We start from the raw sequence: 144,179 nt of genomic DNA on the forward strand, positions 1-144,179 counted from the left end.
GGCTGGATCTGGTTTTATCACATTCTGAATTGAACGTTGAAAATGAGCTTTTCAGAGCCAGCAGAGGTCAAAATAAGCAGTAATGCAAACTCAGTCATAGACATAGATTTTCACTTGCAACTTGCTTTAACATGTTTAACAGTGCATGAAATGTTGTCTAAAACAAAAAGAAAATGCTTTTTAGTGGCTGGATCTGGTTTTATCACATTCTGAATTGAACGTTGAAAATGAGCTTTTCAGAGCCAGCAGAGGTCAAAATAAGCAGTAATGCAAACTCAGTCATAGACATAGATTTTCACTTGCAACTTTCTTAAACATATTTAACAGTGCATGAAATGTTGTCTAAAACAAAAAGAAAATGCTTTTTAGTGGCTGGATCTGGTTTTATCACATTCTGAATTGAACGTTGAAAATGAGCTTTTCAGAGCCAGCAGAGGTCAAAATAAGCAGTAATGCAAACTCAGTCATAGACATAGATTTTCACTTGCAACTTTTTTTAACATATTTAACAGTGCATGAAATGTTGTCTAAAACAAAAAGAAAATGCTTTTTAAGTGGCTGGATCTGGTTTTATCACATTCTGAATTGAACGTTGAAAATGAGCTTTTCAGAGCCAGCAGAGGTCAAAATAAGCAGTAATGCAAACTCAGTCATAGACATAGATTTTAACTTGCAACTTTCTTAAACATATTTAACAGTGCATGAAATGTTGTCTAAAACAAAAAGAAAATGCTTTTTAGTGGCTGGATCTGGTTTTATCACATTCTGAATTGAACGTTGAAAATGAGCTTTTCAGAGCCAGCAGAGGTCAAAATAAGCAGTAATGCAAACTCAGTCATAGACATAGATTTTCACTTGCAACTTTCTTTAACATATTTAACAGTGCATGAAATGTTGTCTAAAACAAAAAGAAAATGCTTTTTAAGTGGCTGGATCTGGTTTTATCACATTCTGAATTGAACGTTGAAAATGAGCTTTTCAGAGCCAGCAGAGGTCAAAATAAGCAGTAATGCAAACTCAGTCATAGACATAGATTTTCACTTGCAACTTGCTTTAACATGTTTAACAGTGCATGAAATGTTGTCTAAAACAAAAAGAAAATGCTTTTTAGTGGCTGGATCTGGTTTTATCACATTCTGAATTGAACGTTGAAAATGAGCTTTTCAGAGCCAGCAGAGGTCAAAATAAGCAGTAATGCAAACTCAGTCATAGACATAGATTTTCACTTGCAACTTTCTTAAACATATTTAACAGTGCATGAAATGTTGTCTAAAACAAAAAGAAAATGCTTTTTAGTGGCTGGATCTGGTTTTATCACATTCTGAATTGAACGTTGAAAATGAGCTTTTCAGAGCCAGCAGAGGTCAAAATAAGCAGTAATGCAAACTCAGTCATAGACATAGATTTTCACTTGCAACTTGCTTTAACATGTTTAACAGTGCATAAAATGTTGTCTAAAACAAAAAGAATGATGCATTTTAGTAGCTGGATCTGGTTTTATCACAATCTGATTTGAACGTTGAAAATGAGCTTTTCAGAGCCAGCAGAGGTCAAAATAAGCAGTAATGCAAACTCAGTCATAGACATAGATTTTCACTTGCAACTTGCTTTAACATGTTTAACAGTGCATGAAATGTTGTCTAAAACAAAAAGAAAATGCTTTTTAGTGGCTGGATCTGGTTTTATCACATTCTGAATTGAACGTTGAAAATGAGCTTTTCAGAGCCAGCAGAGGTCAAAATAAGCAGTAATGCAAACTCAGTCATAGACATAGATTTTCACTTGCAACTTTCTTAAACATATTTAACAGTGCATGAAATGTTGTCTAAAACAAAAAGAAAATGCTTTTTAGTGGCTGGATCTGGTTTTATCACATTCTGAATTGAACGTTGAAAATGAGCTTTTCAGAGCCAGCAGAGGTCAAAATAAGCAGTAATGCAAACTCAGTCATAGACATAGATTTTAACTTGCAACTTTCTTAAACATATTTAACAGTGCATGAAATGTTGTCTAAAACAAAAAGAAAATGCTTTTTAGTGGCTGGATCTGGTTTTATCACATTCTGAATTGAACGTTGAAAATGAGCTTTTCAGAGCCAGCAGAGGTCAAAATAAGCAGTAATGCAAACTCAGTCATAGACATAGATTTTCACTTGCAACTTGCTTAAACATGTTTAACAGTGCATGAAATGTTGTCTAAAACAAAAAGAATGATGCATTTTAGTAGCTGGATCTGGTTTTATCACATTCTGAATTGAACGTTGAAAATGAGCTTTTCAGAGCCAGCAGAGGTCAAAATAAGCAGTAATGCAAACTCAGTCATAGACATAGATTTTCACTTGCAACTTTCTTTAACATATTTAACAGTGCATGAAATGTTGTCTAAAACAAAAAGAAAATGCTTTTTAGTGGCTGGATCTGGTTTTATCACATTCTGAATTGAACGTTGAAAATGAGCTTTTCAGAGCCAGCAGAGGTCAAAATAAGCAGTAATGCAAACTCAGTCATAGACATAGATTTTCACTTGCAACTTGCTTTAACATGTTTAACAGTGCATGAAATGTTGTCTAAAACAAAAAGAATGATGCATTTTAGTAGCTGGATCTGGTTTTATCACAATCTGATTTGAACGTTGAAAATGAGCTTTTCAGAGCCAGCAGAGGTCAAAATAAGCAGTAATGCAAACTCAGTCATAGACATAGATTTTCACTTGCAACTTGCTTTAACATGTTTAACAGTGCATGAAATGTTGTCTAAAACAAAAAGAAAATGCTTTTTAGTGGCTGGATCTGGTTTTATCACATTCTGAATTGAACGTTGAAAATGAGCTTTTCAGAGCCAGCAGAGGTCAAAATAAGCAGTAATGCAAACTCAGTCATAGACATAGATTTTCACTTGCAACTTTCTTAAACATATTTAACAGTGCATGAAATGTTGTCTAAAACAAAAAGAAAATGCTTTTTAGTGGCTGGATCTGGTTTTATCACATTCTGAATTGAACGTTGAAAATGAGCTTTTCAGAGCCAGCAGAGGTCAAAATAAGCAGTAATGCAAACTCAGTCATAGACATAGATTTTCACTTGCAACTTGCTTTAACATGTTCAACAGTGCATGAAATGTTGTCTAAAACAAAAAGAAAATGCTTTTTAGTGGCTGGATCTGGTTTTATCACATTCTGAATTGAACGTTGAAAATGAGCTTTTCAGAGCCAGCAGAGGTCAAAATAAGCAGTAATGCAAACTCAGTCATAGACATAGATTTTCACTTGCAACTTGCTTTAACATGTTTAACAGTGCATGAAATGTTGTCTAAAACAAAAAGAATGATGCATTTTAGTAGCTGGATCTGGTTTTATCACAATCTGGTTTGAACGTTGAAAATGAGCTTTTCAGAGCCAGCAGAGGTCAAAATAAGCAGTAATGCAGACTCAGTCATAGACATAGATTTTCACTTGCAACTTGCTTTAACATGTTTAACAGTGCATGAAATGTTGTCTAAAACAAAAAGAATGATGCATTTTTGTGGCTGGATCTGGTTTTATCACATTCTGAATTGAACGTTGAAAATGAGCTTTTCAGAGCCAGCAGAGGTCAAAATAAGCAGTAATGCAAACTCAGTCATAGACATAGATTTTAACTTGCAACTTTCTTAAACATATTTAACAGTGCATGAAATGTTGTCTAAAACAAAAAGAAAATGCTTTTTAGTGGCTGGATCTGGTTTTATCACATTCTGAATTGAACGTTGAAAATGAGCTTTTCAGAGCCAGCAGAGGTCAAAATAAGCAGTAATGCAAACTCAGTCATAGACATAGATTTTCACTTGCAACTTGCTTTAACATGTTTAACAGTGCATGAAATATTGTCTAAAACAAAAAGAATGATGCATTTTAGTAGCTGGATCTGGTTTTATCACAATCTGAATTGAACGTTGAAAATGAGCTTTTCAGAGCCAGCAGAGGTCAAAATAAGCAGTAATGCAAACTCAGTCATAGACATAGATTTTCACTTGCAACTTGCTTAAACATGTTTAACAGTGCATGAAATGTTGTCTAAAACAAAAAGAATGATGCATTTTAGTAGCTGGATCTGGTTTTATCACATTCTGAATTGAACGTTGAAAATGAGCTTTTCAGAGCCAGCAGAGGTCAAAATAAGCAGTAATGCAAACTCAGTCATAGACATAGATTTTCACTTGCAACTTTCTTTAACATATTTAACAGTGCATGAAATGTTGTCTAAAACAAAAAGAAAATGCTTTTTAGTGGCTGGATCTGGTTTTATCACATTCTGAATTGAACGTTGAAAATGAGCTTTTCAGAGCCAGCAGAGGTCAAAATAAGCAGTAATGCAAACTCAGTCATAGACATAGATTTTAACTTGCAACTTTCTTAAACATATTTAACAGTGCATGAAATGTTGTCTAAAACAAAAAGAAAATGCTTTTTAGTGGCTGGATCTGGTTTTATCACATTCTGAATTGAACGTTGAAAATGAGCTTTTCAGAGCCAGCAGAGGTCAAAATAAGCAGTAATGCAAACTCAGTCATAGACATAGATTTTCACTTGCAACTTGCTTTAACATGTTTAACAGTGCATGAAATATTGTCTAAAACAAAAAGAATGATGCATTTTAGTAGCTGGATCTGGTTTTATCACATTCTGAATTGAACGTTGAAAATGAGCTTTTCAGAGCCAGCAGAGGTCAAAATAAGCAGTAATGCAAACTCAGTCATAGACATAGATTTTCACTTGCAACTTTCTTTAACATATTTAACAGTGCATGAAATGTTGTCTAAAACAAAAAGAAAATGCTTTTTAGTGGCTGGATCTGGTTTTATCACATTCTGAATTGAACGTTGAAAATGAGCTTTTCAGAGCCAGCAGAGGTCAAAATAAGCAGTAATGCAAACTCAGTCATAGACATAGATTTTCACTTGCAACTTGCTTTAACGTGTTTAACAGTGCATGAAATGTTGTCTAAAACAAAAAGAAAATGCTTTTTAGTGGCTGGATCTGGTTTTATCACATTCTGAATTGAACGTTGAAAATGAGCTTTTCAGAGCCAGCAGAGGTCAAAATAAGCAGTAATGCAAACTCAGTCATAGACATAGATTTTAACTTGCAACTTTCTTAAACATATTTAACAGTGCATGAAATGTTGTCTAAAACAAAAAGAAAAGGCTTTTTAGTGGCTGGATCTGGTTTTATCACATTCTGAATTGAACGTTGAAAATGAGCTTTTCAGAGCCAGCAGAGGTCAAAATAAGCAGTAATGCAAACTCAGTCATAGACATAGATTTTCACTTGCAACTTGCTTTAACATGTTTAACAGTGCATGAAATGTTGTCTAAAACAAAAAGAAAATGCTTTTTAGTGGCTGGATCTGGTTTTATCACATTCTGAATTGAACGTTGAAAATGAGCTTTTCAGAGCCAGCAGAGGTCAAAATAAGCAGTAATGCAAACTCAGTCATAGACATAGATTTTCACTTGCAACTTGCTTTAACATGTTTAACAGTGCATGAAATGTTGTCTAAAACAAAAAGAATGATGCATTTTAGTAGCTGGATCTGGTTTTATCACAATCTGATTTGAACGTTGAAAATGAGCTTTTCAGAGCCAGCAGAGGTCAAAATAAGCAGTAATGCAGACTCAGTCATAGACATAGATTTTCACTTGCAACTTGCTTTAACATGTTTAACAGTGCATGAAATGTTGTCTAAAACAAAAAGAATGATGCATTTTTGTGGCTGGATCTGGTTTTATCACATTCTGAATTGAACGTTGAAAATGAGCTTTTCAGAGCCAGCAGAGGTCAAAATAAGCAGTAATGCAAACTCAGTCATAGACATAGATTTTAACTTGCAACTTTCTTAAACATATTTAACAGTGCATGAAATGTTGTCTAAAACAAAAAGAAAATGCTTTTTAGTGGCTGGATCTGGTTTTATCACATTCTGAATTGAACGTTGAAAATGAGCTTTTCAGAGCCAGCAGAGGTCAAAATAAGCAGTAATGCAAACTCAGTCATAGACATAGATTTTCACTTGCAACTTGCTTTAACATGTTTAACAGTGCATGAAATATTGTCTAAAACAAAAAGAATGATGCATTTTAGTAGCTGGATCTGGTTTTATCACAATCTGAATTGAACGTTGAAAATGAGCTTTTCAGAGCCAGCAGAGGTCAAAATAAGCAGTAATGCAAACTCAGTCATAGACATAGATTTTCACTTGCAACTTGCTTAAACATGTTTAACAGTGCATGAAATGTTGTCTAAAACAAAAAGAATGATGCATTTTAGTAGCTGGATCTGGTTTTATCACATTCTGAATTGAACGTTGAAAATGAGCTTTTCAGAGCCAGCAGAGGTCAAAATAAGCAGTAATGCAAACTCAGTCATAGACATAGATTTTCACTTGCAACTTTCTTTAACATATTTAACAGTGCATGAAATGTTGTCTAAAACAAAAAGAAAATGCTTTTTAGTGGCTGGATCTGGTTTTATCACATTCTGAATTGAACGTTGAAAATGAGCTTTTCAGAGCCAGCAGAGGTCAAAATAAGCAGTAATGCAAACTCAGTCATAGACATAGATTTTCACTTGCAACTTGCTTTAACATGTTTAACAGTGCATGAAATGTTGTCTAAAACAAAAAGAAAATGCTTTTTAGTGGCTGGATCTGGTTTTATCACATTCTGAATTGAACGTTGAAAATGAGCTTTTCAGAGCCAGCAGAGGTCAAAATAAGCAGTAATGCAAACTCAGTCATAGACATAGATTTTCACTTGCAACTTTCTTAAACATATTTAACAGTGCATGAAATGTTGTCTAAAACAAAAAGAAAATGCTTTTTAGTGGCTGGATCTGGTTTTATCACAATCTGATTTGAACGTTGAAAATGAGCTTTTCAGAGCCAGCAGAGGTCAAAATAAGCAGTAATGCAGACTCAGTCATAGACATAGATTTTCACTTGCAACTTGCTTTAACATGTTTAACAGTGCATGAAATGTTGTCTAAAACAAAAAGAATGATGCATTTTTGTGGCTGGATCTGGTTTTATCACATTCTGAATTGAACGTTGAAAATGAGCTTTTCAGAGCCAGCAGAGGTCAAAATAAGCAGTAATGCAAACTCAGTCATAGACATAGATTTTCACTTGCAACTTTCTTAAACATATTTAACAGTGCATGAAATGTTGTCTAAAACAAAAAGAAAATGCTTTTTAGTGGCTGGATCTGGTTTTATCACATTCTGAATTGAACGTTGAAAATGAGCTTTTCAGAGCCAGCAGAGGTCAAAATAAGCAGTAATGCAAACTCAGTCATAGACATAGATTTTAACTTGCAACTTTTTTAAACATATTTAACAGTGCATGAAATGTTGTCTAAAACAAAAAGAAAATGCTTTTTAGTGGCTGGATCTGGTTTTATCACATTCTGAATTGAACGTTGAAAATGAGCTTTTCAGAGCCAGCAGAGGTCAAAATAAGCAGTAATGCAAACTCAGTCATAGACATAGATTTTCACTTGCAACTTGCTTTAACATGTTTAACAGTGCATGAAATGTTGTCTAAAACAAAAAGAATGATGCATTTTAGTAGCTGGATCTGGTTTTATCACATTCTGAATTGAACGTTGAAAATGAGCTTTTCAGAGCCAGCAGAGGTCAAAATAAGCAGTAATGCAAACTCAGTCATAGACATAGATTTTCACTTGCAACTTTCTTAAACATATTTAACAGTGCATGAAATGTTGTCTAAAACAAAAAGAAAATGCTTTTTAGTGGCTGGATCTGGTTTTATCACATTCTGATTTGAACGTTGAAAATGAGCTTTTCAGAGCCAGCAGAGGTCAAAATAAGCAGTAATGCAAACTCAGTCATAGACATAGATTTTCACTTGCAACTTTCTTAAACATATTTAACAGTGCATGAAATGTTGTCTAAAACAAAAAGAAAATGCTTTTTAGTGGCTGCATCTGGTTTTATCACATTCTGAATTGAACGTTGAAAATGAGCTTTTCAGAGCCAGCAGAGGTCAAAATAAGCAGTAATGCAAACTCAGTCATAGACATAGATTTTCACTTGCAACTTGCTTTAACATGTTTAACAGTGCATGAAATGTTGTCTAAAACAAAAAGAAAATGCTTTTTAGTGGCTGGATCTGGTTTTATCACATTCTGAATTGAACGTTGAAAATGAGCTTTTCAGAGCCAGCAGAGGTCAAAATAAGCAGTAATGCAAACTCAGTCATAGACATAGATTTTCACTTGCAACTTGCTTTAACATGTTTAACAGTGCATGAAATGTTGTCTAAAACAAAAAGAATGATGCATTTTAGTAGCTGGATCTGGTTTTATCACAATCTGATTTGAACGTTGAAAATGAGCTTTTCAGAGCCAGCAGAGGTCAAAATAAGCAGTAATGCAGACTCAGTCATAGACATAGATTTTCACTTGCAACTTGCTTTAACATGTTTAACAGTGCATGAAATGTTGTCTAAAACAAAAAGAATGATGCATTTTTGTGGCTGGATCTGGTTTTATCACATTCTGAATTGAACGTTGAAAATGAGCTTTTCAGAGCCAGCAGAGGTCAAAATAAGCAGTAATGCAAACTCAGTCATAGACATAGATTTTAACTTGCAACTTTTTAAAACATATTTAACAGTGCATGAAATGTTGTCTAAAACAAAAAGAAAATGCTTTTTAGTGGCTGGATCTGGTTTTATCACATTCTGAATTGAACGTTGAAAATGAGCTTTTCAGAGCCAGCAGAGGTCAAAATAAGCAGTAATGCAAACTCAGTCATAGACATAGATTTTCACTTGCAACTTTCTTAAACATATTTAACAGTGCATGAAATGTTGTCTAAAACAAAAAGAAAATGCTTTTTAGTGGCTGGATCTGGTTTTATCACATTCTGAATTGAACGTTGAAAATGAGCTTTTCAGAGCCAGCAGAGGTCAAAATAAGCAGTAATGCAAACTCAGTCATAGACATAGATTTTCACTTGCAACTTGCTTTAACATGTTTAACAGTGCATGAAATATTGTCTAAAACAAAAAGAATGATGCATTTTAGTAGCTGGATCTGGTTTTATCACAATCTGAATTGAACGTTGAAAATGAGCTTTTCAGAGCCAGCAGAGGTCAAAATAAGCAGTAATGCAAACTCATTCATAGACATAGATTTTCACTTGCAACTTGCTTAAACATGTTTAACAGTGCATGAAATGTTGTCTAAAACAAAAAGAATGATGCATTTTAGTAGCTGGATCTGGTTTTATCACATTCTGAATTGAACGTTGAAAATGAGCTTTTCAGAGCCAGCAGAGGTCAAAATAAGCAGTAATGCAAACTCAGTCATAGACATAGATTTTCACTTGCAACTTTCTTTAACATATTTAACAGTGCATGAAATGTTGTCTAAAACAAAAAGAAAATGCTTTTTAGTGGCTGGATCTGGTTTTATCACATTCTGAATTGAACGTTGAAAATGAGCTTTTCAGAGCCAGCAGAGGTCAAAATAAGCAGTAATGCAAACTCAGTCATAGACATAGATTTTCACTTGCAACTTGCTTTAACATGTTTAACAGTGCATGAAATGTTGTCTAAAACAAAAAGAAAATGCTTTTTAGTGGCTGGATCTGGTTTTATCACATTCTGAATTGAACGTTGAAAATGAGCTTTTCAGAGCCAGCAGAGGTCAAAATAAGCAGTAATGCAAACTCAGTCATAGACATAGATTTTCACTTGCAACTTTCTTAAACATATTTAACAGTGCATGAAATGTTGTCTAAAACAAAAAGAAAATGCTTTTTAGTGGCTGGATCTGGTTTTATCACAATCTGATTTGAACGTTGAAAATGAGCTTTTCAGAGCCAGCAGAGGTCAAAATAAGCAGTAATGCAAACTCAGTCATAGACATAGATTTTCACTTGCAACTTGCTTTAACATGTTTAACAGTGCATGAAATGTTGTCTAAAACAAAAAGAATGATGCATTTTTGTGGCTGGATCTGGTTTTATCACATTCTGAATTGAACGTTGAAAATGAGCTTTTCAGAGCCAGCAGAGGTCAAAATAAGCAGTAATGCAAACTCAGTCATAGACATAGATTTTCACTTGCAACTTTCTTAAACATATTTAACAGTGCATGAAATGTTGTCTAAAACAAAAAGAAAATGCTTTTTAGTGGCTGGATCTGGTTTTATCACATTCTGAATTGAACGTTGAAAATGAGCTTTTCAGAGCCAGCAGAGGTCAAAATAAGCAGTAATGCAAACTCAGTCATAGACATAGATTTTAACTTGCAACTTTTTTAAACATATTTAACAGTGCATGAAATGTTGTCTAAAACAAAAAGAAAATGCTTTTTAGTGGCTGGATCTGGTTTTATCACATTCTGAATTGAACGTTGAAAATGAGCTTTTCAGAGCCAGCAGAGGTCAAAATAAGCAGTAATGCAAACTCAGTCATAGACATAGATTTTCACTTGCAACTTGCTTTAACATGTTTAACAGTGCATGAAATGTTGTCTAAAACAAAAAGAATGATGCATTTTAGTAGCTGGATCTGGTTTTATCACATTCTGAATTGAACGTTGAAAATGAGCTTTTCAGAGCCAGCAGAGGTCAAAATAAGCAGTAATGCAAACTCAGTCATAGACATAGATTTTCACTTGCAACTTTCTTAAACATATTTAACAGTGCATGAAATGTTGTCTAAAACAAAAAGAAAATGCTTTTTAGTGGCTGGATCTGGTTTTATCACATTCTGATTTGAACGTTGAAAATGAGCTTTTCAGAGCCAGCAGAGGTCAAAATAAGCAGTAATGCAAACTCAGTCATAGACATAGATTTTCACTTGCAACTTTCTTAAACATATTTAACAGTGCATGAAATGTTGTCTAAAACAAAAAGAAAATGCTTTTTAGTGGCTGCATCTGGTTTTATCACATTCTGAATTGAACGTTGAAAATAAGCTTTTCAGAGCCAGCAGAGGTCAAAATAAGCAGTAATGCAAACTCAGTCATAGACATAGATTTTCACTTGCAACTTGCTTTAACATGTTTAACAGTGCATGAAATGTTGTCTAAAACAAAAAGAAAATGCTTTTTAGTGGCTGGATCTGGTTTTATCACATTCTGAATTGAACGTTGAAAATGAGCTTTTCAGAGCCAGCAGAGGTCAAAATAAGCAGTAATGCAAACTCAGTCATAGACATAGATTTTCACTTGCAACTTGCTTTAACATGTTTAACAGTGCATGAAATGTTGTCTAAAACAAAAAGAATGATGCATTTTAGTAGCTGGATCTGGTTTTATCACAATCTGATTTGAACGTTGAAAATGAGCTTTTCAGAGCCAGCAGAGGTCAAAATAAGCAGTAATGCAGACTCAGTCATAGACATAGATTTTCACTTGCAACTTGCTTTAACATGTTTAACAGTGCATGAAATGTTGTCTAAAACAAAAAGAATGATGCATTTTTGTGGCTGGATCTGGTTTTATCACATTCTGAATTGAACGTTGAAAATGAGCTTTTCAGAGCCAGCAGAGGTCAAAATAAGCAGTAATGCAAACTCAGTCATAGACATAGATTTTAACTTGCAACTTTTTAAAACATATTTAACAGTGCATGAAATGTTGTCTAAAACAAAAAGAAAATGCTTTTTAGTGGCTGGATCTGGTTTTATCACATTCTGAATTGAACGTTGAAAATGAGCTTTTCAGAGCCAGCAGAGGTCAAAATAAGCAGTAATGCAAACTCAGTCATAGACATAGATTTTCACTTGCAACTTGCTTTAACATGTTTAACAGTGCATGAAATGTTGTCTAAAACAAAAAGAATGATGCATTTTAGTAGCTGGATCTGGTTTTATCACATTCTGAATTGAACGTTGAAAATGAGCTTTTCAGAGCCAGCAGAGGTCAAAATAAGCAGTAATGCAAACTCAGTCATAGACATAGATTTTCACTTGCAACTTTCTTAAACATATTTAACAGTGCATGAAATGTTGTCTAAAACAAAAAGAAAATGCTTTTTAGTGGCTGGATCTGGTTTTATCACATTCTGAATTGAACGTTGAAAATGAGCTTTTCAGAGCCAGCAGAGGTCAAAATAAGCAGTAATGCAAACTCAGTCATAGACATAGATTTTCACTTGCAACTTGCTTTAACATGTTTAACAGTGCATGAAATGTTGTCTAAAACAAAAAGAAAATGCTTTTTAGTGGCTGGATCTGGTTTTATCACATTCTGAATTGAACGTTGAAAATGAGCTTTTCAGAGCCAGCAGAGGTCAAAATAAGCAGTAATGCAAACTCAGTCATAGACATAGATTTTCACTTGCAACTTGCTTTAACATGTTTAACAGTGCATGAAATGTTGTCTAAAACAAAAAGAATGATGCATTTTAGTAGCTGGATCTGGTTTTATCACAATCTGATTTGAACGTTGAAAATGAGCTTTTCAGAGCCAGCAGAGGTCAAAATAAGCAGTAATGCAGACTCAGTCATAGACATAGATTTTCACTTGCAACTTGCTTTAACATGTTTAACAGTGCATGAAATGTTGTCTAAAACAAAAAGAATGATGCATTTTTGTGGCTGGATCTGGTTTTATCACATTCTGAATTGAACGTTGAAAATGAGCTTTTCAGAGCCAGCAGAGGTCAAAATAAGCAGTAATGCAAACTCAGTCATAGACATAGATTTTAACTTGCAACTTTTTTAAACATATTTAACAGTGCATGAAATGTTGTCTAAAACAAAAAGAAAATGCTTTTTAGTGGCTGGATCTGGTTTTATCACATTCTGAATTGAACGTTGAAAATGAGCTTTTCAGAGCCAGCAGAGGTCAAAATAAGCAGTAATGCAAACTCAGTCATAGACATAGATTTTCACTTGCAACTTGCTTTAACATGTTTAACAGTGCATGAAATGTTGTCTAAAACAAAAAGAATGATGCATTTTAGTAGCTGGATCTGGTTTTATCACATTCTGAATTGAACGTTGAAAATGAGCTTTTCAGAGCCAGCAGAGGTCAAAATAAGCAGTAATGCAAACTCAGTCATAGACATAGATTTTCACTTGCAACTTTCTTAAACATATTTAACAGTGCATGAAATGTTGTCTAAAACAAAAAGAAAATGCTTTTTAGTGGCTGGATCTGGTTTTATCACATTCTGATTTGAACGTTGAAAATGAGCTTTTCAGAGCCAGCAGAGGTCAAAATAAGCAGTAATGCAAACTCAGTCATAGACATAGATTTTCACTTGCAACTTGCTTTAACATGTTTAACAGTGCATGAAATGTTGTCTAAAACAAAAAGAATGATGCATTTTAGTAGCTGGATCTGGTTTTATCACAATCTGATTTGAACGTTGAAAATGAGCTTTTCAGAGCCAGCAGAGGTCTAAATAAGCAGTAATGCAAACTCAGTCATAGACATAGATTTTCACTTGCAACTTGCTTTAACATGTTTAACAGTGCATGAAATGTTGTCTAAAACAAAAAGAAAATGCTTTTTAGTGGCTGGATCTGGTTTTATCACATTCTGAATTGAACGTTGAAAATGAGCTTTTCAGAGCCAGCAGAGGTCAAAATAAGCAGTAATGCAAACTCAGTCATAGACATAGATTTTCACTTGCAACTTTCTTAAACATATTTAACAGTGCATGAAATGTTGTCTAAAACAAAAAGAAAATGCTTTTTAGTGGCTGGATCTGGTTTTATCACATTCTGAATTGAACGTTGAAAATGAGCTTTTCAGAGCCAGCAGAGGTCAAAATAAGCAGTAATGCAAACTCAGTCATAGACATAGATTTTCACTTGCAACTTTCTTAAACATATTTAACAGTGCATGAAATGTTGTCTAAAACAAAAAGAAAATGCTTTTTAGTGGCTGGATCTGGTTTTATCACATTCTGAATTGAACGTTGAAAATGAGCTTTTCAGAGCCAGCAGAGGTCAAAATAAGCAGTAATGCAAACTCAGTCATAGACATAGATTTTCACTTGCAACTTGCTTTAACATGTTTAACAGTGCATGAAATATTGTCTAAAACAAAAAGAATGATGCATTTTAGTAGCTGGATCTGGTTTTATCACAATCTGAATTGAACGTTGAAAATGAGCTTTTCAGAGCCAGCAGAGGTCAAAATAAGCAGTAATGCAAACTCAGTCATAGACATAGATTTTCACTTGCAACTTGCTTAAACATGTTTAACAGTGCATGAAATGTTGTCTAAAACAAAAAGAATGATGCATTTTAGTAGCTGGATCTGGTTTTATCACATTCTGAATTGAACGTTGAAAATGAGCTTTTCAGAGCCAGCAGAGGTCAAAATAAGCAGTAATGCAAACTCAGTCATAGACATAGATTTTCACTTGCAACTTTCTTTAACATATTTAACAGTGCATGAAATGTTGTCTAAAACAAAAAGAAAATGCTTTTTAGTGGCTGGATCTGGTTTTATCACATTCTGAATTGAACGTTGAAAATGAGCTTTTCAGAGCCAGCAGAGGTCAAAATAAGCAGTAATGCAAACTCAGTCATAGACATAGATTTTCACTTGCAACTTTCTTAAACATATTTAACAGTGCATGAAATGTTGTCTAAAACAAAAAGAAAATGCTTTTTAGTGGCTGGATCTGGTTTTATCACATTCTGAATTGAACGTTGAAAATGAGCTTTTCAGAGCCAGCAGAGGTCAAAATAAGCAGTAATGCAAACTCAGTCATAGACATAGATTTTCACTTGCAACTTGCTTTAACATGTTTAACAGTGCATGAAATGTTGTCTAAAACAAAAAGAAAATGCTTTTTAGTGGCTGGATCTGGTTTTATCACATTCTGAATTGAACGTTGAAAATGAGCTTTTCAGAGCCAGCAGAGGTCAAAATAAGCAGTAATGCAAACTCAGTCATAGACATAGATTTTCACTTGCAACTTGCTTTAACATGTTTAACAGTGCATGAAATGTTGTCTAAAACAAAAAGAATGATGCATTTTAGTAGCTGGATCTGGTTTTATCACAATCTGATTTGAACGTTGAAAATGAGCTTTTCAGAGCCAGCAGAGGTCAAAATAAGCAGTAATGCAAACTCAGTCATAGACATAGATTTTCACTTGCAACTTGCTTTAACATGTTTAACAGTGCATGAAATGTTGTCTAAAACAAAAAGAATGATGCATTTTTGTGGCTGGATCTGGTTTTATCACATTCTGAATTGAACGTTGAAAATGAGCTTTTCAGAGCCAGCAGAGGTCAAAATAAGCAGTAATGCAAACTCAGTCATAGACATAGATTTTAACTTGCAACTTTCTTAAACATATTTAACAGTGCATGAAATGTTGTCTAAAACAAAAAGAAAATGCTTTTTAGTGGCTGGATCTGGTTTTATCACATTCTGAATTGAACGTTGAAAATGAGCTTTTCAGAGCCAGCAGAGGTCAAAATAAGCAGTAATGCAAACTCAGTCATAGACATAGATTTTCACTTGCAACTTGCTTTAACATGTTTAACAGTGCATGAAATATTGTCTAAAACAAAAAGAATGATGCATTTTAGTAGCTGGATCTGGTTTTATCACATTCTGAATTGAACGTTGAAAATGAGCTTTTCAGAGCCAGCAGAGGTCAAAATAAGCAGTAATGCAAACTCAGTCATAGACATAGATTTTCACTTGCAACTTGCTTAAACATGTTTAACAGTGCATGAAATGTTGTCTAAAACAAAAAGAATGATGCATTTTAGTAGCTGGATCTGGTTTTATCACATTCTGAATTGAACGTTGAAAATGAGCTTTTCAGAGCCAGCAGAGGTCAAAATAAGCAGTAATGCAAACTCAGTCATAGACATAGATTTTCACTTGCAACTTTCTTTAACATATTTAACAGTGCATGAAATGTTGTCTAAAACAAAAAGAAAATGCTTTTTAGTGGCTGGATCTGGTTTTATCACATTCTGAATTGAACGTTGAAAATGAGCTTTTCAGAGCCAGCAGAGGTCAAAATAAGCAGTAATGCAAACTCAGTCATAGACATAGATTTTCACTTGCAACTTGCTTTAACATGTTTAACAGTGCATGAAATGTTGTCTAAAACAAAAAGAAAATGCTTTTTAGTGGCTGGATCTGGTTTTATCACATTCTGAATTGAACGTTGAAAATGAGCTTTTCAGAGCCAGCAGAGGTCAAAATAAGCAGTAATGCAAACTCAGTCATAGACATAGATTTTCACTTGCAACTTTCTTTAACATATTTAACAGTGCATGAAATGTTGTCTAAAACAAAAAGAAAATGCTTTTTAGTGGCTGGATCTGGTTTTATCACATTCTGAATTGAACGTTGAAAATGAGCTTTTCAGAGCCAGCAGAGGTCAAAATAAGCAGTAATGCAAACTCAGTCATAGACATAGATTTTCACTTGCAACTTGCTTTAACATGTTTAACAGTGCATGAAATGTTGTCTAAAACAAAAAGAAAATGCTTTTTAGTGGCTGGATCTGGTTTTATCACATTCTGAATTGAACGTTGAAAATGAGCTTTTCAGAGCCAGCAGAGGTCAAAATAAGCAGTAATGCAAACTCAGTCATAGACATAGATTTTCACTTGCAACTTTCTTAAACATATTTAACAGTGCATGAAATGTTGTCTAAAACAAAAAGAAAATGCTTTTTAGTGGCTGGATCTGGTTTTATCACATTCTGAATTGAACGTTGAAAATGAGCTTTTCAGAGCCAGCAGAGGTCAAAATAAGCAGTAATGCAAACTCAGTCATAGACATAGATTTTCACTTGCAACTTGCTTTAACATGTTTAACAGTGCATGAAATGTTGTCTAAAACAAAAAGAAAATGCTTTTTAGTGGCTGGATCTGGTTTTATCACATTCTGAATTGAACGTTGAAAATGAGCTTTTCAGAGCCAGCAGAGGTCAAAATAAGCAGTAATGCAAACTCAGTCATAGACATAGATTTTCACTTGCAACTTGCTTTAACATGTTTAACAGTGCATGAAATGTTGTCTAAAACAAAAAGAATGATGCATTTTAGTAGCTGGATCTGGTTTTATCACAATCTGATTTGAACGTTGAAAATGAGCTTTTCAGAGCCAGCAGAGGTCAAAATAAGCAGTAATGCAAACTCAGTCATAGACATAGATTTTCACTTGCAACTTGCTTTAACATGTTTAACAGTGCATGAAATGTTGTCTAAAACAAAAAGAATGATGCATTTTTGTGGCTGGATCTGGTTTTATCACATTCTGAATTGAACGTTGAAAATGAGCTTTTCAGAGCCAGCAGAGGTCAAAATAAGCAGTAATGCAAACTCAGTCATAGACATAGATTTTAACTTGCAACTTTCTTAAACATATTTAACAGTGCATGAAATGTTGTCTAAAACAAAAAGAAAATGCTTTTTAGTGGCTGGATCTGGTTTTATCACATTCTGAATTGAACGTTGAAAATGAGCTTTTCAGAGCCAGCAGAGGTCAAAATAAGCAGTAATGCAAACTCAGTCATAGACATAGATTTTCACTTGCAACTTGCTTTAACATGTTTAACAGTGCATGAAATATTGTCTAAAACAAAAAGAATGATGCATTTTAGTAGCTGGATCTGGTTTTATCACAATCTGAATTGAACGTTGAAAATGAGCTTTTCAGAGCCAGCAGAGGTCAAAATAAGCAGTAATGCAAACTCAGTCATAGACATAGATTTTCACTTGCAACTTGCTTAAACATGTTTAACAGTGCATGAAATGTTGTCTAAAACAAAAAGAATGATGCATTTTAGTAGCTGGATCTGGTTTTATCACATTCTGAATTGAACGTTGAAAATGAGCTTTTCAGAGCCAGCAGAGGTCAAAATAAGCAGTAATGCAAACTCAGTCATAGACATAGATTTTCACTTGCAACTTTCTTTAACATATTTAACAGTGCATGAAATGTTGTCTAAAACAAAAAGAAAATGCTTTTTAGTGGCTGGATCTGGTTTTATCACATTCTGAATTGAACGTTGAAAATGAGCTTTTCAGAGCCAGCAGAGGTCAAAATAAGCAGTAATGCAAACTCAGTCATAAACATAGATTTTCACTTGCAACTTGCTTTAACATGTTTAACAGTGCATGAAATGTTGTCTAAAACAAAAAGAAAATGCTTTTTAGTGGCTGGATCTGGTTTTATCACATTCTGAATTGAACGTTGAAAATGAGCTTTTCAGAGCCAGCAGAGGTCAAAATAAGCAGTAATGCAAACTCAGTCATAGACATAGATTTTCACTTGCAACTTTCTTAAACATATTTAACAGTGCATGAAATGTTGTCTAAAACAAAAAGAAAATGCTTTTTAGTGGCTGGATCTGGTTTTATCACAATCTGATTTGAACGTTGAAAATGAGCTTTTCAGAGCCAGCAGAGGTCAAAATAAGCAGTAATGCAGACTCAGTCATAGACATAGATTTTCACTTGCAACTTGCTTTAACATGTTTAACAGTGCATGAAATGTTGTCTAAAACAAAAAGAATGATGCATTTTTGTGGCTGGATCTGGTTTTATCACATTCTGAATTGAACGTTGAAAATGAGCTTTTCAGAGCCAGCAGAGGTCAAAATAAGCAGTAATGCAAACTCAGTCATAGACATAGATTTTCACTTGCAACTTTCTTAAACATATTTAACAGTGCATGAAATGTTGTCTAAAACAAAAAGAAAATGCTTTTTAGTGGCTGGATCTGGTTTTATCACATTCTGAATTGAACGTTGAAAATGAGCTTTTCAGAGCCAGCAGAGGTCAAAATAAGCAGTAATGCAAACTCAGTCATAGACATAGATTTTCACTTGCAACTTGCTTTAACATGTTTAACAGTGCATGAAATGTTGTCTAAAACAAAAAGAATGATGCATTTTAGTAGCTGGATCTGGTTTTATCACAATCTGATTTGAACGTTGAAAATTAGCTTTTCAGAGCCAGCAGAGGTCAAAATAAGCAGTAATGCAGACTCAGTCATAGACATAGATTTTCACTTGCAACTTGCTTTAACATGTTTAACAGTGCATGAAATGTTGTCTAAAACAAAAAGAATGATGCATTTTTGTGGCTGGATCTGGTTTTATCACATTCTGAATTGAACGTTGAAAATGAGCTTTTCAGAGCCAGCAGAGGTCAAAATAAGCAGTAATGCAAACTCAGTCATAGACATAGATTTTAACTTGCAACTTTTTTAAACATATTTAACAGTGCATGAAATGTTGTCTAAAACAAAAAGAAAATGCTTTTTAGTGGCTGGATCTGGTTTTATCACATTCTGAATTGAACGTTGAAAATGAGCTTTTCAGAGCCAGCAGAGGTCAAAATAAGCAGTAATGCAAACTCAGTCATAGACATAGATTTTCACTTGCAACTTGCTTTAACATGTTTAACAGTGCATGAAATGTTGTCTAAAACAAAAAGAATGATGCATTTTAGTAGCTGGATCTGGTTTTATCACATTCTGAATTGAACGTTGAAAATGAGCTTTTCAGAGCCAGCAGAGGTCAAAATAAGCAGTAATGCAAACTCAGTCATAGACATAGATTTTCACTTGCAACTTTCTTAAACATATTTAACAGTGCATGAAATGTTGTCTAAAACAAAAAGAAAATGCTTTTTAGTGGCTGGATCTGGTTTTATCACATTCTGATTTGAACGTTGAAAATGAGCTTTTCAGAGCCAGCAGAGGTCAAAATAAGCAGTAATGCAAACTCAGTCATAGACATAGATTTTCACTTGCAACTTTCTTAAACATATTTAACAGTGCATGAAATGTTGTCTAAAACAAAAAAATAATGCTTTTTAGTGGCTGCATCTGGTTTTATCACATTCTGAATTGAACGTTGAAAATGAGCTTTTCAGAGCCAGCAGAGGTCAAAATAAGCAGTAATGCAAACTCAGTCATAGACATAGATTTTCACTTGCAACTTGCTTTAACATGTTTAACAGTGCATGAAATGTTGTCTAAAACAAAAAGAAAATGCTTTTTAGTGGCTGGATCTGGTTTTATCACATTCTGAATTGAACGTTGAAAATGAGCTTTTCAGAGCCAGCAGAGGTCAAAATAAGCAGTAATGCAGACTCAGTCATAGACATAGATTTTCACTTGCAACTTGCTTTAACATGTTTAACAGTGCATGAAATGTTGTCTAAAACAAAAAGAATGATGCATTTTTGTGGCTGGATCTGGTTTTATCACATTCTGAATTGAACGTTGAAAATGAGCTTTTCAGAGCCAGCAGAGGTCAAAATAAGCAGTAATGCAAACTCAGTCATAGACATAGATTTTAACTTGCAACTTTTTAAAACATATTTAACAGTGCATGAAATGTTGTCTAAAACAAAAAGAAAATGCTTTTTAGTGGCTGGATCTGGTTTTATCACATTCTGAATTGATTGTTGAAAATGAGCTTTTCAGAGCCAGCAGAGGTCAAAATAAGCAGTAATGCAAACTCAGTCATAGACATAGATTTTCACTTGCAACTTGCTTTAACATGTTTAACAGTGCATGAAATGTTGTCTAAAACAAAAAGAATGATGCATTTTAGTAGCTGGATCTGGTTTTATCACATTCTGAATTGAACGTTGAAAATGAGCTTTTCAGAGCCAGCAGAGGTCAAAATAAGCAGTAATGCAAACTCAGTCATAGACATAGATTTTCACTTGCAACTTTCTTAAACATATTTAACAGTGCATGAAATGTTGTCTAAAACAAAAAGAAAATGCTTTTTAGTGGCTGGATCTGGTTTTATCACATTCTGAATTGAACGTTGAAAATGAGCTTTTCAGAGCCAGCAGAGGTCAAAATAAGCAGTAATGCAAACTCAGTCATAGACGTAGATTTTCACTTACAACTTGCTTTAACATGTTTAACAGTGCATGAAATGTTGTCTAAAACAAAAAGAAAATGCTTTTTAGTGGCTGGATCTGGTTTTATCACATTCTGAATTGAACGTTGAAAATGAGCTTTTCAGAGCCAGCAGAGGTCAAAATAAGCAGTAATGCAAACTCAGTCATAGACATAGATTTTCACTTGCAACTTGCTTTAACATGTTTAACAGTGCATGAAATGTTGTCTAAAACAAAAAGAATGATGCATTTTAGTAGCTGGATCTGGTTTTATCACAATCTGATTTGAACGTTGAAAATGAGCTTTTCAGAGCCAGCAGAGGTCAAAATAAGCAGTAATGCAGACTCAGTCATAGACATAGATTTTCACTTGCAACTTGCTTTAACATGTTTAACAGTGCATGAAATGTTGTCTAAAACAAAAAGAATGATGCATTTTTGTGGCTGGATCTGGTTTTATCACATTCTGAATTGAACGTTGAAAATGAGCTTTTCAGAGCCAGCAGAGGTCAAAATAAGCAGTAATGCAAACTCAGTCATAGACATAGATTTTAACTTGCAACTTTTTTAAACATATTTAACAGTGCATGAAATGTTGTCTAAAACAAAAAGAAAATGCTTTTTAGTGGCTGGATCTGGTTTTATCACATTCTGAATTGAACGTTGAAAATGAGCTTTTCAGAGCCAGCAGAGGTCAAAATAAGCAGTAATGCAAACTCAGTCATAGACATAGATTTTCACTTGCAACTTGCTTTAACATGTTTAACAGTGCATGAAATGTTGTCTAAAACAAAAAGAATGATGCATTTTAGTAGCTGGATCTGGTTTTATCACATTCTGAATTGAACGTTGAAAATGAGCTTTTCAGAGCCAGCAGAGGTCAAAATAAGCAGTAATGCAAACTCAGTCATAGACATAGATTTTCACTTGCAACTTTCTTAAACATATTTATCAGTGCATGAAATGTTGTCTAAAACAAAAAGAAAATGCTTTTTAGTGGCTGGATCTGGTTTTATCACATTCTGATTTGAACGTTGAAAATGAGCTTTTCAGAGCCAGCAGAGGTCAAAATAAGCAGTAATGCAAACTCAGTCATAGACATAGATTTTCACTTGCAACTTGCTTTAACATGTTTAACAGTGCATGAAATGTTGTCTAAAACAAAAAGAATGATGCATTTTAGTAGCTGGATCTGGTTTTATCACAATCTGATTTGAACGTTGAAAATGAGCTTTTCAGAGCCAGCAGAGGTCAAAATAAGCAGTAATGCAAACTCAGTCATAGACATAGATTTTCACGTGCAACTTGCTTTAACATGTTTAACAGTGCATGAAATGTTGTCTAAAACAAAAAGAAAATGCTTTTTAGTGGCTGGATCTGGTTTTATCACATTCTGAATTGAACGTTGAAAATGAGCTTTTCAGAGCCAGCAGAGGTCAAAATAAGCAGTAATGCAAACTCAGTCATAGACATAGATTTTCACTTGCAACTTTCTTAAACATATTTAACAGTGCATGAAATGTTGTCTAAAACAAAAAGAAAATGCTTTTTAGTGGCTGGATCTGGTTTTATCACATTCTGAATTGAACGTTGAAAATGAGCTTTTCAGAGCCAGCAGAGGTCAAAATAAGCAGTAATGCAAACTCAGTCATAGACATAGATTTTCACTTGCAACTTGCTTTAACATGTTTAACAGTGCATGAAATGTTGTCTAAAACAAAAAGAATGATGCATTTTAGTAGCTGGATCTGGTTTTATCACAATCTGATTTGAACGTTGAAAATGAGCTTTTCAGAGCCAGCAGAGGTCAAAATAAGCAGTAATGCAGACTCAGTCATAGACATAGATTTTCACTTGCAACTTGCTTTAACATGTTTAACAGTGCATGAAATGTTGTCTAAAACAAAAAGAATGATGCATTTTTGTGGCTGGATCTGGTTTTATCACATTCTGAATTGAACGTTGAAAATGAGCTTTTCAGAGCCAGCAGAGGTCAAAATAAGCAGTAATGCAAACTCAGTCATAGACATAGATTTTAACTTGCAACTTTTTTAAACATATTTAACAGTGCATGAAATGTTGTCTAAAACAAAAAGAAAATGCTTTTTAGTGGCTGGATCTGGTTTTATCACATTCTGAATTGAACGTTGAAAATGAGCTTTTCAGAGCCAGCAGAGGTCAAAATAAGCAGTAATGCAAACTCAGTCATAGACATAGATTTTCACTTGCAACTTGCTTTAACATGTTTAACAGTGCATGAAATGTTGTCTAAAACAAAAAGAATGATGCATTTTAGTAGCTGGATCTGGTTTTATCACATTCTGAATTGAACGTTGAAAATGAGCTTTTCAGAGCCAGCAGAGGTCAAAATAAGCAGTAATGCAAACTCAGTCATAGACATAGATTTTCACTTGCAACTTTCTTAAACATATTTAACAGTGCATGAAATGTTGTCTAAAACAAAAAGAAAATGCTTTTTAGTGGCTGGATCTGGTTTTATCACATTCTGAATTGAACGTTGAAAATGAGCTTTTCAGAGCCAGCAGAGGTCAAAATAAGCAGTAATGCAAACTCAGTCATAGACATAGATTTTCACTTGCAACTTGCTTTAACATGTTTAACAGTGCATGAAATGTTGTCTAAAACAAAAAGAATGATGCATTTTAGTAGCTGGATCTGGTTTTATCACAATCTGATTTGAACGTTGAAAATGAGCTTTTCAGAGCCAGCAGAGGTCAAAATAAGCAGTAATGCAGACTCAGTCATAGACATAGATTTTCACTTGCAACTTGCTTTAACATGTTTAACAGTGCATGAAATGTTGTCTAAAACAAAAAGAATGATGCATTTTTGTGGCTGGATCTGGTTTTATCACATTCTGAATTGAACGTTGAAAATGAGCTTTTCAGAGCCAGCAGAGGTCAAAATAAGCAGTAATGCAAACTCAGTCATAGACATAGATTTTAACTTGCACCTTTTTTAAACATATTTAACAGTGCATGAAATGTTGTCTAAAACAAAAAGAAAATGCTTTTTAGTGGCTGGATCTGGTTTTATCACATTCTGAATTGAACGTTGAAAATGAGCTTTTCAGAGCCAGCAGAGGTCAAAATAAGCAGTAATGCAAACTCAGTCATAGACATAGATTTTCACTTGCAACTTTCTTAAACATATTTAACAGTGCATGAAATGTTGTCTAAAACAAAAAGAAAATGCTTTTTAGTGGCTGGATCTGGTTTTATCACATTCTGAATTGAACGTTGAAAATGAGCTTTTCAGAGCCAGCAGAGGTCAAAATAAGCAGTAATGCAAACTCAGTCATAGACATAGATTTTCACTTGCAACTTGCTTTAACATGTTTAACAGTGCATGAAATGTTGTCTAAAACAAAAAGAATGATGCATTTTAGTAGCTGGATCTGGTTTTATCACATTCTGAATTGAACGTTGAAAATGAGCTTTTCAGAGCCAGCAGAGGTCAAAATAAGCAGTAATGCAAACTCAGTCATAGACATAGATTTTAACTTGCAACTTTTTAAAACATATTTAACAGTGCATGAAATGTTGTCTAAAACAAAAAGAAAATGCTTTTTAGTGGCTGGATCTGGTTTTATCACATTCTGAATTGATTGTTGAAAATGAGCTTTTCAGAGCCAGCAGAGGTCAAAATAAGCAGTAATGCAAACTCAGTCATAGACATAGATTTTCACTTGCAACTTGCTTTAACATGTTTAACAGTGCATGAAATGTTGTCTAAAACAAAAAGAATGATGCATTTTAGTAGCTGGATCTGGTTTTATCACATTCTGAATTGAACGTTGAAAATGAGCTTTTCAGAGCCAGCAGAGGTCAAAATAAGCAGTAATGCAAACTCAGTCATAGACATAGATTTTCACTTGCAACTTTCTTAAACATATTTAACAGTGCATGAAATGTTGTCTAAAACAAAAAGAAAATGCTTTTTAGTGGCTGGATCTGGTTTTATCACATTCTGAATTGAACGTTGAAAATGAGCTTTTCAGAGCCAGCAGAGGTCAAAATAAGCAGTAATGCAAACTCAGTCATAGACGTAGATTTTCACTTACAACTTGCTTTAACATGTTTAACAGTGCATGAAATGTTGTCTAAAACAAAAAGAAAATGCTTTTTAGTGGCTGGATCTGGTTTTATCACATTCTGAATTGAACGTTGAAAATGAGCTTTTCAGAGCCAGCAGAGGTCAAAATAAGCAGTAATGCAAACTCAGTCATAGACATAGATTTTCACTTGCAACTTGCTTTAACATGTTTAACAGTGCATGAAATGTTGTCTAAAACAAAAAGAATGATGCATTTTAGTAGCTGGATCTGGTTTTATCACAATCTGATTTGAACGTTGAAAATGAGCTTTTCAGAGCCAGCAGAGGTCAAAATAAGCAGTAATGCAGACTCAGTCATAGACATAGATTTTCACTTGCAACTTGCTTTAACATGTTTAACAGTGCATGAAATGTTGTCTAAAACAAAAAGAATGATGCATTTTTGTGGCTGGATCTGGTTTTATCACATTCTGAATTGAACGTTGAAAATGAGCTTTTCAGAGCCAGCAGAGGTCAAAATAAGCAGTAATGCAAACTCAGTCATAGACATAGATTTTAACTTGCAACTTTTTTAAACATATTTAACAGTGCATGAAATGTTGTCTAAAACAAAAAGAAAATGCTTTTTAGTGGCTGGATCTGGTTTTATCACATTCTGAATTGAACGTTGAAAATGAGCTTTTCAGAGCCAGCAGAGGTCAAAATAAGCAGTAATGCAAACTCAGTCATAGACATAGATTTTCACTTGCAACTTGCTTTAACATGTTTAACAGTGCATGAAATGTTGTCTAAAACAAAAAGAATGATGCATTTTAGTAGCTGGATCTGGTTTTATCACATTCTGAATTGAACGTTGAAAATGAGCTTTTCAGAGCCAGCAGAGGTCAAAATAAGCAGTAATGCAAACTCAGTCATAGACATAGATTTTCACTTGCAACTTTCTTAAACATATTTAACAGTGCATGAAATGTTGTCTAAAACAAAAAGAAAATGCTTTTTAGTGGCTGGATCTGGTTTTATCACATTCTGATTTGAACGTTGAAAATGAGCTTTTCAGAGCCAGCAGAGGTCAAAATAAGCAGTAATGCAAACTCAGTCATAGACATAGATTTTCACTTGCAACTTGCTTTAACATGTTTAACAGTGCATGAAATGTTGTCTAAAACAAAAAGAATGATGCATTTTAGTAGCTGGATCTGGTTTTATCACAATCTGAATTGAACGTTGAAAATGAGCTTTTCAGAGCCAGCAGAGGTCAAAATAAGCAGTAATGCAAACTCAGTCATAGACATAGATTTTCACGTGCAACTTGCTTTAACATGTTTAACAGTGCATGAAATGTTGTCTAAAACAAAAAGAAAATGCTTTTTAGTGGCTGGATCTGGTTTTATCACATTCTGAATTGAACGTTGAAAATGAGCTTTTCAGAGCCAGCAGAGGTCAAAATAAGCAGTAATGCAAACTCAGTCATAGACATAGATTTTCACTTGCAACTTTCTTAAACATATTTAACAGTGCATGAAATGTTGTCTAAAACAAAAAGAAAATGCTTTTTAGTGGCTGGATCTGGTTTTATCACATTCTGAATTGAACGTTGAAAATGAGCTTTTCAGAGCCAGCAGAGGTCAAAATAAGCAGTAATGCAAACTCAGTCATAGACATAGATTTTCACTTGCAACTTGCTTTAACATGTTTAACAGTGCATGAAATGTTGTCTAAAACAAAAAGAATGATGCATTTTAGTAGCTGGATCTGGTTTTATCACAATCTGATTTGAACGTTGAAAATGAGCTTTTCAGAGCCAGCAGAGGTCAAAATAAGCAGTAATGCAGACTCAGTCATAGACATAGATTTTCACTTGCAACTTGCTTTAACATGTTTAACAGTGCATGAAATGTTGTCTAAAACAAAAAGAATGATGCATTTTTGTGGCTGGATCTGGTTTTATCACATTCTGAATTGAACGTTGAAAATGAGCTTTTCAGAGCCAGCAGAGGTCAAAATAAGCAGTAATGCAAACTCAGTCATAGACATAGATTTTAACTTGCAACTTTTTTAAACATATTTAACAGTGCATGAAATGTTGTCTAAAACAAAAAGAAAATGCTTTTTAGTGGCTGGATCTGGTTTTATCACATTCTGAATTGAACGTTGAAAATGAGCTTTTCAGAGCCAGCAGAGGTCAAAATAAGCAGTAATGCAAACTCAGTCATAGACATAGATTTTCACTTGCAACTTGCTTTAACATGTTTAACAGTGCATGAAATGTTGTCTAAAACAAAAAGAATGATGCATTTTAGTAGCTGGATCTGGTTTTATCACATTCTGAATTGAACGTTGAAAATGAGCTTTTCAGAGCCAGCAGAGGTCAAAATAAGCAGTAATGCAAACTCAGTCATAGACATAGATTTTCACTTGCAACTTTCTTAAACATATTTAACAGTGCATGAAATGTTGTCTAAAACAAAAAGAAAATGCTTTTTAGTGGCTGGATCTGGTTTTATCACATTCTGAATTGAACGTTGAAAATGAGCTTTTCAGAGCCAGCAGAGGTCAAAATAAGCAGTAATGCAAACTCAGTCATAGACATAGATTTTCACTTGCAACTTGCTTTAACATGTTTAACAGTGCATGAAATGTTGTCTAAAACAAAAAGAATGATGCATTTTAGTAGCTGGATCTGGTTTTATCACAATCTGATTTGAACGTTGAAAATGAGCTTTTCAGAGCCAGCAGAGGTCAAAATAAGCAGTAATGCAGACTCAGTCATAGACATAGATTTTCACTTGCAACTTGCTTTAACATGTTTAACAGTGCATGAAATGTTGTCTAAAACAAAAAGAATGATGCATTTTTGTGGCTGGATCTGGTTTTATCACATTCTGAATTGAACGTTGAAAATGAGCTTTTCAGAGCCAGCAGAGGTCAAAATAAGCAGTAATGCAAACTCAGTCATAGACATAGATTTTAACTTGCAACTTTTTTAAACATATTTAACAGTGCATGAAATGTTGTCTAAAACAAAAAGAAAATGCTTTTTAGTGGCTGGATCTGGTTTTATCACATTCTGAATTGAACGTTGAAAATGAGCTTTTCAGAGCCAGCAGAGGTCAAAATAAGCAGTAATGCAAACTCAGTCATAGACATAGATTTTCACTTGCAACTTTCTTAAACATATTTAACAGTGCATGAAATGTTGTCTAAAACAAAAAGAAAATGCTTTTTAGTGGCTGGATCTGGTTTTATCACATTCTGAATTGAACGTTGAAAATGAGCTTTTCAGAGCCAGCAGAGGTCAAAATAAGCAGTAATGCAAACTCAGTCATAGACATAGATTTTCACTTGCAACTTGCTTTAACATGTTTAACAGTGCATGAAATGTTGTCTAAAACAAAAAGAATGATGCATTTTAGTAGCTGGATCTGGTTTTATCACAATCTGATTTGAACGTTGAAAATGAGCTTTTCAGAGCCAGCAGAGGTCAAAATAAGCAGTAATGCAGACTCAGTCATAGACATAGATTTTCACTTGCAACTTGCTTTAACATGTTTAACAGTGCATGAAATGTTGTCTAAAACAAAAAGAATGATGCATTTTTGTGGCTGGATCTGGTTTTATCACATTCTGAATTGAACGTTGAAAATGAGCTTTTCAGAGCCAGCAGAGGTCAAAATAAGCAGTAATGCAAACTCAGTCATAGACATAGATTTTAACTTGCAACTTTTTTAAACATATTTAACAGTGCATGAAATGTTGTCTAAAACAAAAAGAAAATGCTTTTTAGTGGCTGGATCTGGTTTTATCACATTCTGAATTGAACGTTGAAAATGAGCTTTTCAGAGCCAGCAGAGGTCAAAATAAGCAGTAATGCAAACTCAGTCATAGACATAGATTTTCACTTGCAACTTGCTTTAACATGTTTAACAGTGCATGAAATGTTGTCTAAAACAAAAAGAATGATGCATTTTAGTAGCTGGATCTGGTTTTATCACATTCTGAATTGAACGTTGAAAATGAGCTTTTCAGAGCCAGCAGAGGTCAAAATAAGCAGTAATGCAAACTCAGTCATAGACATAGATTTTCACTTGCAACTTTCTTAAACATATTTAACAGTGCATGAAATGTTGTCTAAAACAAAAAGAAAATGCTTTTTAGTGGCTGGATCTGGTTTTATCACATTCTGATTTGAACGTTGAAAATGAGCTTTTCAGAGCCAGCAGAGGTCAAAATAAGCAGTAATGCAAACTCAGTCATAGACATAGATTTTCACTTGCAACTTGCTTTAACATGTTTAACAGTGCATGAAATGTTGTCTAAAACAAAAAGAATGATGCATTTTAGTAGCTGGATCTGGTTTTATCACAATCTGATTTGAACGTTGAAAATGAGCTTTTCAGAGCCAGCAGAGGTCAAAATAAGCAGTAATGCAAACTCAGTCATAGACATAGATTTTCACTTGCAACTTGCTTTAACATGTTTAACAGTGCATGAAATGTTGTCTAAAACAAAAAGAAAATGCTTTTTAGTGGCTGGATCTGGTTTTATCACATTCTGAATTGAACGTTGAAAATGAGCTTTTCAGAGCCAGCAGAGGTCAAAATAAGCAGTAATGCAAACTCAGTCATAGACATAGATTTTCACTTGCAACTTTCTTAAACATATTTAACAGTGCATGAAATGTTGTCTAAAACAAAAAGAAAATGCTTTTTAGTGGCTGGATCTGGTTTTATCACATTCTGAATTGAACGTTGAAAATGAGCTTTTCAGAGCCAGCAGAGGTCAAAATAAGCAGTAATGCAAACTCAGTCATAGACATAGATTTTCACTTGCAACTTGCTTTAACATGTTTAACAGTGCATGAAATGTTGTCTAAAACAAAAAGAATGATGCATTTTAGTAGCTGGATCTGGTTTTATCACAATCTGATTTGAACGTTGAAAATGAGCTTTTCAGAGCCAGCAGAGGTCAAAATAAGCAGTAATGCAGACTCAGTCATAGACATAGATTTTCACTTGCAACTTGCTTTAACATGTTTAACAGTGCATGAAATGTTGTCTAAAACAAAAAGAATGATGCATTTTTGTGGCTGGATCTGGTTTTATCACATTCTGAATTGAACGTTGAAAATGAGCTTTTCAGAGCCAGCAGAGGTCAAAATAAGCAGTAATGCAAACTCAGTCATAGACATAGATTTTAACTTGCAACTTTTTTTAAACATATTTAACAGTGCATGAAATGTTGTCTAAAACAAAAAGAAAATGCTTTTTAGTGGCTGGATCTGGTTTTATCACATTCTGAATTGAACGTTGAAAATGAGCTTTTCAGAGCCAGCAGAGGTCAAAATAAGCAGTAATGCAAACTCAGTCATAGACATAGATTTTCACTTGCAACTTGCTTTAACATGTTTAACAGTGCATGAAATGTTGTCTAAAACAAAAAGAATGATGCATTTTAGTAGCTGGATCTGGTTTTATCACATTCTGAATTGAACGTTGAAAATGAGCTTTTCAGAGCCAGCAGAGGTCAAAATAAGCAGTAATGCAAACTCAGTCATAGACATAGATTTTCACTTGCAACTTTCTTAAACATATTTAACAGTGCATGAAATGTTGTCTAAAACAAAAAGAAAATGCTTTTTAGTGGCTGGATCTGGTTTTATCACATTCTGAATTGAACGTTGAAAATGAGCTTTTCAGAGCCAGCAGAGGTCAAAATAAGCAGTAATGCAAACTCAGTCATAGACATAGATTTTCACTTGCAACTTGCTTTAACATGTTTAACAGTGCATGAAATGTTGTCTAAAACAAAAAGAATGATGCATTTTAGTAGCTGGATCTGGTTTTATCACAATCTGATTTGAACGTTGAAAATGAGCTTTTCAGAGCCAGCAGAGGTCAAAATAAGCAGTAATGCAGACTCAGTCATAGACATAGATTTTCACTTGCAACTTGCTTTAACATGTTTAACAGTGCATGAAATGTTGTCTAAAACAAAAAGAATGATGCATTTTTGTGGCTGGATCTGGTTTTATCACATTCTGAATTGAACGTTGAAAATGAGCTTTTCAGAGCCAGCAGAGGTCAAAATAAGCAGTAATGCAAACTCAGTCATAGACATATATTTTAACTTGCAACTTTTTTAAACATATTTAACAGTGCATGAAATGTTGTCTAAAACAAAAAGAAAATGCTTTTTAGTGGCTGGATCTGGTTTTATCACATTCTGAATTGAACGTTGAAAATGAGCTTTTCAGAGCCAGCAGAGGTCAAAATAAGCAGTAATGCAAACTCAGTCATAGACATAGATTTTCACTTGCAACTTGCTTTAACATGTTTAACAGTGCATGAAATGTTGTCTAAAACAAAAAGAATGATGCATTTTAGTAGCTGGATCTGGTTTTATCACATTCTGAATTGAACGTTGAAAATGAGCTTTTCAGAGCCAGCAGAGGTCAAAATAAGCAGTAATGCAAACTCAGTCATAGACATAGATTTTCACTTGCAACTTTCTTAAACATATTTATCAGTGCATGAAATGTTGTCTAAAACAAAAAGAAAATGCTTTTTAGTGGCTGGATCTGGTTTTATCACATTCTGAATTGAACGTTGAAAATGAGCTTTTCAGAGCCAGCAGAGGTCAAAATAAGCAGTAATGCAAACTCAGTCATAGACATAGATTTTCACTTGCAACTTGCTTTAACATGTTTAACAGTGCATGAAATGTTGTCTAAAACAAAAAGAAAATGCTTTTTAGTGGCTGGATCTGGTTTTATCACATTCTGAATTGAACGTTGAAAATGAGATTTTCAGAGCCAGCAGAGGTCAAAATAAGCAGTAATGCAAACTCAGTCATAGACATAGATTTTCACTTGCAACTTGCTTTAACATGTTTAACAGTGCATGAAATGTTGTCTAAAACAAAAAGAATGATGCATTTTAGTAGCTGGATCTGGTTTTATCACAATCTGATTTGAACGTTGAAAATGAGCTTTTCAGAGCCAGCAGAGGTCAAAATAAGCAGTAATGCAGACTCAGTCATAGACATAGATTTTCACTTGCAACTTGCTTTAACATGTTTAACAGTGCATGAAATGTTGTCTAAAACAAAAAGAATGATGCATTTTTGTGGCTGGATCTGGTTTTATCACATTCTGAATTGAACGTTGAAAATGAGCTTTTCAGAGCCAGCAGAGGTCAAAATAAGCAGAAATGCAAACTCAGTCATAGACATAGATTTTAACTTGCAACTTTTTTAAACATATTTAACAGTGCATGAAATGTTGTCTAAAACAAAAAGAAAATGCTTTTTAGTGGCTGGATCTGGTTTTATCACATTCTGAATTGAACGTTGAAAATGAGCTTTTCAGAGCCAGCAGAGGTCAAAATAAGCAGTAATGCAAACTCAGTCATAGACATAGATTTTCACTTGCAACTTGCTTTAACATGTTTAACAGTGCATGAAATGTTGTCTAAAACAAAAAGAAAATGCTTTTTAGTGGCTGGATCTGGTTTTATCACATTCTGAATTGAACGTTGAAAATGAGCTTTTCAGAGCCAGCAGAGGTCAAAATAAGCAGTAATGCAAACTCAGTCATAGACATAGATTTTCACTTGCAACTTGCTTTAACATGTTTAACAGTGCATGAAATGTTGTCTAAAACAAAAAGAATGATGCATTTTAGTAGCTGGATCTGGTTTTATCACAATCTGATTTGAACGTTGAAAATGAGCTTTTCAGAGCCAGCAGAGGTCAAAATAAGCAGTAATGCAGACTCAGTCATAGACATAGATTTTCACTTGCAACTTGCTTTAACATGTTTAACAGTGCATGAAATGTTGTCTAAAACAAAAAGAATGATGCATTTTTGTGGCTGGATCTGGTTTTATCACATTCTGAATTGAACGTTGAAAATGAGCTTTTCAGAGCCAGCAGAGGTCAAAATAAGCAGTAATGCAAACTCAGTCATAGACATAGATTTTAACTTGCACCTTTTTTAAACATATTTAACAGTGCATGAAATGTTGTCTAAAACAAAAAGAAAATGCTTTTTAGTGGCTGGATCTGGTTTTATCACATTCTGAATTGAACGTTGAAAATGAGCTTTTCAGAGCCAGCAGAGGTCAAAATAAGCAGTAATGCAAACTCAGTCATAGACATAGATTTTCACTTGCAACTTTCTTAAACATATTTAACAGTGCATGAAATGTTGTCTAAAACAAAAAGAAAATGCTTTTTAGTGGCTGGATCTGGTTTTATCACATTCTGAATTGAACGTTGAAAATGAGCTTTTCAGAGCCAGCAGAGGTCAAAATAAGCAGTAATGCAAACTCAGTCATAGACATAGATTTTCACTTGCAACTTGCTTTAACATGTTTAACAGTGCATGAAATGTTGTCTAAAACAAAAAGAATGATGCATTTTAGTAGCTGGATCTGGTTTTATCACATTCTGAATTGAACGTTGAAAATGAGCTTTTCAGAGCCAGCAGAGGTCAAAATAAGCAGTAATGCAAACTCAGTCATAGACATAGATTTTAACTTGCAACTTTTTAAAACATATTTAACAGTGCATGAAATGTTGTCTAAAACAAAAAGAAAATGCTTTTTAGTGGCTGGATCTGGTTTTATCACATTCTGAATTGATTGTTGAAAATGAGCTTTTCAGAGCCAGCAGAGGTCAAAATAAGCAGTAATGCAAACTCAGTCATAGACATAGATTTTCACTTGCAACTTGCTTTAACATGTTTAACAGTGCATGAAATGTTGTCTAAAACAAAAAGAATGATGCATTTTAGTAGCTGGATCTGGTTTTATCACATTCTGAATTGAACGTTGAAAATGAGCTTTTCAGAGCCAGCAGAGGTCAAAATAAGCAGTAATGCAAACTCAGTCATAGACATAGATTTTCACTTGCAACTTTCTTAAACATATTTAACAGTGCATGAAATGTTGTCTAAAACAAAAAGAAAATGCTTTTTAGTGGCTGGATCTGGTTTTATCACATTCTGAATTGAACGTTGAAAATGAGCTTTTCAGAGCCAGCAGAGGTCAAAATAAGCAGTAATGCAAACTCAGTCATAGACGTAGATTTTCACTTACAACTTGCTTTAACATGTTTAACAGTGCATGAAATGTTGTCTAAAACAAAAAGAAAATGCTTTTTAGTGGCTGGATCTGGTTTTATCACATTCTGAATTGAACGTTGAAAATGAGCTTTTCAGAGCCAGCAGAGGTCAAAATAAGCAGTAATGCAAACTCAGTCATAGACATAGATTTTCACTTGCAACTTGCTTTAACATGTTTAACAGTGCATGAAATGTTGTCTAAAACAAAAAGAATGATGCATTTTAGTAGCTGGATCTGGTTTTATCACAATCTGATTTGAACGTTGAAAATGAGCTTTTCAGAGCCAGCAGAGGTCAAAATAAGCAGTAATGCAGACTCAGTCATAGACATAGATTTTCACTTGCAACTTGCTTTAACATGTTTAACAGTGCATGAAATGTTGTCTAAAACAAAAAGAATGATGCATTTTTGTGGCTGGATCTGGTTTTATCACATTCTGAATTGAACGTTGAAAATGAGCTTTTCAGAGCCAGCAGAGGTCAAAATAAGCAGTAATGCAAACTCAGTCATAGACATAGATTTTAACTTGCAACTTTTTTAAACATATTTAACAGTGCATGAAATGTTGTCTAAAACAAAAAGAAAATGCTTTTTAGTGGCTGGATCTGGTTTTATCACATTCTGAATTGAACGTTGAAAATGAGCTTTTCAGAGCCAGCAGAGGTCAAAATAAGCAGTAATGCAAACTCAGTCATAGACATAGATTTTCACTTGCAACTTGCTTTAACATGTTTAACAGTGCATGAAATGTTGTCTAAAACAAAAAGAATGATGCATTTTAGTAGCTGGATCTGGTTTTATCACATTCTGAATTGAACGTTGAAAATGAGCTTTTCAGAGCCAGCAGAGGTCAAAATAAGCAGTAATGCAAACTCAGTCATAGACATAGATTTTCACTTGCAACTTTCTTAAACATATTTAACAGTGCATGAAATGTTGTCTAAAACAAAAAGAAAATGCTTTTTAGTGGCTGGATCTGGTTTTATCACATTCTGATTTGAACGTTGAAAATGAGCTTTTCAGAGCCAGCAGAGGTCAAAATAAGCAGTAATGCAAACTCAGTCATAGACATAGATTTTCACTTGCAACTTGCTTTAACATGTTTAACAGTGCATGAAATGTTGTCTAAAACAAAAAGAATGATGCATTTTAGTAGCTGGATCTGGTTTTATCACAATCTGAATTGAACGTTGAAAATGAGCTTTTCAGAGCCAGCAGAGGTCAAAATAAGCAGTAATGCAAACTCAGTCATAGACATAGATTTTCACGTGCAACTTGCTTTAACATGTTTAACAGTGCATGAAATGTTGTCTAAAACAAAAAGAAAATGCTTTTTAGTGGCTGGATCTGGTTTTATCACATTCTGAATTGAACGTTGAAAATGAGCTTTTCAGAGCCAGCAGAGGTCAAAATAAGCAGTAATGCAAACTCAGTCATAGACATAGATTTTCACTTGCAACTTTCTTAAACATATTTAACAGTGCATGAAATGTTGTCTAAAACAAAAAGAAAATGCTTTTTAGTGGCTGGATCTGGTTTTATCACATTCTGAATTGAACGTTGAAAATGAGCTTTTCAGAGCCAGCAGAGGTCAAAATAAGCAGTAATGCAAACTCAGTCATAGACATAGATTTTCACTTGCAACTTGCTTTAACATGTTTAACAGTGCATGAAATGTTGTCTAAAACAAAAAGAATGATGCATTTTAGTAGCTGGATCTGGTTTTATCACAATCTGATTTGAACGTTGAAAATGAGCTTTTCAGAGCCAGCAGAGGTCAAAATAAGCAGTAATGCAGACTCAGTCATAGACATAGATTTTCACTTGCAACTTGCTTTAACATGTTTAACAGTGCATGAAATGTTGTCTAAAACAAAAAGAATGATGCATTTTTGTGGCTGGATCTGGTTTTATCACATTCTGAATTGAACGTTGAAAATGAGCTTTTCAGAGCCAGCAGAGGTCAAAATAAGCAGTAATGCAAACTCAGTCATAGACATAGATTTTAACTTGCAACTTTTTTAAACATATTTAACAGTGCATGAAATGTTGTCTAAAACAAAAAGAAAATGCTTTTTAGTGGCTGGATCTGGTTTTATCACATTCTGAATTGAACGTTGAAAATGAGCTTTTCAGAGCCAGCAGAGGTCAAAATAAGCAGTAATGCAAACTCAGTCATAGACATAGATTTTCACTTGCAACTTGCTTTAACATGTTTAACAGTGCATGAAATGTTGTCTAAAACAAAAAGAATGATGCATTTTAGTAGCTGGATCTGGTTTTATCACATTCTGAATTGAACGTTGAAAATGAGCTTTTCAGAGCCAGCAGAGGTCAAAATAAGCAGTAATGCAAACTCAGTCATAGACATAGATTTTCACTTGCAACTTTCTTAAACATATTTAACAGTGCATGAAATGTTGTCTAAAACAAAAAGAAAATGCTTTTTAGTGGCTGGATCTGGTTTTATCACATTCTGAATTGAACGTTGAAAATGAGCTTTTCAGAGCCAGCAGAGGTCAAAATAAGCAGTAATGCAAACTCAGTCATAGACATAGATTTTCACTTGCAACTTGCTTTAACATGTTTAACAGTGCATGAAATGTTGTCTAAAACAAAAAGAATGATGCATTTTAGTAGCTGGATCTGGTTTTATCACAATCTGATTTGAACGTTGAAAATGAGCTTTTCAGAGCCAGCAGAGGTCAAAATAAGCAGTAATGCAGACTCAGTCATAGACATAGATTTTCACTTGCAACTTGCTTTAACATGTTTAACAGTGCATGAAATGTTGTCTAAAACAAAAAGAATGATGCATTTTTGTGGCTGGATCTGGTTTTATCACATTCTGAATTGAACGTTGAAAATGAGCTTTTCAGAGCCAGCAGAGGTCAAAATAAGCAGTAATGCAAACTCAGTCATAGACATAGATTTTAACTTGCAACTTTTTTAAACATATTTAACAGTGCATGAAATGTTGTCTAAAACAAAAAGAAAATGCTTTTTAGTGGCTGGATCTGGTTTTATCACATTCTGAATTGAACGTTGAAAATGAGCTTTTCAGAGCCAGCAGAGGTCAAAATAAGCAGTAATGCAAACTCAGTCATAGACATAGATTTTCACTTGCAACTTTCTTAAACATATTTAACAGTGCATGAAATGTTGTCTAAAACAAAAAGAAAATGCTTTTTAGTGGCTGGATCTGGTTTTATCACATTCTGAATTGAACGTTGAAAATGAGCTTTTCAGAGCCAGCAGAGGTCAAAATAAGCAGTAATGCAAACTCAGTCATAGACATAGATTTTCACTTGCAACTTGCTTTAACATGTTTAACAGTGCATGAAATGTTGTCTAAAACAAAAAGAATGATGCATTTTAGTAGCTGGATCTGGTTTTATCACAATCTGATTTGAACGTTGAAAATGAGCTTTTCAGAGCCAGCAGAGGTCAAAATAAGCAGTAATGCAGACTCAGTCATAGACATAGATTTTCACTTGCAACTTGCTTTAACATGTTTAACAGTGCATGAAATGTTGTCTAAAACAAAAAGAATGATGCATTTTTGTGGCTGGATCTGGTTTTATCACATTCTGAATTGAACGTTGAAAATGAGCTTTTCAGAGCCAGCAGAGGTCAAAATAAGCAGTAATGCAAACTCAGTCATAGACATAGATTTTAACTTGCAACTTTTTTAAACATATTTAACAGTGCATGAAATGTTGTCTAAAACAAAAAGAAAATGCTTTTTAGTGGCTGGATCTGGTTTTATCACATTCTGAATTGAACGTTGAAAATGAGCTTTTCAGAGCCAGCAGAGGTCAAAATAAGCAGTAATGCAAACTCAGTCATAGACATAGATTTTCACTTGCAACTTGCTTTAACATGTTTAACAGTGCATGAAATGTTGTCTAAAACAAAAAGAATGATGCATTTTAGTAGCTGGATCTGGTTTTATCACATTCTGAATTGAACGTTGAAAATGAGCTTTTCAGAGCCAGCAGAGGTCAAAATAAGCAGTAATGCAAACTCAGTCATAGACATAGATTTTCACTTGCAACTTTCTTAAACATATTTAACAGTGCATGAAATGTTGTCTAAAACAAAAAGAAAATGCTTTTTAGTGGCTGGATCTGGTTTTATCACATTCTGATTTGAACGTTGAAAATGAGCTTTTCAGAGCCAGCAGAGGTCAAAATAAGCAGTAATGCAAACTCAGTCATAGACATAGATTTTCACTTGCAACTTGCTTTAACATGTTTAACAGTGCATGAAATGTTGTCTAAAACAAAAAGAATGATGCATTTTAGTAGCTGGATCTGGTTTTATCACAATCTGATTTGAACGTTGAAAATGAGCTTTTCAGAGCCAGCAGAGGTCAAAATAAGCAGTAATGCAAACTCAGTCATAGACATAGATTTTCACTTGCAACTTGCTTTAACATGTTTAACAGTGCATGAAATGTTGTCTAAAACAAAAAGAAAATGCTTTTTAGTGGCTGGATCTGGTTTTATCACATTCTGAATTGAACGTTGAAAATGAGCTTTTCAGAGCCAGCAGAGGTCAAAATAAGCAGTAATGCAAACTCAGTCATAGACATAGATTTTCACTTGCAACTTTCTTAAACATATTTAACAGTGCATGAAATGTTGTCTAAAACAAAAAGAAAATGCTTTTTAGTGGCTGGATCTGGTTTTATCACATTCTGAATTGAACGTTGAAAATGAGCTTTTCAGAGCCAGCAGAGGTCAAAATAAGCAGTAATGCAAACTCAGTCATAGACATAGATTTTCACTTGCAACTTGCTTTAACATGTTTAACAGTGCATGAAATGTTGTCTAAAACAAAAAGAATGATGCATTTTAGTAGCTGGATCTGGTTTTATCACAATCTGATTTGAACGTTGAAAATGAGCTTTTCAGAGCCAGCAGAGGTCAAAATAAGCAGTAATGCAGACTCAGTCATAGACATAGATTTTCACTTGCAACTTGCTTTAACATGTTTAACAGTGCATGAAATGTTGTCTAAAACAAAAAGAATGATGCATTTTTGTGGCTGGATCTGGTTTTATCACATTCTGAATTGAACGTTGAAAATGAGCTTTTCAGAGCCAGCAGAGGTCAAAATAAGCAGTAATGCAAACTCAGTCATAGACATAGATTTTAACTTGCAACTTTTTTTAAACATATTTAACAGTGCATGAAATGTTGTCTAAAACAAAAAGAAAATGCTTTTTAGTGGCTGGATCTGGTTTTATCACATTCTGAATTGAACGTTGAAAATGAGCTTTTCAGAGCCAGCAGAGGTCAAAATAAGCAGTAATGCAAACTCAGTCATAGACATAGATTTTCACTTGCAACTTGCTTTAACATGTTTAACAGTGCATGAAATGTTGTCTAAAACAAAAAGAATGATGCATTTTAGTAGCTGGATCTGGTTTTATCACATTCTGAATTGAACGTTGAAAATGAGCTTTTCAGAGCCAGCAGAGGTCAAAATAAGCAGTAATGCAAACTCAGTCATAGACATAGATTTTCACTTGCAACTTTCTTAAACATATTTAACAGTGCATGAAATGTTGTCTAAAACAAAAAGAAAATGCTTTTTAGTGGCTGGATCTGGTTTTATCACATTCTGAATTGAACGTTGAAAATGAGCTTTTCAGAGCCAGCAGAGGTCAAAATAAGCAGTAATGCAAACTCAGTCATAGACATAGATTTTCACTTGCAACTTGCTTTAACATGTTTAACAGTGCATGAAATGTTGTCTAAAACAAAAAGAATGATGCATTTTAGTAGCTGGATCTGGTTTTATCACAATCTGATTTGAACGTTGAAAATGAGCTTTTCAGAGCCAGCAGAGGTCAAAATAAGCAGTAATGCAGACTCAGTCATAGACATAGATTTTCACTTGCAACTTGCTTTAACATGTTTAACAGTGCATGAAATGTTGTCTAAAACAAAAAGAATGATGCATTTTTGTGGCTGGATCTGGTTTTATCACATTCTGAATTGAACGTTGAAAATGAGCTTTTCAGAGCCAGCAGAGGTCAAAATAAGCAGTAATGCAAACTCAGTCATAGACATATATTTTAACTTGCAACTTTTTTAAACATATTTAACAGTGCATGAAATGTTGTCTAAAACAAAAAGAAAATGCTTTTTAGTGGCTGGATCTGGTTTTATCACATTCTGAATTGAACGTTGAAAATGAGCTTTTCAGAGCCAGCAGAGGTCAAAATAAGCAGTAATGCAAACTCAGTCATAGACATAGATTTTCACTTGCAACTTGCTTTAACATGTTTAACAGTGCATGAAATGTTGTCTAAAACAAAAAGAATGATGCATTTTAGTAGCTGGATCTGGTTTTATCACATTCTGAATTGAACGTTGAAAATGAGCTTTTCAGAGCCAGCAGAGGTCAAAATAAGCAGTAATGCAAACTCAGTCATAGACATAGATTTTCACTTGCAACTTTCTTAAACATATTTATCAGTGCATGAAATGTTGTCTAAAACAAAAAGAAAATGCTTTTTAGTGGCTGGATCTGGTTTTATCACATTCTGAATTGAACGTTGAAAATGAGCTTTTCAGAGCCAGCAGAGGTCAAAATAAGCAGTAATGCAAACTCAGTCATAGACATAGATTTTCACTTGCAACTTGCTTTAACATGTTTAACAGTGCATGAAATGTTGTCTAAAACAAAAAGAAAATGCTTTTTAGTGGCTGGATCTGGTTTTATCACATTCTGAATTGAACGTTGAAAATGAGATTTTCAGAGCCAGCAGAGGTCAAAATAAGCAGTAATGCAAACTCAGTCATAGACATAGATTTTCACTTGCAACTTGCTTTAACATGTTTAACAGTGCATGAAATGTTGTCTAAAACAAAAAGAATGATGCATTTTAGTAGCTGGATCTGGTTTTATCACAATCTGATTTGAACGTTGAAAATGAGCTTTTCAGAGCCAGCAGAGGTCAAAATAAGCAGTAATGCAGACTCAGTCATAGACATAGATTTTCACTTGCAACTTGCTTTAACATGTTTAACAGTGCATGAAATGTTGTCTAAAACAAAAAGAATGATGCATTTTTGTGGCTGGATCTGGTTTTATCACATTCTGAATTGAACGTTGAAAATGAGCTTTTCAGAGCCAGCAGAGGTCAAAATAAGCAGAAATGCAAACTCAGTCATAGACATAGATTTTAACTTGCAACTTTTTTAAACATATTTAACAGTGCATGAAATGTTGTCTAAAACAAAAAGAAAATGCTTTTTAGTGGCTGGATCTGGTTTTATCACATTCTGAATTGAACGTTGAAAATGAGCTTTTCAGAGCCAGCAGAGGTCAAAATAAGCAGTAATGCAAACTCAGTCATAGACATAGATTTTCACTTGCAACTTGCTTTAACATGTTTAACAGTGCATGAAATGTTGTCTAAAACAAAAAGAAAATGCTTTTTAGTGGCTGGATCTGGTTTTATCACATTCTGAATTGAACGTTGAAAATGAGCTTTTCAGAGCCAGCAGAGGTCAAAATAAGCAGTAATGCAAACTCAGTCATAGACATAGATTTTCACTTGCAACTTGCTTTAACATGTTTAACAGTGCATGAAATGTTGTCTAAAACAAAAAGAATGATGCATTTTAGTAGCTGGATCTGGTTTTATCACAATCTGATTTGAACGTTGAAAATGAGCTTTTCAGAGCCAGCAGAGGTCAAAATAAGCAGTAATGCAGACTCAGTCATAGACATAGATTTTCACTTGCAACTTGCTTTAACATGTTTAACAGTGCATGAAATGTTGTCTAAAACAAAAAGAATGATGCATTTTTGTGGCTGGATCTGGTTTCATCACATTCTGAATTGAACGTTGAAAATGAGCTTTTCAGAGCCAGCAGAGGTCAAAATAAGCAGTAATGCAAACTCAGTCATAGACATAGATTTTAACTTGCAACTTTTTTAAACATATTTAACAGTGCATGAAATGTTGTCTAAAACAAAAAGAAAATGCTTTTTAGTGGCTGGATCTGGTTTTATCACATTCTGAATTGAACGTTGAAAATGAGCTTTTCAGAGCCAGCAGAGGTCAAAATAAGCAGTAATGCAAACTCAGTCATAGACATAGATTTTCACTTGCAACTTGCTTTAACATGTTTAACAGTGCATGAAATGTTGTCTAAAACAAAAAGAATGATGCATTTTAGTAGCTGGATCTGGTTTTATCACATTCTGAATTGAACGTTGAAAATGAGCTTTTCAGAGCCAGCAGAGGTCAAAATAAGCAGTAATGCAAACTCAGTCATAGACATAGATTTTCACTTGCAACTTTCTTAAACATATTTAACAGTGCATGAAATGTTGTCTAAAACAAAAAGAAAATGCTTTTTAGTGGCTGGATCTGGTTTTATCACATTCTGAATTGAACGTTGAAAATGAGCTTTTCAGAGCCAGCAGAGGTCAAAATAAGCAGTAATGCAAACTCAGTCATAGACATAGATTTTCACTTGCAACTTGCTTTAACATGTTTAACAGTGCATGAAATGTTGTCTAAAACAAAAAGAAAATGCTTTTTAGTGGCTGGATCTGGTTTTATCACATTCTGAATTGAACGTTGAAAATGAGCTTTTCAGAGCCAGCAGAGGTCAAAATAAGCAGTAATGCAAACTCAGTCATAGACATAGATTTTCACTTGCAACTTGCTTTAACATGTTTAACAGTGCATGAAATGTTGTCTAAAACAAAAAGAATGATGCATTTTTGTGGCTGGATCTGGTTTTATCACATTCTGAATTGAACTTTGAAAATGAGCTTTTCAGAGCCAGCAGAGGTCAAAATAAGCAGTAATGCAAACTCAGTCATAGACATAGATTTTAACTTGCAACTTTTTTAAACATATTTAACAGTGCATGAAATGTTGTCTAAAACAAAAAGAAAATGCTTTTTAGTGGCTGGATCTGGTTTTATCACATTCTGAATTGAACGTTGAAAATGAGCTTTTCAGAGCCAGCAGAGGTCAAAATAAGCAGTAATGCAAACTCAGTCATAGACATAGATTTTCACTTGCAACTTTCTTAAACATATTTAACAGTGCATGAAATGTTGTCTAAAACAAAAAGAAAATGCTTTTTAGTGGCTGGATCTGGTTTTATCACATTCTGAATTGAACGTTGAAAATGAGCTTTTCAGAGCCAGCAGAGGTCAAAATAAGCAGTAATGCAAACTCAGTCATAGACATAGATTTTCACTTGCAACTTTCTTAAACATATTTAACAGTGCATGAAATGTTGTCTAAAACAAAAAGAAAATGCTTTTTAGTGGCTGGATCTGGTTTTATCACATTCTGAATTGAACGTTGAAAATGAGCTTTTCAGAGCCAGCAGAGGTCAAAATAAGCAGTAATGCAAACTCAGTCATAGACATAGATTTTCACTTGCAACTTGCTTTAACATGTTTAACAGTGCATGAAATGTTGTCTAAAACAAAAAGAAAATGCTTTTTAGTGGCTGGATCTGGTTTTATCACATTCTGAATTGAACGTTGAAAATGAGCTTTTCAGAGCCAGCAGAGGTCAAAATAAGCAGTAATGCAAACTCAGTCATAGACATAGATTTTCACTTGCAACTTGCTTTAACATGTTTAACAGTGCATGAAATGTTGTCTAAAACAAAAAGAATGATGCATTTTAGTAGCTGGATCTGGTTTTATCACAATCTGATTTGAACGTTGAAAATGAGCTTTTCAGAGCCAGCAGAGGTCAAAATAAGCAGTAATGCAGACTCAGTCATAGACATAGATTTTCACTTGCAACTTGCTTTAACATGTTTAACAGTGCATGAAATGTTGTCTAAAACAAAAAGAATGATGCATTTTTGTGGCTGGATCTGGTTTTATCACATTCTGAATTGAACGTTGAAAATGAGCTTTTCAGAGCCAGCAGAGGTCAAAATAAGCAGTAATGCAAACTCAGTCATAGACATAGATTTTAACTTGCAACTTTCTTAAACATATTTAACAGTGCATGAAATGTTGTCTAAAACAAAAAGAAAATGCTTTTTAGTGGCTGGATCTGGTTTTATCACATTCTGAATTGAACGTTGAAAATGAGCTTTTCAGAGCCAGCAGAGGTCAAAATAAGCAGTAATGCAAACTCAGTCATAGACATAGATTTTCACTTGCAACTTGCTTTAACATGTTTAACAGTGCATGAAATGTTGTCTAAAACAAAAAGAATGATGCATTTTAGTAGCTGGATCTGGTTTTATCACATTCTGAATTGAACGTTGAAAATGAGCTTTTCAGAGCCAGCAGAGGTCAAAATAAGCAGTAATGCAAACTCAGTCATAGACATAGATTTTCACTTGCAACTTTCTTAAACATATTTAACAGTGCATGAAATGTTGTCTAAAACAAAAAGAAAATGCTTTTTAGTGGCTGGATCTGGTTTTATCACATTCTGATTTGAACGTTGAAAATGAGCTTTTCAGAGCCAGCAGAGGTCAAAATAAGCAGTAATGCAAACTCAGTCATAGACATAGATTTTCACTTGCAACTTGCTTTAACATGTTTAACAGTGCATGAAATGTTGTCTAAAACAAAAAGAATGATGCATTTTAGTAGCTGGATCTGGTTTTATCACAATCTGATTTGAACGTTGAAAATGAGCTTTTCAGAGCCAGCAGAGGTCAAAATAAGCAGTAATGCAAACTCAGTCATAGACATAGATTTTCACGTGCAACTTGCTTTAACATGTTTAACAGTGCATGAAATGTTGTCTAAAACAAAAAGAAAATGCTTTTTAGTGGCTGGATCTGGTTTTATCACATTCTGAATTGAACGTTGAAAATGAGCTTTTCAGAGCCAGCAGAGGTCAAAATAAGCAGTAATGCAAACTCAGTCATAGACATAGATTTTCACTTGCAACTTTCTTAAACATATTTAACAGTGCATGAAATGTTGTCTAAAACAAAAAGAAAATGCTTTTTAGTGGCTGGATCTGGTTTTATCACATTCTGAATTGAACGTTGAAAATGAGCTTTTCAGAGCCAGCAGAGGTCAAAATAAGCAGTAATGCAAACTCAGTCATAGACATAGATTTTCACTTGCAACTTGCTTTAACATGTTTAACAGTGCATGAAATGTTGTCTAAAACAAAAAGAATGATGCATTTTAGTAGCTGGATCTGGTTTTATCACAATCTGATTTGAACGTTGAAAATGAGCTTTTCAGAGCCAGCAGAGGTCAAAATAAGCAGTAATGCAGACTCAGTCATAGACATAGATTTTCACTTGCAACTTGCTTTAACATGTTTAACAGTGCATGAAATGTTGTCTAAAACAAAAAGAATGATGCATTTTTGTGGCTGGATCTGGTTTTATCACATTCTGAATTGAACGTTGAAAATGAGCTTTTCAGAGCCAGCAGAGGTCAAAATAAGCAGTAATGCAAACTCAGTCATAGACATAGATTTTAACTTGCAACTTTTTTAAACATATTTAACAGTGCATGAAATGTTGTCTAAAACAAAAAGAAAATGCTTTTTAGTGGCTGGATCTGGTTTTATCACATTCTGAATTGAACGTTGAAAATGAGCTTTTCAGAGCCAGCAGAGGTCAAAATAAGCAGTAATGCAAACTCAGTCATAGACATAGATTTTCACTTGCAACTTGCTTTAACATGTTTAACAGTGCATGAAATGTTGTCTAAAACAAAAAGAATGATGCATTTTAGTAGCTGGATCTGGTTTTATCACATTCTGAATTGAACGTTGAAAATGAGCTTTTCAGAGCCAGCAGAGGTCAAAATAAGCAGTAATGCAAACTCAGTCATAGACATAGATTTTCACTTGCAACTTTCTTAAACATATTTAACAGTGCATGAAATGTTGTCTAAAACAAAAAGAAAATGCTTTTTAGTGGCTGGATCTGGTTTTATCACATTCTGAATTGAACGTTGAAAATGAGCTTTTCAGAGCCAGCAGAGGTCAAAATAAGCAGTAATGCAAACTCAGTCATAGACATAGATTTTCACTTGCAACTTGCTTTAACATGTTTAACAGTGCATGAAATGTTGTCTAAAACAAAAAGAATGATGCATTTTAGTAGCTGGATCTGGTTTTATCACAATCTGATTTGAACGTTGAAAATGAGCTTTTCAGAGCCAGCAGAGGTCAAAATAAGCAGTAATGCAGACTCAGTCATAGACATAGATTTTCACTTGCAACTTGCTTTAACATGTTTAACAGTGCATGAAATGTTGTCTAAAACAAAAAGAATGATGCATTTTTGTGGCTGGATCTGGTTTTATCACATTCTGAATTGAACGTTGAAAATGAGCTTTTCAGAGCCAGCAGAGGTCAAAATAAGCAGTAATGCAAACTCAGTCATAGACATAGATTTTAACTTGCAACTTTTTTAAACATATTTAACAGTGCATGAAATGTTGTCTAAAACAAAAAGAAAATGCTTTTTAGTGGCTGGATCTGGTTTTATCACATTCTGAATTGAACGTTGAAAATGAGCTTTTCAGAGCCAGCAGAGGTCAAAATAAGCAGTAATGCAAACTCAGTCATAGACATAGATTTTCACTTGCAACTTGCTTTAACATGTTTAACAGTGCATGAAATGTTGTCTAAAACAAAAAGAATGATGCATTTTAGTAGCTGGATCTGGTTTTATCACAATCTGATTTGAACGTTGAAAATGAGCTTTTCAGAGCCAGCAGAGGTCAAAATAAGCAGTAATGCAGACTCAGTCATAGACATAGATTTTCACTTGCAACTTGCTTTAACATGTTTAACAGTGCATGAAATGTTGTCTAAAACAAAAAGAATGATGCATTTTTGTGGCTGGATCTGGTTTTATCACATTCTGAATTGAACGTTGAAAATGAGCTTTTCAGAGCCAGCAGAGGTCAAAATAAGCAGTAATGCAAACTCAGTCATAGACATAGATTTTAACTTGCAACTTTTTTAAACATATTTAACAGTGCATGAAATGTTGTCTAAAACAAAAAGAAAATGCTTTTTAGTGGCTGGATCTGGTTTTATCACATTCTGAATTGAACGTTGAAAATGAGCTTTTCAGAGCCAGCAGAGGTCAAAATAAGCAGTAATGCAAACTCAGTCATAGACATAGATTTTCACTTGCAACTTGCTTTAACATGTTTAACAGTGCATGAAATGTTGTCTAAAACAAAAAGAATGATGCATTTTAGTAGCTGGATCTGGTTTTATCACATTCTGAATTGAACGTTGAAAATGAGCTTTTCAGAGCCAGCAGAGGTCAAAATAAGCAGTAATGCAAACTCAGTCATAGACATAGATTTTCACTTGCAACTTTCTTAAACATATTTAACAGTGCATGAAATGTTGTCTAAAACAAAAAGAAAATGCTTTTTAGTGGCTGGATCTGGTTTTATCACATTCTGATTTGAACGTTGAAAATGAGCTTTTCAGAGCCAGCAGAGGTCAAAATAAGCAGTAATGCAAACTCAGTCATAGACATAGATTTTCACTTGCAACTTGCTTTAACATGTTTAACAGTGCATGAAATGTTGTCTAAAACAAAAAGAATGATGCATTTTAGTAGCTGGATCTGGTTTTATCACAATCTGATTTGAACGTTGAAAATGAGCTTTTCAGAGCCAGCAGAGGTCAAAATAAGCAGTAATGCAAACTCAGTCATAGACATAGATTTTCACTTGCAACTTGCTTTAACATGTTTAACAGTGCATGAAATGTTGTCTAAAACAAAAAGAAAATGCTTTTTAGTGGCTGGATCTGGTTTTATCACATTCTGAATTGAACGTTGAAAATGAGCTTTTCAGAGCCAGCAGAGGTCAAAATAAGCAGTAATGCAAACTCAGTCATAGACATAGATTTTCACTTGCAACTTTCTTAAACATATTTAACAGTGCATGAAATGTTGTCTAAAACAAAAAGAAAATGCTTTTTAGTGGCTGGATCTGGTTTTATCACATTCTGAATTGAACGTTGAAAATGAGCTTTTCAGAGCCAGCAGAGGTCAAAATAAGCAGTAATGCAAACTCAGTCATAGACATAGATTTTCACTTGCAACTTGCTTTAACATGTTTAACAGTGCATGAAATGTTGTCTAAAACAAAAAGAATGATGCATTTTAGTAGCTGGATCTGGTTTTATCACAATCTGATTTGAACGTTGAAAATGAGCTTTTCAGAGCCAGCAGAGGTCAAAATAAGCAGTAATGCAGACTCAGTCATAGACATAGATTTTCACTTGCAACTTGCTTTAACATGTTTAACAGTGCATGAAATGTTGTCTAAAACAAAAAGAATGATGCATTTTTGTGGCTGGATCTGGTTTTATCACATTCTGAATTGAACGTTGAAAATGAGCTTTTCAGAGCCAGCAGAGGTCAAAATAAGCAGTAATGCAAACTCAGTCATAGACATAGATTTTAACTTGCAACTTTTTTAAACATATTTAACAGTGCATGAAATGTTGTCTAAAACAAAAAGAAAATGCTTTTTAGTGGCTGGATCTGGTTTTATCACATTCTGAATTGAACGTTGAAAATGAGCTTTTCAGAGCCAGCAGAGGTCAAAATAAGCAGTAATGCAAACTCAGTCATAGACATAGATTTTCACTTGCAACTTGCTTTAACATGTTTAACAGTGCATGAAATGTTGTCTAAAACAAAAAGAATGATGCATTTTAGTAGCTGGATCTGGTTTTATCACATTCTGAATTGAACGTTGAAAATGAGCTTTTCAGAGCCAGCAGAGGTCAAAATAAGCAGTAATGCAAACTCAGTCATAGACATAGATTTTCACTTGCAACTTTCTTAAACATATTTAACAGTGCATGAAATGTTGTCTAAAACAAAAAGAAAATGCTTTTTAGTGGCTGGATCTGGTTTTATCACATTCTGAATTGAACGTTGAAAATGAGCTTTTCAGAGCCAGCAGAGGTCAAAATAAGCAGTAATGCAAACTCAGTCATAGACATAGATTTTCACTTGCAACTTGCTTTAACATGTTTAACAGTGCATGAAATGTTGTCTAAAACAAAAAGAATGATGCATTTTAGTAGCTGGATCTGGTTTTATCACAATCTGATTTGAACGTTGAAAATGAGCTTTTCAGAGCCAGCAGAGGTCAAAATAAGCAGTAATGCAGACTCAGTCATAGACATAGATTTTCACTTGCAACTTGCTTTAACATGTTTAACAGTGCATGAAATGTTGTCTAAAACAAAAAGAATGATGCATTTTTGTGGCTGGATCTGGTTTTATCACATTCTGAATTGAACGTTGAAAATGAGCTTTTCAGAGCCAGCAGAGGTCAAAATAAGCAGTAATGCAAACTCAGTCATAGACATATATTTTAACTTGCAACTTTTTTAAACATATTTAACAGTGCATGAAATGTTGTCTAAAACAAAAAGAAAATGCTTTTTAGTGGCTGGATCTGGTTTTATCACATTCTGAATTGAACGTTGAAAATGAGCTTTTCAGAGCCAGCAGAGGTCAAAATAAGCAGTAATGCAAACTCAGTCATAGACATAGATTTTCACTTGCAACTTGCTTTAACATGTTTAACAGTGCATGAAATGTTGTCTAAAACAAAAAGAATGATGCATTTTAGTAGCTGGATCTGGTTTTATCACATTCTGAATTGAACGTTGAAAATGAGCTTTTCAGAGCCAGCAGAGGTCAAAATAAGCAGTAATGCAAACTCAGTCATAGACATAGATTTTCACTTGCAACTTTCTTAAACATATTTAACAGTGCATGAAATGTTGTCTAAAACAAAAAGAAAATGCTTTTTAGTGGCTGGATCTGGTTTTATCACATTCTGAATTGAACGTTGAAAATGAGCTTTTCAGAGCCAGCAGAGGTCAAAATAAGCAGTAATGCAAACTCAGTCATAGACATAGATTTTCACTTGCAACTTGCTTTAACATGTTTAACAGTGCATGAAATGTTGTCTAAAACAAAAAGAAAATGCTTTTTAGTGGCTGGATCTGGTTTTATCACATTCTGAATTGAACGTTGAAAATGAGATTTTCAGAGCCAGCAGAGGTCAAAATAAGCAGTAATGCAAACTCAGTCATAGACATAGATTTTCACTTGCAACTTGCTTTAACATGTTTAACAGTGCATGAAATGTTGTCTAAAACAAAAAGAATGATGCATTTTAGTAGCTGGATCTGGTTTTATCACAATCTGATTTGAACGTTGAAAATGAGCTTTTCAGAGCCAGCAGAGGTCAAAATAAGCAGTAATGCAGACTCAGTCATAGACATAGATTTTCACTTGCAACTTGCTTTAACATGTTTAACAGTGCATGAAATGTTGTCTAAAACAAAAAGAATGATGCATTTTTGTGGCTGGATCTGGTTTTATCACATTCTGAATTGAACGTTGAAAATGAGCTTTTCAGAGCCAGCAGAGGTCAAAATAAGCAGTAATGCAAACTCAGTCATAGACATAGATTTTAACTTGCAACTTTTTTAAACATATTTAACAGTGCATGAAATGTTGTCTAAAACAAAAAGAAAATGCTTTTTAGTGGCTGGATCTGGTTTTATCACATTCTGAATTGAACGTTGAAAATGAGCTTTTCAGAGCCAGCAGAGGTCAAAATAAGCAGTAATGCAAACTCAGTCATAGACATAGATTTTCACTTGCAACTTGCTTTAACATGTTTAACAGTGCATGAAATGTTGTCTAAAACAAAAAGAAAATGCTTTTTAGTGGCTGGATCTGGTTTTATCACATTCTGAATTGAACGTTGAAAATGAGCTTTTCAGAGCCAGCAGAGGTCAAAATAAGCAGTAATGCAAACTCAGTCATAGACATAGATTTTCACTTGCAACTTGCTTTAACATGTTTAACAGTGCATGAAATGTTGTCTAAAACAAAAAGAATGATGCATTTTAGTAGCTGGATCTGGTTTTATCACAATCTGATTTGAACGTTGAAAATGAGCTTTTCAGAGCAAGCAGAGGTCAAAATAAGCAGTAATGCAGACTCAGTCATAGACATAGATTTTCACTTGCAACTTGCTTTAACATGTTTAACAGTGCATGAAATGTTGTCTAAAACAAAAAGAATGATGCATTTTTGTGGCTGGATCTGGTTTCATCACATTCTGAATTGAACGTTGAAAATGAGCTTTTCAGAGCCAGCAGAGGTCAAAATAAGCAGTAATGCAAACTCAGTCATAGACATAGATTTTAACTTGCAACTTTTTTAAACATATTTAACAGTGCATGAAATGTTGTCTAAAACAAAAAGAAAATGCTTTTTAGTGGCTGGATCTGGTTTTATCACATTCTGAATTGAACGTTGAAAATGAGCTTTTCAGAGCCAGCAGAGGTCAAAATAAGCAGTAATGCAAACTCAGTCATAGACATAGATTTTCACTTGCAACTTGCTTTAACATGTTTAACAGTGCATGAAATGTTGTCTAAAACAAAAAGAATGATGCATTTTAGTAGCTGGATCTGGTTTTATCACATTCTGAATTGAACGTTGAAAATGAGCTTTTCAGAGCCAGCAGAGGTCAAAATAAGCAGTAATGCAAACTCAGTCATAGACATAGATTTTCACTTGCAACTTTCTTAAACATATTTAACAGTGCATGAAATGTTGTCTAAAACAAAAAGAAAATGCTTTTTAGTGGCTGGATCTGGTTTTATCACATTCTGAATTGAACGTTGAAAATGAGCTTTTCAGAGCCAGCAGAGGTCAAAATAAGCAGTAATGCAAACTCAGTCATAGACATAGATTTTCACTTGCAACTTGCTTTAACATGTTTAACAGTGCATGAAATGTTGTCTAAAACAAAAAGAAAATGCTTTTTAGTGGCTGGATCTGGTTTTATCACATTCTGAATTGAACGTTGAAAATTAGCTTTTCAGAGCCAGCAGAGGTCAAAATAAGCAGTAATGCAAACTCAGTCATAGACATAGATTTTCACTTGCAACTTGCTTTAACATGTTTAACAGTGCATGAAATGTTGTCTAAAACAAAAAGAATGATGCATTTTTGTGGCTGGATCTGGTTTTATCACATTCTGAATTGAACTTTGAAAATGAGCTTTTCAGAGCCAGCAGAGGTCAAAATAAGCAGTAATGCAAACTCAGTCATAGACATAGATTTTAACTTGCAACTTTTTTAAACATATTTAACAGTGCATGAAATGTTGTCTAAAACAAAAAGAAAATGCTTTTTAGTGGCTGGATCTGGTTTTATCACATTCTGAATTGAACGTTGAAAATGAGCTTTTCAGAGCCAGCAGAGGTCAAAATAAGCAGTAATGCAAACTCAGTCATAGACATAGATTTTCACTTGCAACTTTCTTAAACATATTTAACAGTGCATGAAATGTTGTCTAAAACAAAAAGAAAATGCTTTTTAGTGGCTGGATCTGGTTTTATCACATTCTGAATTGAACGTTGAAAATGAGCTTTTCAGAGCCAGCAGAGGTCAAAATAAGCAGTAATGCAAACTCAGTCATAGACATAGATTTTCACTTGCAACTTTCTTAAACATATTTAACAGTGCATGAAATGTTGTCTAAAACAAAAAGAAAATGCTTTTTAGTGGCTGGATCTGGTTTTATCACATTCTGAATTGAACGTTGAAAATGAGCTTTTCAGAGCCAGCAGAGGTCAAAATAAGCAGTAATGCAAACTCAGTCATAGACATAGATTTTCACTTGCAACTTGCTTTAACATGTTTAACAGTGCATGAAATGTTGTCTAAAACAAAAAGAAAATGCTTTTTAGTGGCTGGATCTGGTTTTATCACATTCTGAATTGAACGTTGAAAATGAGCTTTTCAGAGCCAGCAGAGGTCAAAATAAGCAGTAATGCAAACTCAGTCATAGACATAGATTTTCACTTGCAACTTGCTTTAACATGTTTAACAGTGCATGAAATGTTGTCTAAAACAAAAAGAATGATGCATTTTAGTAGCTGGATCTGGTTTTATCACAATCTGATTTGAACGTTGAAAATGAGCTTTTCAGAGCCAGCAGAGGTCAAAATAAGCAGTAATGCAGACTCAGTCATAGACATAGATTTTCACTTGCAACTTGCTTTAACATGTTTAACAGTGCATGAAATGTTGTCTAAAACAAAAAGAATGATGCATTTTTGTGGCTGGATCTGGTTTTATCACATTCTGAATTGAACGTTGAAAATGAGCTTTTCAGAGCCAGCAGAGGTCAAAATAAGCAGTAATGCAAACTCAGTCATAGACATAGATTTTAACTTGCAACTTTCTTAAACATATTTAACAGTGCATGAAATGTTGTCTAAAACAAAAAGAAAATGCTTTTTAGTGGCTGGATCTGGTTTTATCACATTCTGAATTGAACGTTGAAAATGAGCTTTTCAGAGCCAGCAGAGGTCAAAATAAGCAGTAATGCAAACTCAGTCATAGACATAGATTTTCACTTGCAACTTGCTTTAACATGTTTAACAGTGCATGAAATGTTGTCTAAAACAAAAAGAATGATGCATTTTAGTAGCTGGATCTGGTTTTATCACATTCTGAATTGAACGTTGAAAATGAGCTTTTCAGAGCCAGCAGAGGTCAAAATAAGCAGTAATGCAAACTCAGTCATAGACATAGATTTTCACTTGCAACTTTCTTAAACATATTTAACAGTGCATGAAATGTTGTCTAAAACAAAAAAGAAAATGCTTTTTAGTGGCTGGATCTGGTTTTATCACATTCTGATTTGAACGTTGAAAATGAGCTTTTCAGAGCCAGCAGAGGTCAAAATAAGCAGTAATGCAAACTCAGTCATAGACATAGATTTTCACTTGCAACTTGCTTTAACATGTTTAACAGTGCATGAAATGTTGTCTAAAACAAAAAGAATGATGCATTTTAGTAGCTGGATCTGGTTTTATCACAATCTGATTTGAACGTTGAAAATGAGCTTTTCAGAGCCAGCAGAGGTCAAAATAAGCAGTAATGCAAACTCAGTCATAGACATAGATTTTCACTTGCAACTTGCTTTAACATGTTTAACAGTGCATGAAATGTTGTCTAAAACAAAAAGAAAATGCTTTTTAGTGGCTGGATCTGGTTTTATCACATTCTGAATTGAACGTTGAAAATGAGCTTTTCAGAGCCAGCAGAGGTCAAAATAAGCAGTAATGCAAACTCAGTCATAGACATAGATTTTCACTTGCAACTTTCTTAAACATATTTAACAGTGCATGAAATGTTGTCTAAAACAAAAAGAAAATGCTTTTTAGTGGCTGGATCTGGTTTTATCACATTCTGAATTGAACGTTGAAAATGAGCTTTTCAGAGCCAGCAGAGGTCAAAATAAGCAGTAATGCAAACTCAGTCATAGACATAGATTTTCACTTGCAACTTGCTTTAACATGTTTAACAGTGCATGAAATGTTGTCTAAAACAAAAAGAAAATGCTTTTTAGTGGCTGGATCTGGTTTTATCACATTCTGAATTGAACGTTGAAAATTAGCTTTTCAGAGCCAGCAGAGGTCAAAATAAGCAGTAATGCAAACTCAGTCATAGACATAGATTTTCACTTGCAACTTGCTTTAACATGTTTAACAGTGCATGAAATGTTGTCTTAAACAAAAAGAATGATGCATTTTTGTGGCTGGATCTGGTTTTATCACATTCTGAATTGAACGTTGAAAATGAGCTTTTCAGAGCCAGCAGAGGTCAAAATAAGCAGTAATGCAAACTCAGTCATAGACATAGATTTTCACTTGCAACTTTCTTAAACATATTTAACAGTGCATGAAATGTTGTCTAAAACAAAAAGAAAATGCTTTTTAGTGGCTGGATCTGGTTTTATCACATTCTGAATTGAACGTTGAAAATGAGCTTTTCAGAGCCAGCAGAGGTCAAAATAAGCAGTAATGCAAACTCAGTCATAGACATAGATTTTCACTTGCAACTTGCTTTAACATGTTTAAAAGTGCATAAAATGTTGTCTAAAACAAAAAGAATGATGCATTTTAGTAGCTGGATCTGGTTTTATCACAATCTGATTTGAACGTTGAAAATGAGCTTTTCAGAGCCAGCAGAGGTCAAAATAAGCAGTAATGCAAACTCAGTCATAGACATAGATTTTCACTTGCAACTTGCTTTAACATGTTTAACAGTGCATGAAATGTTGTCTAAAACAAAAAGAAAATGCTTTTTAGTGGCTGGATCTGGTTTTATCACATTCTGAATTGAACGTTGAAAATGAGCTTTTCAGAGCCAGCAGAGGTCAAAATAAGCAGTAATGCAAACTCAGTCATAGACATAGATTTTCACTTGCAACTTGCTTTAACATGTTTAACAGTGCATGAAATGTTGTCTAAAACAAAAAGAATGATGCATTTTTGTGGCTGGATCTGGTTTTATCACATTCTGAATTGAACGTTGAAAATGAGCTTTTCAGAGCCAGCAGAGGTCAAAATAAGCAGTAATGCAAACTCAGTCATAGACATAGATTTTAACTTGCAACTTTCTTAAACATATTTAACAGTGCATGAAATGTTGTCTAAAACAAAAAGAAAATGCTTTTTAGTGGCTGGATCTGGTTTTATCACATTCTGAATTGAACGTTGAAAATGAGCTTTTCAGAGCCAGCAGAGGTCAAAATAAGCAGTAATGCAAACTCAGTCATAGACATAGATTTTCACTTGCAACTTGCTTAAACATGTTTAACAGTGCATGAAATGTTGTCTAAAACAAAAAGAATGATGCATTTTAGTAGCTGGATCTGGTTTTATCACATTCTGAATTGAACGTTGAAAATGAGCTTTTCAGAGCCAGCAGAGGTCAAAATAAGCAGTAATGCAAACTCAGTCATAGACATAGATTTTCACTTGCAACTTTCTTTAACATATTTAACAGTGCATGAAATGTTGTCTAAAACAAAAAGAAAATGCTTTTTAGTGGCTGGATCTGGTTTTATCACATTCTGAATTGAACGTTGAAAATGAGCTTTTCAGAGCCAGCAGAGGTCAAAATAAGCAGTAATGCAAACTCAGTCATAGACATAGATTTTCACTTGCAACTTGCTTTAACATGTTTAACAGTGCATGAAATGTTGTCTAAAACAAAAAGAATGATGCATTTTAGTAGCTGGATCTGGTTTTATCACAATCTGATTTGAACGTTGAAAATGAGCTTTTCAGAGCCAGCAGAGGTCAAAATAAGCAGTAATGCAAACTCAGTCATAGACATAGATTTTCACTTGCAACTTGCTTTAACATGTTTAACAGTGCATGAAATGTTGTCTAAAACAAAAAGAAAATGCTTTTTAGTGGCTGGATCTGGTTTTATCACATTCTGAATTGAACGTTGAAAATGAGCTTTTCAGAGCCAGCAGAGGTCAAAATAAGCAGTAATGCAAACTCAGTCATAGACATAGATTTTCACTTGCAACTTTCTTAAACATATTTAACAGTGCATGAAATGTTGTCTAAAACAAAAAGAAAATGCTTTTTAGTGGCTGGATCTGGTTTTATCACATTCTGAATTGAACGTTGAAAATGAGCTTTTCAGAGCCAGCAGAGGTCAAAATAAGCAGTAATGCAAACTCAGTCATAGACATAGATTTTCACTTGCAACTTTCTTAAACATATTTAACAGTGCATGAAATGTTGTCTAAAACAAAAAGAAAATGCTTTTTAGTGGCTGGATCTGGTTTTATCACATTCTGAATTGAACGTTGAAAATGAGCTTTTCAGAGCCAGCAGAGGTCAAAATAAGCAGTAATGCAAACTCAGTCATAGACATAGATTTTCACTTGCAACTTGCTTTAACATGTTTAACAGTGCATGAAATGTTGTCTAAAACAAAAAGAAAATGCTTTTTAGTGGCTGGATCTGGTTTTATCACATTCTGAATTGAACGTTGAAAATGAGCTTTTCAGAGCCAGCAGAGGTCAAAATAAGCAGTAATGCAAACTCAGTCATAGACATAGATTTTCACTTGCAACTTTCTTAAACATATTTAACAGTGCATGAAATGTTGTCTAAAACAAAAAGAAAATGCTTTTTAGTGGCTGGATCTGGTTTTATCACATTCTGAATTGAACGTTGAAAATGAGCTTTTCAGAGCCAGCAGAGGTCAAAATAAGCAGTAATGCAAACTCAGTCATAGACATAGATTTTCACTTGCAACTTTCTTTAACATATTTAACAGTGCATGAAATGTTGTCTAAAACAAAAAGAAAATGCTTTTTAAGTGGCTGGATCTGGTTTTATCACATTCTGAATTGAACGTTGAAAATGAGCTTTTCAGAGCCAGCAGAGGTCAAAATAAGCAGTAATGCAAACTCAGTCATAGACATAGATTTTAACTTGCAACTTTCTTAAACATATTTAACAGTGCATGAAATGTTGTCTAAAACAAAAAGAAAATGCTTTTTAGTGGCTGGATCTGGTTTTATCACATTCTGAATTGAACGTTGAAAATGAGCTTTTCAGAGCCAGCAGAGGTCAAAATAAGCAGTAATGCAAACTCAGTCATAGACATAGATTTTCACTTGCAACTTTCTTTAACATATTTAACAGTGCATGAAATGTTGTCTAAAACAAAAAGAAAATGCTTTTTAAGTGGCTGGATCTGGTTTTATCACATTCTGAATTGAACGTTGAAAATGAGCTTTTCAGAGCCAGCAGAGGTCAAAATAAGCAGTAATGCAAACTCAGTCATAGACATAGATTTTCACTTGCAACTTGCTTTAACATGTTTAACAGTGCATGAAATGTTGTCTAAAACAAAAAGAAAATGCTTTTTAGTGGCTGGATCTGGTTTTATCACATTCTGAATTGAACGTTGAAAATGAGCTTTTCAGAGCCAGCAGAGGTCAAAATAAGCAGTAATGCAAACTCAGTCATAGACATAGATTTTCACTTGCAACTTTCTTAAACATATTTAACAGTGCATGAAATGTTGTCTAAAACAAAAAGAAAATGCTTTTTAGTGGCTGGATCTGGTTTTATCACATTCTGAATTGAACGTTGAAAATGAGCTTTTCAGAGCCAGCAGAGGTCAAAATAAGCAGTAATGCAAACTCAGTCATAGACATAGATTTTCACTTGCAACTTGCTTTAACATGTTTAACAGTGCATAAAATGTTGTCTAAAACAAAAAGAATGATGCATTTTAGTAGCTGGATCTGGTTTTATCACAATCTGATTTGAACGTTGAAAATGAGCTTTTCAGAGCCAGCAGAGGTCAAAATAAGCAGTAATGCAAACTCAGTCATAGACATAGATTTTCACTTGCAACTTGCTTTAACATGTTTAACAGTGCATGAAATGTTGTCTAAAACAAAAAGAAAATGCTTTTTAGTGGCTGGATCTGGTTTTATCACATTCTGAATTGAACGTTGAAAATGAGCTTTTCAGAGCCAGCAGAGGTCAAAATAAGCAGTAATGCAAACTCAGTCATAGACATAGATTTTCACTTGCAACTTTCTTAAACATATTTAACAGTGCATGAAATGTTGTCTAAAACAAAAAGAAAATGCTTTTTAGTGGCTGGATCTGGTTTTATCACATTCTGAATTGAACGTTGAAAATGAGCTTTTCAGAGCCAGCAGAGGTCAAAATAAGCAGTAATGCAAACTCAGTCATAGACATAGATTTTCACTTGCAACTTTCTTAAACATATTTAACAGTGCATGAAATGTTGTCTAAAACAAAAAGAAAATGCTTTTTAGTGGCTGGATCTGGTTTTATCACATTCTGAATTGAACGTTGAAAATGAGCTTTTCAGAGCCAGCAGAGGTCAAAATAAGCAGTAATGCAAACTCAGTCATAGACATAGATTTTCACTTGCAACTTGCTTTAACATGTTTAACAGTGCATGAAATGTTGTCTAAAACAAAAAGAAAATGCTTTTTAGTGGCTGGATCTGGTTTTATCACATTCTGAATTGAACGTTGAAAATGAGCTTTTCAGAGCCAGCAGAGGTCAAAATAAGCAGTAATGCAAACTCAGTCATAGACATAGATTTTCACTTGCAACTTGCTTTAACATGTTTAACAGTGCATGAAATGTTGTCTAAAACAAAAAGAATGATGCATTTTAGTAGCTGGATCTGGTTTTATCACAATCTGATTTGAACGTTGAAAATGAGCTTTTCAGAGCCAGCAGAGGTCAAAATAAGCAGTAATGCAGACTCAGTCATAGACATAGATTTTCACTTGCAACTTGCTTTAACATGTTTAACAGTGCATGAAATGTTGTCTAAAACAAAAAGAATGATGCATTTTTGTGGCTGGATCTGGTTTTATCACATTCTGAATTGAACGTTGAAAATGAGCTTTTCAGAGCCAGCAGAGGTCAAAATAAGCAGTAATGCAAACTCAGTCATAGACATAGATTTTAACTTGCAACTTTCTTAAACATATTTAACAGTGCATGAAATGTTGTCTAAAACAAAAAGAAAATGCTTTTTAGTGGCTGGATCTGGTTTTATCACATTCTGAATTGAACGTTGAAAATGAGCTTTTCAGAGCCAGCAGAGGTCAAAATAAGCAGTAATGCAAACTCAGTCATAGACATAGATTTTCACTTGCAACTTGCTTTAACATGTTTAACAGTGCATGAAATATTGTCTAAAACAAAAAGAATGATGCATTTTAGTAGCTGGATCTGGTTTTATCACAATCTGAATTGAACGTTGAAAATGAGCTTTTCAGAGCCAGCAGAGGTCAAAATAAGCAGTAATGCAAACTCAGTCATAGACATAGATTTTCACTTGCAACTTGCTTAAACATGTTTAACAGTGCATGAAATGTTGTCTAAAACAAAAAGAATGATGCATTTTAGTAGCTGGATCTGGTTTTATCACATTCTGAATTGAACGTTGAAAATGAGCTTTTCAGAGCCAGCAGAGGTCAAAATAAGCAGTAATGCAAACTCAGTCATAGACATAGATTTTCACTTGCAACTTTCTTTAACATATTTAACAGTGCATGAAATGTTGTCTAAAACAAAAAGAAAATGCTTTTTAGTGGCTGGATCTGGTTTTATCACATTCTGAATTGAACGTTGAAAATGAGCTTTTCAGAGCCAGCAGAGGTCAAAATAAGCAGTAATGCAAACTCAGTCATAGACATAGATTTTCACTTGCAACTTGCTTTAACATGTTTAACAGTGCATGAAATGTTGTCTAAAACAAAAAGAAAATGCTTTTTAGTGGCTGGATCTGGTTTTATCACATTCTGAATTGAACGTTGAAAATGAGCTTTTCAGAGCCAGCAGAGGTCAAAATAAGCAGTAATGCAAACTCAGTCATAGACATAGATTTTCACTTGCAACTTTCTTAAACATATTTAACAGTGCATGAAATGTTGTCTAAAACAAAAAGAAAATGCTTTTTAGTGGCTGGATCTGGTTTTATCACATTCTGAATTGAACGTTGAAAATGAGCTTTTCAGAGCCAGCAGAGGTCAAAATAAGCAGTAATGCAAACTCAGTCATAGACATAGATTTTCACTTGCAACTTGCTTTAACATGTTTAACAGTGCATGAAATGTTGTCTAAAACAAAAAGAAAATGCTTTTTAGTGGCTGGATCTGGTTTTATCACATTCTGAATTGAACGTTGAAAATGAGCTTTTCAGAGCCAGCAGAGGTCAAAATAAGCAGTAATGCAAACTCAGTCATAGACATAGATTTTCACTTGCAACTTGCTTTAACATGTTTAACAGTGCATGAAATGTTGTCTAAAACAAAAAGAATGATGCATTTTAGTAGCTGGATCTGGTTTTATCACAATCTGATTTGAACGTTGAAAATGAGCTTTTCAGAGCCAGCAGAGGTCAAAATAAGCAGTAATGCAGACTCAGTCATAGACATAGATTTTCACTTGCAACTTGCTTTAACATGTTTAACAGTGCATGAAATGTTGTCTAAAACAAAAAGAATGATGCATTTTTGTGGCTGGATCTGGTTTTATCACATTCTGAATTGAACGTTGAAAATGAGCTTTTCAGAGCCAGCAGAGGTCAAAATAAGCAGTAATGCAAACTCAGTCATAGACATAGATTTTAACTTGCAACTTTCTTAAACATATTTAACAGTGCATGAAATGTTGTCTAAAACAAAAAGAAAATGCTTTTTAGTGGCTGGATCTGGTTTTATCACATTCTGAATTGAACGTTGAAAATGAGCTTTTCAGAGCCAGCAGAGGTCAAAATAAGCAGTAATGCAAACTCAGTCATAGACATAGATTTTCACTTGCAACTTGCTTTAACATGTTTAACAGTGCATGAAATATTGTCTAAAACAAAAAGAATGATGCATTTTAGTAGCTGGATCTGGTTTTATCACAATCTGAATTGAACGTTGAAAATGAGCTTTTCAGAGCCAGCAGAGGTCAAAATAAGCAGTAATGTAAACTCAGTCATAGACATAGATTTTCACTTGCAACTTGCTTAAACATGTTTAACAGTGCATGAAATGTTGTCTAAAACAAAAAGAATGATGCATTTTAGTAGCTGGATCTGGTTTTATCACATTCTGAATTGAACGTTGAAAATGAGCTTTTCAGAGCCAGCAGAGGTCAAAATAAGCAGTAATGCAAACTCAGTCATAGACATAGATTTTCACTTGCAACTTTCTTTAACATATTTAACAGTGCATGAAATGTTGTCTAAAACAAAAAGAAAATGCTTTTTAGTGGCTGGATCTGGTTTTATCACATTCTGAATTGAACGTTGAAAATGAGCTTTTCAGAGCCAGCAGAGGTCAAAATAAGCAGTAATGCAAACTCAGTCATAGACATAGATTTTAACTTGCAACTTTTTTAAACATATTTAACAGTGCATGAAATGTTGTCTAAAACAAAAAGAAAATGCTTTTTAGTGGCTGGATCTGGTTTTATCACATTCTGAATTGAACATTGAAAATGAGCTTTTCAGAGCCAGCAGAGGTCAAAATAAGCAGTAATGCAAACTCAGTCATAGACATAGATTTTCACTTGCAACTTGCTTTAACATGTTTAACAGTGCATGAAATGTTGTCTAAAACAAAAAGAAAATGCTTTTTAGTGGCTGGATCTGGTTTTATCACATTCTGAATTGAACGTTGAAAATGAGCTTTTCAGAGCCAGCAGAGGTCAAAATAAGCAGTAATGCAAACTCAGTCATAGACATAGATTTTCACTTGCAACTTTCTTAAACATATTTAACAGTGCATGAAATGTTGTCTAAAACAAAAAGAAAATGCTTTTTAGTGGCTGGATCTGGTTTTATCACATTCTGAATTGAACGTTGAAAATGAGCTTTTCAGAGCCAGCAGAGGTCAAAATAAGCAGTAATGCAAACTCAGTCATAGACATAGATTTTCACTTGCAACTTGCTTTAACATGTTTAACAGTGCATGAAATGTTGTCTAAAACAAAAAGAAAATGCTTTTTAGTGGCTGGATCTGGTTTTATCACATTCTGAATTGAACGTTGAAAATTAGCTTTTCAGAGCCAGCAGAGGTCAAAATAAGCAGTAATGCAAACTCAGTCATAGACATAGATTTTCACTTGCAACTTGCTTTAACATGTTTAACAGTGCATGAAATGTTGTCTAAAACAAAAAGAATGATGCATTTTAGTAGCTGGATCTGGTTTTATCACAATCTGATTTGAACGTTGAAAATGAGCTTTTCAGAGCCAGCAGAGGTCAAAATAAGCAGTAATGCAGACTCAGTCATAGACATAGATTTTCACTTGCAACTTGCTTTAACATGTTTAACAGTGCATGAAATGTTGTCTAAAACAAAAAGAATGATGCATTTTTGTGGCTGGATCTGGTTTTATCACATTCTGAATTGAACGTTGAAAATGAGCTTTTCAGAGCCAGCAGAGATCAAAATAAGCAGTAATGCAAACTCAGTCATAGACATAGATTTTCACTTGCAACTTGCTTTAACATGTTTAACAGTGCATGAAATATTGTCTAAAACAAAAAGAATGATGCATTTTAGTAGCTGGATCTGGTTTTATCACAATCTGAATTGAACGTTGAAAATGAGCTTTTCAGAGCCAGCAGAGGTCAAAATAAGCAGTAATGTAAACTCAGTCATAGACATAGATTTTCACTTGCAACTTGCTTAAACATGTTTAACAGTGCATGAAATGTTGTCTAAAACAAAAAGAATGATGCATTTTAGTAGCTGGATCTGGTTTTATCACATTCTGAATTGAACGTTGAAAATGAGCTTTTCAGAGCCAGCAGAGGTCAAAATAAGCAGTAATGCAAACTCAGTCATAGACATAGATTTTCACTTGCAACTTTCTTTAACATATTTAACAGTGCATGAAATGTTGTCTAAAACAAAAAGAAAATGCTTTTTAGTGGCTGGATCTGGTTTTATCACATTCTGAATTGAACGTTGAAAATGAGCTTTTCAGAGCCAGCAGAGGTCAAAATAAGCAGTAATGCAAACTCAGTCATAGACATAGATTTTAACTTGCAACTTTTTTAAACATATTTAACAGTGCATGAAATGTTGTCTAAAACAAAAAGAAAATGCTTTTTAGTGGCTGGATCTGGTTTTATCACATTCTGAATTGAACGTTGAAAATGAGCTTTTCAGAGCCAGCAGAGGTCAAAATAAGCAGTAATGCAAACTCAGTCATAGACATAGATTTTAACTTGCAACTTTTTTAAACATATTTAACAGTGCATGAAATGTTGTCTAAAACAAAAAGAAAATGCTTTTTAGTGGCTGGATCTGGTTTTATCACATTCTGAATTGAACGTTGAAAATGAGCTTTTCAGAGCCAGCAGAGGTCAAAATAAGCAGTAATGCAAACTCAGTCATAGACATAGATTTTCACTTGCAACTTTCTTAAACATATTTAACAGTGCATGAAATGTTGTCTAAAACAAAAAGAAAATGCTTTTTAGTGGCTGGATCTGGTTTTATCACATTCTGAATTGAACGTTGAAAATGAGCTTTTCAGAGCCAGCAGAGGTCAAAATAAGCAGTAATGCAAACTCAGTCATAGACATAGATTTTCACTTGCAACTTGCTTTAACATGTTTAACAGTGCATAAAATGTTGTCTAAAACAAAAAGAATGATGCATTTTAGTAGCTGGATCTGGTTTTATCACAATCTGATTTGAACGTTGAAAATGAGCTTTTCAGAGCCAGCAGAGGTCAAAATAAGCAGTAATGCAAACTCAGTCATAGACATAGATTTTCACTTGCAACTTGCTTTAACATGTTTAACAGTGCATGAAATGTTGTCTAAAACAAAAAGAAAATGCTTTTTAGTGGCTGGATCTGGTTTTATCACATTCTGAATTGAACGTTGAAAATGAGCTTTTCAGAGCCAGCAGAGGTCAAAATAAGCAGTAATGCAAACTCAGTCATAGACATAGATTTTCATTTGCAACTTTCTTAAACATATTTAACAGTGCATGAAATGTTGTCTAAAACAAAAAGAAAATGCTTTTTAGTGGCTGGATCTGGTTTTATCACATTCTGAATTGAACGTTGAAAATGAGCTTTTCAGAGCCAGCAGAGGTCAAAATAAGCAGTAATGCAGACTCAGTCATAGACATAGATTTTCACTTGCAACTTGCTTTAACATGTTTAACAGTGCATGAAATGTTGTCTAAAACAAAAAGAATGATGCATTTTTGTGGCTGGATCTGGTTTTATCACATTCTGAATTGAACGTTGAAAATGAGCTTTTCAGAGCCAGCAGAGATCAAAATAAGCAGTAATGCAAACTCAGTCATAGACATAGATTTTAACTTGCAACTTTCTTAAACATATTTATCAGTGCATGAAATGTTGTCTAAAACAAAAAGAAAATGCTTTTTAGTGGCTGGATCTGGTTTTATCACATTCTGAATTGAACGTTGAAAATGAGCTTTTCAGAGCCAGCAGAGGTCAAAATAAGCAGTAATGCAAACTCAGTCATAGACATAGATTTTCACTTGCAACTTGCTTTAACATGTTTAACAGTGCATGAAATATTGTCTAAAACAAAAAGAATGATGCATTTTAGTAGCTGGATCTGGTTTTATCACAATCTGAATTGAACGTTGAAAATGAGCTTTTCAGAGCCAGCAGAGGTCAAAATAAGCAGTAATGTAAACTCAGTCATAGACATAGATTTTCACTTGCAACTTGCTTAAACATGTTTAACAGTGCATGAAATGTTGTCTAAAACAAAAAGAATGATGCATTTTAGTAGCTGGATCTGGTTTTATCACATTCTGAATTGAACGTTGAAAATGAGCTTTTCAGAGCCAGCAGAGGTCAAAATAAGCAGTAATGCAAACTCAGTCATAGACATAGATTTTCACTTGCAACTTTCTTTAACATATTTAACAGTGCATGAAATGTTGTCTAAAACAAAAAGAAAATGCTTTTTAGTGGCTGGATCTGGTTTTATCACATTCTGAATTGAACGTTGAAAATGAGCTTTTCAGAGCCAGCAGAGGTCAAAATAAGCAGTAATGCAAACTCAGTCATAGACATAGATTTTAACTTGCAACTTTTTTAAACATATTTAACAGTGCATGAAATGTTGTCTAAAACAAAAAGAAAATGCTTTTTAGTGGCTGGATCTGGTTTTATCACATTCTGAATTGAACGTTGAAAATGAGCTTTTCAGAGCCAGCAGAGGTCAAAATAAGCAGTAATGCAAACTCAGTCATAGACATAGATTTTCACTTGCAACTTGCTTTAACATGTTTAACAGTGCATGAAATGTTGTCTAAAACAAAAAGAAAATGCTTTTTAGTGGCTGGATCTGGTTTTATCACATTCTGATTTGAACGTTGAAAATGAGCTTTTCAGAGCCAGCAGAGGTCAAAATAAGCAGTAATGCAAACTCAGTCATAGACATAGATTTTCACTTGCAACTTGCTTTAACATGTTTAACAGTGCATGAAATGTTGTCTAAAACAAAAAGAATGATGCATTTTAGTAGCTGGATCTGGTTTTATCACAATCTGATTTGAACGTTGAAAATGAGCTTTTCAGAGCCAGCAGAGGTCAAAATAAGCAGTAATGCAAACTCAGTCATAGACATAGATTTTTACTTGCAACTTGCTTTAACATGTTTAACAGTGAATGAAATGTTGTCTAAAACAAAAAGAAAATGCTTTTTAGTGGCTGGATCTGGTTTTATCACATTCTGAATTGAACGTTGAAAATGAGCTTTTCAGAGCCAGCAGAGGTCAAAATAAGCAGTAATGCAAACTCAGTCATAGACATAGATTTTCACTTGCAACTTTCTTAAACATATTTAACAGTGCATGAAATGTTGTCTAAAACAAAAAGAAAATGCTTTTTAGTGGCTGGATCTGGTTTTATCACATTCTGAATTGAACGTTGAAAATGAGCTTTTCAGAGCCAGCAGAGGTCAAAATAAGCAGTAATGCAAACTCAGTCATAGACATAGATTTTCACTTGCAACTTGCTTTAACATGTTTAACAGTGCATGAAATGTTGTCTAAAACAAAAAGAAAATGCTTTTTAGTGGCTGGATCTGGTTTTATCACATTCTGAATTGAACGTTGAAAATGAGCTTTTCAGAGCCAGCAGAGGTCAAAATAAGCAGTAATGCAAACTCAGTCATAGACATAGATTTTCACTTGCAACTTGCTTTAACATGTTTAACAGTGCATGAAATGTTGTCTAAAACAAAAAGAATGATGCATTTTTGTGGCTGGATCTGGTTTTATCACATTCTGAATTGAACGTTGAAAATGAGCTTTTCAGAGCCAGCAGAGGTCAAAATAAGCAGTAATGCAAACTCAGTCATAGACATAGATTTTAACTTGCAACTTTCTTAAACATATTTAACAGTGCATGAAATGTTGTCTAAAACAAAAAGAAAATGCTTTTTAGTGGCTGGATCTGGTTTTATCACATTCTGAATTGAACGTTGAAAATGAGCTTTTCAGAGCCAGCAGAGGTCAAAATAAGCAGTAATGCAAACTCAGTCATAGACATAGATTTTCACTTGCAACTTGCTTTAACATGTTTAACAGTGCATGAAATGTTGTCTAAAACAAAAAGAATGATGCATTTTAGTAGTTGGATCTGGTTTTATCACAATCTGAATTGAACGTTGAAAATGAGCTTTTCAGAGCCAGCAGAGGTCAAAATAAGCAGTAATGCAAACTCAGTCATAGACATAGATTTTCACTTGCAACTTTCTTAAACATATTTAACAGTGCATGAAATGTTGTCTAAAACAAAAAGAAAATGCTTTTTAGTGGCTGGATCTGGTTTTATCACATTCTGAATTGAACGTTGAAAATGAGCTTTTCAGAGCCAGCAGAGGTCAAAATAAGCAGTAATGCAAACTCAGTCATAGACATAGATTTTCACTTGCAACTTGCTTTAACATGTTTAACAGTGCATGAAATGTTGTCTAAAACAAAAAGAAAATGCTTTTTAGTGGCTGGATCTGGTTTTATCACATTCTGATTTGAACGTTGAAAATGAGCTTTTCAGAGCCAGCAGAGGTCAAAATAAGCAGTAATGCAAACTCAGTCATAGACATAGATTTTCACTTGCAACTTGCTTTAACATGTTTAACAGTGCATGAAATGTTGTCTAAAACAAAAAGAATGATGCATTTTAGTAGCTGGATCTGGTTTTATCACAATCTGATTTGAACGTTGAAAATGAGCTTTTCAGAGCCAGCAGAGGTCAAAATAAGCAGTAATGCAAACTCAGTCATAGACATAGATTTTCACTTGCAACTTGCTTTAACATGTTTAACAGTGAATGAAATGTTGTCTAAAACAAAAAGAAAATGCTTTTTAGTGACTGGATCTGGTTTTATCACATTCTGAATTGAACGTTGAAAATGAGCTGTTCTCAGCCAGCAGAGGTCAAAATAAGCAGTAATGCAAACTCAGTCATAGACATAGATTTTCACTTGCAACTTTCTTAAACATATTTAACAGTGCATGAAATGTTGTCTAAAACAAAAAGAAAATGCTTTTTAGTGGCTGGATCTGGTTTTATCACATTCTGAATTGAACGTTGAAAATGAGCTTTTCAGAGCCAGCAGAGGTCAAAATAAGCAGTAATGCAAACTCAGTCATAGACATAGATTTTCACTTGCAACTTGCTTTAACATGTTTAACAGTGCATGAAATGTTGTCTAAAACAAAAAGAAAATGCTTTTTAGTGGCTGGATCTGGTTTTATCACATTCTGAATTGAACGTTGAAAATGAGCTTTTCAGAGCCAGCAGAGGTCAAAATAAGCAGTAATGCAAACTCAGTCATAGACATAGATTTTCACTTGCAACTTGCTTTAACATGTTTAACAGTGCATGAAATGTTGTCTAAAACAAAAAGAAAATGCTTTTTAGTGGCTGGATCTGGTTTTATCACATTCTGAATTGAACGTTGAAAATGAGCTTTTCAGAGCCAGCAGATGTCAAAATAAGCAGTAATGCAAACTCAGTCATAGACATAGATTTTCACTTGCAACTTGCTTTAACATGTTTAACAGTGCATGAAATGTTGTCTAAAACAAAAAGAATGATGCATTTTAGTAGCTGGATCTGGTTTTATCACATTCTGAATTGAACGTTGAAAATGAGCTTTTCAGAGCCAGCAGAGGTCAAAATAAGCAGTAATGCAAACTCAGTCATAGACATAGATTTTCACTTGCAACTTGTTTTAACATGTTTAACAGTGCATGAAATGTTGTCTAAAACAAAAAGATAATGCTTTTTAGTGGCTGGATCTGGTTTTATCACATTCTGAATTGAACGTTGAAAATGAGCTTTTCAGAGCCAGCAGAGGTCAAAATAAGCAGTAATGCAAACTCAGTCATAGACATAGATTTTCACTTGCAACTTGCTTTAACATGTTTAACAGTGCATGAAATGTTGTCTTAAACAAAAAGAATGATGCATTTTTGTGGCTGGATCTGGTTTTATCACATTCTGAATTGAACGTTGAAAATGAGCTTTTCAGAGCCAGCAGAGGTCAAAATAAGCAGTAATGCAAACTCAGTCATAGACATAGATTTTCACTTGCAACTTTCTTAAACATATTTAACAGTGCATGAAATGTTGTCTAAAACAAAAAGAAAATGCTTTTTAGTGGCTGGATCTGGTTTTATCACATTCTGAATTGAACGTTGAAAATGAGCTTTTCAGAGCCAGGAGAGGTCAAAATAAGCAGTAATGCAAACTCAGTCATAGACATAGATTTTCACTTGCAACTTGCTTTAACATGTTTAACAGTGCATAAAATGTTGTCTAAAACAAAAAGAATGATGCATTTTAGTAGCTGGATCTGTTTTTATCACAATCTGATTTGAACGTTGAAAATGAGCTTTTCAGAGCCAGCAGAGGTCAAAATAGGCAGTAATGCAAACTCAGTCATAGACATAGATTTTCACTTGCAACTTGCTTTAACATGTTTAACAGTGCATGAAATGTTGTCTAAAACAAAAAGAAAATGCTTTTTAGTGGCTGGATCTGGTTTTATCACATTCTGAATTGAACGTTGAAAATGAGCTTTTCAGAGCCAGCAGAGGTCAAAATAAGCAGTAATGCAAACTCAGTCATAGACATAGATTTTCACTTGCAACTTGCTTTAACATGTTTAACAGTGCATGAAATGTTGTCTAAAACAAAAAGAATGATGCATTTTTGTGGCTGGATCTGGTTTTATCACATTCTGAATTGAACGTTGAAAATGAGCTTTTCAGAGCCAGCAGAGGTCAAAATAAGCAGTAATGCAAACTCAGTCATAGACATAGATTTTAACTTGCAACTTTCTTAAACATATTTAACAGTGCATGAAATGTTGTCTAAAACAAAAAGAAAATGCTTTTTAGTGGCTGGATCTGGTTTTATCACATTCTGAATTGAACGTTGAAAATGAGCTTTTCAGAGCCAGCAGAGGTCAAAATAAGCAGTAATGCAAACTCAGTCATAGACATAGATTTTCACTTGCAACTTGCTTAAACATGTTTAACAGTGCATGAAATGTTGTCTAAAACAAAAAGAATGATGCATTTTAGTAGCTGGATCTGGTTTTATCACATTCTGAATTGAACGTTGAAAATGAGCTTTTCAGAGCCAGCAGAGGTCAAAATAAGCAGTAATGCAAACTCAGTCATAGACATAGATATTCACTTGCAACTTTCTTTAACATATTTAACAGTGCATGAAATGTTGTCTAAAACAAAAAGAAAATGCTTTTTAGTGGCTGGATCTGGTTTTATCACATTCTGAATTGAACGTTGAAAATGAGCTTTTCAGAGCCAGCAGAGGTCAAAATAAGCAGTAATGCAAACTCAGTCATAGACATAGATTTTCACTTGCAACTTTCTTAAACATATTTAACAGTGCATGAAATGTTGTCTAAAACAAAAAGAAAATGCTTTTTAGTGGCTGGATCTGGTTTTATCACATTCTGAATTGAACGTTGAAAATGAGCTTTTCAGAGCCAGCAGAGGTCAAAATAAGCAGTAATGCAAACTCAGTCATAGACATAGATTTTCACTTGCAACTTGCTTTAACATGTTTAACAGTGCATGAAATGTTGTCTAAAACAAAAAGAAAATGCTTTTTAGTGGCTGGATCTGGTTTTATCACATTCTGAATTGAACGTTGAAAATGAGCTTTTCAGAGCCAGCAGAGGTCAAAATAAGCAGTAATGCAAACTCAGTCATAGACATAGATTTTCACTTGCAACTTTCTTAAACATATTTAACAGTGCATGAAATGTTGTCTAAAACAAAAAGAAAATGCTTTTTAGTGGCTGGATCTGGTTTTATCACATTCTGAATTGAACGTTGAAAATGAGCTTTTCAGAGCCAGCAGAGGTCAAAATAAGCAGTAATGCAAACTCAGTCATAGACATAGATTTTCACTTGCAACTTTCTTTAACATATTTAACAGTGCATGAAATGTTGTCTAAAACAAAAAGAAAATGCTTTTTAAGTGGCTGGATCTGGTTTTATCACATTCTGAATTGAACGTTGAAAATGAGCTTTTCAGAGCCAGCAGAGGTCAAAATAAGCAGTAATGCAAACTCAGTCATAGACATAGATTTTAACTTGCAACTTTCTTAAACATATTTAACAGTGCATGAAATGTTGTCTAAAACAAAAAGAAAATGCTTTTTAGTGGCTGGATCTGGTTTTATCACATTCTGAATTGAACGTTGAAAATGAGCTTTTCAGAGCCAGCAGAGGTCAAAATAAGCAGTAATGCAAACTCAGTCATAGACATAGATTTTCACTTGCAACTTTCTTTAACATATTTAACAGTGCATGAAATGTTGTCTAAAACAAAAAGAAAATGCTTTTTAAGTGGCTGGATCTGGTTTTATCACATTCTGAATTGAACGTTGAAAATTGAGCTTTTCAGAGCCAGCAGAGGTCAAAATAAGCAGTAATGCAAACTCAGTCATAGACATAGATTTTCACTTGCAACTTGCTTTAACATGTTTAACAGTGCATAAAATGTTGTCTAAAACAAAAAGAATGATGCATTTTAGTAGCTGGATCTGGTTTTATCACAATCTGATTTGAACGTTGAAAATGAGCTTTTCAGAGCCAGCAGAGGTCAAAATAAGCAGTAATGCAAACTCAGTCATAGACATAGATTTTCACTTGCAACTTGCTTTAACATGTTTAACAGTGCATGAAATGTTGTCTAAAACAAAAAGAAAATGCTTTTTAGTGGCTGGATCTGGTTTTATCACATTCTGAATTGAACGTTGAAAATGAGCTTTTCAGAGCCAGCAGAGGTCAAAATAAGCAGTAATGCAAACTCAGTCATAGACATAGATTTTCACTTGCAACTTTCTTAAACATATTTAACAGTGCATGAAATGTTGTCTAAAACAAAAAGAAAATGCTTTTTAGTGGCTGGATCTGGTTTTATCACATTCTGAATTGAACGTTGAAAATGAGCTTTTCAGAGCCAGCAGAGGTCAAAATAAGCAGTAATGCAAACTCAGTCATAGACATAGATTTTAACTTGCAACTTTCTTAAACATATTTAACAGTGCATGAAATGTTGTCTAAAACAAAAAGAAAATGCTTTTTAGTGGCTGGATCTGGTTTTATCACATTCTGAATTGAACGTTGAAAATGAGCTTTTCAGAGCCAGCAGAGGTCAAAATAAGCAGTAATGCAAACTCAGTCATAGACATAGATTTTCACTTGCAACTTGCTTAAACATGTTTAACAGTGCATGAAATGTTGTCTAAAACAAAAAGAATGATGCATTTTAGTAGCTGGATCTGGTTTTATCACATTCTGAATTGAACGTTGAAAATGAGCTTTTCAGAGCCAGCAGAGGTCAAAATAAGCAGTAATGCAAACTCAGTCATAGACATAGATTTTCACTTGCAACTTTCTTTAACATATTTAACAGTGCATGAAATGTTGTCTAAAACAAAAAGAAAATGCTTTTTAGTGGCTGGATCTGGTTTTTTCACATTCTGAATTGAACGTTGAAAATGAGCTTTTCAGAGCCAGCAGAGGTCAAAATAAGCAGTAATGCAAACTCAGTCATAGACATAGATTTTCACTTGCAACTTGCTTTAACATGTTTAACAGTGCATGAAATGTTGTCTAAAACAAAAAGAAAATGCTTTTTAGTGGCTGGATCTGGTTTTATCACATTCTGAATTGAACGTTGAAAATGAGCTTTTCAGAGCCAGCAGAGGTCAAAATAAGCAGTAATGCAAACTCAGTCATAGACATAGATTTTCACTTGCAACTTTCTTAAACATATTTAACAGTGCATGAAATGTTGTCTAAAACAAAAAGAAAATGCTTTTTAGTGGCTGGATCTGGTTTTATCACATTCTGAATTGAACGTTGAAAATGAGCTTTTCAGAGCCAGCAGAGGTCAAAATAAGCAGTAATGCAAACTCAGTCATAGACATAGATTTTCACTTGCAACTTGCTTTAACATGTTTAACAGTGCATGAAATGTTGTCTAAAACAAAAGAATGATGCATTTTAGTAGCTGGATCTGGTTTTATCACATTCTGAATTGAACGTTGAAAATGAGTTGTTCTCAGCCAGCAGAGGTCAAAATAAGCAGTAATGCAAACTCAGTCATAGACATAGATTTTCACTTGCAACTTGCTTTAACATGTTTAACAGTGCATGAAATGTTGTCTAAAACAAAAAGAAAATGCTTTTTAGTGGCTGGATCTGGTTTTATCACATTCTGAATTGAACGTTGAAAATGAGCTTTTCAGAGCCAGCAGAGGTCAAAATAAGCAGTAATGCAAACTCAGTCATAGACATAGATTTTCACTTGCAACTTGCTTTAACATGTTTAACAGTGCATGAAATGTTGTCTAAAACAAAAAGAATGATGCATTTTAGTAGCTGGATCTGGTTTTATCACATTCTGAATTGAACGTTGAAAATGAGCTTTTCAGAGCCAGCAGAGGTCAAAATAAGCAGTAATGCAAACTCAGTCATAGACATAGATTTTCACTTGCAACTTTCTTAAACATATTTAACAGTGCATGAAATGTTGTCTAAAACAAAAAGAAAATGCTTTTTAGTGGCTGGATCTGGTTTTATCACATTCTGAATTGAACGTTGAAAATGAGCTTTTCAGAGCCAGCAGAGGTCAAAATAAGCAGTAATGCAAACTCAGTCATATACATAGATTTTCACTTGCAACTTGCTTTAACATGTTTAACAGTGCATGAAATGTTGTCTAAAACAAAAAGAATGATGCATTTTTGTGGCTGGATCTGGTTTTATCACAATCTAATTTGAACGTTGAAAATGAGCTTTTCAGAGCCAGCAGAGGTCAAAATAAGCAGTAATGCAAACTCAGTCATAGACATAGATTTTCACTTGCAACTTGCTTTAACATGTTTAACAGTGCATGAAATGTTGTCTAAAACAAAAAGAAAATGCTTTTTAGTGGCTGGATCTGGTTTTATCACATTCTGAATTGAACGTTGAAAATGAGCTTTTCAGAGCCAGCAGAGGTCAAAATAAGCAGTAATGCAAACTCAGTCATAGACATAGATTTTCACTTGCAACTTGCTTTAACATGTTTAACAGTGCATGAAATGTTGTCTAAAACAAAAAGAATGATGCATTTTAGTAGCTGGATCTGGTTTTATCACATTCTGAATTGAACGTTGAAAATGAGTTGTTCTCAGCCAGCAGAGGTCAAAATAAGCAGTAATGCAAACTCAGTCATAGACATAGATTTTCACTTGCAACTTGCTTTAACATGTTTAACAGTGCATGAAATGTTGTCTAAAACAAAAAGAATGATGCATTTTAGTAGCTGGATCTGGTTTTATCACATTCTGAATTGAACGTTGAAAATGAGTTGTTCTCAGCCAGCAGAGGTCAAAATAAGCAGTAATGCAAACTCAGTCATAGACATAGATTTTCACTTGCAACTTGCTTTAACATGTTTAACAGTGCATGAAATGTTGTCTAAAACAAAAAGAAAATGCTTTTTAGTGGCTGGATCTGGTTTTATCACATTCTGAATTGAACGTTGAAAATGAGCTTTTCAGGGCCAGCAGAGGTCAAAATAAGCAGTAATGCAAACTCAGTCATAGACATAGATTTTCACTTGCAACTTGCTTTAACATGTTTAACAGTGCATGAAATGTTGTCTAAAACAAAAAGAATGATGCATTTTAGTAGCTGGATCTGGTTTTATCACATTCTGAATTGAACGTTGAAAATGAGTTGTTCTCAGCCAGCAGAGGTCAAAATAAGCAGTAATGCAAACTCAGTCAGAGACATAGATTTTCACTTGCAACTTGCTTTAACATGTTTAACAGTGCATGAAATGTTGTCTAAAACAAAAAGAAAATGCTTTTTAGTGGCTGGATCTGGTTTTATCACATTCTGAATTGAACGTTGAAAATGAGCTTTTCAGAGCCAGCAGAGGTCAAAATAAGCAGTAATGCAAACTCAGTCATAGACATAGATTTTCACTTGCAACTTGCTTTAACATGTTTAACAGTGCATGAAATGTTGTCTAAAACAAAAAGAATGATGCATTTTAGTAGCTGGATCTGGTTTTATCACAATCTGAATTGAACGTTGAAAATGAGCTTTTCAGAGCCAGCAGAGGTCAAAATAAGCAGTAATGCAAACTCAGTCATAGACATAGATTTTCACTTGCAACTTTCTTAAACATATTTAACAGTGCATGAAATGTTGTCTAAAACAAAAAGAAAATGCTTTTTAGTGGCTGGATCTGGTTTTATCACATTCTGAATTGAACGTTGAAAATGAGCTTTTCAGAGCCAGCAGAGGTCAAAATAAGCAGTAATGCAAACTCAGTCATAGACATAGATTTTCACTTGCAACTTTTTTAAACATATTTAACAGTGCATGAAATGTTGTCTAAAACAAAAAGAAAATGCTTTTTAGTGGCTGGATCTGGTTTTATCACATTCTGAATTGAACGTTGAAAATGAGCTTTTCAGAGCCAGCAGAGGTCAAAATAAGCAGTAATGCAAACTCAGTCATAGACATAGATTTTCACTTGCAACTTGCTTTAACATGTTTAACAGTGCATGAAATGTTGTCTAAAACAAAAAGAATGATGCATTTTAGTAGCTGGATCTGGTTTTATCACAATCTGATTTGAACGTTGAAAATGAGCTTTTCAGAGCCAGCAGAGGTCAAAATAAGCAGTAATGCAAACTCAGTCATAGACATAGATTTTCACTTGCAACTTGCTTTAACATGTTTAACAGTGCATGAAATGTTGTCTAAAACAAAAAGAAAATGCTTTTTAGTGGCTGGATCTGGTTTTATCACATTCTGAATTGAACGTTGAAAATGAGCTTTTCAGAGCCAGCAGAGGTCAAAATAAGCAGTAATGCAAACTCAGTCATAGACATAGATTTTCACTTGCAACTTTCTTAAACATATTTAACAGTGCATGAAATGTTGTCTAAAACAAAAAGAAAATGCTTTTTAGTGGCTGGATCTGGTTTTATCACATTCTGAATTGAACGTTGAAAATGAGCTTTTCAGAGCCAGCAGAGGTCAAAATAAGCAGTAATGCAAACTCAGTCATAGACATAGATTTTCACTTGCAACTTGCTTTAACATGTTTAACAGTGCATGAAATGTTGTCTAAAACAAAAAGAATGATGCATTTTAGTAGCTGGATCTGGTTTTATCACATTCTGAATTGAACGTTGAAAATAAGTTGTTCTCAGCCAGCAGAGGTCAAAATAAGCAGTAATGCAAACTCAGTCATAGACATAGATTTTCACTTGCAACTTGCTTTAACATGTTTAACAGTGCATGAAATGTTGTCTAAAACAAAAAGAAAATGCTTTTTAGTGGCTGGATCTGGTTTTATCACATTCTGAATTGAACGTTGAAAATGAGCTTTTCAGAGCCAGCAGAGGTCAAAATAAGCAGTAATGCAAACTCAGTCATAGACATAGATTTTCACTTGCAACTTGCTTTAACATGTTTAACAGTGCATGAAATGTTGTCTAAAACAAAAAGAATGATGCATTTTAGTAGCTGGATCTGGTTTTATCACATTCTGAATTTAACGTTGAAAATGAGCTTTTCAGAGCCAGCAGAGGTCAAAATAAGCAGTAATGCAAACTCAGTCATAGACATAGATTTTCACTTGCAACTTTCTTAAACATATTTAACAGTGCATGAAATGTTGTCTAAAACAAAAAGAAAATGCTTTTTAGTGGCTGGATCTGGTTTTATCACATTCTGAATTGAACGTTGAAAATGAGCTTTTCAGAGCCAGCAGAGGTCAAAATAAGCAGTAATGCAAACTCAGTCATAGACATAGATTTTCACTTGCAACTTGCTTTAACATGTTTAACAGTGCATGAAATGTTGTCTAAAACAAAAAGAATGATGCATTTTTGTGGCTGGATCTGGTTTTATCACAATCTAATTTGAACGTTGAAAATGAGCTTTTCAGAGCCAGCAGAGGTCAAAATAAGCAGTAATGCAAACTCAGTCATAGACATAGATTTTCACTTGCAACTTGCTTTAACATGTTTAACAGTGCATGAAATGTTGTCTAAAACAAAAAGAAAATGCTTTTTAGTGGCTGGATCTGGTTTTATCACATTCTGAATTGAACGTTGAAAATGAGCTTTTCAGAGCCAGCAGAGGTCAAAATAAGCAGTAATGCAAACTCAGTCATAGACATAGATTTTCACTTGCAACTTGCTTTAACATGTTTAACAGTGCATGAAATGTTGTCTAAAACAAAAAGAATGATGCATTTTAGTAGCTGGATCTGGTTTTATCACATTCTGAATTGAACGTTGAAAATGAGTTGTTCTCAGCCAGCAGAGGTCAAAATAAGCAGTAATGCAAACTCAGTCATAGACATAGATTTTCACTTGCAACTTGCTTTAACATGTTTAACAGTGCATGAAATGTTGTCTAAAACAAAAAGAATGATGCATTTTAGTAGCTGGATCTGGTTTTATCACATTCTGAATTGAACGTTGAAAATGAGTTGTTCTCAGCCAGCAGAGGTCAAAATAAGCAGTAATGCAAACTCAGTCATAGACATAGATTTTCACTTGCAACTTGCTTTAACATGTTTAACAGTGCATGAAATGTTGTCTAAAACAAAAAGAAAATGCTTTTTAGTGGCTGGATCTGGTTTTATCACATTCTGAATTGAACGTTGAAAATGAGCTTTTCAGAGCCAGCAGAGGTCAAAATAAGCAGTAATGCAAACTCAGTCATAGACATAGATTTTCACTTGCAACTTGCTTTAACATGTTTAACAGTGCATGAAATTTTGTCTAAAACAAAAAGAATGATGCATTTTAGTAGCTGGATCTGGTTTTATCACATTCTGAATTGAACGTTGAAAATGAGTTGTTCTCAGCCAGCAGAGGTCAAAATAAGCAGTAATGCAAACTCAGTCAGAGACATAGATTTTCACTTGCAACTTGCTTTAACATGTTTAACAGTGCATGAAATGTTGTCTAAAACAAAAAGAAAATGCTTTTTAGTGGCTGGATCTGGTTTTATCACATTCTGAATTGAACGTTGAAAATGAGCTTTTCAGAGCCAGCAGAGGTCAAAATAAGCAGTAATGCAAACTCAGTCATAGACATAGATTTTCACTTGCAACTTGCTTTAACATGTTTAACAGTGCATGAAATGTTGTCTAAAACAAAAAGAATGATGCATTTTAGTAGCTGGATCTGGTTTTATCACAATCTGAATTGAACGTTGAAAATGAGCTTTTCAGAGCCAGCAGAGGTCAAAATAAGCAGTAATGCAAACTCAGTCATAGACATAGATTTTCACTTGCAACTTTCTTAAACATATTTAACAGTGCATGAAATGTTGTCTAAAACAAAAAGAAAATGCTTTTTAGTGGCTGGATCTGGTTTTATCACATTCTGAATTGAACGTTGAAAATGAGCTTTTCAGAGCCAGCAGAGGTCAAAATAAGCAGTAATGCAAACTCAGTCATAGACATAGATTTTCACTTGCAACTTTTTTAAACATATTTAACAGTGCATGAAATGTTGTCTAAAACAAAAAGAAAATGCTTTTTAGTGGCTGGATCTGGTTTTATCACATTCTGAATTGAACGTTGAAAATGAGCTTTTCAGAGCCAGCAGAGGTCAAAATAAGCAGTAATGCAAACTCAGTCATAGACATAGATTTTCACTTGCAACTTGCTTTAACATGTTTAACAGTGCATGAAATGTTGTCTAAAACAAAAAGAATGATGCATTTTAGTAGCTGGATCTGGTTTTATCACAATCTGATTTGAACGTTGAAAATGAGCTTTTCAGAGCCAGCAGAGGTCAAAATAAGCAGTAATGCAAACTCAGTCATAGACATAGATTTTCACTTGCAACTTGCTTTAACATGTTTAACAGTGCATGAAATGTTGTCTAAAACAAAAAGAAAATGCTTTTTAGTGGCTGGATCTGGTTTTATCACATTCTGAATTGAACGTTGAAAATGAGCTTTTCAGAGCCAGCAGAGGTCAAAATAAGCAGTAATGCAAACTCAGTCATAGACATAGATTTTCACTTGCAACTTTCTTAAACATATTTAACAGTGCATGAAATGTTGTCTAAAACAAAAAGAAAATGCTTTTTAGTGGCTGGATCTGGTTTTATCACATTCTGAATTGAACGTTGAAAATGAGCTTTTCAGAGCCAGCAGAGGTCAAAATAAGCAGTAATGCAAACTCAGTCATAGACATAGATTTTCACTTGCAACTTGCTTTAACATGTTTAACAGTGCATGAAATGTTGTCTAAAACAAAAAGAATGATGCATTTTAGTAGCTGGATCTGGTTTTATCACATTCTGAATTGAACGTTGAAAATAAGTTGTTCTCAGCCAGCAGAGGTCAAAATAAGCAGTAATGCAAACTCAGTCATAGACATAGATTTTCACTTGCAACTTGCTTTAACATGTTTAACAGTGCATGAAATGTTGTCTAAAACAAAAAGAAAATGCTTTTTAGTGGCTGGATCTGGTTTTATCACATTCTGAATTGAACGTTGAAAATGAGCTTTTCAGAGCCAGCAGAGGTCAAAATAAGCAGTAATGCAAACTCAGTCATAGACATAGATTTTCACTTGCAACTTGCTTTAACATGTTTAACAGTGCATGAAATGTTGTCTAAAACAAAAAGAATGATGCATTTTAGTAGCTGGATCTGGTTTTATCACATTCTGAATTTAACGTTGAAAATGAGCTTTTCAGAGCCAGCAGAGGTCAAAATAAGCAGTAATGCAAACTCAGTCATAGACATAGATTTTCACTTGCAACTTTCTTAAACATATTTAACAGTGCATGAAATGTTGTCTAAAACAAAAAGAAAATGCTTTTTAGTGGCTGGATCTGGTTTTATCACATTCTGAATTGAACGTTGAAAATGAGCTTTTCAGAGCCAGCAGAGGTCAAAATAAGCAGTAATGCAAACTCAGTCATAGACATAGATTTTCACTTGCAACTTGCTTTAACATGTTTAACAGTGCATGAAATGTTGTCTAAAACAAAAAGAATGATGCATTTTTGTGGCTGGATCTGGTTTTATCACAATCTAATTTGAACGTTGAAAATGAGCTTTTCAGAGCCAGCAGAGGTCAAAATAAGCAGTAATGCAAACTCAGTCATAGACATAGATTTTCACTTGCAACTTGCTTTAACATGTTTAACAGTGCATGAAATGTTGTCTAAAACAAAAAGAAAATGCTTTTTAGTGGCTGGATCTGGTTTTATCACATTCTGAATTGAACGTTGAAAATGAGCTTTTCAGAGCCAGCAGAGGTCAAAATAAGCAGTAATGCAAACTCAGTCATAGACATAGATTTTCACTTGCAACTTGCTTTAACATGTTTAACAGTGCATGAAATGTTGTCTAAAACAAAAAGAATGATGCATTTTAGTAGCTGGATCTGGTTTTATCACATTCTGAATTGAACGTTGAAAATGAGTTGTTCTCAGCCAGCAGAGGTCAAAATAAGCAGTAATGCAAACTCAGTCATAGACATAGATTTTCACTTGCAACTTGCTTTAACATGTTTAACAGTGCATGAAATGTTGTCTAAAACAAAAAGAATGATGCATTTTAGTAGCTGGATCTGGTTTTATCACATTCTGAATTGAACGTTGAAAATGAGTTGTTCTCAGCCAGCAGAGGTCAAAATAAGCAGTAATGCAAACTCAGTCATAGACATAGATTTTCACTTGCAACTTGCTTTAACATGTTTAACAGTGCATGAAATGTTGTCTAAAACAAAAAGAAAATGCTTTTTAGTGGCTGGATCTGGTTTTATCACATTCTGAATTGAACGTTGAAAATGAGCTTTTCAGAGCCAGCAGAGGTCAAAATAAGCAGTAATGCAAACTCAGTCATAGACATAGATTTTCACTTGCAACTTGCTTTAACATGTTTAACAGTGCATGAAATTTTGTCTAAAACAAAAAGAATGATGCATTTTAGTAGCTGGATCTGGTTTTATCACATTCTGAATTGAACGTTGAAAATGAGTTGTTCTCAGCCAGCAGAGGTCAAAATAAGCAGTAATGCAAACTCAGTCAGAGACATAGATTTTCACTTGCAACTTGCTTTAACATGTTTAACAGTGCATGAAATGTTGTCTAAAACAAAAAGAAAATGCTTTTTAGTGGCTGGATCTGGTTTTATCACATTCTGAATTGAACGTTGAAAATGAGCTTTTCAGAGCCAGCAGAGGTCAAAATAAGCAGTAATGCAAACTCAGTCATAGACATAGATTTTCACTTGCAACTTGCTTTAACATGTTTAACAGTGCATGAAATGTTGTCTAAAACAAAAAGAATGATGCATTTTAGTAGCTGGATCTGGTTTTATCACAATCTGAATTGAACGTTGAAAATGAGCTTTTCAGAGCCAGCAGAGGTCAAAATAAGCAGTAATGCAAACTCAGTCATAGACATAGATTTTCACTTGCAACTTTCTTAAACATATTTAACAGTGCATGAAATGTTGTCTAAAACAAAAAGAAAATGCTTTTTAGTGGCTGGATCTGGTTTTATCACATTCTGAATTGAACGTTGAAAATGAGCTTTTCAGAGCCAGCAGAGGTCAAAATAAGCAGTAATGCAAACTCAGTCATAGACATAGATTTTCACTTGCAACTTTTTTAAACATATTTAACAGTGCATGAAATGTTGTCTAAAACAAAAAGAAAATGCTTTTTAGTGGCTGGATCTGGTTTTATCACATTCTGAATTGAACGTTGAAAATGAGCTTTTCAGAGCCAGCAGAGGTCAAAATAAGCAGTAATGCAAACTCAGTCATAGACATAGATTTTCACTTGCAACTTGCTTTAACATGTTTAACAGTGCATGAAATGTTGTCTAAAACAAAAAGAATGATGCATTTTAGTAGCTGGATCTGGTTTTATCACAATCTGATTTGAACGTTGAAAATGAGCTTTTCAGAGCCAGCAGAGGTCAAAATAAGCAGTAATGCAAACTCAGTCATAGACATAGATTTTCACTTGCAACTTGCTTTAACATGTTTAACAGTGCATGAAATGTTGTCTAAAACAAAAAGAAAATGCTTTTTAGTGGCTGGATCTGGTTTTATCACATTCTGAATTGAACGTTGAAAATGAGCTTTTCAGAGCCAGCAGAGGTCAAAATAAGCAGTAATGCAAACTCAGTCATAGACATAGATTTTCACTTGCAACTTTCTTAAACATATTTAACAGTGCATGAAATGTTGTCTAAAACAAAAAGAAAATGCTTTTTAGTGGCTGGATCTGGTTTTATCACATTCTGAATTGAACGTTGAAAATGAGCTTTTCAGAGCCAGCAGAGGTCAAAATAAGCAGTAATGCAAACTCAGTCATAGACATAGATTTTCACTTGCAACTTGCTTTAACATGTTTAACAGTGCATGAAATGTTGTCTAAAACAAAAAGAATGATGCATTTTAGTAGCTGGATCTGGTTTTATCACATTCTGAATTGAACGTTGAAAATAAGTTGTTCTCAGCCAGCAGAGGTCAAAATAAGCAGTAATGCAAACTCAGTCATAGACATAGATTTTCACTTGCAACTTGCTTTAACATGTTTAACAGTGCATGAAATGTTGTCTAAAACAAAAAGAAAATGCTTTTTAGTGGCTGGATCTGGTTTTATCACATTCTGAATTGAACGTTGAAAATGAGCTTTTCAGAGCCAGCAGAGGTCAAAATAAGCAGTAATGCAAACTCAGTCATAGACATAGATTTTCACTTGCAACTTGCTTTAACATGTTTAACAGTGCATGAAATGTTGTCTAAAACAAAAAGAATGATGCATTTTAGTAGCTGGATCTGGTTTTATCACATTCTGAATTTAACGTTGAAAATGAGCTTTTCAGAGCCAGCAGAGGTCAAAATAAGCAGTAATGCAAACTCAGTCATAGACATAGATTTTCACTTGCAACTTTCTTAAACATATTTAACAGTGCATGAAATGTTGTCTAAAACAAAAAGAAAATGCTTTTTAGTGGCTGGATCTGGTTTTATCACATTCTGAATTGAACGTTGAAAATGAGCTTTTCAGAGCCAGCAGAGGTCAAAATAAGCAGTAATGCAAACTCAGTCATAGACATAGATTTTCACTTGCAACTTGCTTTAACATGTTTAACAGTGCATGAAATGTTGTCTAAAACAAAAAGAATGATGCATTTTTGTGGCTGGATCTGGTTTTATCACAATCTAATTTGAACGTTGAAAATGAGCTTTTCAGAGCCAGCAGAGGTCAAAATAAGCAGTAATGCAAACTCAGTCATAGACATAGATTTTCACTTGCAACTTGCTTTAACATGTTTAACAGTGCATGAAATGTTGTCTAAAACAAAAAGAAAATGCTTTTTAGTGGCTGGATCTGGTTTTATCACATTCTGAATTGAACGTTGAAAATGAGCTTTTCAGAGCCAGCAGAGGTCAAAATAAGCAGTAATGCAAACTCAGTCATAGACATAGATTTTCACTTGCAACTTGCTTTAACATGTTTAACAGTGCATGAAATGTTGTCTAAAACAAAAAGAATGATGCATTTTAGTAGCTGGATCTGGTTTTATCACATTCTGAATTGAACGTTGAAAATGAGTTGTTCTCAGCCAGCAGAGGTCAAAATAAGCAGTAATGCAAACTCAGTCATAGACATAGATTTTCACTTGCAACTTGCTTTAACATGTTTAACAGTGCATGAAATGTTGTCTAAAACAAAAAGAAAATGCTTTTTAGTGGCTGGATCTGGTTTTATCACATTCTGAATTGAACGTTGAAAATGAGCTTTTCAGAGCCAGCAGAGGTCAAAATAAGCAGTAATGCAAACTCAGTCATAGACATAGATTTTCACTTGCAACTTGCTTTAACATGTTTAACAGTGCATGAAATGTTGTCTAAAACAAAAAGAAAATGCTTTTTAGTGGCTGGATCTGGTTTTATCACATTCTGAATTGAACGTTGAAAATGAGCTTTTCAGAGCCAGCAGAGGTCAAAATAAGCAGTAATGCAAACTCAGTCATAGACATAGATTTTCACTTGCAACTTGCTTTAACATGTTTAACAGTGCATGAAATGTTGTCTAAAACAAAAAGAATGATGCATTTTAGTAGCTGGATCTGGTTTTATCACATTCTGAATTGAACGTTGAAAATGAGTTGTTCTCAGCCAGCAGAGGTCAAAATAAGCAGTAATGCAAACTCAGTCATAGACATAGATTTTCACTTGCAACTTGCTTTAACATGTTTAACAGTGCATGAAATGTTGTCTAAAACAAAAAGAATGATGCATTTTAGTAGCTGGATCTGGTTTTATCACATTCTGAATTGAACGTTGAAAATGAGTTGTTCTCAGCCAGCAGAGGTCAAAATAAGCAGTAATGCAAACTCAGTCATAGACATAGATTTTCACTTGCAACTTGCTTTAACATGTTTAACAGTGCATGAAATGTTGTCTAAAACAAAAAGAAAATGCTTTTTAGTGGCTGGATCTGGTTTTATCACATTCTGAATTGAACGTTGAAAATGAGCTTTTCAGAGCCAGCAGAGGTCAAAATAAGCAGTAATGCAAACTCAGTCATAGACATAGATTTTCACTTGCAACTTGCTTTAACATGTTTAACAGTGCATGAAATGTTGTCTAAAACAAAAAGAATGATGCATTTTAGTAGCTGGATCTGGTTTTATCACATTCTGAATTGAACGTTGAAAATGAGTTGTTCTCAGCCAGCAGAGGTCAAAATAAGCAGTAATGCAAACTCAGTCAGAGACATAGATTTTCACTTGCAACTTGCTTTAACATGTTTAACAGTGCATGAAATGTTGTCTAAAACAAAAAGAAAATGCTTTTTAGTGGCTGGATCTGGTTTTATCACATTCTGAATTGAACGTTGAAAATGAGCTTTTCAGAGCCAGCAGAGGTCAAAATAAGCAGTAATGCAAACTCAGTCATAGACATAGATTTTCACTTGCAACTTGCTTTAACATGTTTAACAGTGCATGAAATGTTGTCTAAAACAAAAAGAATGATGCATTTTAGTAGCTGGATCTGGTTTTATCACAATCTGAATTGAACGTTGAAAATGAGCTTTTCAGAGCCAGCAGAGGTCAAAATAAGCAGTAATGCAAACTCAGTCATAGACATAGATTTTCACTTGCAACTTTCTTAAACATATTTAACAGTGCATGAAATGTTATCTAAAACAAAAAGAAAATGCTTTTTAGTGGCTGGATCTGGTTTTATCACATTCTGAATTGAACGTTGAAAATGAGCTTTTCAGAGCCAGCAGAGGTCAAAATAAGCAGTAATGCAAACTCAGTCATAGACATAGATTTTCACTTGCAACTTTTTTAAACATATTTAACAGTGCATGAAATGTTGTCTAAAACAAAAAGAAAATGCTTTTTAGTGGCTGGATCTGGTTTTATCACATTCTGAATTGAACGTTGAAAATGAGCTTTTCAGAGCCAGCAGAGGTCAAAATAAGCAGTAATGCAAACTCAGTCATAGACATAGATTTTCACTTGCAACTTGCTTTAACATGTTTAACAGTGCATGAAATGTTGTCTAAAACAAAAAGAATGATGCATTTTAGTAGCTGGATCTGGTTTTATCACAATCTGATTTGAACGTTGAAAATGAGCTTTTCAGAGCCAGCAGAGGTCAAAATAAGCAGTAATGCAAACTCAGTCATAGACATAGATTTTCACTTGCAACTTGCTTTAACATGTTTAACAGTGCATGAAATGTTGTCTAAAACAAAAAGAAAATGCTTTTTAGTGGCTGGATCTGGTTTTATCACATTCTGAATTGAACGTTGAAAATGAGCTTTTCAGAGCCAGCAGAGGTCAAAATAAGCAGTAATGCAAACTCAGTCATAGACATAGATTTTCACTTGCAACTTTCTTAAACATATTTAACAGTGCATGAAATGTTGTCTAAAACAAAAAGAAAATGCTTTTTAGTGGCTGGATCTGGTTTTATCACATTCTGAATTGAACGTTGAAAATGAGCTTTTCAGAGCCAGCAGAGGTCAAAATAAGCAGTAATGCAAACTCAGTCATAGACATAGATTTTCACTTGCAACTTGCTTTAACATGTTTAACAGTGCATGAAATGTTGTCTAAAACAAAAAGAATGATGCATTTTAGTAGCTGGATCTGGTTTTATCACATTCTGAATTGAACGTTGAAAATAAGTTGTTCTCAGCCAGCAGAGGTCAAAATAAGCAGTAATGCAAACTCAGTCATAGACATAGATTTTCACTTGCAACTTGCTTTAACATGTTTAACAGTGCATGAAATGTTGTCTAAAACAAAAAGAAAATGCTTTTTAGTGGCTGGATCTGGTTTTATCACATTCTGAATTGAACGTTGAAAATGAGCTTTTCAGAGCCAGCAGAGGTCAAAATAAGCAGTAATGCAAACTCAGTCATAGACATAGATTTTCACTTGCAACTTGCTTTAACATGTTTAACAGTGCATGAAATGTTGTCTAAAACAAAAAGAATGATGCATTTTAGTAGCTGGATCTGGTTTTATCACATTCTGAATTTAACGTTGAAAATGAGCTTTTCAGAGCCAGCAGAGGTCAAAATAAGCAGTAATGCAAACTCAGTCATAGACATAGATTTTCACTTGCAACTTTCTTAAACATATTTAACAGTGCATGAAATGTTGTCTAAAACAAAAAGAAAATGCTTTTTAGTGGCTGGATCTGGTTTTATCACATTCTGAATTGAACGTTGAAAATGAGCTTTTCAGAGCCAGCAGAGGTCAAAATAAGCAGTAATGCAAACTCAGTCATAGACATAGATTTTCACTTGCAACTTGCTTTAACATGTTTAACAGTGCATGAAATGTTGTCTAAAACAAAAAGAATGATGCATTTTTGTGGCTGGATCTGGTTTTATCACAATCTAATTTGAACGTTGAAAATGAGCTTTTCAGAGCCAGCAGAGGTCAAAATAAGCAGTAATGCAAACTCAGTCATAGACATAGATTTTCACTTGCAACTTGCTTTAACATGTTTAACAGTGCATGAAATGTTGTCTAAAACAAAAAGAAAATGCTTTTTAGTGGCTGGATCTGGTTTTATCACATTCTGAATTGAACGTTGAAAATGAGCTTTTCAGAGCCAGCAGAGGTCAAAATAAGCAGTAATGCAAACTCAGTCATAGACATAGATTTTCACTTGCAACTTGCTTTAACATGTTTAACAGTGCATGAAATGTTGTCTAAAACAAAAAGAAAATGCTTTTTAGTGGCTGGATCTGGTTTTATCACATTCTGAATTGAACGTTGAAAATGAGCTTTTCAGAGCCAGCAGAGGTCAAAATAAGCAGTAATGCAAACTCAGTCATATACATAGATTTTCACTTGCAACTTTCTTAAACATATTTAACAGTGCATGAAATGTTGTCTAAAACAAAAAGAAAATGCTTTTTAGTGGCTGGATCTGGTTTTATCACATTCTGAATTGAACGTTGAAAATGAGCTTTTCAGAGTCAGCAGAGGTCAAAATAAGCAGTAATGCAAACTCAGTCATAGACATAGATTTTCACTTGCAACTTGCTTTAACATGTTTAACAGTGCATGAAATGTTGTCTAAAACAAAAAGAATGATGCATTTTAGTAGCTGGATCTGGTTTTATCACATTCTGAATTGAACGTTGAAAATGAGTTGTTCTCAGCCAGCAGAGGTCAAAATAAGCAGTAATGCAAACTCAGTCATAGACATAGATTTTCACTTGCAACTTGCTTTAACATGTTTAACAGTGCATGAAATGTTGTCTAAAACAAAAAGAAAATGCTTTTTAGTGGCTGGATCTGGTTTTATCACATTCTGAATTGAACGTTGAAAATGAGCTTTTCAGAGCCAGCAGAGGTCAAAATAAGCAGTAATGCAAACTCAGTCATAGACATAGATTTTCACTTGCAACTTGCTTTAACATGTTTAACAGTGCATGAAATGTTGTCTAAAACAAAAAGAATGATGCATTTTAGTAGCTGGATCTGGTTTTATCACATTCTGAATTGAACGTTGAAAATGAGCTTTTCAGAGCCAGCAGAGGTCAAAATAAGCAGTAATGCAAACTCAGTCATAGACATAGATTTTCACTTGCAACTTGCTTTAACATGTTTAACAGTGCATGAAATGTTGTCTAAAACAAAAAGAAAATGCTTTTTAGTGGCTGGATCTGGTTTTATCACATTCTGAATTGAACGTTGAAAATGAGCTTTTCAGAGCCAGCAGAGGTCAAAATAAGCAGTAATGCAAACTCAGTCATAGACATAGATTTTCACTTGCAACTTGCTTTAACATGTTTAACAGTGCATGAAATGTTGTCTAAAACAAAAAGAAAATGCTTTTTAGTGGCTGGATCTGGTTTTATCACATTCTGAATTGAACGTTGAAAATAAGCTTTTCAGAGCCAGCAGATGTCAAAATAAGCAGTAATGCAAACTCAGTCATAGACATAGATTTTCACTTGCAACTTTCTTAAACATATTTAACAGTGCATGAAATGTTGTCTAAAACAAAAAGAAAATGCTTTTTAGTGGCTGGATCTGGTTTTATCACATTCTGAATTGAACGTTGAAAATGAGCTTTTCAGAGCCAGCAGAGGTCAAAATAAGCAGTAATGCAAACTCAGTCATAGACATAGATTTTCACTTGCAACTTGCTTTAACATGTTTAACAGTGCATGAAATGTTGTCTAAAACAAAAAGAAAATGCTTTTTAGTGGCTGGATCTGGTTTTATCACATTCTGAATTGAACGTTGAAAATGAGCTTTTCAGAGCCAGCAGAGGTCAAAATAAGCAGTAATGCAAACTCAGTCATAGACATAGATTTTCACTTGCAACTTGCTTTAACATGTTTAACAGTGCATGAAATGTTGTCTAAAACAAAAAGAATGATGCATTTTAGTAGCTGGATCTGGTTTTATCACAATCTGATTTGAACGTTGAAAATGAGCTTTTCAGAGCCAGCAGAGGTCAAAATAAGCAGTAATGCAAACTCAGTCATAGACATAGATTTTCACTTGCAACTTGCTTTAACATGTTTAACAGTGCATGAAATGTTGTCTAAAACAAAAAGAAAATGCTTTTTAGTGGCTGGATCTGGTTTTATCACATTCTGAATTGAACGTTGAAAATGAGCTTTTCAGAGCCAGCAGAGGTCAAAATAAGCAGTAATGCAAACTCAGTCATAGACATAGATTTTCACTTGCAACTTGCTTTAACATGTTTAACAGTGCATGAAATGTTGTCTAAAACAAAAAGAATGATGCATTTTAGTAGCTGGATCTGGTTTTATCACAATCTGAATTGAACGTTGAAAATGAGCTTTTCAGAGCCAGCAGAGGTCAAAATAAGCAGTAATGCAAACTCAGTCATAGACATAGATTTTCACTTGCAACTTGCTTTAACATGTTTAACAGTGCATGAAATGTTGTCTAAAACAAAAAGAATGATGCATTTTAGTAGCTGGATCTGGTTTTATCACATTCTGAATTGAACGTTGAAAATGAGCTTTTCAGAGCCAGCAGAGGTCAAAATAAGCAGTAATGCAAACTCAGTCATAGACATAGATTTTCACTTGCAACTTGCTTTAACATGTTTAACAGTGCATGAAATGTTGTCTAAAACAAAAAGAATGATGCATTTTAGTAGCTGGATCTGGTTTTATCACAATCTGATTTTAACGTTGAAAATGAGCTTTTCAGAGCCAGCAGAGGTCAAAATAAGCAGTAATGCAAACTCAGTCATAGACATAGATTTTCACTTGCAACTTGCTTTAACATGTTTAACAGTGCATGAAATGTTGTCTAAAACAAAAAGAAAATGCTTTTTAGTGGCTGGATCTGGTTTTATCACATTCTGAATTGAACGTTGAAAATGAGCTTTTCAGAGCCAGCAGATGTCAAAATAAGCAGTAATGCAAACTCAGTCATAGACATAGATTTTCACTTGCAACTTGCTTTAACATGTTTAACAGTGCATGAAATGTTGTCTAAAACAAAAAGAAAATGCTTTTTAGTGGCTGGATCTGGTTTTATCACATTCTGAATTGAACGTTGAAAATGAGCTTTTCAGAGCCAGCAGAGGTCAAAATAAGCAGTAATGCAAACTCAGTCATAGACATAGATTTTCACTTGCAACTTGCTTTAACATGTTTAACAGTGCATGAAATGTTGTCTAAAACAAAAAGAATGATGCATTTTAGTAGCTGGATCTGGTTTTATCACAATCTGATTTGAACGTTGAAAATGAGCTTTTCAGAGCCAGCAGAGGTCAAAATAAGCAGTAATGCAAACTCAGTCATAGACATAGATTTTCACTTGCAACTTGCTTTAACATGTTTAACAGTGCATGAAATGTTGTCTAAAACAAAAAGAAAATGCTTTTTAGTGGCTGGATCTGTTTTATCACATTCTGAATTGAACGTTGAAAATGAGCTTTTCAGAGCCAGCAGAGGTCAAAATAAGCAGTAATGCAAACTCAGTCATAGACATAGATTTTAACTTGCAACTTGCTTTAACATGTTTAACAGTGCATGAAATGTTGTCTAAAACAAAAAGAATGATGCATTTTAGTAGCTGGATCTGGTTTTATCACAATCTGAATTGAACGTTGAAAATGAGCTTTTCAGAGCCAGCAGAGGTCAAAATAAGCAGTAATGCAAACTCAGTCATAGACATAGATTTTCACTTGCAACTTGCTTTAACATGTTTAACAGTGCATGAAATGTTGTCTAAAACAAAAAGAATGATGCATTTTAGTAGCTGGATCTGGTTTTATCACATTCTGAATTGAACGTTGAAAATGAGCTTTTCAGAGCCAGCAGAGGTCAAAATAAGCAGTAATGCAAACTCAGTCATAGACATAGATTTTCACTTGCAACTTGCTTTAACATGTTTAACAGTGCATGAAATGTTGTCTAAAACAAAAAGAATGATGCATTTTAGTAGCTGGATCTGGTTTTATCACAATCTGATTTTAACGTTGAAAATGAGCTTTTCAGAGCCAGCAGAGGTCAAAATAAGCAGTAATGCAAACTCAGTCATAGACATAGATTTTTACTTGCAACTTGCTTTAACATGTTTAACAGTGCATGAAATGTTGTCTAAAACAAAAAGAAAATGCTTTTTAGTGGCTGGATCTGGTTTTATCACATTCTGAATTGAACGTTGAAAATGAGCTTTTCAGAGCCAGCAGATGTCAAAATAAGCAGTAATGCAAACTCAGTCATAGACATAGATTTTCACTTGCAACTTGCTTTAACATGTTTAACAGTGCATGAAATGTTGTCTAAAACAAAAAGAAAATGCTTTTTAGTGGCTGGATCTGGTTTTATCACATTCTGAATTGAACGTTGAAAATGAGCTTTTCAGAGCCAGCAGAGGTCAAAATAAGCAGTAATGCAAACTCAGTCATAGACATAGATTTTCACTTGCAACTTGCTTTAACATGTTTAACAGTGCATGAAATGTTGTCTAAAACAAAAAGAATGATGCATTTTAGTAGCTGGATCTGGTTTTATCACAATCTGATTTGAACGTTGAAAATGAGCTTTTCAGAGCCAGCAGAGGTCAAAATAAGCAGTAATGCAAACTCAGTCATAGACATAGATTTTCACTTGCAACTTGCTTTAACATGTTTAACAGTGCATGAAATGTTGTCTAAAACAAAAAGAAAATGCTTTTTAGTGGCTGGATCTGGTTTTATCACATTCTGAATTGAACGTTGAAAATGAGCTTTTCAGAGCCAGCAGAGGTCAAAATAAGCAGTAATGCAAACTCAGTCATAGACATAGATTTTCACTTGCAACTTGCTTTAACATGTTTAACAGTGCATGAAATGTTGTCTAAAACAAAAAGAATGATGCATTTTAGTAGCTGGATCTGGTTTTATCACAATCTGAATTGAACGTTGAAAATGAGCTTTTCAGAGCCAGCAGAGGTCAAAATAAGCAGTAATGCAAACTCAGTCATAGACATAGATTTTCACTTGCAACTTGCTTTAACATGTTTAACAGTGCATGAAATGTTGTCTAAAACAAAAAGGATGATGCATTTTAGTAGCTGGATCTGGTTTTATCACATTCTGAATTGAACGTTGAAAATGAGCTTTTCAGAGCCAGCAGAGGTCAAAATAAGCAGTAATGCGAACTCAGTCATAGACATAGATTTTCACTTGCAACTTGCTTTAACATGTTTAACAGTGCATGAAATGTTGTCTAAAACAAAAAGAATGATGCATTTTAGTAGCTGGATCTGGTTTTATCACAATCTGATTTTAACGTTGAAAATGAGCTTTTCAGAGCCAGCAGAGGTCAAAATAAGCAGTAATGCAAACTCAGTCATAGACATAGATTTTCACTTGCAACTTGCTTTAACATGTTTAACAGTGCATGAAATGTTGTCTAAAACAAAAAGAAAATGCTTTTTAGTGGCTGGATCTGGTTTTATCACATTCTGAATTGAACGTTGAAAATGAGCTTTTCAGAGCCAGCAGATGTCAAAATAAGCAGTAATGCAAACTCAGTCATAGACATAGATTTTCACTTGCAACTTTCTTAAACATATTTAACAGTGCATGAAATGTTGTCTAAAACAAAAAGAAAATGCTTTTTAGTGGCTGGATCTGGTTTTATCACATTCTGAATTGAACGTTGAAAATGAGCTTTTCAGAGCCAGCAGAGGTCAAAATAAGCAGTAATGCAAACTCAGTCATAGACATAGATTTTCACTTGCAACTTGCTTTAACATGTTTAACAGTGCATGAAATGTTGTCTAAAACAAAAAGAAAATGCTTTTTAGTGGCTGGATCTGGTTTTATCACATTCTGAATTGAACGTTGAAAATGAGCTTTTCAGAGCCAGCAGAGGTCAAAATAAGCAGTAATGCAAACTCAGTCATAGACATAGATTTTCACTTGCAACTTGCTTTAACATGTTTAACAGTGCATGAAATGTTGTCTAAAACAAAAAGAATGATGCATTTTAGTAGCTGGATCTGGTTTTATCACAATCTGATTTGAACGTTGAAAATGAGCTTTTCAGAGCCAGCAGAGGTCAAAATAAGCAGTAATGCAAACTCAGTCATAGACATAGATTTTCACTTGCAACTTGCTTTAACATGTTTAACAGTGCATGAAATGTTGTCTAAAACAAAAAGAAAATGCTTTTTAGTGGCTGGATCTGTTTTATCACATTCTGAATTGAACGTTGAAAATGAGCTTTTCAGAGCCAGCAGAGGTCAAAATAAGCAGTAATGCAAACTCAGTCATAGACATAGATTTTCACTTGCAACTTGCTTTAACATGTTTAACAGTGCATGAAATGTTGTCTAAAACAAAAAGAATGATGCATTTTAGTAGCTGGATCTGGTTTTATCACAATCTGAATTGAACGTTGAAAATGAGCTTTTCAGAGCCAGCAGAGGTCAAAATAAGCAGTAATGCAAACTCAGTCATAGACATAGATTTTCACTTGCAACTTGCTTTAACATGTTTAACAGTGCATGAAATGTTGTCTAAAACAAAAAGAATGATGCATTTTAGTAGCTGGATCTGGTTTTATCACATTCTGAATTGAACGTTGAAAATGAGCTTTTCAGAGCCAGCAGAGGTCAAAATAAGCAGTAATGCAAACTCAGTCATAGACATAGATTTTCACTTGCAACTTGCTTTAACATGTTTAACAGTGCATGAAATGTTGTCTAAAACAAAAAGAATGATGCATTTTAGTAGCTGGATCTGGTTTTATCACAATCTGATTTTAACGTTGAAAATGAGCGTTTCAGAGCCAGCAGAGGTCAAAATAAGCAGTAATGCAAACTCAGTCATAGACATAGATTTTTACTTGCAACTTGCTTTAACATGTTTAACAGTGCATGAAATGTTGTCTAAAACAAAAAGAAAATGCTTTTTAGTGGCTGGATCTGGTTTTATCACATTCTGAATTGAACGTTGAAAATGAGCTTTTCAGAGCCAGCAGATGTCAAAATAAGCAGTAATGCAAACTCAGTCATAGACATAGATTTTCACTTGCAACTTTCTTAAACATATTTAACAGTGCATGAAATGTTGTCTAAAACAAAAAGAAAATGCTTTTTAGTGGCTGGATCTGGTTTTATCACATTCTGAATTGAACGTTGAAAATGAGCTTTTCAGAGCCAGCAGAGGTCAAAATAAGCAGTAATGCAAACTCAGTCATAGACATAGATTTTCACTTGCAACTTGCTTTAACATGTTTAACAGTGCATGAAATGTTGTCTAAAACAAAAAGAAAATGCTTTTTAGTGGCTGGATCTGGTTTTATCACATTCTGAATTGAACGTTGAAAATGAGCTTTTCAGAGCCAGCAGAGGTCAAAATAAGCAGTAATGCAAACTCAGTCATAGACATAGATTTTCACTTGCAACTTGCTTTAACATGTTTAACAGTGCATGAAATGTTGTCTAAAACAAAAAGAATGATGCATTTTAGTAGCTGGATCTGGTTTTATCACAATCTGATTTGAACGTTGAAAATGAGCTTTTCAGAGCCAGCAGAGGTCAAAATAAGCAGTAATGCAAACTCAGTCATAGACATAGATTTTCACTTGCAACTTGCTTTAACATGTTTAACAGTGCATGAAATGTTGTCTAAAACAAAAAGAAAATGCTTTTTAGTGGCTGGATCTGGTTTTATCACATTCTGAATTGAACGTTGAAAATGAGCTTTTCAGAGCCAGCAGAGGTCAAAATAAGCAGTAATGCAAACTCAGTCATAGACATAGATTTTCACTTGCAACTTGCTTTAACATGTTTAACAGTGCATGAAATGTTGTCTAAAACAAAAAGAATGATGCATTTTAGTAGCTGGATCTGGTTTTATCACAATCTGAATTGAACGTTGAAAATGAGCTTTTCAGAGCCAGCAGAGGTCAAAATAAGCAGTAATGCAAACTCAGTCATAGACATAGATTTTCACTTGCAACTTGCTTTAACATGTTTAACAATGCATGAAATGTTGTCTAAAACAAAAAGAATGATGCATTTTAGTAGCTGGATCTGGTTTTATCACATTCTGAATTGAACGTTGAAAATGAGCTTTTCAGAGCCAGCAGAGGTCAAAATAAGCAGTAATGCAAACTCAGTCATAGACATAGATTTTCACTTGCAACTTTCTTAAACATATTTAACAGTGCATGAAATGTTGTCTAAACAAAAAGAAAATGCATTTTAGTAGCTGGATCTGGTTTTATCACAATCTGATTTGAACGTTGAAAATGAGCTTTTCAGAGCCAGCAGAGGTCAAAATAAGCAGTAATGCAAACTCAGTCATAGACATAGATTTTCACTTGCAACTTGCTTTAACATGTTTAACAGTGCATGAAATGTTGTCTAAAACAAAAAGAAAATGCTTTTTAGTGGCTGGATCTGGTTTTATCACATTCTGTATTGAACGTTGAAAATGAGCTTTTCAGAGCCAGCAGAGGTCCAAATAAGCAGTAATGCAAACTCAGTCATAGACATAGATTTTCACTTGCAACTTTCTTAAACATATTTAACAGTGCATGAAATGTTGTCTAAAACAAAAAGAAAATGCTTTTTAGTGGCTGGATCTGGTTTTATCACATTCTGAATTGAACGTTGAAAATGAGCTTTTCAGAGCCAGCAGAGGTCAAAATAAGCAGTAATGCAAACTCAGTCATAGACATAGATTTTCACTTGCAACTTGCTTTAACATGTTTAACAGTGCATGAAATGTTGTCTAAAACAAAAAGAATGATGCATTTTAGTAGCTGGATCTGGTTTTATCACAATCTGATTTGAACGTTGAAAATGAGCTTTTCAGAGCCAGCAGAGGTCAAAATAAGCAGTAATGCAAACTCAGTCATAGACATAGATTTTCACTTGCAACTTGCTTTAACATGTTTAACAGTGCATGAAATGTTGTCTAAAACAAAAAGAAAATGCTTTTTAGTGGCTGGATCTGGTTTTATCACATTCTGAATTGAACGTTGAAAATGAGCTTTTCAGAGCCAGCAGAGGTCAAAATAAGCAGTAATGCAAACTCAGTCATAGACATAGATTTTCACTTGCAACTTGCTTTAACATGTTTAACAGTGCATGAAATGTTGTCTAAAACAAAAAGAATGATGCATTTTAGTAGCTGGATCTGGTTTTATCACAATCTGAATTGAACGTTGAAAATGAGCTTTTCAGAGCCAGCAGAGGTCAAAATAAGCAGTAATGCAAACTCAGTCATAGACATAGATTTTCACTTGCAACTTGCTTTAACATGTTTAACAGTGCATGAAATGTTGTCTAAAACAAAAAGAATGATGCATTTTAGTAGCTGGATCTGGTTTTATCACATTCTGAATTGAACGTTGAAAATGAGCTTTTCAGAGCCAGCAGAGGTCAAAATAAGCAGTAATGCAAACTCAGTCATAGACATAGATTTTCACTTGCAACTTTCTTAAACATATTTAACAGTGCATGAAATGTTGTCTAAAACAAAAAGAAAATGCATTTTAGTAGCTGGATCTGGTTTTATCACAATCTGATTTGAACGTTGAAAATGAGCTTTTCAGAGCCAGCAGAGGTCAAAATAAGCAGTAATGCAAACTCAGTCATAGACATAGATTTTCACTTGCAACTTGCTTTAACATGTTTAACAGTGCATGAAATGTTGTCTAAAACAAAAAGAAAATGCTTTTTAGTGGCTGGATCTGGTTTTATCACATTCTGAATTGAACGTTGAAAATGAGCTTTTCAGAGCCAGCAGAGGTCCAAATAAGCAGTAATGCAAACTCAGTCATAGACATAGATTTTCACTTGCAACTTTCTTAAACATATTTAACAGTGCATGAAATGTTGTCTAAAACAAAAAGAAAATGCTTTTTAGTGGCTGGATCTGGTTTTATCACATTCTGAATTGAACGTTGAAAATGAGCTTTTCAGAGCCAGCAGAGGTCAAAATAAGCAGTAATGCAAACTCAGTCATAGACATAGATTTTCACTTGCAACTTGCTTTAACATGTTTAACAGTGCATGAAATGTTGTCTAAAACAAAAAGAATGATGCATTTTAGTAGCTGGATCTGGTTTTATCACAATCTGATTTGAACGTTGAAAATGAGCTTTTCAGAGCCAGCAGAGGTCAAAATAAGCAGTAATGCAAACTCAGTCATAGACATAGATTTTCACTTGCAACTTGCTTTAACATGTTTAACAGTGCATGAAATGTTGTCTAAAACAAAAAGAAAATGCTTTTTAGTGGCTGGATCTGGTTTTATCACATTCTGAATTGAACGTTGAAAATGAGCTTTTCAGAGCCAGCAGAGGTCAAAATAAGCAGTAATGCAAACTCAGTCATAGACATAGATTTTCACTTGCAACTTGCTTTAACATGTTTAACAGTGCATGAAATGTTGTCTAAAACAAAAAGAAAATGCTTTTTAGTGGCTGGATCTGGTTTTATCACATTCTGAATTGAACGTTGAAAATGAGCTTTTCAGAGCCAGCAGAGGTCCAAATAAGCAGTAATGCAAACTCAGTCATAGACATAGATTTTCACTTGCAACTTTCTTAAACATATTTAACAGTGCATGAAATGTTGTCTAAAACAAAAAGAAAATGCTTTTTAGTGGCTGGATCTGGTTTTATCACATTCTGAATTGAACGTTGAAAATGAGCTTTTCAGAGCCAGCAGAGGTCAAAATAAGCAGTAATGCAAACTCAGTCATAGACATAGATTTTCACTTGCAACTTGCTTTAACATGTTTAACAGTGCATGAAATGTTGTCTAAAACAAAAAGAATGATGCATTTTAGTAGCTGGATCTGGTTTTATCACAATCTGATTTGAATGTTGAAAATGAGCTTTTCAGAGCCAGCAGAGGTCAAAATGAGCAGTAATGCAAACTCAGTCATAGACATAGATTTTCACTTGCAACTTGCTTTAACATGTTTAACAGTGCATGAAATGTTGTCTAAAACAAAAAGAATGATGCTTTTTTGTGGCTGGATCTGGTTTTATCACATTCTGAAATGAACGTTGAAAATGAGCTTTTCAGAGCCAGCAGAGGTCAAAATAAGCAGTAATGCAAACTCAGTCATAGACATAGATTTTCACTTGCAACTTGCTTTAACATGTTTAACAGTGCATGAAATGTTGTCTAAAACAAAAAGAAAATGCTTTTTAGTGGCTGGATCTGGTTTTATCACATTCTGAATTGAACGTTGAAAATGAGCTTTTCAGAGCCAGCAGAGGTCCAAATAAGCAGTAATGCAAACTCAGTCATAGACATAGATTTTCACTTGCAACTTTCTTAAACATATTTAACAGTGCATGAAATGTTGTCTAAAACAAAAAGAAAATGCTTTTTAGTGGCTGGATCTGGTTTTATCACATTCTGAATTGAACGTTGAAAATGAGCTTTTCAGAGCCAGCAGAGGTCAAAATAAGCAGTAATGCAAACTCAGTCATAGACATAGATTTTCACTTGCAACTTGCTTTAACATGTTTAACAGTGCATGAAATGTTGTCTAAAACAAAAAGAATGATGCATTTTAGTAGCTGGATCTGGTTTTATCACAATCTGATTTGAACGTTGAAAATGAGCTTTTCAGAGCCAGCAGAGGTCAAAATAAGCAGTAATGCAAACTCAGTCATAGACATAGATTTTCACTTGCAACTTGCTTTAACATGTTTAACAGTGCATGAAATGTTGTCTAAAACAAAAAGAAAATGCTTTTTAGTGGCTGGATCTGGTTTTATCACATTCTGAATTGAACGTTGAAAATGAGCTTTTCAGAGCCAGCAGAGGTCAAAATAAGCAGTAATGCAAACTCAGTCATAGACATAGATTTTCACTTGCAACTTGCTTTAACATGTTTAACAGTGCATGAAATGTTGTCTAAAACAAAAAGAATGATGCATTTTTGTGGCTGGATCTGGTTTTATCACATTCTGAATTGAACGTTGAAAATGAGCTTTTCAGAGCCAGCAGAGGTCAAAATAAGCAGTAATGCAAACTCAGTCATAGACATAGATTTTAACTTGCAACTTTCTTAAACATATTTAACAGTGCATGAAATGTTGTCTAAAACAAAAAGAAAATGCTTTTTAGTGGCTGGATCTGGTTTTATCACATTCTGAATTGAACGTTGAAAATGAGCTTTTCAGAGCTAGCAGAGGTCAAAATAAGCAGTAATGCAAACTCAGTCATAGACATAGATTTTCACTTGCAACTTGCTTTAACATGTTTAACAGTGCATGAAATGTTGTCTAAAACAAAAAGAATGATGCATTTTAGTAGCTGGATCTGGTTTTATCACAATCTGAATTGAACGTTGAAAATGAGCTTTTCAGAGCCAGCAGAGGTCAAAATAAGCAGTAATGCAAACTCAGTCATAGACATAGATTTTCACTTGCAACTTGCTTTAACATGTTTAACAGTGCATGAAATGTTGTCTAAAACAAAAAGAATGATGGATTTTAGTAGCTGGATCTTGTTTTATTACAATCTGATTTGAACGTTGAAAATGAGCTTTTCAGAGCCAGCAGAGGTCAAAATAAGCAGTAATGCAAACTCAGTCATAGACATAGATTTTCACTTGCAACTTGCTTTAACATGTTTAACAGTGCATGAAATGTTGTCTAAAACAAAAAGAATGATGCATTTTAGTAGCTGGATCTGGTTTTATCACAATCTGATTTGAACGTTGAAAATGAGCTTTTCAGAGCCAGCAGAGGTCAAAATAAGCAGTAATGCAAACTCAGTCATAGACATAGATTTTCACTTGCAACTTGCTTTAACATGTTTAACAGTGCATGAAATGTTGTCTAAAACAAAAAGAAAATGCTTTTTAGTGGCTGGATCTGGTTTTATCACATTCTGAATTGAACGTTGAAAATGAGCTTTTCAGAGCCAGCAGAGGTCAAAATAAGCAGTAATGCAAACTCAGTCATAGACATAGATTTTCACTTGCAACTTTCTTAAACATATTTAACAGTGCATGAAATGTTGTCTAAAACAAAAAGAAAATGCTTTTTAGTGGCTGGATCTGGTTTTATCACATTCTGAATTGAACGTTGAAAATGAGCTTTTCAGAGCCAGCAGAGGTCAAAATAAGCAGTAATGCAAACTCAGTCATAGACATAGATTTTCACTTGCAACTTGCTTTAACATGTTTAACAGTGCATGAAATGTTGTCTAAAACAAAAAGAATGATGCATTTTAGTAGCTGGATCTGGTTTTATCACATTCTGAATTGAACGTTGAAAATGAGTTGTTCTCAGCCAGCAGAGGTCAAAATAAGCAGTAATGCAAACTCAGTCATAGACATAGATTTTCACTTGCAACTTGCTTTAACATGTTTAACAGTGCATGAAATGTTGTCTAAAACAAAAAGAAAATGCTTTTTAGTGGCTGGATCTGGTTTTATCACATTCTGAATTGAACGTTGAAAATGAGCTTTTCAGAGCCAGCAGAGGTCAAAATAAGCAGTAATGCAAACTCAGTCATAGACATAGATTTTCACTTGCAACTTGCTTTAACATGTTTAACAGTGCATGAAATGTTGTCTAAAACAAAAAGAATGATGCATTTTAGTAGCTGGATCTGGTTTTATCACATTCTGAATTGAACGTTGAAAATGAGCTTTTCAGAGCCAGCAGAGGTCAAAATAAGCAGTAATGCAAACTCAGTCATAGACATAGATTTTCACTTGCAACTTTCTTAAACATATTTAACAGTGCATGAAATGTTGTCTAAAACAAAAAGAAAATGCTTTTTAGTGGCTGGATCTGGTTTTATCACATTCTGAATTGAACGTTGAAAATGAGCTTTTCAGAGCCAGCAGAGGTCAAAATAAGCAGTAATGCAAACTCAGTCATAGACATAGATTTTCACTTGCAACTTGCTTTAACATGTTTAACAGTGCATGAAATGTTGTCTAAAACAAAAAGAATGATGCATTTTAGTAGCTGGATCTGGTTTTATCACAATCTTATTTGAACGTTGAAAATTAGCTTTTCAGAGCCAGCAGAGGTCAAAATAAGCAGTAATGCAAACTCAGTCATAGACATAGATTTTCACTTGCAACTTGCTTTAACATGTTTAACAGTGCATGAAATGTTGTCTAAAACAAAAAGAAAATGCTTTTTAGTGGCTGGATCTGGTTTTATCACATTCTGAATTGAACGTTGAAAATGAGCTTTTCAGAGCCAGCAGAGGTCAAAATAAGCAGTAATGCAAACTCAGTCATAGACATAGATTTTCACTTGCAACTTGCTTTAACATGTTTAACAGTGCATGAAATGTTGTCTAAAACAAAAAGAATGATGCATTTTTGTGGCTGGATCTGGTTTTATCACATTCTGAATTGAACGTTGAAAATGAGCTTTTCAGAGCCAGCAGAGGTCAAAATAAGCAGTAATGCAAACTCAGTCATAGACATAGATTTTAACTTGCAACTTTCTTAAACATATTTAACAGTGCATGAAATGTTGTCTAAAACAAAAAGAAAATGCTTTTTAGTGGCTGGATCTGGTTTTATCACATTCTGAATTGAACGTTGAAAATGAGCTTTTCAGAGCCAGCAGAGGTCAAAATAAGCAGTAATGCAAACTCAGTCATAGACATAGATTTTCACTTGCAACTTGCTTTAACATGTTTAACAGTGCATGAAATGTTGTCTAAAACAAAAAGAATGATGCATTTTAGTAGCTGGATCTGGTTTTATCACAATCTGAATTGAACGTTGAAAATGAGCTTTTCAGAGCCAGCAGAGGTCAAAATAAGCAGTAATGCAAACTCAGTCATAGACATAGATTTTCACTTGCAACTTGCTTTAACATGTTTAACAGTGCATGAAATGTTGTCTAAAACAAAAAGAAAATGCTTTTTAGTGGCTGGATCTGGTTTTATCACATTCTGAATTGAACGTTGAAAATGAGCTTTTCAGAGCCAGCAGAGGTCAAAATAAGCAGTAATGCAAACTCAGTCATAGACATAGATTTTCACTTGCAACTTGCTTTAACATGTTTAACAGTGCATGAAATGTTGTCTAAAACAAAAAGAATGATGCATTTTAGTAGCTGGATCTGGTTTTATCACATTCTGAATTGAACGTTGAAAATGAGCTTTTCAGAGCCAGCAGAGGTCAAAATAAGCAGTAATGCAAACTCAGTCATAGACATAGATTTTCACTTGCAACTTTCTTAAACATATTTAACAGTGCATGAAATGTTGTCTAAAACAAAAAGAAAATGCTTTTTAGTGGCTGGATCTGGTTTTATCACATTCTGAATTGAACGTTGAAAATGAGCTTTTCAGAGCCAGCAGAGGTCAAAATAAGCAGTAATGCAAACTCAGTCATAGACATAGATTTTCACTTGCAACTCTCTTTAACATGTTTAACAGTGCATGAAATGTTGTCTAAAACAAAAGAATGATGCATTTTAGTAGCTGGATCTGGTTTTATCACAATCTGATTTGAACGTTGAAAATGAGCTTTTCAGAGCCAGCAGAGGTCAAAATAAGCAGTAATGCAAACTCAGTCATAGACATAGATTTTCACTTGCAACTTGCTTTAACATGTTTAACAGTGCATGAAATGTTGTCTAAAACAAAAAGAAAATGCTTTTTAGTGGCTGGATCTGGTTTTATCACATTCTGAATTGAACGTTGAAAATGAGCTTTTCAGAGCCAGCAGAGGTCAAAATAAGCAGTAATGCAAACTCAGTCATAGACATAGATTTTCACTTGCAACTTTCTTAAACATATTTAACAGTGCATGAAATGTTGTCTAAAACAAAAAGAAAATGCTTTTTAGTGGCTGGATCTGGTTTTATCACATTCTGAATTGAACGTTGAAAATGAGCTTTTCAGAGCCAGCAGAGGTCAAAATAAGCAGTAATGCAAACTCAGTCATAGACATAGATTTTCACTTGCAACTTGCTTTAACATGTTTAACAGTGCATGAAATGTTGTCTAAAACAAAAAGAATGATGCATTTTAGTAGCTGGATCTGGTTTTATCACATTCTGAATTGAACGTTGAAAATGAGTTGTTCTCAGCCAGCAGAGGTCAAAATAAGCAGTAATGCAAACTCAGTCATAGACATAGATTTTCACTTGCAACTTGCTTTAACATGTTTAACAGTGCATGAAATGTTGTCTAAAACAAAAAGAAAATGCTTTTTAGTGGCTGGATCTGGTTTTATCACATTCTGAATTGAACGTTGAAAATGAGCTTTTCAGAGCCAGCAGAGGTCAAAATAAGCAGTAATGCAAACTCAGTCATAGACATAGATTTTCACTTGCAACTTTCTTAAACATATTTAACAGTGCATGAAATGTGGTCTAAAACAAAAAGAAAATGCTTTTTAGTGGCTGGATCTGGTTTTATCACATTCTGAATTGAACGTTGAAAATGAGCTTTTCAGAGCCAGCAGAGGTCAAAATAAGCAGTAATGCAAACTCAGTCATAGACATAGATTTTCACTTGCAACTTGCTTTAACATGTTTAACAGTGCATGAAATGTTGTCTAAAACAAAAAGAATGATGCATTTTAGTAGCTGGATCTGGTTTTATCACATTCTGAATTGAACGTTGAAAATGAGCTTTTCAGAGCCAGCAGAGGTCAAAATAAGCAGTAATGCAAACTCAGTCATAGACATAGATTTTCACTTGCAACTCTCTTTAACATGTTTAACAGTGCATGAAATGTTGTCTAAAACAAAAAGAATGATGCATTTTAGTAGCTGGATCTGGTTTTATCACAATCTGATTTGAACGTTGAAAATGAGCTTTTCAGAGCCAGCAGAGGTCAAAATAAGCAGTAATGCAAACTCAGTCATAGACATAGATTTTCACTTGCAACTTGCTTTAACATGTTTAACAGTGCATGAAATGTTGTCTAAAACAAAAAGAAAATGCTTTTTAGTGGCTGGATCTGGTTTTATCACATTCTGAATTGAACGTTGAAAATGAGCTTTTCAGAGCCAGCAGAGGTCAAAATAAGCAGTAATGCAAACTCAGTCATAGACATAGATTTTCACTTGCAACTTTCTTAAACATATTTAACAGTGCATGAAATGTTGTCTAAAACAAAAAGAAAATGCTTTTTAGTGGCTGGATCTGGTTTTATCACATTCTGAATTGAACGTTGAAAATGAGCTTTTCAGAGCCAGCAGAGGTCAAAATAAGCAGTAATGCAAACTCAGTCATAGACATAGATTTTCACTTGCAACTTGCTTTAACATGTTTAACAGTGCATGAAATGTTGTCTAAAACAAAAAGAAAATGCTTTTTAGTGGCTGGATCTGGTTTTATCACATTCTGAATTGAACGTTGAAAATGAGCTTTTCAGAGCCAGCAGAGGTCAAAATAAGCAGTAATGCAAACTCAGTCATAGACATAGATTTTCACTTGCAACTTGCTTTAACATGTTTAACAGTGCATGAAATGTTGTCTAAAACAAAAAGAAAATGCTTTTTAGTGGTTGGATCTGGTTTTATCACATTCTGAATTGAACGTTGAAAATGAGCTTTTCAGAGCCAGCAGAGGTCAAAATAAGCAGTAATGCAAACTCAGTCATAGACATAGATTTTCACTTGCAACTTTCTTAAACATATTTAACAGTGCATGAAATGTTGTCTAAAACAAAAAGAAAATGCTTTTTAGTGGCTGGATCTGGTTTTATCACATTCTGAATTGAACGTTGAAAATGAGCTTTTCAGAGCCAGCAGAGGTCAAAATAAGCAGTAATGCAAACTCAGTCATAGACATAGATTTTCACTTGCAACTTTCTTAAACATGTTTAACAGTGCATAAAATGTTGTCTAAAACAAAAAGAAAATGCTTTTTAGTGGCTGGATCTGGTTTTATCACATTCTGAATTGAACGTTGAAAATGAGCTTTTCAGAGCCAGCAGAGGTCAAAATAAGCAGTAATGCAAACTCAGTCATAGACATAGATTTTCACTTGCAACTTGCTTTAACATGTTTAACAGTGCATGAAATGTTGTCTAAAACAAAAAGAATGATGCATTTTAGTAGCTGGATCTGGTTTTATCACAATCTGATTTGAACGTTGAAAATGAGCTTTTCAGAGCCAGCAGAGGTCAAAATAAGCAGTAATGCAAACTCAGTCATAGACATAGATTTTCACTTGCAACTTGCTTTAACATGTTTAACAGTGCATGAAATGTTGTCTAAAACAAAAAGAATGATGCATTTTAGTAGCTGGATCTGGTTTTATCACATTCTGAATTGAACGTTGAAAATGAGTTGTTCTCAGCCAGCAGAGGTCAAAATAAGCAGTAATGCAAACTCAGTCATAGACATAGATTTTCACTTGCAACTTGCTTTAACATGTTTAACAGTGCATGAAATGTTGTCTAAAACAAAAAGAAAATGCTTTTTAGTGGCTGGATCTGGTTTTATCACATTCTGAATTGAACGTTGAAAATGAGCTTTTCAGAGCCAGCAGAGGTCAAAATAAGCAGTAATGCAAACTCAGTCATAGACATAGATTTTCACTTGCAACTTGCTTTAACATGTTTAACAGTGCATGAAATGTTGTCTAAAACAAAAAGAATGATGCATTTTTGTGGCTGGATCTGGTTTTATCACATTCTGAATTGAACGTTGAAAATGAGCTTTTCAGAGCCAGCAGAGGTCAAAATAAGCAGTAATGCAAACTCAGTCATAGACATAGATTTTAACTTGCAACTTTCTTAAACATATTTAACAGTGCATGAAATGTTGTCTAAAACAAAAAGAAAATGCTTTTTAGTGGCTGGATCTGGTTTTATCACATTCTGAATTGAACGTTGAAAATGAGCTTTTCAGAGCCAGCAGAGGTCAAAATAAGCAGTAATGCAAACTCAGTCATAGACATAGATTTTCACTTGCAACTTGCTTTAACATGTTTAACAGTGCATGAAATGTTGTCTAAAACAAAAAGAATGTTGCATTTTAGTAGCTGGATCTGGTTTTATCACAATCTGAATTGAACGTTGAAAATGAGCTTTTCAGAGCCAGCAGAGGTCAAAATAAGCAGTAATGCAAACTCAGTCATAGACATAGATTTTCACTTGCAACTTGCTTCAACATGTTTAACAGTGCATGAAATGTTGTCTAAAACAAAAAGAAAATGCTTTTTAGTGGCTGGATCTGGTTTTATCACATTCTGAATTGAACGTTGAAAATGAGCTTTTCAGAGCCAGCAGAGGTCAAAATAAGCAGTAATGCAAACTCAGTCATAGACATAGATTTTCACTTGCAACTTTCTTAAACATATTTAACAGTGCATGAAATGTTGTCTAAAACAAAAGGAAAATGCTTTTTAGTGGCTGGATCTGGTTTTATCACATTCTGAATTGAACGTTGAAAATGAGCTTTTCAGAGCCAGCAGAGGTCAAAATAAGCAGTAATGCAAACTCAGTCATAGACATAGATTTTCACTTGCAACTTGCTTTAACATGTTTAACAGTGCATGAAATGTTGTCTAAAACAAAAAGAATGATGCATTTTAGTAGCTGGATCTGGTTTTATCACATTCTGAATTGAACGTTGAAAATGAGTTGTTCTCAGCCAGCAGAGGTCAAAATAAGCAGTAATGCAAACTCAGTCATAGACATAGATTTTCACTTGCAACTTGCTTTAACATGTTTAACAGTGCATGAAATGTTGTCTAAAACAAAAAGAAAATGCTTTTTAGTGGCTGGATCTGGTTTTATCACATTCTGAATTGAACGTTGAAAATGAGCTTTTCAGAGCCAGCAGAGGTCAAAATAAGCAGTAATGCAAACTCAGTCATAGACATAGATTTTCACTTGCAACTTGCTTTAACATGTTTAACAGTGCATGAAATGTTGTCTAAAACAAAAAGAATGATGCATTTTAGTAGCTGGATCTGGTTTTATCACATTCTGAATTGAACGTTGAAAATGAGCTTTTCAGAGCCAGCAGAGGTCAAAATAAGCAGTAATGCAAACTCAGTCATAGACATAGATTTTCACTTGCAACTTTCTTAAACATATTTAACAGTGCATGAAATGTTGTCTAAAACAAAAAGAAAATGCTTTTTAGTGGCTGGATCTGGTTTTATCACATTCTGAATTGAACGTTGAAAATGAGCTTTTCAGAGCCAGCAGAGGTCAAAATAAGCAGTAATGCAAACTCAGTCATAGACATAGTTTTTCACTTGCAACCCTCTTTAACATGTTTAACAGTGCATGAAATGTTGTCTAAAACAAAAAGAATGATGCATTTTAGTAGCTGGATCTGGTTTTATCACAATCTGATTTGAACGTTGAAAATGAGCTTTTCAGAGCCAGCAGAGGTCAAAATAAGCAGTAATGCAAACTCAGTCATAGACATAGATTTTCACTTGCAACTTGCTTTAACATGTTTAACAGTGCATGAAATGTTGTCTAAAACAAAAAGAAAATGCTTTTTAGTGGCTGGATCTGGTTTTATCACATTCTGAATTGAACGTTGAAAATGAGCTTTTCAGAGCCAGCAGAGGTCAAAATAAGCAGTAATGCAAACTCAGTCATAGACATAGATTTTCACTTGCAACTTTCTTAAACATATTTAACAGTGCATGAAATGTTGTCTAAAACAAAAAGAAAATGCTTTTTAGTGGCTGGATCTGGTTTTATCACATTCTGAATTGAACGTTGAAAATGAGCTTTTCAGAGCCAGCAGAGGTCAAAATAAGCAGTAATGCAAACTCAGTCATAGACATAGATTTTCACTTGCAACTTGCTTTAACATGTTTAACAGTGCATGAAATGTTGTCTAAAACAAAAAGAATGATGCATTTTAGTAGCTGGATCTGGTTTTATCACATTCTGAATTGAACGTTGAAAATGAGCTGTTCTCAGCCAGCAGAGGTCAAAATAAGCAGTAATGCAAACTCAGTCATAGACATAGATTTTCACTTGCAACTTGCTTTAACATGTTTAACAGTGCATGAAATGTTGTCTAAAACAAAAAGAAAATGCTTTTTAGTGGCTGGATCTGGTTTTATCACATTCTGAATTGAACGTTGAAAATGAGCTTTTCAGAGCCAGCAGAGGTCAAAATAAGCAGTAATGCAAACTCAGTCATAGACATAGATTTTCACTTGCAACTTGCTTTAACATGTTTAACAGTGCATGAAATGTTGTCTAAAACAAAAAGAATGATGCATTTTAGTAGCTGGATCTGGTTTTATCACATTCTGAATTGAACGTTGAAAATGAGCTTTTCAGAGCCAGCAGAGGTCAAAATAAGCAGTAATGCAAACTCAGTCATAGACATAGATTTTAACTTGCAACTTTTTTAAACATATTTAACAGTGCATGAAATGTTGTCTAAAACAAAAAGAAAATGCTTTTTAGTGGCTGGATCTGGTTTTATCACATTCTGAATTGAGCGTTGAAAATGAGCTTTTCAGAGCCAGCAGAGGTCAAAATAAGCAGTAATGCAAACTCAGTCATAGACATAGATTTTCACTTGCAACTTGCTTTAACATGTTTAACAGTGCATGAAATGTTGTCTAAAACAAAAAGAATGATGCATTTTAGTAGCTGGATCTGGTTTTATCACAATCTGAATTGAACGTTGAAAATGAGCTTTTCAGAGCCAGCAGAGGTCAAAATAAGCAGTAATGCAAACTCAGTCATAGACATAGATTTTCACTTGCAACTTGCTTTAACATGTTTAACAGTGCATGAAATGTTGTCTAAAACAAAAAGAATGATGCATTTTAGTAGCTGGATCTGGTTTTATCACATTCTGAATTGAACGTTGAAAATGAGCTTTTCAGAGCCAGCAGAGGTCAAAATAAGCAGTAATGCAAACTCAGTCATAGACATAGATTTTCACTTGCAACTTTCCTAAACATGTTTAACAGTGCATGAAAGGTTGTCTAAAACAAAAAGAATGATGCTTTTTTGTGGCTGGATCTGGTTTTATCACATTCTGAATTGAACGTTGAAAATGAGCTTTTCAGAGCCAGCAGAGGTCAAAATAAGCAGTAATGCAAACTCAGTCATAGACATAGATTTTCACTTGCAACTTGCTTTAACATGTTTAACAGTGCATGAAATGTTGTCTAAAACAAAAAGAATGATGCATTTTAGTAGCTGGATCTGGTTTTATCACATTCTGAATTGAACGTTGAAAATGAGCTATTCAGAGCCAGCAGAGGTCAAAATAAGCAGTAATGCAAACTCAGTCATAAACATAGATTTTCACTTGCAACTTGCTTTAACATGTTTAACAGTGCATGAAATGTTGTCTAAAACAAAAAGAAAATGCTTTTTAGTGGCTGGATCTGGTTTTATCACATTCTGAATTGAACGTTGAAAATGAGCTTTTCAGAGCCAGCAGAGGTCAAAATAAGCAGTAATGCAAACTCAGTCATAGACATAGATTTTCACTTGCAACTTTCTTAAACATATTTAACAGTGCATGAAATGTTGTCTAAAACAAAAAGAAAATGCTTTTTAGTGGCTGGATCTGGTTTTATCACATTCTGAATTGAACGTTGAAAATGAGCTTTTCAGAGCCAGCAGAGGTCAAAATAAGCAGTAATGCAAACTCAGTCATAGACATAGATTTTCACTTGCAACTTTCTTAAACATATTTAACAGTGCATGAAATGTTGTCTAAAACAAAAAGAAAATGCTTTTTAGTGGCTGGATCTGGTTTTATCACATTCTGAATTGAACGTTGAAAATGAGCTTTTCAGAGCCAGCAGAGGTCAAAATAAGCAGTAATGCAAACTCAGTCATAGACATAGATTTTCACTTGCAACTTGCTTTAACATGTTTAACAGTGCATGAAATGTTGTCTAAAACAAAAAGAATGATGCATTTTAGTAGCTGGATCTGGTTTTATCACAATCTGATTTGAACGTTGAAAATGAGCTTTTCAGAGCCAGCAGAGGTCAAAATAAGCAGTAATGCAAACTCAGTCATAGACATAGATTTTCACTTGCAACTTGCTTTAACATGTTTAACAGTGCATGAAATGTTGTCTAAAACAAAAAGAAAATGCTTTTTAGTGGCTGGATCTGGTTTTATCACATTCTGAATTGAACGTTGAAAATGAGCTTTTCAGAGCCAGCAGAGGTCAAAATAAGCAGTAATGCAAACTCAGTCATAGACATAGATTTTCACTTGCAACTTGCTTTAACATGTTTAACAGTGCATGAAATGTTGTCTAAAACAAAAAGAATGATGCATTTTAGTAGCTGGATCTGGTTTTATCACAATCTGATTTGAACGTTGAAAATGAGCTTTTCAGAGCCAGCAGAGGTCAAAATAAGCAGTAATGCAAACTCAGTCATAGACATAGATTTTAACTTGCAACTTTTTTAAACATATTTAACAGTGCATGAAATGTTGTCTAAAACAAAAAGAAAATGCTTTTTAGTGGCTGGATCTGGTTTTATCACATTCTGAATTGAACGTTGAAAATGAGCTTTTCAGAGCCAGCAGAGGTCAAAATAAGCAGTAATGCAAACTCAGTCATAGACATAGATTTTCACTTGCAACTTGCTTTAACATGTTTAACAGTGCATGAAATGTTGTCTAAAACAAAAAGAATGATGCATTTTAGTAGCTGGATCTGGTTTTATCACATTCTGAATTGAACGTTGAAAATGAGTTGTTCTCAGCCAGCAGAGGTCAAAATAAGCAGTAATGCAAACTCAGTCATAGACATAGATTTTCACTTGCAACTTGCTTTAACATGTTTAACAGTGCATGAAATGTTGTCTAAAACAAAAAGAAAATGCTTTTTAGTGGCTGGATCTGGTTTTATCACATTCTGAATTGAACGTTGAAAATGAGCTTTTCAGAGCCAGCAGAGGTCAAAATAAGCAGTAATGCAAACTCAGTCATAGACATAGATTTTCACTTGCAACTTGCTTTAACATGTTTAACAGTGCATGAAATGTTGTCTAAAACAAAAAGAATGATGCATTTTAGTAGCTGGATCTGGTTTTATCACATTCTGAATTGAACGTTGAAAATGAGCTTTTCAGAGCCAGCAGAGGTCAAAATAAGCAGTAATGCAAACTCAGTCATAGACATAGATTTTCACTTGCAACTTTCTTAAACATATTTAACAGTGCATGAAATGTTGTCTAAAACAAAAAGAAAATGCTTTTTAGTGGCTGGATCTGGTTTTATCACATTCTGAATTGAACGTTGAAAATGAGCTTTTCAGAGCCAGCAGAGGTCAAAATAAGCAGTAATGCAAACTCAGTCATAGACATAGTTTTTCACTTGCAACCCTCTTTAACATGTTTAACAGTGCATGAAATGTTGTCTAAAACAAAAAGAATGATGCATTTTAGTAGCTGGATCTGGTTTTATCACAATCTGATTTGAACGTTGAAAATGAGCTTTTCAGAGCCAGCAGAGGTCAAAATAAGCAGTAATGCAAACTCAGTCATAGACATAGATTTTCACTTGCAACTTGCTTTAACATGTTTAACAGTGCATGAAATGTTGTCTAAAACAAAAAGAAAATGCTTTTTAGTGGCTGGATCTGGTTTTATCACATTCTGAATTGAACGTTGAAAATGAGCTTTTCAGAGCCAGCAGAGGTCAAAATAAGCAGTAATGCAAACTCAGTCATAGACATAGATTTTCACTTGCAACTTTCTTAAACATATTTAACAGTGCATGAAATGTTGTTTAAAACAAAAAGAAAATGCTTTTTAGTGGCTGGATCTGGTTTTATCACATTCTGAATTGAACGTTGAAAATGAGCTTTTCAGAGCCAGCAGAGGTCAAAATAAGCAGTAATGCAAACTCAGTAATAGACATAGATTTTCACTTGCAACTTGCTTTAACATGTTTAACAGTGCATGAAATGTTGTCTAAAACAAAAAGAATGATGCATTTTAGTAGCTGGATCTGGTTTTATCACATTCTGAATTGAACGTTGAAAATGAGTTGTTCTCAGCCAGCAGAGGTCAAAATAAGCAGTAATGCAAACTCAGTCATAGACATAGATTTTCACTTGCAACTTGCTTTAACATGTTTAACAGTGCATGAAATGTTGTCTAAAACAAAAAGAAAATGCTTTTTAGTGGCTGGATCTGGTTTTATCACATTCTGAATTGAACGTTGAAAATGAGCTTTTCAGAGCCAGCAGAGGTCAAAATAAGCAGTAATGCAAACTCAGTCATAGACATAGATTTTCACTTGCAACTTTCTTAAACATATTTAACAGTGCATGAAATGTTGTCTAAAACAAAAAGAAAATGCTTTTTAGTGGCTGGATCTGGTTTTATCACATTCTGAATTGAACGTTGAAAATGAGCTTTTCAGAGCCAGCAGAGGTCAAAATAAGCAGTAATGCAAACTCAGTCATAGACATAGATTTTCACTTGCAACTTGCTTTAACATGTTTAACAGTGCATGAAATGTTGTCTAAAACAAAAAGAATGATGCATTTTAGTAGCTGGATCTGGTTTTATCACATTCTGAATTGAACGTTGAAAATGAGCTGTTCTCAGCCAGCAGAGGTCAAAATAAGCAGTAATGCAAACTCAGTCATAGACATAGATTTTCACTTGCAACTTGCTTTAACATGTTTAACAGTGCATGAAATGTTGTCTAAAACAAAAAGAAAATGCTTTTTAGTGGCTGGATCTGGTTTTATCACATTCTGAATTGAACGTTGAAAATGAGCTTTTCAGAGCCAGCAGAGGTCAAAATAAGCAGTAATGCAAACTCAGTCATAGACATAGATTTTCACTTGCAACTTGCTTTAACATGTTTAACAGTGCATGAAATGTTGTCTAAAACAAAAAGAATGATGCATTTTAGTAGCTGGATCTGGTTTTATCACATTCTGAATTGAACGTTGAAAATGAGCTTTTCAGAGCCAGCAGAGGTCAAAATAAGCAGTAATGCAAACTCAGTCATAGACATAGATTTTAACTTGCAACTTTTTTAAACATATTTAACAGTGCATGAAATGTTGTCTAAAACAAAAAGAAAATGCTTTTTAGTGGCTGGATCTGGTTTTATCACATTCTGAATTGAGCGTTGAAAATGAGCTTTTCAGAGCCAGCAGAGGTCAAAATAAGCAGTAATGCAAACTCAGTCATAGACATAGATTTTCACTTGCAACTTGCTTTAACATGTTTAACAGTGCATGAAATGTTGTCTAAAACAAAAAGAATGATGCATTTTAGTAGCTGGATCTGGTTTTATCACAATCTGAATTGAACGTTGAAAATGAGCTTTTCAGAGCCAGCAGAGGTCAAAATAAGCAGTAATGCAAACTCAGTCATAGACATAGATTTTCACTTGCAACTTGCTTTAACATGTTTAACAGTGCATGAAATGTTGTCTAAAACAAAAAGAATGATGCATTTTAGTAGCTGGATCTGGTTTTATCACATTCTGAATTGAACGTTGAAAATGAGCTTTTCAGAGCCAGCAGAGGTCAAAATAAGCAGTAATGCAAACTCAGTCATAGACATAGATTTTCACTTGCAACTTTCTTAAACATGTTTAACAGTGCATGAAAGGTTGTCTAAAACAAAAAGAATGATGCTTTTTTGTGGCTGGATCTGGTTTTATCACATTCTGAATTGAACGTTGAAAATGAGCTTTTCAGAGCCAGCAGAGGTCAAAATAAGCAGTAATGCAAACTCAGTCATAGACATAGATTTTCACTTGCAACTTGCTTTAACATGTTTAACAGTGCATGAAATGTTGTCTAAAACAAAAAGAATGATGCATTTTAGTAGCTGGATCTGGTTTTATCACATTCTGAATTGAACGTTGAAAATGAGCTATTCAGAGCCAGCAGAGGTCAAAATAAGCAGTAATGCAAACTCAGTCATAAACATAGATTTTCACTTGCAACTTGCTTTAACATGTTTAACAGTGCATGAAATGTTGTCTAAAACAAAAAGAAAATGCTTTTTAGTGGCTGGATCTGGTTTTATCACATTCTGAATTGAACGTTGAAAATGAGCTTTTCAGAGCCAGCAGAGGTCAAAATAAGCAGTAATGCAAACTCAGTCATAGACATAGATTTTCACTTGCAACTTTGTAAACATATTTAACAGTGCATGAAATGTTGTCTAAAACAAAAAGAAAATGCTTTTTAGTGGCTGGATCTGGTTTTATCACATTCTGAATTGAACGTTGAAAATGAGCTTTTCAGAGCCAGCAGAGGTCAAAATAAGCAGTAATGCAAACTCAGTCATAGACATAGATTTTCACTTGCAACTTGCTTTAACATGTTTAACAGTGCATGAAATGTTGTCTAAAACAAAAAGAATGATGCATTTTAGTAGCTGGATCTGGTTTTATCACAATCTGATTTGAACGTTGAAAATGAGCTTTTCAGAGCCAGCAGAGGTCAAAATAAGCAGTAATGCAAACTCAGTCATAGACATAGATTTTCACTTGCAACTTGCTTTAACATGTTTAACAGTGCATGAAATGTTGTCTAAAACAAAAAGAAAATGCTTTTTAGTGGCTGGATCTGGTTTTATCACATTCTGAATTGAACGTTGAAAATGAGCTTTTCAGAGCCAGCAGAGGTCAAAATAAGCAGTAATGCAAACTCAGTCATAGACATAGATTTTCACTTGCAACTTGCTTTAACATGTTTAACAGTGCATGAAATGTTGTCTAAAACAAAAAGAATGATGCATTTTAGTAGCTGGATCTGGTTTTATCACAATCTGATTTGAACGTTGAAAATGAGCTTTTCAGAGCCAGCAGAGGTCAAAATAAGCAGTAATGCAAACTCAGTCATAGACATAGATTTTAACTTGCAACTTTTTTAAACATATTTAACAGTGCATGAAATGTTGTCTAAAACAAAAAGAAAATGCTTTTTAGTGGCTGGATCTGGTTTTATCACATTCTGAATTGAACGTTGAAAATGAGCTTTTCAGAGCCAGCAGAGGTCAAAATAAGCAGTAATGCAAACTCAGTCATAGACATAGATTTTCACTTGCAACTTGCTTTAACATGTTTAACAGTGCATGAAATGTTGTCTAAAACAAAAAGAATGATGCATTTTAGTAGCTGGATCTGGTTTTATCACATTCTGAATTGAACGTTGAAAATGAGCTTTTCAGAGCCAGCAGAGGTCAAAATAAGCAGTAATGCAAACTCAGTCATAGACATAGATTTTCACTTGCAACTTTCTTAAACATATTTAACAGTGCATGAAATGTTGTCTAAAACAAAAAGAAAATGCTTTTTAGTGGCTGGATCTGGTTTTATCACATTCTGATTTGAACGTTGAAAATGAGCTTTTCAGAGCCAGCAGAGGTCAAAATAAGCAGTAATGCAAACTCAGTCATAGACATAGATTTTCACTTGCAACTTGCTTTAACATGTTTAACAGTGCATGAAATGTTGTCTAAAACAAAAAGAATGATGCATTTTAGTAGCTGGATCTGGTTTTATCACAATCTGATTTGAACGTTGAAAATGAGCTTTTCAGAGCCAGCAGAGGTCAAAATAAGCAGTAATGCAAACTCAGTCATAGACATAGATTTTCACTTGCAACTTGCTTTAACATGTTTAACAGTGCATGAAATGTTGTCTAAAACAAAAAGAAAATGCTTTTTAGTGGCTGGATCTGGTTTTATCACATTCTGAATTGAACGTTGAAAATGAGCTTTTCAGAGCCAGCAGAGGTCAAAATAAGCAGTAATGCAAACTCAGTCATAGACATAGATTTTCACTTGCAACTTTCTTAAACATATTTAACAGTGCATGAAATGTTGTCTAAAACAAAAAGAAAATGCTTTTTAGTGGCTGGATCTGGTTTTATCACATTCTGAATTGAACGTTGAAAATGAGCTTTTCAGAGCCAGCAGAGGTCAAAATAAGCAGTAATGCAAACTCAGTCATAGACATAGATTTTCACTTGCAACTTGCTTTAACATGTTTAACAGTGCATGAAATGTTGTCTAAAACAAAAAGAAAATGCTTTTTAGTGGCTGGATCTGGTTTTATCACATTCTGAATTGAACGTTGAAAATGAGCTTTTCAGAGCCAGCAGAGGTTAAAATAAGCAGTAATGCAAACTCAGTCATAGACATAGATTTTCACTTGCAACTTGCTTTAACATGTTTAACAGTGCATGAAATGTTGTCTAAAACAAAAAGAATGATGCATTTTAGTAGCTGGATCTGGTTTTATCACAATCTGATTTGAACGTTGAAAATGAGCTTTTCAGAGCCAGCAGAGGTCAAAATAAGCAGTAATGCAGACTCAGTCATAGACATAGATTTTCACTTGCAACTTGCTTTAACATGTTTAACAGTGCATGAAATGTTGTCTAAAACAAAAAGAATGATGCATTTTTGTGGCTGGATCTGGTTTTATCACATTCTGAATTGAACGTTGAAAATGAGCTTTTCAGAGCCAGCAGAGGTCAAAATAAGCAGTAATGCAAACTCAGTCATAGACATAGATTTGAACTTGCAACTTTTTTAAACATATTTAACAGTGCATGAAATGTTGTCTAAAACAAAAAGAAAATGCTTTTTAGTGGCTGGATCTGGTTTTATCACATTCTGAATTGAACGTTGAAAATGAGCTTTTCAGAGCCAGCAGAGGTTAAAATAAGCAGTAATGCAAACTCAGTCATAGACATAGATTTTCACTTGGAACTTGCTTTAACATGTTTAACAGTGCATGAAATGTTGTCTAAAACAAAAAGAATGATGCATTTTAGTAGCTGGATCTGGTTTTATCACAATCTGATTTGAACGTTGAAAATGAGCTTTTCAGAGCCAGCAGAGGTCAAAATAAGCAGTAATGCAAACTCAGTCATAGACATAGATTTTCACTTGCAACTTGCTTTAACATGTTTAACAGTGCATGAAATGTTGTCTAAAACAAAAAGAAAATGCTTTTTAGTGGCTGGATCTGGTTTTATCACATTCTGAATTGAACGTTGAAAATGAGCTTTTCAGAGCCAGCAGAGGTCAAAATAAGCAGTAATGCAAACTCAGTCATAGACATAGATTTTCACTTGCAACTTTCTTAAACATATTTAACAGTGCATGAAATGTTGTCTAAAACAAAAAGAAAATGCTTTTTAGTGGCTGGATCTGGTTTTATCACATTCTGAAATGAACGTTGAAAATGAGCTTTTCAGAGCCAGCAGAGGTCAAAATAAGCAGTAATGCAAACTCAGTCATAGACATAGATTTTCACTTGCAACTTGCTTTAACATGTTTAACAGTGCATGAAATGTTGTCTAAAACAAAAAGAATGTTGCATTTTTGTGGCTGGATCTGGTTTTATCACATTCTGAATTGAACGTTGAAAATGAGCTTTTCAGAGCCAGCAGAGGTCAAAATAAGCAGTAATGCAAACTCAGTCATAGACATAGATTTTAACTTGCAACTTTCTTAAACATATTTAACAGTGCATGAAATGTTGTCTAAAACAAACAGAAAATGCTTTTTAGTGGCTGGATCTGGTTTTATCACATTCTGAATTGAACGTTGAAAATGAGCTTTTCAGAGCCAGCAGAGGTCAAAATAAGCAGTAATGCAAACTCAGTCATAGACATAGATTTTCACTTGCAACTTGCTTTAACATGTTTAACAGTGCATGAAATGTTGTCTAAAACAAAAAGAATGATGCATTTTAGTAGTTGGATCTGGTTTTATCACAATCTGAATTGAACGTTGAAAATGAGCTTTTCAGAGCCAGCAGAGGTCAAAATAAGCAGTAATGCAAACTCAGTCATAGACATAGATTTTCACTTGCAACTTGCTTTAACATGTTTAACAGTGCATGAAATGTTGTCTAAAACAAAAAGAAAATGCTTTTTAGTGGCTGGATCTGGTTTTATCACATTCTGAATTGAACGTTGAAAATGAGCTTTTCAGAGCCAGCAGAGGTCAAAATAAGCAGTAATGCAAACTCAGTCATAGACATAGATTTTCACTTGCAACTTGCTTTAACATGTTTAACAGTCCATGAAATGTTGTCTAAAACAAAAAGAATGATGCATTTTAGTAGCTGGATCTGGTTTTATCACAATCTGATTTGAACGTTGAAAATGAGCTTTTCAGAGCCAGCAGAGGTCAAAATAAGCAGTAATGCAAACTCAGTCATAGACATAGATTTTCACTTGCAACTTGCTTTAACATGTTTAACAGTGCATGAAATGTTGTCTAAAACAAAAAGAAAATGCTTTTTAGTGGCTGGATCTGGTTTTATCACATTCTGAATTGAACGTTGAAAATTAGCTTTTCAGAGCCAGCAGAGGTCAAAATAAGCAGTAATGCAAACTCAGTCATAGACATAGATTTTCACTTGCAACTTTCTTAAACATATTTAACAGTGCATGAAATGTTGTCTAAAACAAAAAGAAAATGCTTTTTAGTGGCTGGATCTGGTTTTATCACATTCTGAATTGAACGTTGAAAATGAGCTTTTCAGAGCCAGCAGAGGTCAAAATAAGCAGTAATGCAAACTCAGTCATAGACATAGATTTTCACTTGCAACTTGCTTTAACATGTTTAACAGTGCATGAAATGTTGTCTAAAACAAAAAGAAAATGCTTTTTAGTGGCTGGATCTGGTTTTATCACATTCTGAATTGAACGTTGAAAATGAGCTTTTCAGAGCCAGCAGAGGTCAAAATAAGCAGTAATGCAAACTCAGTCATAGACATAGATTTTCACTTGCAACTTGCTTTAACATGTTTAACAGTGCATGAAATGTTGTCTAAAACAAAAAGAATGATGCATTTTTGTGGCTGGATCTGGTTTTATCACATTCTGAATTGAACGTTGAAAATGAGCTTTTCAGAGCCAGCAGAGGTCAAAATAAGCAGTAATGCAAACTCAGTCATAGACATAGATTTTAACTTGCAACTTTCTTAAACATATTTAACAGTGCATGAAATGTTGTCTAAAACAAAAAGAAAATGCTTTTTAGTGGCTGGATCTGGTTTTATCACATTCTGAATTGAACGTTGAAAATGAGCTTTTCAGAGCCAGCAGAGGTCAAAATAAGCAGTAATGCAAACTCAGTCATAGACATAGATTTTCACTTGCAACTTGCTTTAACATGTTTAACAGTGCATGAAATGTTGTCTAAAACAAAAAGAATGATGCATTTTAGTAGTTGGATCTGGTTTTATCACAATCTGAATTGAACGTTGAAAATGAGCTTTTCAGAGCCAGCAGAGGTCAAAATAAGCAGTAATGCAAACTCAGTCATAGACATAGATTTTCACTTGCAACTTGCTTTAACATGTTTAACAGTGCATGAAATGTTGTCTAAAACAAAAAGAAAATGCTTTTTAGTGGCTGGATCTGGTTTTATCACATTCTGAATTGAACGTTGAAAATGAGCTTTTCAGAGCCAGCAGAGGTCAAAATAAGCAGTAATGCAAACTCAGTCATAGACATAGATTTTCACTTGCAACTTTCTTAAACATATTTAACAGTGCATGAAATGTTGTCTAAAACAAAAAGAAAATGCTTTTTAGTGGCTGGATCTGGTTTTATCACATTCTGAATTGAACGTTGAAAATGAGCTTTTCAGAGCCAGCAGAGGTCAAAATAAGCAGTAATGCAAACTCAGTCATAGACATAGATTTTCACTTGCAACTTGCTTTAACATGTTTAACAGTGCATGAAATGTTGTCTAAAACAAAAAGAAAATGCTTTTTAGTGGCTGGATCTGGTTTTATCACATTCTGAATTGAACGTTGAAAATGAGCTTTTCAGAGCCAGCAGAGGTCAAAATAAGCAGTAATGCAAACTCAGTCATAGACATAGATTTTCACTTGCAACTTGCTTTAACATGTTTAACAGTGCATGAAATGTTGTCTAAAACAAAAAGAATGATGCATTTTTGTGGCTGGATCTGGTTTTATCACATTCTGAATTGAACGTTGAAAATGAGCTTTTCAGAGCCAGCAGAGGTCAAAATAAGCAGTAATGCAAACTCAGTCATAGACATAGATTTTCACTTGCAACTTTCTTAAACATATTTAACAGTGCATGAAATGTTGTCTAAAACAAAAAGAAAATGCTTTTTAGTGGCTGGATCTGGTTTTATCACATTCTGAATTGAACGTTGAAAATGAGCTTTTCAGAGCCAGCAGAGGTCAAAATAAGCAGTAATGCAAACTCAGTCATAGACATAGATTTTCACTTGCAACTTGCTTTAACATGTTTAACAGTGCATGAAATGTTGTCTAAAACAAAAAGAATGATGCATTTTAGTAGCTGGATCTGGTTTTATCACATTCTGAATTGAACGTTGAAAATGAGCTTTTCAGAGCCAGCAGAGGTCAAAATAAGCAGTAATGCAAACTCAGTCATAGACATAGATTTTCACTTGCAACTTTCTTAAACATATTTAACAGTGCATGAAATGTTGTCTAAAACAAAAAGAAAATGCTTTTTAGTGGCTGGATCTGGTTTTATCACATTCTGAATTGAACGTTGAAAATTAGCTTTTCAGAGCCAGCAGAGGTCAAAATAAGCAGTAATGCAAACTCAGTCATAGACATAGATTTTCACTTGCAACTTGCTTTAACATGTTTAACAGTGCATGAAATGTTGTCTAAAACAAAAAGAATGATGCATTTTTGTGGCTGGATCTGGTTTTATCACATTCTGAATTGAACGTTGAAAATGAGCTTTTCAGAGCCAGCAGAGGTCAAAATAAGCAGTAATGCAAACTCAGTCATAGACATAGATTTTCACTTGCAACTTTCTTAAACATATTTAACAGTGCATGAAATGTTGTCTAAAACAAAAAGAAAATGCTTTTTAGTGGCTGGATCTGGTTTTATCACATTCTGAATTGAACGTTGAAAATGAGCTTTTCAGAGCCAGCAGACGTCAAAATAAGCAGTAATGCAAACTCAGTCATAGACATAGATTTTTACTTGCAACTTGCTTTAACATGTTTAACAGTGCATGAAATGTTGTCTAAAACAAAAAGAATGATGCATTTTTGTGGCTGGATCTGGTTTTATCACATTCTGAATTGAACGTTGAAAATGAGCTTTTCAGAGCCAGCAGAGGTCAGAATAAGCAGTAATGCAAACTCAGTCATAGACATAGATTATCACTTGCAACTTCCTTTAACATGTTTAACAGTGCATGAAATGTTGTCTAAAACAAAAAGAAAATGCTTTTCAGTGGCTGGATCTGGTTTTATCACATTCTGAATTGAACGTTGAAAATGAGCTTTTCAGAGCCAGCAGAGGTCAAAATAAGCAGTAATGCAAACTCAGTCATAGACATAGATTTTCACTTGCAACTTTCTTAAACATATTTAACAGTGCATGAAATGTTGTCTAAAACAAAAAGAAAATGCTTTTTAGTGGCTGGATCTGGTTTTATCACATTCTGAATTGAACGTTGGAAATGAGCTTTTCAGAGCCAGCAGAGGTCAAAATAAGCAGTAATGCAAACTCAGTCATAGACATAGATTTTCACTTGCAACTTGCTTTAACATGTTTAACAGTGCATGAAATGTTGTCTAAAACAAAAAGAATAATATATTTTTGTGGCTGGATCTGGTTTTATCACATTCCGAATTGAACGTTAAAAATGAGCTTTTTAGAGCCAGCAGAGGTCAAAATAAGCAGTAATGCAAACTCAGTCATAGACATAGATTTTCACTTGCAACTTTCTTAAACATATTTAACAGTGCATGAAATGTTGTCTAAAACAAAAAGAAAATGCTTTTTTGTGGCTGGATCTGGTTTTATCACATTCTGAATTGAACGTTGAAAATGAGCTTTTCAGAGCCAGCAGAGGTCAGAATAAGCAGTATTGCAAACTCAGTCATAGACATAGATTTCACTTGCAACTTGCTTTAACATGTTTAACAGTGCATGAAATGTTGTCTAAAACAAAAAGAATGATGCATTTTTGTAGCTGGATCTGGTTTTATCACAATCTGATTTGAACGTTGAAAATGAGCTTTTCAGAGCCAGCAGAGGTCAAAATAAGCAGTAATGCAAACTCAGTCATAGACATAGATTTTCACTTGCAACTTGCTTTAACATGTTTAACAGTGCATGAAATGTTGTCTTAAACAAAAAGAATGATGCATTTTTGTGGCTGGATCTGGTTTTATCACATTCTGAATTGAACGTTGAAAATGAGCTTTTCAGAGCCAGCAGAGGTCAAAATAAGCAGTAATGCAAACTCAGTCATAGACATAGATTTTCACTTGCAACTTTCTTAAACATATTTAACAGTGCATGAAATGTTGTCTAAAACAAAAAGAAAATGCTTTTTAGTGGCTGGATCTGGTTTTATCACATTCTGAATTGAATGTTGAAAATGAGCTTTTCAGAGCCAGCAGAGGTCAAAATAAGCAGTAATTCAAACTCAGTCATAGACATAGATTTTCACTTGCAACTTGCTTTAACATGTTTAACAGTGCATGAAATGTTGTCTAAAACAAAAAGAATGATGCATTTTTTTTGTGGCTGGATCTGGTTTTATCACATTCTGAATTGAACGTTGAAAATGAGCTTTTCAGAGCCAGCAGAGGTCAAAATAAGCAGTAATGCAAACTCAGTCATAGACATAGATTTTAACTTGCAACTTTCTTAAACATATTTAACAGTGCATGAAATGTTGTCTAAAACAAAAAGAAAATGCTTTTTTGTGGCTGGATCTGGTTTTATCACATTCTGAATTGAACGTTGAAAATGAGCTTTTCAGAGCCAGCAGAGGTCAGAATAAGCAGTATTGCAAACTCAGTCATAGACATAGATTTCACTTGCAACTTGCTTTAACATGTTTAACAGTGCATGAAATGTTGTCTAAAACAAAAAGAATGATGCATTTTTGTAGCTGGATCTGGTTTTATCACAATCTGATTTGAACGTTGAAAATGAGCTTTTCAGAGCCAGCAGAGGTCAAAATAAGCAGTAATGTAAACTCAGTCATAGACATAGATTTTCACTTGCAACTTGCTTTAACATGTTTAACAGTGCATGAAATGTTGTCTAAAAACAAAAAGAAAATGCTTTTTAGTGGCTGGATCTGGTTTTATCACATTCTGAATTGAACGTTGAAAATGAGCTTTTCAGAGCCAGCAGAGGTCAAAATAAGCAGTAATGCAAACTCAGTCATAGACATAGATTTTCACTTGCAACTTGCTTTAACATGTTTAACAGTGCATGAAATGTTGTCTAAATCAAAAAGAATGATGCATTTTTGTGGCTGGATCTGGTTTTATCACATTCTGAATTGAACGTTGAAAATGAGCTTTTCAGAGCCAGCAGAGGTCAAAATAAGCAGTAATGCAAACTCAGTCATAGACATAGATTTTAACTTGCAACTTTCTTAAACATATTTAACAGTGCATGAAATGTTGTCTAAAACAAAAAGAAAATGCTTTTTAGTGGCTGGATCTGGTTTTATCACATTCTGAATTGAACGTTGAAAATGAGCTTTTCAGAGCCAGCAGAGGTCAAAATAAGCAGTAATGCAAACTCAGTCATAGACATAGATTTTCACTTGCAACTTGCTTTAACATGTTTAACAGTGCATGAAATGTTGTCTAAAACAAAAAGAATGATGCATTTTAGTAGCTGGATCTGGTTTTATCACATTCTGAATTGAACGTTGAAAATGAGCTTTTCAGAGCCAGCAGAGGTCAAAATAAGCAGTAATGCAAACTCAGTCATAGACATAGATTTTCACTTGCAACTTTCTTAAACATATTTAACAGTGCATGAAATGTTGTCTAAAACAAAAAGAAAATGCTTTTTAGTGGCTGGATCTGGTTTTATCACATTCTGAATTGAACGTTGAAAATGAGCTTTTCAGAGCCAGCAGAGGTCAAAATAAGCAGTAATGCAAACTCAGTCATAGACATAGATTTTCACTTGCAACTTGCTTTAACATGTTTAACAGTGCATGAAATGTTGTCTAAAACAAAAAGAATGATGCATTTTTGTGGCTGGATCTGGTTTTATCACATTCTGAATTGAACGTTGAAAATGAGCTTTTCAGAGCCAGCAGAGGTCAAAATAAGCAGTAATGCAAACTCAGTCATAGACATAGATTTTCACTTGCAACTTTCTTAAACATATTTAACAGTGCATGAAATGTTGTCTAAAACAAAAAGAAAATGCTTTTTAGTGGCTGGATCTGGTTTTATCACATTCTGAATTGAACGTTGAAAATGAGCTTTTCAGAGCCAGCAGACGTCAAAATAAGCAGTAATGCAAACTCAGTCATAGACATAGATTTTTACTTGCAACTTGCTTTAACATGTTTAACAGTGCATGAAATGTTGTCTAAAACAAAAAGAATGATGCATTTTTGTGGCTGGATCTGGTTTTATCACATTCTGAATTGAACGTTGAAAATGAGCTTTTCAGAGCCAGCAGAGGTCAAAATAAGCAGTAATGCAAACTCAGTCATAGACATAGATTTTCACTTGCAACTTTCTTAAACATATTTAACAGTGCATGAAATGTTGTCTAAAACAAAGAGAAAATGCTTTTTAGTGGCTGGATCTGGTTTTATCACATTCTGAATTGAACGTTGAAAATGAGCTTTCAGAGCCAGCAGAGGTCAAAATAAGCAGTAATGCAAACTCAGTCAGAGACATAGATTTTCACTTGCAACTTGCTTTAACATGTTTAATAGTGCATGAAATGTTGTCTAAAACAAAAAGAATGTTGCATTTTAGTAGCTGGATCTGGTTTTATCACAATCTGAATTGAACGTTGAAAATGAGCTTTTCAGAGCCAGCAGAGGTCAGAATAAGCAGTAATGCAAACTCAGTCATAGACATAGATTATCACTTGCAACTTCCTTTAACATGTTTAACAGTGCATGAAATGTTGTCTAAAACAAAAAGAAAATGCTTTTCAGTGGCTGGATCTGGTTTTATCACAATCTGAATTGAACGTTGAAAATGAGCTTTTCAGAGCCAGCAGAGGTCAAAATAAGCAGTAATGCAAACTCAGTCATAGACATAGATTTTCACTTGCAACTTTCTTAAACATATTTAACAGTGCATGAAATGTTGTCTAAAACAAAAAGAAAATGCTTTTTAGTGGCTGGATCTGGTTTTATCACATTCTGAATTGAACGTTGGAAATGAGCTTTTCAGAGCCAGCAGAGGTCAAAATAAGCAGTAATGCAAACTCAGTCATAGACATAGATTTTCACTTGCAACTTGCTTTAACATGTTTAACAGTGCATGAAATGTTGTCTAAAACAAAAAGAATAATATATTTTTGTGGCTGGATCTGGTTTTATCACATTCCGAATTGAACGTTAAAAATGAGCTTTTTAGAGCCAGCAGAGGTCAAAATAAGCAGTAATGCAAACTCAGTCATAGACATAGATTTTCACTTGCAACTTTCTTAAACATATTTAACAGTGCATGAAATGTTGTCTAAAACAAAAAGAAAATGCTTTTTAGTGGCTGGATCTGGTTTTATCACATTCTGAATTGAACGTTGAAAATGAGCTTTTCAGAGCCAGCAGAGGTCAAAATAAGCAATAATGCAAACTCAGTCATAGACATAGATTTTCACTTGCAACTTGCTTTAACATGTTTAACAGTGCATGAAATGTTGTCTAAAACAAAAAGAAAATGCTTTTTAGTGGCTGGATCTGGTTTTATCACATTCTGAATTGAACGTTGAAAATTAGCTTTTCAGAGCCAGCAGAGGTCAAAATAAGCAGTAATGCAAACTCAGTCATAGACATAGATTTTCACTTGCAACTTGCTTTAACATGTTTAACAGTGCATGAAATGTTGTCTTAAACAAAAAGAATGATGCATTTTTGTGGCTGGATCTGGTTTTATCACATTCTGAATTGAACGTTGAAAATGAGCTTTTCAGAGCCAGCAGAGGTCAAAATAAGCAGTAATGCAAACTCAGTCATAGACATAGATTTTCACTTGCAACTTTCTTAAACATATTTAACAGTGCATGAAATGTTGTCTAAAACAAAAAGAAAATGCTTTATAGTGGCTGGATCTGGTTTTATCACATTCTGAATTGAATGTTGAAAATGAGCTTTTCAGAGCCAGCAGAGGTCAAAATAAGCAGTAATTCAAACTCAGTCATAGACATAGATTTTCACTTGCAACTTGCTTTAACATGTTTAACAGTGCATGAAATGTTGTCTAAAACAAAAAGAATGATGCATTTTTTTTGTGGCTGGATCTGGTTTTATCACATTCTGAATTGAACGTTGAAAATGAGCTTTTCAGAGCCAGCAGAGGTCAAAATAAGCAGTAATGCAAACTCAGTCATAGACATAGATTTTAACTTGCAACTTTCTTAAACATATTTAACAGTGCATGAAATGTTGTCTAAAACAAAAAGAAAATGCTTTTTTGTGGCTGGATCTGGTTTTATCACATTCTGAATTGAACGTTGAAAATGAGCTTTTCAGAGCCAGCAGAGGTCAGAATAAGCAGTATTGCAAACTCAGTCATAGACATAGATTTCACTTGCAACTTGCTTTAACATGTTTAACAGTGCATGAAATGTTGTCTAAAACAAAAAGAATGATGCATTTTTGTAGCTGGATCTGGTTTTATCACAATCTGATTTGAACGTTGAAAATGAGCTTTTCAGAGCCAGCAGAGGTCAAAATAAGCAGTAATGTAAACTCAGTCATAGACATAGATTTTCACTTGCAACTTGCTTTAACATGTTTAATAGTGCATGAAATGTTGTCTAAAACAAAAAGAATGTTGCATTTTAGTAGCTGGATCTGGTTTTATCACAATCTGAATTGAACGTTGAAAATGAGCTTTTCAGAGCCAGCAGAGGTCAGAATAAGCAGTAATGCAAACTCAGTCATAGACATAGATTATCACTTGCAACTTCCTTTAACATGTTTAACAGTGCATGAAATGTTGTCTAAAACAAAAAGAAAATGCTTTTCAGTGGCTGGATCTGGTTTTATCACATTCTGAATTGAACGTTGAAAATGAGCTTTTCAGAGCCAGCAGAGGTCAAAATAAGCAGTAATGCAAACTCAGTCATAGACATAGATTTTCACTTGCAACTTTCTTAAACATATTTAACAGTGCATGAAATGTTGTCTAAAACAAAAAGAAAATGCTTTTTAGTGGCTGGATCTGGTTTTATCACATTCTGAATTGAACGTTGGAAATGAGCTTTTCAGAGCCAGCAGAGGTCAAAATAAGCAGTAATGCAAACTCAGTCATAGACATAGATTTTCACTTGCAACTTGCTTTAACATGTTTAACAGTGCATGAAATGTTGTCTAAAACAAAAAGAATAATATATTTTTGTGGCTGGATCTGGTTTTATCACATTCCGAATTGAACGTTAAAAATGAGCTTTTTAGAGCCAGCAGAGGTCAAAATAAGCAGTAATGCAAACTCAGTCATAGACATAGATTTTCACTTGCAACTTTCTTAAACATATTTAACAGTGCATGAAATGTTGTCTAAAACAAAAAGAAAATGCTTTTTTGTGGCTGGATCTGGTTTTATCACATTCTGAATTGAACGTTGAAAATGAGCTTTTCAGAGCCAGCAGAGGTCAGAATAAGCAGTATTGCAAACTCAGTCATAGACATAGATTTCACTTGCAACTTGCTTTAACATGTTTAACAGTGCATGAAATGTTGTCTAAAACAAAAAGAATGATGCATTTTTGTAGCTGGATCTGGTTTTATCACAATCTGATTTGAACGTTGAAAATGAGCTTTTCAGAGCCAGCAGAGGTCAAAATAAGCAGTAATGCAAACTCAGTCATAGACATAGATTTTCACTTGCAACTTGCTTTAACATGTTTAACAGTGCATGAAATGTTGTCTTAAACAAAAAGAATGATGCATTTTTGTGGCTGGATCTGGTTTTATCACATTCTGAATTGAACGTTGAAAATGAGCTTTTCAGAGCCAGCAGAGGTCAAAATAAGCAGTAATGCAAACTCAGTCATAGACATAGATTTTCACTTGCAACTTTCTTAAACATATTTAACAGTGCATGAAATGTTGTCTAAAACAAAAAGAAAATGCTTTTTAGTGGCTGGATCTGGTTTTATCACATTCTGAATTGAATGTTGAAAATGAGCTTTTCAGAGCCAGCAGAGGTCAAAATAAGCAGTAATTCAAACTCAGTCATAGACATAGATTTTCACTTGCAACTTGCTTTAACATGTTTAACAGTGCATGAAATGTTGTCTAAAACAAAAAGAATGATGCATTTTTTTTGTGGCTGGATCTGGTTTTATCACATTCTGAATTGAACGTTGAAAATGAGCTTTTCAGAGCCAGCAGAGGTCAAAATAAGCAGTAATGCAAACTCAGTCATAGACATAGATTTTAACTTGCAACTTTCTTAAACATATTTAACAGTGCATGAAATGTTGTCTAAAACAAAAAGAAAATGCTTTTTTGTGGCTGGATCTGGTTTTATCACATTCTGAATTGAACGTTGAAAATGAGCTTTTCAGAGCCAGCAGAGGTCAGAATAAGCAGTATTGCAAACTCAGTCATAGACATAGATTTCACTTGCAACTTGCTTTAACATGTTTAACAGTGCATGAAATGTTGTCTAAAACAAAAAGAATGATGCATTTTTGTAGCTGGATCTGGTTTTATCACAATCTGATTTGAACGTTGAAAATGAGCTTTTCAGAGCCAGCAGAGGTCAAAATAAGCAGTAATGTAAACTCAGTCATAGACATAGATTTTCACTTGCAACTTGCTTTAACATGTTTAACAGTGCATGAAATGTTGTCTAAAAACAAAAAGAAAATGCTTTTTAGTGGCTGGATCTGGTTTTATCACATTCTGAATTGAACGTTGAAAATGAGCTTTTCAGAGCCAGCAGAGGTCAAAATAAGCAGTAATGCAAACTCAGTCATAGACATAGATTTTCACTTGCAACTTGCTTTAACATGTTTAACAGTGCATGAAATGTTGTCTAAATCAAAAAGAATGATGCATTTTTGTGGCTGGATCTGGTTTTATCACATTCTGAATTGAACGTTGAAAATGAGCTTTTCAGAGCCAGCAGAGGTCAAAATAAGCAGTAATGCAAACTCAGTCATAGACATAGATTTTAACTTGCAACTTTCTTAAACATATTTAACAGTGCATGAAATGTTGTCTAAAACAAAAAGAAAATGCTTTTTAGTGGCTGGATCTGGTTTTATCACATTCTGAATTGAACGTTGAAAATGAGCTTTTCAGAGCCAGCAGAGGTCAAAATAAGCAGTAATGCAAACTCAGTCATAGACATAGATTTTCACTTGCAACTTGCTTTAACATGTTTAACAGTGCATGAAATGTTGTCTAAAACAAAAAGAATGATGCATTTTAGTAGCTGGATCTGGTTTTATCACATTCTGAATTGAACGTTGAAAATGAGCTTTTCAGAGCCAGCAGAGGTCAAAATAAGCAGTAATGCAAACTCAGTCATAGACATAGATTTTCACCTGCAACTTTCTTAAACATATTTAACAGTGCATGAAATGTTGTCTAAAACAAAAAGAAAATGCTTTTTAGTGGCTGGATCTGGTTTTATCACATTCTGAATTGAACGTTGAAAATGAGCTTTTCAGAGCCAGCAGAGGTCAAAATAAGCAGTAATGCAAACTCAGTCATAGACATAGATTTTCACTTGCAACTTGCTTTAACATGTTTAACAGTGCATGAAATGTTGTCTAAAACAAAAAGAATGATGCATTTTTGTGGCTGGATCTGGTTTTATCACATTCTGAATTGAACGTTGAAAATGAGCTTTTCAGAGCCAGCAGAGGTCAAAATAAGCAGTAATGCAAACTCAGTCATAGACATAGATTTTCACTTGCAACTTTCTTAAACATATTTAACAGTGCATGAAATGTTGTCTAAAACAAAAAGAAAATGCTTTTTAGTGGCTGGATCTGGTTTTATCACATTCTGAATTGAACGTTGAAAATGAGCTTTTCAGAGCCAGCAGACGTCAAAATAAGCAGTAATGCAAACTCAGTCATAGACATAGATTTTTACTTGCAACTTGCTTTAACATGTTTAACAGTGCATGAAATGTTGTCTAAAACAAAAAGAATGATGCATTTTTGTGGCTGGATCTGGTTTTATCACATTCTGAATTGAACGTTGAAAATGAGCTTTTCAGAGCCAGCAGAGGTCAAAATAAGCAGTAATGCAAACTCAGTCATAGACATAGATTTTCACTTGCAACTTTCTTAAACATATTTAACAGTGCATGAAATGTTGTCTAAAACAAAGAGAAAATGCTTTTTAGTGGCTGGATCTGGTTTTATCACATTCTGAATTGAACGTTGAAAATGAGCTTTCAGAGCCAGCAGAGGTCAAAATAAGCAGTAATGCAAACTCAGTCAGAGACATAGATTTTCACTTGCAACTTGCTTTAACATGTTTAATAGTGCATGAAATGTTGTCTAAAACAAAAAGAATGTTGCATTTTAGTAGCTGGATCTGGTTTTATCACAATCTGAATTGAACGTTGAAAATGAGCTTTTCAGAGCCAGCAGAGGTCAGAATAAGCAGTAATGCAAACTCAGTCATAGACATAGATTATCACTTGCAACTTCCTTTAACATGTTTAACAGTGCATGAAATGTTGTCTAAAACAAAAAGAAAATGCTTTTCAGTGGCTGGATCTGGTTTTATCACAATCTGAATTGAACGTTGAAAATGAGCTTTTCAGAGCCAGCAGAGGTCAAAATAAGCAGTAATGCAAACTCAGTCATAGACATAGATTTTCACTTGCAACTTTCTTAAACATATTTAACAGTGCATGAAATGTTGTCTAAAACAAAAAGAAAATGCTTTTTAGTGGCTGGATCTGGTTTTATCACATTCTGAATTGAACGTTGGAAATGAGCTTTTCAGAGCCAGCAGAGGTCAAAATAAGCAGTAATGCAAACTCAGTCATAGACATAGATTTTCACTTGCAACTTGCTTTAACATGTTTAACAGTGCATGAAATGTTGTCTAAAACAAAAAGAATAATATATTTTTGTGGCTGGATCTGGTTTTATCACATTCCGAATTGAACGTTAAAAATGAGCTTTTTAGAGCCAGCAGAGGTCAAAATAAGCAGTAATGCAAACTCAGTCATAGACATAGATTTTCACTTGCAACTTTCTTAAACATATTTAACAGTGCATGAAATGTTGTCTAAAACAAAAAGAAAATGCTTTTTAGTGGCTGGATCTGGTTTTATCACATTCTGAATTGAACGTTGAAAATGAGCTTTTCAGAGCCAGCAGAGGTCAAAATAAGCAATAATGCAAACTCAGTCATAGACATAGATTTTCACTTGCAACTTGCTTTAACATGTTTAACAGTGCATGAAATGTTGTCTAAAACAAAAAGAAAATGCTTTTTAGTGGCTGGATCTGGTTTTATCACATTCTGAATTGAACGTTGAAAATTAGCTTTTCAGAGCCAGCAGAGGTCAAAATAAGCAGTAATGCAAACTCAGTCATAGACATAGATTTTCACTTGCAACTTGCTTTAACATGTTTAACAGTGCATGAAATGTTGTCTTAAACAAAAAGAATGATGCATTTTTGTGGCTGGATCTGGTTTTATCACATTCTGAATTGAACGTTGAAAATGAGCTTTTCAGAGCCAGCAGAGGTCAAAATAAGCAGTAATGCAAACTCAGTCATAGACATAGATTTTCACTTGCAACTTTCTTAAACATATTTAACAGTGCATGAAATGTTGTCTAAAACAAAAAGAAAATGCTTTTTAGTGGCTGGATCTGGTTTTATCACATTCTGAATTGAATGTTGAAAATGAGCTTTTCAGAGCCAGCAGAGGTCAAAATAAGCAGTAATTCAAACTCAGTCATAGACATAGATTTTCACTTGCAACTTGCTTTAACATGTTTAACAGTGCATGAAATGTTGTCTAAAACAAAAAGAATGATGCATTTTTTTTGTGGCTGGATCTGGTTTTATCACATTCTGAATTGAACGTTGAAAATGAGCTTTTCAGAGCCAGCAGAGGTCAAAATAAGCAGTAATGCAAACTCAGTCATAGACATAGATTTTAACTTGCAACTTTCTTAAACATATTTAACAGTGCATGAAATGTTGTCTAAAACAAAAAGAAAATGCTTTTTTGTGGCTGGATCTGGTTTTATCACATTCTGAATTGAACGTTGAAAATGAGCTTTTATGAGCCAGCAGAGGTCAGAATAAGCAGTATTGCAAACTCAGTCATAGACATAGATTTCACTTGCAACTTGCTTTAACATGTTTAACAGTGCATGAAATGTTGTCTAAAACAAAAAGAATGATGCATTTTTGTAGCTGGATCTGGTTTTATCACAATCTGATTTGAACGTTGAAAATGAGCTTTTCAGAGCCAGCAGAGGTCAAAATAAGCAGTAATGTAAACTCAGTCATAGACATAGATTTTCACTTGCAACTTGCTTTAACATGTTTAACAGTGCATGAAATGTTGTCTAAAAACAAAAAGAAAATGCTTTTTAGTGGCTGGATCTGGTTTTATCACATTCTGAATTGAACGTTGAAAATGAGCTTTTCAGAGCCAGCAGAGGTCAAAATAAGCAGTAATGCAAACTCAGTCATAGACATAGATTTTCACTTGCAACTTGCTTTAACATGTTTAACAGTGCATGAAATGTTGTCTAAAACAAAAAGAATGATGCATTTTAGTAGCTGGATCTGGTTTTATCACAATCTGAATTGAACGTTGAAAATGAGCTTTTCAGAGCCAGCAGAGGTCAGAATAAGCAGTAATGCAAACTCAGTCATAGACATAGATTTTCACTTGCAACGTGCTTTAACATGTTTAACAGTGCATGAAATGTTGTCTAAAACAAAAAGAATGATGCTTTTTTTGTGGCTGGATCTGGTTTTATCACATTCTGAATTGAACGTTGAAAATGAGTTGTTCTCAGCCAGCAGAGGTCAAAATAAGAAGTAATGCAAACTCAGTCAGAGACATAGATTTTCACTTGCAACTTGCTTTAACATGTTTAACAGTGCATGAAATGTTGTCTAAAACAAAAAGAATGAAGCATTTTTGTAGCTGGATCTGGTTTTATCACAATCTGATTTGAACGTTGAAAATGAGCTTTTCAGAGCCAGCAGAGGTCAAAATAAGCAGTAATGCAAACTCAGTCATAGACATAGATTTTCACTTGCAACTTGCTTTAACATGTTTAACAGTGCATGAAATGTTGTCTAAAACAAAAAGAAAATGCTTTTTAGTGGCTGGATCTGGTTTTATCACATTCTGAATTGAACGTTGAAAATGAGCTTTTCAGAGCCAGCAGAGGTCAAAATAAGCAGTAATGCAAACTCAGTCATAGACATAGATTTTCACTTGCAACTTGCTTTAACATGTTTAACAGTGCATGAAATGTTGTCTAAAACAAAAAGAAAATGCTTTTTAGTGGCTGGATCTGGTTTTATCACATTCTGAATTGAACGTTGAAAATGAGCTTTTCAGAGCCAGCAGAGGTCAAAATAAGCAGTAATGCAAACTCAGTCATAGACATAGATTTTCACTTGCAACTTGCTTTAACATGTTTAACAGTGCATGAAATGTTGTCTAAAACAAAAAGAATGATGCATTTTAGTAGCTGGATCTGGTTTTATCACAATCTGATTTGAACGTTGAAAATGAGCTTTTCAGAGCCAGCAGAGGTCAAAATAAGCAGTAATGCAAACTCAGTCATAGACATAGATTATCACTTGCAACTTGCTTTAACATGTTTAACAGTGCATGAAATGTTGTCTAAAACAAAAAGAATGATGCATTTTAGTTGCTGGATCTGGTTTTATCACATTCTGAATTGAACGTTGAAAATGAGCTTTTCAGAGCCAGCAGAGGTCAAAATAAGCAGTAATGCAAACTCAGTCATAGACATAGATTTTCACTTGCAACTTTCTTAAACATATTTAACAGTGCATGAAATGTTGTCTAAAACAAAAAGAAAATGCTTTTTTTGTTGCTGGATCTGGTTTTATCACATTCTGAATTGAACGTTGAAAATGAGCTTTTCAGAGCCAGCAGAGGTCAAAATAAGCAGTAATGAAAAACTCAGTCATAGACATAGATTTTCACTTGCAACTTGCTTTAACATGTTTAACAGTGCATGAAATGTTGTCTAAAACAAAAAGAATGATGCATTTTTTTTGTGGCTGGATCTGGTTTTATCACATTCTGAATTGAACGTTGAAAATGAGCTTTTCAGAGCCAGCAGAGGTCAAAATAAGCAGTAATGCAAACTCAGTCATAGACATAGATTTTAACTTGCAACTTTCTTAAACATATTTAACAGTGCATGAAATGTTGTCTAAAACAAAAAGAAAATGCTTTTTTGTGGCTGGATCTGGTTTTATCACATTCTGAATTGAACGTTGAAAATGAGCTTTTCAGAGCCAGCAGAGGTCAGAATAAGCAGTATTGCAAACTCAGTCATAGACATAGATTTCACTTGCAACTTGCTTTAACATGTTTAACAGTGCATGAAATGTTGTCTAAAACAAAAAGAATGATGCATTTTTGTAGCTGGATCTGGTTTTATCACATTCTGATTTGAACGTTGAAAATGAGCTTTTCAGAGCCAGCAGAGGTCAAAATAAGCAGTAATGCAAACTCAGTCATAGACATAGATTTTCACTTGCAACTTGCTTTAACATGTTTAACAGTGCATGAAATGTTGTCTAAAACAAAAAGAAAATGCTTTTTAGTGGCTGGATCTGGTTTTATCACATTCTGAATTGAACGTTGAAAATGAGCTTTTCAGAGCCAGCAGAGGTCAAAATAAGCAGTAATGCAAACTCAGTCATAGACATAGATTTTCACTTGCAACTTGCTTTAACATGTTTAACAGTGCATGAAATGTTGTCTAAAACAAAAAGAATGATGCATTTTAGTAGCTGGATCTGGTTTTATCACAATCTGAATTGAACGTTGAAAATGAGCTTTTCAGAGCCAGCAGAGGTCAGAATAAGCAGTAATGCAAACTCAGTCATAGACATAGATTTTCAATTGCAACGTGCTTTAACATGTTTAACAGTGCATGAAATGTTGTCTAAAACAAAAAGAATGATGCTTTTTTGTGGCTGGATCTGGTTTTATCACATTCTGAATTGAACGTTGAAAATGAGTTGTTCTCAGCCAGCAGAGGTCAAAATAAGAAGTAATGCAAACTCAGTCAGAGACATAGATTTTCACTTGCAACTTGCTTTAACATGTTTAACAGTGCATGAAATGTTGTCTAAAACAAAAAGAAAATGCTTTTTAGTGGCTGGATCTGGTTTTATCACAATCTGAATTGAACGTTGAAAATGAGCTTTTCAGAGCCAGCAGAGGTCAAAATAAGCAGTAATGCAAACTCAGTCATAGACATAGATTTTCACTTGCAACTTGCTTTAACATGTTTAACAGTGCATGAAATCTTGTCTAAAACAAAAAGAAAATGCTTTTTAGTGGCTGGATCTGGTTTTATCACATTCTGAATTGAACGTTGAAAATGAGCTTTTCAGAGCCAGCAGAGGTCAAAATAAGCAGTAATGCAAACTCAGTCATAGACATAGATTTTCACTTGCAACTTGCTTTAACATGTTTAACAGTGCATGAAATGTTGTCTAAAACAAAAAGAATGATGCTTTTTTGTGGCTGGATCTGGTTTTATCACATTCTGAATTGAACGTTGAAAATGAGTTGTTCTCAGCCAGCAGAGGTCAAAATAAGCAGTAATGCAAACTCAGTCAGAGACATAGATTTTCACTTGCAACTTGCTTTAACATGTTTAACAGTGCATGAAATGTTGTCTAAAACAAAAAGAATGATGCATTTTAGTAGCTGGATCTGGTTTTATCACATTCTGAATTGAACGTTAAAAATGAGCTATTCAGAGCCAGCAGAGGTCAAAATAAGCAGTAATGCAAACTCAGTCATAGACATAGATTTTCACTTGCAACTTGCTTTAACATGTTTAACAGTGCATGAAAGGTTGTCCAAAACAAAAAGAATGATGTTTTTTTTGTGGCTGGATCTGGTTTTATCACATTCTGAATTGAACGTTGAAAATGAGCTTTTCAGAGCCAGCAGAGGTCAAAATAAGCAGTAATGCAAACTCAGTCATAGACATAGATTTTCACTTGCAACTTGCTTTAACATGTTTAATAGTGCATGAAATGTTGTCTAAAACAAAAAGAATGATGCATTTTAGTAGCTGGATCTGGTTTTATCACAATCTGAATTGAACGTTGAAAATGAGCTTTTCAGAGCCAGCAGAGGTTAGAACAAGCAGTAATGCAAACTCAGTCATAGACATAGATTTTCACTTGCAACGTGCTTTAACATGTTTAACAGTGCATGAAATGTTGTCTAAAACAAAAAGAATGATGCTTTTTTGTGGCTGGATCTGGTTTTATCACATTCTGAATTGAACGTTGAAAATGAGTTGTTCTCAGCCAGCAGAGGTCAAAATAAGCAGTAATGCAAACTCAGTCATAGACATAGATTTTCACTTGCAACTTGCTTTAACATGTTTAACAGTGCATGAAATGTTGTCTAAAACAAAAAGAATGAAGCATTTTTGTAGCTGGATCTGGTTTTATAACAATCTGATTTGAACGTTGAAAATGAGCTTTTCAGAGCCAGCAGAGGTCAAAATAAGCAGTAATGCAAACTCAGTCATAGACATAGATTTTCACTTGCAACTTGCTTTAACATGTTTAACAGTGCATGAAATGTTGTCTAAAACAAAAAGAAAATGCTTTTTAGTGGCTGGATCTGGTTTTATCACATTCTGAATTGAACGTTGAAAATGAGCTTTTCAGAGCCAGCAGAGGTCAAAATAAGCAGTAATGCAAACTCAGTCATAGACATAGATTTTCACTTGCAACTTGCTTTAACATGTTTAACAGTGCATGAAATGTTGTCTAAAACAAAAAGAATGTTGCATTTTAGTAGCTGGATCTGGTTTTATCACAATCTGAATTGAACGTTGAAAATGAGCTTTTCAGAGCCAGCAGAGGTCAGAATAAGCAGTAATGCAAACTCAGTCATAGACATAGATTTTCACTTGCAACGTGCTTTAACATGTTTAACAGTGCATGAAATGTTGTCTAAAACAAAAAGAATGATGCTTTTTTGTGGCTGGATCTGGTTTTATCACATTCTGAATTGAACGTTGAAAATGAGCTATTCAGAGCCAGCAGAGGTCAAAATAAGCAGTAATGCAAACTCAGTCACAGACATAGATTTTCACTTCCAACTTGCTTTAACATGTTTAACAGTGCATGAAAGGTTGTCTAAAACAAAAAGAATGATGCTTTTTTGTGGCTGGATCTGGTTTTATCACATTCTGAATTGAACGTTGAAAATGAGCTTTTCAGAGCCAGCAGAGGTCAAAATAAGCAGTAATGCAAACTCAGTCATAGACATAGATTTTCACTTGCAACTTGCTTTAACATGTTTAACAGTGCATGAAATGTTGTCTAAAACAAAAAGAATGATGCATTTTAGTAGCTGGATCTGGTTTTATCACATTCTGAATTGAACGTTGAAAATGAGCTATTCAGAGCCAGCAGAGGTCAAAATAAGCAGTAATGCAAACTCAGTCATAAACATAGATTTTCACTTGCAACTTGCTTTAACATGTTTAACAGTGCATGAAATGTTGTCTAAAACAAAAAGAAAATGCTTTTTAGTGGCTGGATCTGGTTTTATCACATTCTGAATTGAACGTTGAAAATGAGCTTTTCAGAGCCAGCAGAGGTCAAAATAAGCAGTAATGCAAACTCAGTCATAGACATAGATTTTCACTTGCAACTTTCTTAAACATATTTAACAGTGCATGAAATGTTGTCTAAAACAAAAAGAAAATGCTTTTTAGTGGCTGGATCTGGTTTTATCACATTCTGAATTGAACGTTGAAAATGAGCTTTTCAGAGCCAGCAGAGGTCAAAATAAGCAGTAATGCAAACTCAGTCATAGACATAGATTTTCACTTGCAACTTTCTTAAACATATTTAACAGTGCATGAAATGTTGTCTAAAACAAAAAGAAAATGCTTTTTAGTGGCTGGATCTGGTTTTATCACATTCTGAATTGAACGTTGAAAATGAGCTTTTCAGAGCCAGCAGAGGTCAAAATAAGCAGTAATGCAAACTCAGTCATAGACATAGATTTTCACTTGCAACTTGCTTTAACATGTTTAATAGTGCATGAAATGTTGTCTAAAACAAAAAGAATGTTGCATTTTAGTAGCTGGATCTGGTTTTATCACAATCTGAATTGAACGTTGAAAATGAGCTTTTCAGAGCCAGCAGAGGTCAGAATAAGCAGCAATGCAAACTCAGTCATAGACATAGATTTTCACTTGCAACTTCCTTTAACATGTTTAACAGTGCATGAAATGTTGTCTAAAACAAAAAGAATGATGCTTTTTTGTGGCTGGATCTGGTTTTATCACATTCTGAATTGAACGTTGAAAATGAGTTGTTCTCAGCCAGCAGAGGTCAAAATAAGCAGTAATGCAAACTCAGTCATAGACATAGATTTTCACTTGCAACTTGCTTTAACATGTTTAACAGTGCATGAAATGTTGTCTAAAACAAAAAGAATGAAGCATTTTTGTAGCTGGATCTGGTTTTATAACAATCTGATTTGAACGTTGAAAATGAGCTTTTCAGAGCCAGCAGAGGTCAAAATAAGCAGTAATGCAAACTCAGTCATAGACATAGATTTTCACTTGCAACTTGCTTTAACATGTTTAACAGTGCATGAAATGTTGTCTAAAACAAAAAGAAAATGCTTTTTAGTGGCTGGATCTGGTTTTATCACATTCTGAATTGAACGTTGAAAATGAGCTTTTCAGAGCCAGCAGAGGTCAAAATAAGCAGTAATGCAAACTCAGTCATAGACATAGATTTTCACTTGCAACTTGCTTTAACATGTTTAACAGTGCATGAAATGTTGTCTAAAACAAAAAGAATGATGCATTTTAGTAGCTGGATCTGGTTTTATCACAATCTGAATTGAACGTTGAAAATGAGCTTTTCAGAGCCAGCAGAGGTCAGAATAAGTAGTAATGCAAACTCAGTCATAGACATAGATTTTCACTTGCAACGTGCTTTAACATGTTTAACAGTGCATGAAATGTTGTCTAAAACAAAAAGAATGATGCTTTTTTGTGGCTGGATCTGGTTTTATCACATTCTGAATTGAACGTTGAAAATGAGCTATTCAGAGCCAGCAGAGGTCAAAATAAGCAGTAATGCAAACTCAGTCACAGACATAGATTTTCACTTGCAACTTGCTTTAACATGTTTAACAGTGCATGAAAGGTTGTCTAAAACAAAAAGAATGATGCTTTTTTGTGGCTGGATCTGGTTTTATCACATTCTGAATTGAACGTTGAAAATGAGCTTTTCAGAGCCAGCAGAGGTCAAAATAAGCAGTAATGCAAACTCAGTCATAGACATAGATTTTCACTTGCAACTTGCTTTAACATGTTTAACAGTGCATGAAATGTTGTCTAAAACAAAAAGAATGATGCATTTTAGTAGCTGGATCTGGTTTTATCACATTCTGAATTGAACGTTGAAAATGAGCTATTCAGAGCCAGCAGAGGTCAAAATAAGCAGTAATGCAAACTCAGTCATAAACATAGATTTTCACTTGCAACTTGCTTTAACATGTTTAACAGTGCATGAAATGTTGTCTAAAACAAAAAGAAAATGCTTTTTAGTGGCTGGATCTGGTTTTATCACATTCTGAATTGAACGTTGAAAATGAGCTTTTCAGAGCCAGCAGAGGTCAAAATAAGCAGTAATGCAAACTCAGTCATAGACATAGATTTTCACTTGCAACTTTCTTAAACATATTTAACAGTGCATGAAATGTTGTCTAAAACAAAAAGAAAATGCTTTTTAGTGGCTGGATCTGGTTTTATCACATTCTGAATTGAACGTTGAAAATGAGCTTTTCAGAGCCAGCAGAGGTCAAAATAAGCAGTAATGCAAACTCAGTCATAGACATAGATTTTCACTTGCAACTTGCTTTAACATGTTTAATAGTGCATGAAATGTTGTCTAAAACAAAAAGAATGTTGCATTTTAGTAGCTGGATCTGGTTTTATCACAATCTGAATTGAACGTTGAAAATGAGCTTTTCAGAGCCAGCAGAGGTCAGAATAAGCAGCAATGCAAACTCAGTCATAGACATAGATTTTCACTTGCAACTTCCTTTAACATGTTTAACAGTGCATGAAATGTTGTCTAAAACAAAAAGAATGATGCTTTTTTGTGGCTGGATCTGGTTTTATCACATTCTGAATTGAACGTTGAAAATGAGTTGTTCTCAGCCAGCAGAGTTCAAAATAAGCAGTAATGCAAACTCAGTCAGAGACATAGATTTTCACTTGCAACTTGCTTTAACATGTTTAACAGTGCATGAAATGTTGTCTAAAACAAAAAGAATGATGCATTTTAGTAGCTGGATCTGGTTTTATCACATTCTGAATTGAACGTTGAAAATGAGCTATTCAGAGTCAGCAGAGGTCAAAATAAGCAGTAATGCAAACTCAGTCATAAACATAGATTTTCACTTGCAACTTGCTTTAACATGTTTAACAGTGCATGAAATGTTGTCTAAAACAAAAAGAAAATGCTTTTTAGTGGCTGGATCTGGTTTTATCACAATCTGAATTGAACGTTGAAAATGAGCTTTTCAGAGCCAGCAGAGGTCAAAATAAGCAGTAATGCAAACTCAGTCATAGACATAGATTTTCACTTGCAACTTTCTTAAACATATTTAACCGTGCATGAAATGTTGTCTAAAACAAAAAGAATGTTGCATTTTAGTAGCTGGATCTGGTTTTATCACATTCTGAATTGAACGTTGAAAATGAGTTGTTCTCAGCCAGCAGAGGTCAAAATAACCAGTAATGCAAACTCAGTCAGAGACATAGATTTTCACTTGCAACTTGCTTTAACATGTTTAACAGTGCATGAAATGTTGTCTAAAACAAAAAGAATGATGCATTTTAGTAGCTGGATCTGGTTTTATCACATTCTGAATTGAACGTTGAAAATGAGCTATTTAGAGCCAGCAGAGGTCAAAATAAGCAGTAATGCAAACTCAGTCATAAACATAGATTTTCACTTGCAACTTGCTTTAACATGTTTAACAGTGCATGAAATGTTGTCTAAAACAAAAAGAAAATGCTTTTTAGTGGCTGGATCTGGTTTTATCACATTCTGAATTGAACGTTGAAAATGAGCTTTTCAGAGCCAGCAGAGGTCAAAATAAGCAGTAATGCAAACTCAGTCATAGACATAGATTTTCACTTGCAACTTGCTTTAACATGTTTAACAGTGCATGAAATGTTGTCTAAAACAAAAAGAATGTTGCATTTTAGTAGCTGGATCTGGTTTTATCACAATCTGAATTGAACGTTGAAAATGAGCTTTTCAGAGCCAGCAGAGGTCAGAATAGGCAGTAATGCAAACTCAGTCATAGACATAGATTTTCACTTGCAACGTGCTTTAACATGTTTAACAGTGCATGAAATGTTGTCTAAAACAAAAAGAATGATGCGTTTTAGTAGCTGGATCTGGTTTTATCACATTCTGAATTGAACGTTGAAAATGAGCTATTTAGAGCCAGCAGAGGTCAAAATAAGCAGTAATGCAAACTCAGTCATAAACATAGATTTTCACTTGCAACTTGCTTTAACATGTTTAACAGTGCATGAAATGTTGTCTAAAACAAAAAGAAAATGCTTTTTAGTGGCTGGATCTGGTTTTATCACATTCTGAATTGAACGTTGAAAATGAGCTTTTCAGAGCCAGCAGAGGTCAAAATAAGCAGTAATGCAAACTCAGTCATAGACATAGATTTTCACTTGCAACTTGCTTTAACATGTTTAACAGTGCATGAAATGTTGTCTAAAACAAAAAGAATGTTGCATTTTAGTAGCTGGATCTGGTTTTATCACAATCTGAATTGAACGTTGAAAATGAGCTTTTCAGAACCAGCAGAGGTCAGAATAGGCAGTAATGCAAACTCAGTCATAGACATAGATTTTCACTTGCAACGTGCTTTAACATGTTTAACAGTGCATGAAATGTTGTCTAAAACAAAAAGAATGATGCTTTTTTGTGGCTGGATCTGGTTTTATCACATTCTGAATTGAACGTTGAAAATGAGCTATTCAGAGCCAGCAGAGGTCAAAATAAGCAGTAATGCAAACTCAGTCACAGACATAGATTTTCACTTGCAACTTGCTTTAACATGTTTAACAGTGCATGAAAGGTTGTCTAAAACAAAAAGAATGATGCTTTTTTGTGGCTGGATCTGGTTTTATCACATTCTGAATTGAACGTTGAAAATGAGCTTTTCAGAGCCAGCAGAGGTCAAAATAAGCAGTAATGCAAACTCAGTCATAGACATAGATTTTCACTTGCAACTTGCTTTAACATGTTTAACAGTGCATGAAATGTTGTCTAAAACAAAAAGAATGATGCATTTTAGTAGCTGGATCTGGTTTTATCACAATCTGAATTGAACGTTGAAAATGAGCTTTTCAGAGCCAGCAGAGGTCAGAATAAGCAGTAATGCAAACTCAGTCATAGACATAGAATTTCACTTGCAACGTGCTTTAACATGTTTAACAGAGCATGAAATGTTGTCTAAAACAAAAAGAATGATGCTTTTTTGTGGCTGGATCTGGTTTTATCACATTCTGAATTGAACGTTGAAAATGAGCTTTTCAGAGCCAGCAGAGGTCAAAATAAGCAGTAATGCAAACTCAGTCATAGACATAGATTTTCACTTGCAACTTTCTTAAACATATTTAACAGTGCATGAAATGTTGTCTAAAACAAAAAGAAAATGCTTTTTAGTGGCTGGATCTGGTTTTATCACATTCTGAATTGAACGTTGAAAATGAGCTTTTCAGAGCCAGCAGAGGTCAAAATAAGCAGTAATGCAAACTCAGTCATAGACATAGATTTTCACTTGCAACTTTCTTAAACATATTTAACAGTGCATGAAATGTTGTCTAAAACAAAAAGAAAATGCTTTTTAGTGGCTGGATCTGGTTTTATCACATTCTGAATTGAACGTTGAAAATGAGCTTTTCAGAGCCAGCAGAGGTCAAAATAAGCAGTAATGCAAACTCAGTCATAGACATAGATTTTCACTTGCAACTTGCTTTAACATGTTTAATAGTGCATGAAATGTTGTCTAAAACAAAAAGAATGTTGCATTTTAGTAGCTGGATCTGGTTTTATCACAATCTGATTTGAACGTTGAAAATGAGCTTTTCAGAGCCAGCAGAGGTCAGAATAAGCAGCAATGCAAACTCAGTCATAGACATAGATTTTCACTTGCAACTTCCTTTAACATGTTTAACAGTGCATGAAATGTTGTCTAAAACAAAAAGAATGATGCTTTTTTGTGGCTGGATCTGGTTTTATCACATTCTGAATTGAACGTTGAAAATGAGTTGTTCTCAGCCAGCAGAGTTCAAAATAAGCAGTAATGCAAACTCAGTCAGAGACATAGATTTTCACTTGCAACTTGCTTTAACATGTTTAACAGTGCATGAAATGTTGTCTAAAACAAAAAGAATGATGCATTTTAGTAGCTGGATCTGGTTTTATCACATTCTGAATTGAACGTTGAAAATGAGCTATTCAGAGCCAGCAGAGGTCAAAATAAGCAGTAATGCAAACTCAGTCATAAACATAGATTTTCACTTGCAACTTGCTTTAACATGTTTAACAGTGCATGAAATGTTGTCTAAAACAAAAAGAATGATGCATTTTAGTAGCTGGATCTGGTTTTATCACATTCTGAATTGAACGTTGAAAATGAGCTATTTAGAGCCAGCAGAGGTCAAAATAAGCAGTAATGCAAACTCAGTCATAAACATAGATTTTCACTTGCAACTTGCTTTAACATGTTTAACAGTGCATGAAATGTTGTCTAAAACAAAAAGAAAATGCTTTTTAGTAGCTGGATCTGGTTTTATCACATTCTGAATTGAACGTTGAAAATGAGCTTTTCAGAGCCAG

Source organism: Danio rerio, chromosome 24 (assembly GCF_052040795.2).
Source record: "Danio rerio strain M-AB ecotype USA chromosome 24, GRCz13ab, whole genome shotgun sequence".
NCBI classification, from domain to species: domain Eukaryota; kingdom Metazoa; phylum Chordata; class Actinopteri; order Cypriniformes; family Danionidae; genus Danio; species Danio rerio.